This window comes from Pristiophorus japonicus, chromosome 22 (genome assembly GCF_044704955.1).
Source record: "Pristiophorus japonicus isolate sPriJap1 chromosome 22, sPriJap1.hap1, whole genome shotgun sequence".
NCBI classification, from domain to species: Eukaryota; Metazoa; Chordata; class Chondrichthyes; family Pristiophoridae; genus Pristiophorus; species Pristiophorus japonicus.
This window is the reverse complement of record NC_091998.1, coordinates 60754888-60899066: the sequence shown is the minus strand read 5'-3', so window position 1 is coordinate 60899066 and position 144179 is coordinate 60754888. Positions and strand designations below refer to the sequence as shown.

Below are 144179 nucleotides of genomic sequence, written 5' to 3'. Positions count from 1 at the left end.
GCCATTCGGCTCCTCGAGCCTACCCCGCCATTTAATACGATCATGGCTGATCCGATCATGGCTCTGGTCCACTTCCCTGCCCTCTCTCCATAACCCCTTATTCCCTTAATGTTTAAGAAACTGTCTATTTCTGTCTTAAATTTATTCCCAGGTTCCACAGCCCTCTGAGGCAGAGAATTCCACAGATCCACAACCCTCTGAGAGAAGAAATTTCTCCCCATCTCAGTTTTAATGGGCGGCCCCTTATTCTAAGTTTATGCCCTCTAGTTCTAGTCGTCCCTATCAGTGGAAACATCCTCTCTGCATCCACCTCGTCAAGCCCCCTCATAATCTTATACATTTCGATAAGATCACCACTCATTCTTCTGAATTCCAATGAGTAGACGCCCAACCTACTCAACTTTGCCTCATAAGTCAAACCCTTCATCTCCGGAATCAACCTAGTGAACCTTCTCTGAACTGCATCCAAAGCAAGTGTATCGTTTTGTAAATATGGTAACCAAAACTGCACGCAGTATTCCAGGTGTGGCCTCACCAATACCCTGCCTAGCTGTAGGAAGACTGCCCAGCTTTTATACTCCATCCCCTTTGAAATAAAAGCCGAGATTCCATTGCCCTTCCAGATCACTTGCTGCACCTGCATACAATCCTTTTGTGTTTCATGCACAAGTACTCCTAGATCCCGCTGTACTGCGGCACTTTGCAATCTTTCTCCATTTAAGTAATAACTTGCTCTTTGATTTTTTTCTGCCAAAGTGCATGACTTCACACTTTCCAACATTATACTCCATCTGCCAAATTTTTTCTCACTCACTTAGCCTGTCTATGTCCTTTTGCAGATTTTGTGTCTCCTCCTGGCACATTGCTTTTCCTCCAATCTTTGTACATTCAGCAAACGTGGCTACTTTGCACTCAGTCGCTTGCTCCAAGTCGTTAAAATAGATTGTAAATAGTTCTGTTCCGAGTATTGATCCCTGCGGCATTCCACTGGTTACTGATTGCCAACTCGATAATAAACCATTTAACCCTACTCTCTGTTTTCTGTTCGTTAGTCAATCCTCTATCCATGCTAATATATTACCCACAACCCCATGAACTTTGAACTTGTGCAATAACCTTTTATGTGGCACCTTGTCAAATGCCTTCTGGAAGTTCAAATACACCACATCAACTGGTTCCCCTTTATACATCCTCAAAGAATTCTAGCAAATATTTCCAACGTGAATTCCCCTTCATCAATCCATGCTGATTTTGCTTGACTGAAGTTTGCTTTTCCAAATGTCCTGCTACTGTTCTTTAATAATGGAGTCCAACATCTTCCCAACCACCGATATTAGGCTAACTGGTCTATAGATGCCTGATTTTTGCCTGCCTGCCTTTCTTTTTAAATAGGGGCATACATTTTCCAATCTGCTGGGACCTCTCCAGTATCCAGGGAATGTTAGTAAATTACAACCAATGTATCCACTATCCCTACTGCTACTTATCGTAAAACCCTAGGATGCAAGCCATCAGGTCCAGGGGATTTATCTGCCGTTAATGCCATTATCTTACTGAGTACCACCTCCTTTATGATTGTGATTGTGTCAAGTTCCTTCCCCGCCCCCCCCCACCCTCCCCATAGCCCCTTGACTATCCACTTTTGGAATATTATTAGTGTCCTCTACTGTAAGGATTGATACAAAATATTTGTTCAGTGTTTCTGCCATCTCCATGTTCCCCATTACTAATTCGCCGTCACGTCTTCTAAGAGACCAACCTTTACTCTAGCCATTCTTTTCCTTTTTATATACCGATAGAAAATCTTGCTATCTGTTTGTATCTTTCGTGCTAGTTTACTTTTATAGTCTATCTTCCCATTTTTAATCATTTTTTTAGTCATTCTTTTTAGGCATTTAAACGGTTCCCAATCTTCTTTCCTCCCACTAGTTTTGGCCACATTGGTTTTTAATTGGATACCATCCTTTTTTCTTTAGTTAGCCGTGGATCGCTATCTTTTCTCTTATGCCCTTTCCTCCTCCATATTGTTCTTAGGAGTTGTGAAATATCTCCTTAAATGTACAACTCTGTTCATCAAACGTCCTACACTTTAATCTATTTTCCCAGTCCACTTTCGGCAACTCAGCCCTCATAATTTCATAGTCTCCTTTATTTAAGCTTAGTACACTGGGTTGAGATCCAACTTTCTCACCCTCCATCTGAATTTGAGATTCAATCATGTTATGATCACTCATTCCAAGGGGATCCTTTACTGGGAGATTCTTTATTAATCCTGTCTCATTGTATCTCAATAATTTAAAAGTTGGTCCGTTTTCTCCAGCAGTGAATGTAGATGTGCAGAATGAAATCAGCTTGAATATTTAGGACGTATCAATAATTGAACACACCTGAGATGTTACTATAAAGTTGCCATGAGTCCAAAATGATTGATTCCGAGGATGTCACATTGAAAGTAGTGGCATCGCAGCAGAAATAGACATTTAACTAAAAACAATCCACAGCCTGTGTTGTGAACCGAGATGAAAATCAGATGAAACAGTGTAAAGCCCCTCTTAACTCTGCCACCCACTCATTGGTTTCCACAGGTGTATCCGCTCTTTCCTCGATCAGATATACTGGGCTCCTGAGCTAAGTTCTACAAGTATCAAACAAACTTGCAATACTGTGGATGTGAGACCTGGGTGATGACAGTAATCTGTTGTCACAGCAACTTGAAGGTCTCGCACAGAAAGGAGATGGAAAATATGTGGGTTCGCTCTCATGTGTTTGCTTTGTGGAAGGCAAATGCGCCTCTTTAAATGCAGATGTAATTTGGAACAATAGGCAAAACTTTCTGGCGTGCACACATATCACGGCTCCTTTATCATCACTGGACAAAATGCGTGGATTCTCTACCTAACCACATCATCGGAACACTATTCCGAAAAGAACTGCAGGATTTATGGAGAATTCCACGGACAACCCTCTAAGGACAACTGGGGGATGCGCTATGAATGGGCCCAACATGCCTTCACCACAAGGAATTCGGTGGTTCAAGGAGAAGGCACTTCACCATCTTCGCAGGGCAACGAGTGATGGGTAATAAATAAGAACACAGCACGAGGTCAAATGGAAAATGCAGCAGCATATGATTATGCGTCCTCCCCACACACGCAAACACACACGAATAATGTAAGGCAAAAAATACATTTTGATGCGATCTCTGTCCCAGTGAATAACCGGCACAGTTCTCTCTTGAAAGAATCAGCACCAAGCCAACCAGGTCGCAATGTATTCCACAGGCTCACTACTCTCTTGGAAAATCAGAACTGCCTAACATCCAGTCGATTGCTACTCTTACACAAACTAAATCGTGCTCCTGGACTTTTCCGATCTGTTAAACTGAAATAATCTATTATTAGGCATGATATCGAACCTTTTAATTATTGTATAAACAACTGTCAGGTCACAGCTATGTTTACACTGCTCTAAGCTGAATACACCAAGGCCCGTGAGACTAATCCATTTGCTCTCGTATCTCTACTGTGGACCTGTTCACCCACCATATGGGGCTGGTAGGGAACCAAAACCCGGGCACAGTACTCCAGATGCATTGGTTGTGATCTTCCAATGTTCCTTAGATATAGGAGAGGTCCCAGAGGATTGTAAGATAGCAACGTTAACCCAGATATTCAAGACAGGAGGGAGAGAGAACACCGGGACGTACAGTCCATTAAGCGTCACATCATTTGTCAGGAAAATGCTGGAATCCCTTATTAAGGAAGTGGTAATAGTGTACATAGAAAATCATAATATGGTTAGACAAAATCAATATGGCTTTAAAAAGGTAAATCGCGTTTGAAAAATGCATCAGTTTTTTGAGGATGTAACTACCGGGGTGGATAAAGGGGAACCAGTGGAAGTTGCATATTTGGATTTGCAAAAGGCTTTCGATAAGTTGCCACATAACATAGAAAATGGAAACACAGAAAATAGGTGCAGGAGTAGGCTATTCGGCCCTTCGAGCCTGCACCACCATTCAATAAGATAATGGCTGATCATTCCCTCAGTACCCCTTTCCTACTTTCTCTCCATACCCTTTGATCCCCTTAGCCGTAAAGGCCATATGTAACTCACTCTTGAATATGTCCAATGAACTGGCATCAACAACTCCCTCTGGCAGAGAATTGAATAGGTTAAGAACTCTCTGAGTGAAGGAGTTTCTCCTCATCTCAGTCTAAAATGACCTACCCCTTATCCTAAGACTGTGACCCCTGGTTCTGGACTTTCCCAACATCGGAACATTCTTCCCGCATCCTACCTGTCCAGTCCTGTCAGAATATTGTACGTTTCTATGAGATCCCCTCTCATCCTTCTAAACTCCAGTGAATAAAGGCCCAGTTGATTTAGTCTCTCCTCATATGACAGTCCAGCCATCGCTGGAATCAGTCTGGTGAAACTTCGCTGCACTCTCTCAATAGCAAGAACGTCCTTCCTCAGATTAGGAGACCAGAACTGTACACAATATTCCAGGTGAGGCCTCACTAAGTTCCTGTACAACTGCAGTAAGACCTCCCTACTCGTATATTCAAATCCCCTAGCTATGGAGGCCAACATACAATTTGCCTTCTTCACCACCTGCATGCCCACTTTCAGTGACTGATGAACCATGACACCCAGGTCTCGTTGCACCTCCCTTTTTCCTCTTCTGCTACCATCCAGATAATATTCTGCCTTTGTGATTTTGCCCCCAAAATGGATAACCTCTCATTTATCCACATTATACTGCATCTGCCATGCATTTGCCCACTCACCTAATCTGTCTAACTCAGCCTGCAGCCTCTTAGCGTCCTCCTCACAGCTCACACCGCCACCCAGTTTAGTGTCATCCGAAAACTTAGAGATATTACACTCAATTCCTTCATCTAAATCGTTACTGTATAATGTAAAGAGTTGGGGTCCCAGCACTGAACCCTGCGGCACTCCATTTTGAAAAGGATCCGTTTGTCCCGACTCTCTGCTTCCTATCTGCCAACCAGTTCTCTATCCACATCAGTACATTACCCCAATACCATGCGCTTTGATTTTGCACGCCAATCTCTTGTGCGGAACCTTATCAAAAGCCTTTCCAAAGTCCAAATACACCACATCCACTGGTTCTCCCTTGTCCACGCTGCTAGTTACATCCTGAAAAAATTCCAGAAGATTCGTCAAGCATGATTTCGCTTTCATAAATCCATGCTGACTTTGTCCGATCCTGTCACTGCTTTCCAAATGCGTTGCTATTTCATCCTTAATGATTGATTCTAACGTTTTCCCCACTACTGACGTCAGGCTAACCGATCTATAATTACCCGTTTACTCTCTCCCTCCTTTTTAAAAAAGTGGTGTTACATTAGCTACCCTCCAGTCCATAGGAACTGATCCAGAGTCGATAGACTGTTGGAAAATGATCACCAATGCATGCACTATTTCTCGGGCCACTTCCTTAACTACGCTGGGATGTAGACTATCAGGACCCAGCGATTTATCGGCCATCAATCCCATCAATTTCCCTAACACATTTCCTGCCTAATATGGATATCCTTCAGTTCCTCCTTCTCATTAGACCCACTGTCCCCTAGTACAATCGGAAGGTTATTTGTGTCTTCCTTCGTGACGACAGAACAATGTATTTGTTCAATTGGTCTGTCATTTCTTTGTTCCCCATTATAAATTCACCTGAATCCGACTACATGGGACCTACGTTTGTCTTCACTAATCTTTTTCTCTTCACATATTTATAGAAGCTTTTGCAGGCAGATTTTATGTTCCTTGCAAGCTTCCTCTCGTACTCTATTTTCCCCCTCTTAATTAAATCCTTCGTCTTCTTCTGTTGAGTTCTAAATTTCTCCCAGTCCTCAGGTTTGTTGCTTTTTGTAGCCAAATTATATGCCTCTTCCTTTGCTTTAACACTATCCTTAATTTCCCTTGTTAGCCATGGTTGAGCCACCTTCCCCGTTTTATTTTTACTCCAGACAGGGATGTACAATTGCTGAAGTTCATCCATGTGATCTTTAAATGGTTGCCATTGCTTATCCACCATCAAACTTTAAGTATCATTTGCCAGTCTATTTTAGCCAATTCACGCCTCATACCGTCGAAATTACCTTTCCTTAAGTTCAGAACCCTAGTTTCCGAATTAACTGTTTCACTCTCCATCTTAAGAAAGAATTCTACCATATTATCGTCACTCTTCCCCAAGGCATCTCGCACAAAAGATTGCTAATTAGTCCTTCTCATTACACATCACCCAGTATAGAATGGCCAGCTCTGTAGTTGGTACCTCGACATATTGGTCTCGAAAACCATCCCTAATACACTCCAGGAAATTGTCCTCCACCGCATTGCTACCAGTTTGGTTAGCCCAATCAATATGTAGATTAAAGTCGCCCATGATAACTGCTGTACCTTTATTGCACACATCCCTTATTTCTTGTATGAAGCTGTCCCCAACCTCACTGCTGCTATTTGGTGGTCTGTACACAACTCCCACTAGCATTTTCTGCTCTTTTGAATTCCGTACCTCCACCCATACCGATCCCACATCATCCAGGCTAATGTCCCTCCTTACTATTGCATTGATTTCCTCTTTAACCAGCAACGTCACCCCGCCTCCTTTTCCTTTCTGTCTATCCTTCCTAACTGCTGAATACCCATGGATGTTGAGTTCCCAGTCTTGGTCACCCTGGAGCCATTCCTCTGTGATGCCAATTACATCATACCCATTAACTGCTATCTGCACAGTTATTTCGTCCATCTTATTCCGAATACTCCTCGCATTGACGCACAGAGCCTACAGGCTTGTCTTTTTAACACACGTTGCCCCTTTAGAATTTTGCTGTAATGTGGCCCTTTTTGTTATTTACCTTGTGTTTCTCTGCCCTCCACTTTTACGATTCTTCTTTCGATCTTTTGCTTCTGATTCCATTTTATTTCCCTCTGTCTCCCTGCATAGGTTCCCATCCCCCTGCCATATTAGTTTAACTCCTTCCAAACAGTACTTGCAAACAATCCCCCAAGGACATTGATTCCGGTCCTGCCCAGGTGCAGACCGTCCAGTTTGTACTGGTCCCACCTCCCCCAGAACCGGTTCCAATGCCCCAGGAATTTGAGTCCCTCCCTTCTGCACCACTGCTCAAACCATCCTGAGCTATCCTGCAATTCCTACTCTGACTAGTACGTGGCACTGGTAGAAATCCTGAGATTACTACTTTTGAGGCACTACTTTTTAATTTAACTCCTAGCTCCCTAAGTTCGTCTCGTAGGACCTCATCCCATTTTTTACCTATATCTTTGGTACCTATATTCACCACTACAACTGGCTGTTCACCCTCCCTTTTTAGAATGTCCTGTACCCACTCCGAGACATCCGTGACCCTTGCACCAGGGAGTCAAAATACCATCCTGGAGTCTCGATTGCGGCCGCAGAAATGCCTATCTGTTCCCCTTACAATTGCATCCCCTGTCACTATCGCTCTCCCACTCTTTTTCCTGCACTCCTGTGCAGCAGAGCCAGCCACAGTACCATGAACTTGGCTGCTGCTGCTCTCCCCTGATGAGTCATCCCCCTCAACAGTACTCAAAGCGGTGTATCTGTTTTGCAGGGGGATGACCACAGGGAATCCCTGTACTACCTTCCTTGCACAGCTCTTCCTGTTGGTCTTCCATTCCCTAACTAGCTGTGGACCCTTTACCTGCGGTAAGACCAACTCACTAAATGTGCTATTCACATCATTTACAGCATCGTGGATGTTCCAGAGTAAATCCACCGCAGCTCCAGTTCCGCAATGCAGTCTATCAGTATTTGCAGGCGGATACACTTCCCGGAACCTTAGTCATCAGGGACACTGGAAGCGTCCCTGACTTCCCAAATAGTACAGGAGGAGCATAACACATGTCCGAGCTCTCCTGCTTTGACTTAAGGTGAGAGGCGGAGAGGGGAGATCGAGGTGGCCTACTTAAACCCCAGCATCGAGGAGAGGCTCTGGAGTTCGTTGTCGGCGAGATGCGGAGCTTGTGCAGCTACAGCAGGGAGGCAAAAAGAAGTAGAAAATAAATCGAAAGGTGACGTCACAGCCAAGGTGGTAAATGATTGGCTGGAGATTGGTGAGTAGCTTAATAAAAGTTTGTTGAGCAAGATAAGAGCACAAGGGTTGGCGATAAATTATTATCATGGATAAACAATGGTTAACAGACTGAAAACAGGGAGTAGGGATAAACATGTAATGTTCAGATTGATAAGCTGCAAATAGTGGGGCGCCACAAGGATCAGTGCTTGACCCTTAGCTATTTATCATTTATAATAAGCATTAGATGAAGGGACAAAGTGCAAAGTATCCAAGTTTGCTGACGATACAAAGCTAGGTGGAAAAGTAAGACGCGAGAAGGATGCAAAGAGCCTGCAAAGAGATAATAGGTTAAGTGAGTAGGCAAAAGATAGCAGATGGAGTATAATGTGATGAAATGTGAGGTTAGTTGATTTGGTAGGAAGAATAGAAACACAGAATATTCCTTAAATGGTGAGAAATTATTAAATGTTGTTGTCCAGAGAGCTTTGTGTGTCCTAGTCAAATAAACACAGAGATTTAGCATGCAGGTACAGCATGCAATTAGGAAGGCAAATGGATTGTTAGCCTTTTTTTCTTGAAGGTTGGGGTACAAGAGTAACGAAGTGTTTCTACTATTGTACAGGGCACTAATGAGACCACACCTGGAGTATGGTGCAAAGATTTGGTCTCCTTACTTAAGGAAATATATACTTGCCTTGAGGCAGTCGAACGAAAGTTCACGAGATTGACCCCCGGGATTAGAGGGTTTAAATGAGGTGCGATTGAGTAGATTCGGCGTAGACTCTCTGGAGTTTAGAAGAATGAGAGTTGATCACATTGAAACATATAATATTCTGAGTGGGATTGAAATGGTAGGTGGTGAGAGATTATTTCGCCTGGATGGAGAGTCTAGAACTAGTGGGCAAAGTCTCAGGATAAGGGGCTGGCCTTTCAAGACCTAGATGAGCAGTAATTTCTTCACTCAGAGGGTGAATCTTTGCGTTTCTCTGCCCGAAAGTGCGGCGGATGTTCAGTCCTTGAGTATACTCAAGGCCGAGATAGATAGAATTTTGGACTCCAGAAGAAATAAAGGATATGGCGACAGAGCAGGAAAGTTGAGTTGAGGTCGAAGATTAGCCATGACCTTATTGAATGGCAGAGAAGACATAAGGTGCGTATGGCCTATGCTCCGAATTCTTATCAACTTATGTTCTATTGCGGACTGACAAGCAAACTGAATACAGTCAAACTGATGTCTGAGAATTATTCTGAAGGGATCAATTAGTACAACCCAATACCCTGTCAGCTTTAGCTGCAGTTTCTCACATTAATGTCGTGTGCAAACGTACTGACCATGCTTCCAACACCACCTTCCAGGTCGTAAATATGAAGAGTGGCGGGCCTAGGAATGATCCCTGGGGGACACGACTACTAACGTGTTTCTTGGCTGACGTAGAAACATTAAATTAACTTTTTTAGCTGCAGCACTGGATCCAATTCCTAATCCAGCATTTATTGCTGTTACACGAGAGTACAGAATGCATTATACACTGTGTTTTAGAGTACATCAATAGAGCATGAGAGGGACTTGATTTCTGAATCACAGACATGTGCAGCAACTCGGGAGCTGTAACTTAAGTTTGAATTCCTGCAACAATCCAGGGGAGATTAGATTCTAAAAGTCAAATGCTGCGTATACACTGTGACACATGTTTGAATGGTTCAGGTCAGTTTATGCCTCCGCGTTTAACAATTTGATTAACATTTGGTTAAAAAACTTGCGTTCTGTCGCTCACAGTAAACACTGTAAACTACAAGTTAATACACTGATTTTCATTAAGATGGAGAAAGAGGTGTAAAATGGCAACACGCGATGTATAAACTGACAGGGAGATAAACATTGACGTGCTCAGTTATAAAGGAAGACGTCTCTCCCTCTTAGATTATTCAGTTGTCCACGTTTACTATGATATTAATATCCAGGATTGGAAGGATGATGTTAAGCGAATACATTAAATTATTGACCGGTGTTCTTTTTGCATTATTGCCAGCAGTCGAGTCCCCTCTCTTTCTGGGCCACTCTTCTAGCTGGGGAAGAATAATCCCCTTTGCATTACAATGCCTGTTACATTTCTGGTGAGATATCTTAATTTTCCAGGGCAGCCTCTAACTCTACACTGGCTGTCCAGTACATTTCAGGTGAGATTTCATCCTCTCGGTGTGACTGTAACGGGCAGTGCATCCACCCTGTACAGATCCTGACTGATTTTCATTCCACTGAAGTAAGGTAAATACTGATACATTTACTTGTATACACCAACTCGCTTTAGAATTTCAATCCTCAACAAAAACACATCCATTTCGCATCAATACTTGACTCAACAACTGAACCTAGAATTGTCGTTGTAACTTAATGTCCCCCAAAAGCATAAGAATCGCAGTGAAATTCACACCCACTTCCATTGATGCACCTCTTGGTCGCCGCATTACATAAAAAGGATATAGATGCACTGGAAAGGGTGAGAAGAGGATGTGCAAGGATTATACCATAAAGGTGAGGTCCTACCTGCCAGGAAAGGATGAACAGGCTGGGTCTCTTTCCTCTTGAAAAGAGAATGCTGAGCGGTGACCTAATAGATGTTTTTTAAATTATGAAATGTTTTGTTAGACTAGATTCAGACATAATGCTTCAACTTTTGGGCAGAAGGAAACCTGAAGCCATGAGTATAAGATAGTTACGAAGAAATCAAATAGAAAATGCAGCAGAATCATCTTTATCCAGAGGTTGGTGAGAATGTGGAATTTGCTACCATACAGTGTAGTTAAGACGAGTGCGATAGACGCTTTTAATGAGAGTATAGATAACCAGATGAGGCAGCAGAGAATAGAGGGATATGCTGACAGAATTAGATGAGGAAAGATTGGAAGTGGCTCGAGTAGAACTTAAACACCGGCATGCAATGGTTGTGGCAATGGCCTGTTTCTATGCTGTGTGTCCTATATAACTCTTTATCAATGACATTCAATTTATTGATACAGGTCAATGGTATAATTCAATTTGCCTAAACTGAAATACAAAAACTGTTCGAACTACATTCGTGACCGGTGGTATTGGATTGAGACTGTATTATATGACAACAATCACGGTTGGATTTCAGATGGCTCGGCCCAGCGTGGCACAGAAGGTAATTAAGCCCAAAGAAGAAACTCTATTGGGCCTGTTCCCTGAATAGTTATTATACACAAGTATTTTTCATAAACCCTTTGATAGATGAGCGGACACTACAGAATTCATTGCTGGAAACTGCATTTACTGTCATGCACCTCTCAATCTTTGCAACACAACAGGAAATATAGATATTTCAGTAACTGCTTGTTATGTGGAGAAATATATGTAATGAACCAGCATTATATGTTCTAGGATAGGTATTATCTAAGAATAATTCCACATAATTATTGATCCTTCATGGAATTTACAATGCGAATCAACCATGTGTTATTATCAAAACAATATCTGTGTAGAAATTGGAGAGTTCATACAGAGTATTTAGACAAAAACAAACCTATTTGATGTCGATGAGTTATTAGTTGAATAACACCAGCTCAACACCAATGCAGTGTCCCTGGTTTCAGTATTGGAGCCTGAAATTCCCAGAGCTCTAGTTCCACCAATCGAGGGTAGAGCAGAGAATATGTGAGAAATACTGAGTTGTGGGAGTCAATGAGAGTGGAGATAGACAGAGAAAGAAGGGAGCAAGAAAGCATTGATCTAGAGCACGTGGGAACAATGTATCATAAGCAGATGGATGGAGAGATGGAGGGAGTGAGAGCGTGAGAGGGAAAGAGATGTATAAAGAGACAGAGAGAGACGCAGACACACACAGCCAAAGGCACAGTCAATGAGAGCAAAATCATTGAAATTCAGATCGAGGTAGCCCGATACAAGAAGCAAAGGGATGAAGAAAGAGTTAGAGAGAAAGGGACATACGGCGAGAGAGAGAGATTTTGAGACATACAGGGAGACAGAGACAGCGAAATCGACAGAGAATGAGAGAGAGAGAGAGAGAGAGAGTGAGCATCCGTGTGAAAGCAATGAACGACACCACATGGGCAATATTTACGCTAATAAGACGAATGGATAATGAGTGAGAGAGAGAATGACAGGCAGAAAATGAGAGAGATACTCTAGTGTGGTTGTCAAACCACGATCCCAGTCAAAGGAATTGAGACAGAGAGAGATCACAAGCCAAAAAGAGAAAGACAGAGACAGGGATTCTTGAGCAGGCAGGGAGATAAGAAAGTTAAAATTGCAGGAGGCGTTAATAAGATCAGGATTGAGGGACACAACGTTCATTGAAAACAAACACAACAAAATCGTGCTGATCATTTTACAAATCCCTGGCTCGGCCTCAGCTAGAGCACTGTGTACAATTCTGGGCCTCACACTTTATGAATGATGTCAAGGCCCTTAACAGGGTACACATGAGCTGATCAGACTGATACCAGGTATGAAGGACCTCAGTTATGTGGAGACATTGGAGCATCTGATATTGTTCTCCTCAGAACAGAGAACGTTAATGGAAATCCTAACAGAGGTATTCAAATTTATGTTGGGGTTCTATCGAGCAAGAAGGGAGAAAATATTTCTCGGGCAAGTGGGTCGGCAACCAGATGTCATATATGTAATATAATTGGTAAAATTAAAAAAAAATTAGAGCATTGTTCAGAGCTGGAACATTAAAAGACAATCATAGTTGAAGAGATTATGGGAACAACTAGTGATATGGCACAGACTTTTCAAAGAATCCGACGTAGGTATATTGGGCCAATCGGCTTACTTCTGTAATATTCTCTGATTCTATGATCCGCATATCGCATCGGTGACTCATTTCCATTCAAGACTCGTACAGGTTAAATGCGTTTCAAGGGAAGGGGTTGGTTGGAACCTGGGCTCATTGCATCTATTAATGGACAGGATCCTTCTCATTGGTGTATTTTACCAGACTGCAATTCGCGGTTCATACCTGTCAAAATCTATTGGTTATTTGGAAGAAACACTGGTTTCTGTACAAACCGTTGTCAAATAATTAACTGCCAGTTCAGTCTGGGTGACAGAAGTTGCTGGCGGGACAGCTCGGTATCTGCGATCAGCGTTCGGTTCGTGTTCAGACCCCATCGCTGTAACCGGCTCTTGCGACAATGCTGCGTTCCTGCCTGACCCTGTTTCTACTGCACCTTCTGAACTGTGAGTGATTGATCATTGAAAGTATTCGGTTATGTTTCGATACGCTTATTATTATGAAAACATGTGCCTCATTAATACAACTATTAGTATTTATTTGAACACATTGAGGTGATGTGGAAAGTTAAAGCTGTTTGGTTTATGTAGTTTCATGTAGAGTTGAGCGATATACCGGGACTGGTTTCTCAATCGCCTTCCAACTGCGGCTCTTGTATGGACAGAGCAATGGATTGAAAAACTTATTAGAATAGTATTAATGAGTCGGTTAAAAGTAGAGCACTGATAGAATAAATTGTATCGGAGCGTTAGGTCAATTTACAGAAAACGAGAATATTTTATTCAAATGTGTCGATCTTTGGGAGCGTATGAAATGTATATTGATATTGTTGATTTAATTTACATAAGTTTAATGTAATACATCTTTTGGGTTGTTTGATTTTAAGTTCCATAAAGTTCAAATAGGCAATTAATTCGCCATTTCTGTCGGTGTAAGTGAACGCGTTTAAGCTATTTTACATCTGATTCACACTTATTTTTAAATTCCCAGTTGAGAATTTTATCAATCTTGGATTTAGACCAAAATCGAACAGAAATCCCGAGGCAGTTTTGTTTCCTTTTGTCTCCTGCTGCTCTTGTGCAGACAGAGCTGACTGAAGTAGAAATTCTACCCGGATTATTTCAACCAAAATTGCTAGAAATGGAGCGCGGCTGCTTTTAGAATAGAGTGTGTCGGAGCCTGGGATGTAAGTTAACTCGCTCAGTGTAGAACACCAGTCAATGCTGCACCGACTGTCCACTGAATCCACACACACATTTCTATAACAGATATTTCTCAGCAGAAGTGCTGTCTAATGCCCGCGTGATAGAGTGAACGGAAGTATTTTGTATAGTCATTCAGCATTAGAATGTTGGATAAGGTTTATCAATATTGCATCATAAAATATTCACCAGTGGCGGAATCAATATTGTTTCAACTAACTTTCTTCATTTGTAAAATTATTATTAAATACACTCTCCAACTAATGATGTTAATAAAATGTATGAAAACTTTCGCAAATTTGCTCTTTGAATGTTATTGTTTAGTTAGTGAATATCTTCAAAATTATTATAACTTTATATCAAATTACGTTTTCTATTTCATACATTTATTGTGTCACGCAATTATTAAGCTTGCTCAATCTCCTTCCACATTCCCATACTTTTCATACAGTGCCATGTAGTGTTTAACGAGATATCGGGACTTGTTTCCCAAACTCCTTGAACCTGCTCGATATATTGTGCTGCGTTTTTCGGTCGGTGACTCCTTTCAGTTTTTTGCTGTGACAGAAATGTGTGGACTCAGTCGGCGGCCGGTGCAGCTTTGACTGGTGTTCTGCACTCAGCGAGTAAACTTACAACCCAGATTGCGACACGCTCTGTTATAACAGTGAATGCGTTTCACTTTTAGTAGGATCTGTGAAAATAATCCGATTAGAATTTCAACCCCAATCTACTCTGTCTGTAAAGAACTGCAGGGGACAAAGTAAAACAAAACTGCCATGGTATTTGTGTCCGATTTCGGTTTAAACAGGGAAAAGGAAAGGCAAGCAGGCACATTGCAAATAATGGCTGCAAAGGAATTGAAGAAGAGCCTGATTGTATTTTGAATGCATTTTATTTGATCAAAAGTCTTGTCCTCCAAGCGGCCCTTTCATAATTTTTAGACGTTGCTCCCACCTCTATACCCTTGGTTTGTCCTCTATCTCCCACTAGTCATTGTTCCCGGGCAGTCTTAATTCATCTAATTCTGAGTGACTCTTCGTGATTACTCCGGTTATTAGAGGGACAGCTTCTCTGTATGTACTAGTTCCTGAGTAACTTCGGTTATAGGTCAATGTCAGTGCCAAAACCGTTGGGGAATTTGTTATGCGAGTGTTCTTATTTAGTTATTGATTATCTTCAGAATCATGGCTCCTTTATATCTAATTAATTTTTCGAATTTATATATTTATATGCACAGTGCCTTGCAATATTTAAGTTTTCTCAGTCTTCTTGGACATGCAACTTATTTTATACAGAGTCAGGTAGAATTTAATGAGGCATTGGGACTTGCAGCGTTATCTCCTTCTGAATGCGCGCACATTTTATACAATGTCATTAGATATCGGAACGTATTTCTCCGTCTCCTTCCATCTGCTGGATATTTTTTGCTGAGATTTTCGGTCTATGAATCGCTTCAGTTTCTCACTGTTTACAGTGTGTAATTGGTTGTATTTATTAATCTAGATCAATAACTGATGCTGGTTTATTGACATGCGCACGTTATCAGATACATCATTCGTTTAATGAAATATATTTCCGTGAATCATTTTTTCTTTTCTTTTATACAACGGATTGGATGCTAAAATCATGTTTTGTAGATATTTTAAAGAACTTTTTCTGCAATTCACCGAAAGGAAAAAAACAGGAATATATAAATTATTCCCTGAATCATTTTCACAAACCGCATGCTGATTATAATCAATTTACAGCAAACGGGTTTATTTAATTCAACTGTGTTATTCATTGGGATCATCTGAACGGAATATTGAAATGGATACGCAATTTTTGGAGTTCATTTAATATATAATTTGGGTTGTTTGATTTTAATTCAATCAATTTCTAATATGGTTTCAATTCACCATATCTGTCGATAACAGTAAAGCGCTCGAATATTATACAAAAGCAAAATACTGCGGATTCTGGAGTCTGAAATGCTCGAATATTTTACATTTCATTTACACTTATTTTAAATCCGTGTTCAGATTTCTATCACTCTTAGATTTAAACCCGATATTGAACACAAATACCGCGGCAGTTTTGTTTCATTTTGTCTGCTGTGGCTATTGTACAAACAGTGCAGATGGCAGTCTGAATTCTAGTCGGATTTAAAGCGAGACTGCTAGAACTAAAGCGTGGTCACTGCTTGAATAGAGTATCGGAGCCTGGGGTGTAAGTTAACTCACTGAGTGTAGAACACCGGCCAAAGCTGCAGCTAATGCCCACTGAACGGACACCGACATTTCTGTCACACATATTTCAGTCGAAATGCATTCTGGGACCTGTGTGATACACAGAATAGAATTAAAATAAATATTTTGTTCAGGGTTAATGTGCTGGGCAAGGTTTATAAATATTTTGTAATAAAACTGACTAGAGCTGGATCCAATATTGTTTCAATTAGCATTAATTAGTAGTGTGATACTCTTGAAGTACACGGTAGAAAAATTATGTGACTGAATTAACCTTGGGGAATTTGCTGAGTATTGTATTTTAGTTAGTGATGATCTTCAGAATTAAGCCGGTTTAATATTAAATGAATCTTCCTATTTCTTGCAGTTAAAAGCAAAGTTTCTAGTAATAATTAAGTTTTCTCAATCACCTTCCACATTCCATGCTTTGTGAGACAACGTGATGTATTGATTAGGGGGATTACGGGGCATATTGCTCAATCGTCTTCCATTTGGTTGATAGTTTTTGCTGAGATTGTCATTCAATGACTCTGCTCAGTTTCCACTTCATGTTTATCTATATTTATTATACCCTGTCAGCAATAAAAGCTGGTTCATTTACTTTGAAACGTTCCCGCACATTTTATTGTGTTTTTAGGGAACTATATTTCCAGGAATAATCTTTCATTTTATAAAACTGATTGGATACTAAAATCCAATTCATTAAGCAAAGTTAATGAACGTTTTCTGAAATTAGTAGAAGAGAGTAAAAAAACATCAAATGACTCTCACTCACTGAAACATTTTCATAAATCATGTGCATTTCAAAATCCATTTACTGAAAATGGCATATTTTATTCAAAACGGTAATTTATTGGGATTATATCCAGTCAATATTGAAATAGATTGTGTAATTTGTAGAATTATCTTCGATGAAATAATTTGTTATGTTTGTTTGATCTTAAATTTTATCATCTTCGAATAGGGAATCAATTCTCCATTTCTGTCAGCGATAGTGAGCATTCTTACATTATTTTACACTTACATTCCCAGTTGATAATTGTGTCAAACTGAAATTGACTCTCTTAGTCTAGAACATCAGACAAAGCTACACCCACTGCCGACTGATTACCAACATTTCTGCGATGGATGTTTGTCAGGAAATGTGCTGTTTGACGAAAGTGTGATGCAGAGAGATGAACTAAATATTTTAAATAGCAGTTTCAACATTATACCGTTGGAAAAAGTTTTGCAGTTAAAAACTAATTATAAGGGGGAAACAATATTGTTGCAATTGGCATTAATTATGCGTATAATTATTGATAATTGCACCCATCAAAAAATGATGTTTCTGGAAATTCCAAACTCTCCTTTGGATTTAGAAACATAGAAACATAGAAAATAGGTGCAGCAGTAGGCCATTCGGCCCTTCGAGCCTGCACCACCATTCAATGAGTTCATGGCTAAACATGCAACTTCAGAACCCCATTCCTGCTTTCTCGCCATACCCCTTGATCCCCCTAGTAGTAAGGACTAAATCCAACTCCTTTTTGAATATATTTAGTGAATTGGCCTCAACAACTTTCTGTGGCAGATAATTCCACAGGTTCACCACTGTCGGGTGAAGAAGTCTCTCTTCATCTCGGTACTAAATGGCTTACCCCTTATCCTTAGACTGTGAGCCCTGGTTCTGGACTTCCCCAACATTAATAAGAACATAAGAACATAAGAACATAAGAACATAAGAATTAGGAACAGGAGTAGGCCATCTCGCCCCTCGAGCCTGCTCCGCCATTCAACAAGATCATGGCTGATCTGGCTGTGGACTCGGCTTCACTTACCCGCCCGCTCCCCATAACCCTTAATTCCCTTATTGGTTAAAAATCTATTTATCTGTGATTTGAATATATTCAATGAGCTAGCCTCAACTGCTTCCTTGGGCAGAGAATTCCACAGACTCACAACCCTCTGGCAGAAGAAATTCCTTCTCAACTCGGTTTTTAATTGGCTCCCCCGTATTTTGAGGCTGTGCCCTCTAGTTCTAGTCTCCCTGACCAGTGGTAACAACCTCTCTGGCTCTATCCTGTCTATCCCTTTCATTATTTTAAATGTTTCTATGAGATCATCCCTCTTGCTTTGCTCTTGTTTAGTCAATGAAGGCTCCTTCCACAGGCTCCATTGTTTTTATTCATGTATTGTTTAATGAGATAGCGGGACTTGTTTCCCAATCTCCTTCCACATGTCCCCTGCTTTGGTCGCTTTGTGTATCACCAAATCATGAACTGGTTTATATAGTTATCTTCGGCAGATAGCGATCAGAGCCTTATACCCTGGTCTTGTAAATATTCGGTGCTGTTTGGTAATGTTCTAACCGTGATAACGTTTATTCAGGTACTAGAAAACCGGTATGGATTACTGTTACCGCATTTACCGATCAGCGTCTGGATTGTTTGCTGTGAGCTCCCTCTGGTGGTTAACTGGATATATTAACCTGTAATTTTCTTTGTTAATCATTTGCTATTTCAATCGAACAGGAACTCATTTAAGCGTGGAAGTTGTTCGAATCTGGCCTGAAATAGTTTCATGTAAAATATTAATTTAATTTTTCACACAGCTAATAATCTGTAATGAAAAGAATGTTCATATAAGCACTCTGTATTGACTGTATTTTGTAATTCCTAAACCCATGTAGTCAACTTCAATGACCTGAAAAGTCTGTGGCTTTGCAGCGAATCCAGGAAGTTAAATTCGCGACATAGAATATCCACAAATTCTCACATTTTACTTCTAGTCCATTGAATACTGGAGGAATTCGCAGATATTTTGAGCTGTGTAGATGAACGAGAAAAAAATAACGACTGAGCAAGGCAAAGACTGACCAGTTAACCGAGACGATATGCGACAAACTGGACCAATGTGTAACTGTCCGAATCTCGGTTGTAGGTTGTTTTAATTTATTCTGGGGATCAGAAAGAGACGCTGTTCAATCGGGAATATATTGGCCAATCCTAGTTGCTATGAGAAACTAGTTCTTATTCTTAAATCACTTGTGGTGAGAGTGTTCTGGAACCCCACAGTTCATTGTACTTTGAATTTTCTTGCTGACAGTCCCATTCATTTCTTGCCCCAGCGAACTCTAATTCTCAATGTCTCATTACAGGCAGACCCGTGAACAGTCAGGCTGACGCGTCAGGTAACCGCACCTTCTATTCACATTATCTTGTATCTCTGCTCGAATCCATCCCATTCAATATTAAGGATGGGTACCAAACTCCCGGCATTATTGCTCGCCGATAATCCTTTGGCCGTTTGCCCCTCAGAAGGGAGGAGGGCCTCCCACGGACCGTTACTAAAGATCTTTCATTCCAGCTCAGTGGCGGCTGCTGTATTCATGCTGGCAGATAATAAACGGGGTCCCTGAAGGGCTCCACTGGCACTGCTTTCGCTCCCAAAGAGCGTCTCACTTTCCACTGCGCTAACCAGCGATGACATTAATATATGACAATCCAGCCCGCCTCTTTCTCTATTGCCTCCAGGAACCGGGGGAATGTCTTCCAGTCCTGACCTGCACTGGCCTCTCTGTAAATTCGGCTAATCCCCACTGAGCATGATGGGCAGCTGACCATTGCAGCCGCGCCCATCTGCCGACCTCTGGAGGCAGCAATATATTGAGTCTTTCCCCATCTCGACCCCGTGGAAGCCGCGCTGGTGCTGGGAACTTCCTGCTGAATCCCGGTTTCCTGCTCGTTTACACCGTTTAGTAGTAATTTCCTCGAACTTTTTCCATGTTTAATTTTTGCTCGTGGATTTATTAAGGGACTGGGCAGAATCTGATGTTCCCATTGATTCCTCACATGACCCCCCTTGCCCGGTGAGTGGGAGGCTGCGGGTTGAATGCACTGCAACCGCTTGATGTTATTTCTGATATTTTACAGAGCCGGTGAAGCTGAGACTGGTGAATGGTGGCAGTCCGTGCGCTGGGAGATTGGAGATTCACTACAGGGGACAGTGGGGGACCGTGCATGATAATCACTGGGACCGGCCGGACGCCGCTGTTGTGTGTCGGGAGCTGGGCTGCGGGGCCGTGCTTTCAGCACCGCGCAGGGCTCACTTTGGGGAAGGGACCGGACCCATTGTGACGACAAATGTTAAGTGCGGCGGGACCGAGGCCGCTCTGCGGGAGTGTGAGTCATCTCAATGGGTTCACCGCTCCTGGTCACACTCCAGGGATGCCGGCGTCATCTGCTCAGGTAAACATCTTTCTCCTGACTCTCACCTCCCGCCGCGTTTGATGGTTTCTGGAAAAGAACGGAAGTAAAATAATCTGCGACTTTCCGAACACGGGAAGTGAGATGATAATTATAATATTCTCCTGTTATTATTAATGTTATATTATTAATATTCCGGTCACTGTTTGTGTTTTAATAATATCGCTATTCTATTTGATTAGCATTCCCCACCTAGAGAAGTCAATACTTGACACTCGGCACATTTACAAAGCAGACAAAGCAAGTTCCAATTGAGATTTGACACGAAGCCGCGGTGAATGAGCTGATCCGCGGGAAAAGTCACAATCTCAATCCAACTCCCATTCTTAACCATCGGCCGCTACCGGGCATGCGCCGTGAGCCCGGCCATCCGCCTGCGTTAATCGCTTGACCTGAGAGCTGGGGGCCGGAATTGGTGAAGGCCAAGGGCCGCCCAAGTGCCGCCAAAACGACCGCCGGTGGCCGCCGAGATACCTGACGGTAGGGTGGGAGTTTCAGCAAAAAAGTCCTTGAAAGGGCGCCCGGTGGCAAAAGAGGGACTTACACCTTCAATGTGGGCGGGCAGCGGGCGGGAGCTGCCAATTTCGGTGGCAAAGGCTCTTGCCGCCCAAGTGCTGCCGAGGAAGGTGTCAGGCCCACAGAGGGTCGAAGATCTGAAAACAAAAATCAATGCAAGAAAAAAAGAAACCTTCAGGGGACCCCATGCAGGTAATCCGCTGTAAGAATTTTTGTTTTTAATGTTCACTAACCTTTTTTTGCAGTTCTGCATATCTATCGTCGGGAATAGAGCAACCTTCACGCAGCATTCCTTCCCCGTTCTGGCGCCGACTCCTGCCTGCACCAATCTGGCATCTCAGCAGAAGGGAATTCACTTGCGCCACTTGGTCGTCCGCTGACACCAGCGGGCGTTTCCCGGCGATACTCTCCTTTTTCTCGCTCCAGCCCAGGTGCAAACTTGCACAGGGCGGAACCCGAAGAGGAATGACGGCGGATCTCGGCGGCAGGTGGTAAGGCCATCTAATTCGGCCCCCTGATGTTTTACACGGACTGTGAATCTGAGACTGGGGAGGGAGTTGTTTCAGTCTGGGGGAAGCCTGGGTAATGAGTCTGTGGGCAGCACGGGAGGCAACTCCACTGTATGATCCCACAGGTGCCTGCACATTCCCATTTATTTCAAATTATGATAAATATTGAGAAGCTGGATACTATCCAGGACAAAGTAATCTTCTTGAACGGCTGTCCATCCATCACAATAATCATCCACTCCCTCCATCACTGACCTACTGCAGTATCTACTGTCTACATGATGCTCTGCAACAACTCGCCAAGGCTTCTTTTGCAGCACCTCTCAAACTTGCCTCCTCTGCCATGAAGAAGGATAAGGGTAATTGGTGCATGGAATCACCATCACCTCCATATTACTCTCCGAGTCACGCACCGTACTAACTTGACCATACATATATATCACAATTCCTTCATCATCACTGGTTGAAATTCCCGCAACTCCCCATCTAACAGCATTGTGGGAGTTCCTTCACCACACGGTTTTCAGCAGTTCAAAAGGAAGGCCCATCACCAGCTTCTCAAAGCAACAGGGATGGGCAATAATTACTGGCCCTGTTAGCGTCACCCACATCCATATAATTATGTAAGTATTTCACAGATGTATATACAACCTACAGCACAGAAGCAAGCCATTCAGCCCGTGGTCCACGTCGCTGTGTATGCTCATAATGAACCTCCCACTCCTCCTCATCTAACCCTATAAGCACCAACTTCTGCATTTGTTCATTCTGTTAAATGCAGTTATTCTATTCGCCTCAGCTACTTCTTGTCGTGGCGAGTTCCAAATTGTAGCCACTGTCTGGATAAAGATGTTTTCCCTGAAATACACATTTGTACTTTCTGGTTAATATATTTATATTAACTAGAAAGGACTCCTCACAAGTGGTAAAATATTTTGTGCGTTACCCTGTCAACCCTGTTGATCCTGTCAGATCTCTATCAGGTCACCACGTGGCTTTTTCTACAGCAAAGAGTCCCAGATTGTTCAATCTTTCCGAATATTTCACAATAAGCAATATGTTGTTCCGTATCCACACTGCTACTTGTACTATAAGTCCACAAGCTTCTGCAGAGGACATATTTTTACATCAAAATCCAGGAATCGTGCTCTAAAATAAACCAAAAATACTGCCGATATTGGAAATCTGAAATAAAACCCGAAAATTCTGCAAATACTCATCTGGTTAGGGAGGGTCGGTCGAGAGACAAAGTTAACTTTAAGTTAGATGACCTTGGCACATCACTAAAAAAAGATGGAAAATTCATGGACAGCAGCTGTTATTACGGGAACAATCTCCGATAAATGATGGTAGCCATTATCTAAGTGATCGTTCTGTGTCGCAGTTATCAAAGGGAAAGGTCTGGATCCTGCTTTGCAAGGCTTGTCCGCGATTAAGTGAAACTCATCAATGAGGGATAAACTTGGTCTGGTTCTGCGCTCACCGAATTTATTCTGGGTAATTTGGGCCATGTGCTTGTGGAAATGTGTGATTAAATATGAAAGTAGTTACGGGAATGTCACTGTCATACGTTGAATCTTATGGGAGCGATCTCTCCCTCTATGTTGACTCCCCTTTTTTTCGTAGGATTCAGGTCTTTTTGTGCGAGAAATCGGAAATTGTGCCAGGTGTTTATTCCGTGCCATCAGACAAAATACAAACAACTTGTCTGGTCGGGTCCCTTTAATTTATGGAATTACTAAATCCAGTGAGATATTTCGCAGGATCATCTGCTGGACGTATAATAGTAATTAAATATAAATCGCAGGACTTTATGGGAGATCATGCAATGCATAAGAAGTGTGAGCAAGAGAAGTTTTTAGTGGAGTGCCCACTTTAATATACATTCAATCAACTGCATTTAAACCAGTTGGATTGGCGGATATGATCTCACTGGGGTGGAGGAGGGAAGAATGGGAGCAGAGAGTAGGGGAATTGCGGGGTGTAGATGGGAGGAAACCTGGAACATAGGGACAGGCGTAGGTAGTTCAGCCACACCAGCCTGTTCCGCCATTCACTGAGATCATGGCTGACCTGTAGCCTAACTCAATTTACGCACCTTGGCTCCATAGCCCTTAATAGGCTTGGCAGATATAAAATCATTAATTCAGTTCGCATTTATTGCTTTTTGTGAACGAGCGCTCTACAGTTCTAATACACTCAAGCAAATCAATCTTAACCATATATATTCAATGGGAATACTAATCGAGTATATGCAAACTCTCCTCATAATGTTACCCTTGGAACACTAGTAATATCGGTTGAATCAGCACGACACTCCTTCCAATATGCTCTTTTGTAAGGTGAGGTTCCAGAACTGTGCACAGTACTCTAGATGAATTCTATCCAGGGTTTTGTATCGCTGTAGGAAAATTTATGCCCCTTCTTAAAAAGGCTAAAATTCCACCAGATATTTTGATTTGTTTTTGTATCCGACCACTACTTTTTAATGATCTGTATACATGGACGTCAAAATCTCTTCGGACCACCACTGTTCCTAGCTTTTCACCATTTAGAAATTCTTGCATCTATCCTTTCTTGAATGAGGTTGTTTCAGGACCTTGATACAGCAATGAGCTAACAAATCAAATGCTCGACAATGTAATCAAACCTTTCGAGGACAAATCAGGATGTTGGGATTAAACCAAACAGATAGTTATCCAGTCCCGCCTTTTCCACTGCGTAACAACAGGTCAAGTTAAAGGAGACAATTATACTCTGGAAAGTTGTAGCTGCATTGCTAGATTCAGATCTCTACAAATGTACCGAATTGTGGGCCTTGAAAACGGGAAGTGAGCTACTGAAGTTAGTAAATGTAGAGAAATGCTGAATCTGAGTAAAATCTCTAATTAAACCATGACAATATAACAAGATGGTAAATACTGAAGAGAGAGAAAGTCTTAGACTTGTGTCCCGCTGTTCTTCGCACAGAGAGAAATGGAGGATTGGACTGGACTCTGGTGTAAATTGGTTGAGGAAAATAGTTTCAGTGAAATACCTTTGTGAAAAGCCACTTAAAATACAATCGTAGAAAATTATGACACAGAGTAAAGCCATTCAGCCCATCGTGTCCATGTTGGTTAAAGGAGAGCAACCCAGGCTAATCCCAGCTTCCAGCTTTTGGATCCATAGCCATGTAGGTCATGGATTATTAAGTGCACATCCAAGTACTTTTTACATGTTATGAGGGTTTCTGCCTCTACCACCCTTTCAGGCAGCGAGTTCCAGAATCCCCACCACCCTCTGGGTGAATGTTTTCCCCTCATCTCCCCTCTAATCATTCTATCAACTACTTTAAATCTATTCCCCTGGTTATTGACCCCTCGGCGACTAGAAACAGGTCCTTCCAATCCACTCTCTCTAGGCCCCTCATAATTTTATAGACCTCAATTAAAGCTGCCATCAGCCTGCTCTATTCCAGAGGAAACACCACCCGCCAACCAATCTTTCCTCATAGCAAGCATTTTCCAGTCCTGGCAACATCCTGCTAAATCTCCTCTGCCCCTCTGAAGTGTAATCACAACTGTCCTGTAATGCGGCGACCACAGCTGGATGCAGTACTCAAGCTGTGGCCTGACTAGTGTTGTATACAGTTCTAGTATAATTTCCCTGCTTTTATATTCTATTCCTTGGCTAATAAAGGAAATCATTCTGTACGTCTTTTTAACTACCTTATCGACATGTTCTGATACTGTTAAGTAAATGTAGACATTTCAAGATCCCTCTTGTTCCCCCAGCTCTCAGTATCCTCCCATTTATTGTGTATTAATTTACCTTGTAGCCCTACATTACCTCTTCTGCCCAACTGACCAGTTCATCGATATCTTCCTGCAGTCTGAAGCTTTTCCCCTCACTGCCAACCACATGGCCACTTTTTATATCATTTGAAAATGTCTTTATCATACCCCCTACACTTAAGTCAAATCATTAATATATACTACAAAAAGCACTGTGGCATCCCATTGGAAACAGAGTTCGAGTCGCAATAACACCTATCAACCATTAGCCTTTGCTTCCTGCCACTGAGCCAATTTTGGATCCCATTTTCCATTCCCCCTTGCATCCCATGGGGTTTTACTTTTTTGATCATCCTGCCATTTGGGACCTTGACAAATGCCTTGCTAAAATCCATATAGACTAAATCAAATGCAGTGCCCTCATCGATCCTCTTTGTTACCTCCTCAAAAAATTTAATCATTTTAAACGACCTTCCCTGAACAAATCCATGTTCATTGCCCTTGGTTAATGTGTATCTTTCTCAATGAATATTTATACCGTCCCTCAGAAATGATTCCAAAAATGTGCCCGCCATCAAGGTTAAATTAATAGGTCTGTGATTAGTCGATATATCCCTCCCTCTTGGCTAACTAAAGAATTAAAGGGCAGTATCTAATTAAAAACCAGGGCGTACAATGTGGCCAAAACTAGTGGGAGGACAGAAGATTGGGAAATGTTTAAACGCTAACAATGAATGACTAAAAAATGATTAAGAAAGGGAAGATAGACTATGAAAGTTAACTAGCACGGAATATAAAAACAGATAGCAAGAGTTTCTATAGGTATACAACAAAGAAAATAGTGGCTAGAGTAAATGTTGGTCCCTTAGAGGACGAGATGGGGGAATTAGTAACGTGCAACATGGAGATGGCAGAAACTCTGACCAAATATTTTGTATCAGTCTATACGGTAGAGGACACTAACAATATTCCAACAGTGAATACTCATGGCATTGTGGGGTGCGGGGAGAGGAATTCAACACAATCACAATAAGTAAGGAGGCGTTGCTCAGTAAGGTAATGGGACTCAAGGCAGATTAATCCCGTGGAGCTGATGGCTTGCATCCTAGGGTCTCAAGAGAAGTAGCGGCTGAGACTGTGGATGCATTGGTTGTAATTTACCAAAATTCCCTGGATTCTGGAGAGGTCCCAGCAAATTGGAAAACTGTAAATGTAACGGCCCTATTTAAAAAAGGAGGCAGACAAAAAACAGAACTGTAGACCAGTTAGCCTAACATCTGTGGTTGAGAAAATGTTGGAGTCCATTATTAATGCAGCCGTAGCAGGACATTTGGAAAAGCAAAATTAGGTCAGGCAGAGTCAGCATGGATTATAAAGGGGAAGTCATGTTTGACAAATTTGCTCGAATTCCTTGAGAATGTAACGAACAGGGTGGATAAAGGGGAACCAGTGGATGTGGCGTATTTGGATTTGCAGAAGGCACTTGACAAGGTACCACATAAAAGGTTACTGCAGGTGATAAAAGTTCACGGGTTTGGGGGTAATATATTAGCATGGATAGAGGGTTGGCGAACGAACAGAAAACAGAGAGTCGGGATAAATCGTTCATTCTCGGTTGGCAATTAGCAACCTGTGGATTGCCGCAGGGTTCAGTGCTGGGACTCGAAATATTTACAATCTATGTTAACGACTTGGAGGAAGGGACTGGGTGTAATATAGCCAAGTTTCCTGACGATACGAAGATGGGAGGAAAAGCAATGTGTGAGGAGGACACAAAAAATCTGCGAAAGGACGTAGACAGGCTAAGTGAGTGTGCCAACATTTGGCAGATGGAGTATAATGTTGGAAAGTATGAGATCATGCACTTTGGCAGAAAAATCACATAGCAAGTTATTATTTAAATGGAGAAAGATTAAATAGTGCTGCAGTATAGTGGGACCTGTGGGTAATTGTGCACGAAACACAAAAGGTTAGTATGCAGGTACACCAAATGATCAAGAAGTAAAATGGAATTTTGTCTTTTTTGCAAAGGGGATGGAGTATAAAAGCAGGGAAGTCTTTCTACAGTTGTACAGGGTATTGGTGAGGCCGCACCCGGAATACTGCATGCAGTTTTGTTTTCCATATTTACGAAAGAATATAGTTGCTTTGGATGCAGTTCAGAGAAGGTTCACAATGTTTATTCCAGAGATGCATGGGATTGACTTATGAGGAAAGGTTGAGTAGTTTGGTCTTCTACTCATTGGAATTCAGAAGACTGAGAGGTAATCTTATCGAAACGTATAAGATTATGAGGGGGCTTGAAAGGTGGACGCAGAGAGGATATTTCCACTGATAGGGGAGACTTGCATTAGAGGGTATAATATTTGAATAAAGGGCCGCCCATTTAAAACTGACATGAGGAGAAATTTCTTCTCTCAGAGGGTTGCGGATCTGTGGAATTCGCTGCCTCAGAGAGCTGTGGAAGCTGGGACATTGACTAAATTTAAGACAGAAATAGGCAGTTTCTTAAACGATAAGGGAATAAGGGATTATGGAGAGCCGGCAGGAAAGTCGATCTGAGTCCACGATCAGATCAGCCATGATCGTATTAAATGGCGGAGCAGGCTCAAGGGGCCGTATTGCCTACTCCTGCTCCTATTTCTTATGTTCTTATGTTCTTATGTCCCTTGTTAAACAATGGTACAACGTTCGCAGTTCTCCATTTCTCTGCCACCAATTCTGTCGCCAGGCAGGATTGGAAAACGTTTGTGGGGCATTCTGCGTTAAGGAGCTGTACTGGGTGAAACAGTCACCTTGAATCATAAGTATTGTATGTTGGATAGATGGAGTGTGTGACTGGAGGGAGGCAACATTTCTCCTTTCTGTCCTTCAGTTAGAGAGTAAATGTGAGGGCGCCCTCTGCTGGTTAATTTCATCCTCAGGTTTCTGGAGCAAAAATGGATGAGAGCCTCAGCGGAGCAAACCCAAAGTGGTTGCAGGTAGGAGAGAGAATGCTTGACTTCGATTTACACACCTCACTCCATCGATACTTTCGCAAGATCCCTCTGCTGATACAGTGTGTGTTTGTAAAATGAGAGATACGGCAGCTGTGATAGTTTCGAATCTAACTAGGGGGATGGCAGGGCAACTCAATCCCGTGGATGGCACATTCTGTGGCATGTGGGAAGTCCTGGATACTACGCGCAGCCGGGACTACCATGTGTGTAGATGTCTCCAGCTGCAGCAACTCAAGCTCCGAGGTTTGGAGCTTTAGCGGCAGCTGGGGTCTCTGCGGTGCATCCAAGAGACTGAGAGCTTCGTGGTAGCACGTTTCTAGAGGCGGTCATCGCGCAGGCAGATGGGGTTTGGGTGACCCGTGGACAGAAGAGGAGGACTAGGCGGGTAGTGCAGCAGTCCCCTGAGTCCAGCTCGCTCTGCAATAGGTACTTTGTTATGAGTAACGGTGGGGGCAATGGTGGCTCTGGGGAGTGCAGCCAGAGCCAAGTTCACGGCACCACAGATGGATCAGCTGCACAGAGGTGTGTGGGCGCCGGGGCGGTGAGGAAAAAGAATGGAAGAGGTATAGTGGTAGATGATTCGCAAGGCAGGGGAGCAGACAGAGATTTCTGCAGCCGTAGACGTGAAGCCAGGATGGTATGTTGCCTCCCTGGCGCCAGAGTCAAGGATGTCAGTGAGCAGCTGCAGGGCATTCTGGTGGGAGAGGGTGAACAGCCAGACGTTGTGGTCTACATCGGTACCAATGACATAGGTAGGAAGAGGGATGAGGTCCTGCAAGCAGAATTTAGGGAGCTAGGAGATTAAAAAGCAGGACCTCAAAGGTAGTAATCTCCCGATTACTCCCAGTGCTGCGAGTTAGCGTTTACAGAAATATGAGGATAGAGCAGATGAATACGTGGCTCGAGAGATAGTGCAGGCGGGAGGGCTTTAATTTCCTGCGGCACTGGGACCACTTTTGGGGGAGATGGGACCTGTACAAGCTGGACGGGTTGCACCTCAACAGAGCGGAACCAATATCCACGTGGGTGGGGAGGGGCGGGTGAGGAGCTGGGGGGAGATTGCTAGTGCTGTTGGGGAGGGTTCAAACTAGCTTGGCAGGGGTATGGGAACCTGGAAATAGATTCAGTAGGGAGGGGAGCAAAGCTGGAATTAGAAAGCAAAAATAAAGGGTGTTTGAAGGAGAGAGGAAACAAGCAGGAAAAAAGGGTAAAAAAACAAACTTAAAGGCACTTTGTCGAACTGCATGTAGCATTTGTAACAAAATAGATGAGTTGACAGCACAAATTGAAACAAATAGATATGATCTGATAGCCATTGAAGAGACGTGGTTGCAAGGTGTCCAGGACTGGGAGTTAAATATTCAGGGATAATTGACAACCGGAAGTACAGACAGAAAGGAAAAGGAGGTGAGGTAGCTCTATTAATGAAGGATGGAATCACTGCAATAGTAAGAAATGATACTGGCTCAAATGATAAGGATGTTGAAGCAGTTTGGGTGGAGGTAAGGAACAATAAGCGGAAAAAGTCACTGGTGGTCGTAGTCTATCATCAGCATCATAGGCAGTCCCTCGAATCGAGGAAGACTTGTTTCCATTCCTGAAGTGAGTTCTTTGGTGGCTGAACAGACCAACATGAGAGCCACAGATTCTGTCATATGTGGGCCAGATAGTCGTTGAGGGAAGGGGTGGGGTGGGACTGGTTTGCCGTGTGCTCTTTCCACTGCCTGTGCTTGATTTCTGCATGCTCTCAGCGTTGAGACTCGAGATGCTCAGCGCCCTTTCAGAAGCACTTCCTTCACTTAGGGTGATCTTTCGCCAGGTTCTCCCAGGTGTCAGTGGGCATGTCGCACTTTGTAGGCCCTCTAACAGTAGCAACCCTGTTGGTTGGAGCATAAACCAGGAAATAGTGCGGCTTGTAAAACGGGAACAGCAATAATCATGGGTGATTTTAACCTCCATATTGATTGGACATATCAAATTGGTCAAGGTAGCATTCATACGGAGCAGTTCATAGAGTGCACAAGGAACGGGTTCCTTGAGCAGTATGTAATGGAGCCAACCTGGGGGCGGGCTTTCATAGATCTGGTCCTGTGTAATGAGCCAGAATTAATAAACAATTTCCTTGTAAAGGATCCCCTTGGAATGAGTGATCATAACTTGTTTGAATTTCAAATTGAGATGGAGTGTGAGAAAGTTGGATCTCTAACCAGCGTACTAAGCTTAAATAAAGGAGACTATTTTAAGTGCAGAGTTGGCTAAAGAGGACTCAGAAAATTGATTAAAGTGTAGGACAGTTGATGAACAGTGGTGTACATTTAAGGAACTATTTCACAACTCTCGAGAAAAATATATTCCAGTAAGGGGGAAAGGGTGTAAGAGGAAAGATAGACATCCGTGGCTAACTAAAGAAATAAAGGACGGTATCCAATTAAAACAAGGGCATACGAAGAGCCCAAAACTAGAGGGAGGATAGAAGACTGGGAAGCTTTTAAAAGCCAGCAAATAATGACTAAAAAAATGATTAAGAAAGGGAAGATAGACTGTGAAACTAAACTAGCACAAAATATAAAAACAAATAGAAAGAGTTTCTATAGGTATATAAAAAGGAAAAGAGTGGCTAAAGAAAATGTTGGTCCCTTAGAAGATGAGTCGGGGGAATTAGTAATGGGGAACATGGAGATGGCAGAAACTCTGAACAAATCTATTGTATCAGTCTTTACCGTAGAGGACACTGACAATATTCCAACAGTGGATAGTCTAGGGACTATGGGGGGTAGGGCCGGGGGTGGGGCGGGCTGGTGGACGAACTAAATACAATCACAATCACTAAGGAAGTGATACTCAATAAGATTAAGGGACTAAAGACAGATAAATCTCCTGAATCTGATGGCTTGCATCCTAGAGTTTTAAGAGTAGTAGCGGCATTGATTGTGGATGCATTGGTTGTAATTTACCAAAATTCCTTGGATTCTGGGGAGGTCCCAGCTGATTGGAAAACTGCAAATATAAAAAAGGAGGCAGACAAAAAGCAGGAAAATTTGGACCAGTTAACCTAACATCTGTGGTTGGAAAAATGTTGGAGTCCATTATTAAAGCCGCAGTAGCAGGACATGTGGAAAAGCAAAATTCGGTCAGGCAGAGTCACTATGGATATATGAAGGGCAAGTCATGTTTGACAAATTGGCTATAATTCTCTGAGGATGTAAGGAACAGGGTAGTTAAAAGAGAAGCAGTTAATGTGGTGTAGTTGGATTTCCAGAATGCATTTGACAAGGTGCCACATAAAAGTTTACTGCACAGGATAAAAGTTCATGGGGTTGGGGTAATATATTAGCATGGATAGCCGATTGGCTAACTAAGAGAAAACAGAGAGTCGGGATAAATGGTCCATTCTCTGGTTGGCAGCCAGTAACCAGTGGGGTGCCACAGGGATCAGTGCTGGGAACCAAACTATTTCCAATCTATATTAACGAATTGGAAGAAGGAACGTAGCGAAGTTTGCTGATGATACAAAGATGGGAGGAAAAGCAGTGTGTGAGGAGGACGCAAAACATCTGCAAAAAGCTAAGTGAGTGGGCAAAAATTTGACAGATGGAATTTAATGTTGGAAAGTATGAGGTCGTGTACTTTGGCAGAAAAAAAAATCCAAGAGCAAGTTATTATTTAAATGGAGAAAAATTGCAAAGTGCTGCAGTTCAGCGGGACCTGGGGGTAATTGTGCATGAAACACAAAAGGAGAGTATGCAGGTACAGCAAGTGATCAGGAAGGCCAATGGAATTTGGCCTTTATTGCAAATGTGTTGGAGTATAAAAGCAGGGAAGTCTTGCTACAGCTATACATGATATTGGTGAGGCCATACCTGGAATACTGCGTGCAGTTTTGGTTTCAATATTGACAAGAGGATATACCTGCTTTGCTGGCAGTTCAGAGAAGGTTGATTCTGGTGATGAGGGTTTTGACTGATGAGGAAAGGTTGAGCAGGTTGTGCCTCTACTTATTGGAATTCAGAAGAATGAAAGGTGATCTTATCGAAACCTATAAGATTATGAGAGTGCTTGACAAGGTGGACGCAGAGAGGATGTTTCCACTAATGTCGGAGACTAGAACTAGAGTGCATGATCTTAGACTAAGGGGCCCCCCATTTCAAACTGAGATGAGGAGCAATTTCTTCTCTGAGGGTTGTGGATCTGTGGATCTGCCTCAAAGACCTGTGGAAGCTGGGATATTGAATAAATTTAAGTCGGAAATAGGCAGTTTCTTTCGCGATATGGGGATAAGTTATTATGGGGAGCGGGCAGGGAAGTGGAGCTGAGTCCATGATCGGATCAGCCATGATTTTATTGAAAGGCGGAGCAGGTTGAGAGGCTGTAGGACCTACACCTGCTCCTATTTCTTATGCTCTTATGTTCTTATGTAAGTTACCAACAAAAATCAATTATTTTAAACAGTCATCCAGTCACATTATAAGCAATAGCATGGAGGGGAAAACAGCATCATCTGTACTGGACCAAATTGGAATCTATCTGCGAACTAATAGCGCCAGATATGTTATTAATCGGAAGCTAATTCAAGTGTAAATATTTTGTATTATTGTTAAGATTATTAATGCGATTATTATGATTATTCAGACCACAGAACACCTAGACTCTCATCCGGGGGTTCCCCATGCTTGGACAGGCTGGAGGTCCAGTACGGTGAAATCTGGGGAACAGTATGTGACCTTCACTGGGATTTGAATGACGCCAATTTGGTCTGTGCTCAGCTTCAGTGTGGTGTAGCAGTGTCCGTGCCAAGAGGGGCTTATTTTGGAGAAGGCTCTGGGCCTGTACGGAGTGATATCTTTGAATGTAAAGGCAACGAGACAAGTCTGTGACACTGCCATCGTTCTGCAGTAAATCACCACGAGTGCACCCACAAGAATGATGCCAGTGTGATCTGTTCCGGTAAGTACAATGTTACAATAGGCACCTTCTTCCCTAATATTTGGAAGAAATGAGGCTGATGACAGGCCTGTATTTCTTTTCAATATATTAACTCGTTACAGGTTATATTGCTATTCATCTGGTGTAATACGGTATAAAGTAACCTCAATTGTTGGTAAATAACTTGTTTCTAAATTTTGACATTTATTCTGGAAGAAGCTAGTTTATTTAACGCCTGCACCTGACGTTTTTTTCTCTTAGATATTTGACGTGGCAGCACTTGACAAACAATTCACGAGTCGTGCACTGATTCACTAACCGCACACATGCTTCAATTACCATTAGGGTAGCTTAATTTAATAGATACCACTCCTGAACTATGGCTTAATTTCACTGATCTTACAGAACATTCACTAATCATATGTTTACTTAATTGACAGTACACATCTTTCAATATACGTTGACTCATTTAAACCCACAGACTTCATTAACCATAGGTTGAATTTATTAATGACTGAGTACCCTGACTTGATGAACGGCGCGTTCTCTTCATTAGTTTGGTGTCTCATTATCCATCTCTTGAATTCATGACGTTAATCATGGTGCACTGATGTCACGGTCGGTCGGTTGTCTTCGTAGCCCGAACAGCGACCTTCTGATCCCTGCGTTGTCCTCAATGACCCATCCACTGACGCCATGAAAACTGCACTGGTCTCAACATCGCATCAATATTTCCATTGCTAATGCTCCTCTGTGATAGACCACGCAGTGCGATCATTAATTCAACGTTCACTTTATTAAAGGCGCGATGATATCACAAGCCGAGCATTGTCCACCTTACACGTGCACTGACTTAGGAGTCAGGCACTGAACCACTTTTTATGCAGTTGCCTTGATTAGCATCAATCTTATTCATACGGCGATGATCATTCATCCCATTTACTGATCACTGAGCTCATTGACAACTCATTAATCACAGTTAACTGATGATTGACATTTAGCAATGAAACATTGACCCAAAAGTTCGAACATTGATTACATGAACATGGACCGACCTTTTCATGTGATCAATTTCCGAACTTTTGGGTCAATGTTTGATGTGAACAATAATTGGCTCCGTTCACAATCATCGGACAATGACACAGACTGTGCTCGCATTTAGCAAGATCTGGATATCATCAGACTTGGGCTGATATTTAGAAATTAACATTCACACCACACAAGTATCAGACAATGGCAGTCTCTAACAAGAAAGAAAATAAATACCTCCCCAAGCATTCAGTGGCATTATATTCGCCGAATCCCCTGCTATCAACAAAAAAAAAGCCATTGACCAGAAACTGAACTGAACCAGCCACAACAATGCCGAGGCAACGAGCGTAAGTCAGATACTGTTTATTCTGCGGCACGTAGCTCAATTCCTGAATTCCCAAAGCCTCTACACAATTACAATGCACAATTCAGGAATGTCAGAGAATATTCTTGGATAGGTGTAGCTGTATCAATGCGCAAAAATATCGTCATCAGCCAGGACAAAGCAGTCCACTTGATCGGCAGGCCACCCAGCACATTAAATATGTCTTGCCTCTATTATTAGCGTACGATGGCTGCCGTGTTTATTATTCACGGGTTTAACTGCATAGATTGGCATTCCTCTAATGTCACTGATACAACATTTTGAAACTCCCTACCTCACAGCATTGCAGAAGAACTTTCTCCATGCCTAATTCTGCAGTTAAAGAAGAAGGCCCACGACGTTCTCAAGGGCAAGTAAGGATCAGCAATAAATTCCACTCCTACCAGAGACGCCAAAATACCTAGGATGAATAAAATCAACTCCTAACTGTTCTTGTTTTGGAGTCCTCCAACAGATCTTCTGTCTCTAATCTGTTGAATCACTTTCAAATTTTAAACACATCAACTAGATCATTCTAACTTGATCAAATAAAGCCAAGTTTATGCAAACTGTCTACATAATTTAACGCGTTAAATGCTGTTGCCGCTCTGCTTTGTACCATCTCCAAGGCGAATATATCCTTAGCTGGTGAAAGCTGACAGCACTACTCCAGATGGGTTCTGTCCAAGTATCGGTACATCTGAAACATCACTGCCTCACTTTTATATTACAAGCTCCTTGATCTAAAGGTCTACAGTCCATTAGCTTTTTCCGGAGGAGCTTGCAACTTTGAGCTATCCGACCACGTTTTAACGGGATTCTATATTAAACGTAATTGTTTTGAAGAGATAATTTATATAAAATACCGAAATAGGAGAGTGGTAGATGAGCTCCTTACTATTTCCCGCTGATTAATTTGTTGCCCTGTATTTAAAATTAAGGCGATTTGAAATCTATTTGGATCTGCATTTGTTTCTAAAACAGGGAACCATGGACCCCGATTGATTGGTGGGGAGAACAGGTGCTCCGGCCGGGTGGAAGTGCTGCATGGAGCGCAGTGGGGGACGGTGTGTGATGCTTACTTCGGTTTAGAGGACGCCAGCGTGGTCTGTGAGCACCTTCAGTGCGGGGCAGTAAAGGCAACCCCGGGAGGAGCTCACTTTGGGGAGGGAACCGGCCCAGTGTGGAAGGAGAACTATATGTGCCGGGGGAACGAGACCCGATTGTGGGAGTGTCCGGTTTCATCCTGGGACCAGTTTTTCTGCTCACATGGAAATGACGCGAGTATCAACTGCTCGGGTGAGTCCTCTCAGTCTGTAGAACTGCAAGACAGAAACGGTCGATGAGGAAATTGCGGCTGATGTTATTTATATGGGCTTTCAAAAGTAAAGTAGCACGAATCGAATTGTTACCAAAATGAAAGTCCATGGGATTTAAATTTGGAAATTTCTGCCTGGATGCAAAATTGACTAAACATTGAAAGCAGAGTGTAGTGATGAACAGTTGCTGTTTTGAGACTGAATGGAAGTATGCAGTGGTGTTCCCCAGGTCTCGGTAATATGATATCTGCTCTTTTGATATATATTAATTACCTAGGTTTGCGTATACAGGGTACAATTTCAACTGTTGCGGATTAACTGAAAGACAGTAAAGAATAAGGAGGATAGTCATAGAATTTAGCCGGACATAAACAGATTGCTCAAATGGAAAGATAGGAGGCAGATTAAATATAATGCACAGAAGTGTGGTGATATATATTGGTCGGAAGAGGCTATGTGGACTAAATTGTACAAATTTAAAAGGAATGTAGGAACAGCGGTAACGGGGGCTGTATGTACACAAATATTTGAAGGTGGCAGGATAATTTGAGAAGAATGTCAAAAAAAGATATGTGATTTTAGGTTTTATTAGCGGAGGAATAGAGTACAAAATGAAGGAAGTTATGCAAAACCTTTATAGCACACTGGTTACGCCTTAGCTGGAGTACTGTGTTCAATTCTGGGCACCCACACTCTATGAAGGATGTAGAATAGATGTAGAGAGAGTGCAGAATAGATTTTCTGGGATGGTACCATGCATGAGGAAACTTAGTTATGTGGAGAGGCTAGTGAAGTAGGGTTTATTCTCCTTCGAGCAGAAAATGTTAAGAGGAGATTTGAAGAAGTTTTCAAAATCATGAATGGTTGAAATACAGTAAATAAGGATAAACTAGTTCCAGTGCAGAAATGTTGGTAACCAGAGGAGGCAGATGTAAGGTGACAACAAAAGAACGAGAGGCAATATTGGAAAAGAAAATTACGCAGCGAGAAGTTGTGATTTGAAATGCACTGTCAGAAATTGTGATGGAAGAACATTCAGGAGCAACATTCAAATCAGAATTGGATAAATACTTAAAGGGAAAACATTTACAGTTTTATGCGAAAGAGTAGGGGAGTGGTATTAATTGAATAGCTCTACCGAAGAGCCAGCGCCGTTGGAATGGTCGCATTTTGTGCTCATCATTTTCTGATGAAGTGAAACAAATATTTCATTTTACAATGTTGAAGCATTGTTCAGAATTCGTCGTTAATAAAGCATGTGAGAGCCTTGGCTTCATTAATTGAGGAATACAGTAGAAAATCAAAGACATTATGCTAATCGTTTATTAAACACTAGTTTGTCCTCACCTGGAGTATTGTGCTGCATTCTGTGCGTCGCACATTCTTTCTAAAGTGTAGTTGTCATTTCCAAATTCCTTATCAGTTGCGGGCCGGAGCCGCTTCCCAGTTTGTTTTTCCCATTTTTTAGATTAGCTGCCGGAAACAGCTCGGCATCTCTCTAAAATCTATTCACTGAGGAGCAAGGATTAGAGGATCCGCCTTCAGGCCTGGTGGGTATTTAATACAGGAATTTAACCATTAAAATGAATAATAGCTTTCCGATGGGATAGTAAATGATGGGACTTTTGCGTCAGTTTAACCGCTGTTCTTTCCATTTCTTTTTGTAGATGAAGGTTGGACACCGAGACTGACCAATGGGGGAAGCCGCTGTGACGGGCGAGTGGAGATTTACTACAACGGCAGCTGGGGGAAAGTGCGGGACAAACTCTGGGACATAAATGATGCCAACGTTGTCTGCAGACAGCTGGGCTGCGGCTCTGCGATAGCCGCTTATAATTCTTCAAAGTACGGAGAGAGTGAGGGGCCCGTGTGGGCGAATGATGTCCAGTGTGAAGGAAACGAGTCGCAGCTCCGGAACTGCAGCTCATTTACATTGAATCCGTTTCTCACTGACAGGGTCGGCGTAGGGGTCCTGTGTTCAGGTGAACAAACGGCTTATTTTACAGAGCTGTACTGGGCTATGCATGAGTGCATGGTTCTCACAGTCTGCTGTTATTGTGGTGTAGTATGCAGATTTTAGTATAGACGGATGTTCTGAGTTGTACCCGTGTGAGTTCCATAATGCAATAAATGTAGACAGATGGTCGAGGTTGTGTATTTGAATCCATTATGCGCTTTGTAAGAGTGGTCATAAAGTTCTTCCGTTGTAATGATGTAAGTTCCATTTGCAAGAGTATTTTTTTTAGCCAGTATGTAGCAAGCCCAACAAGAGGAGTTAGTTTTAGGGAAAGAAGCTGGGCGATAATGCACAGTTTTATGGAATGAAGCTGGGCAGGTGGAACTGGTATCAATAGTAGAGCAGTTTGGTGGTAGTGATCATAATTCAGTTAGATTTAGCGCCGTTATGGAAAAGGGTAAAGAGAGATGAGAAGTAAAATTTCTCGATTGGGGAATGCCAAATTTTACTCAGCTGAGATGTGATGTAGGGAAGAATGAGAGGTGATCTTATTGAAACTTATGATAATGAGTGGGCTCGACAAGATGGATGCAGAGAGGATATTTCTATTCATAAGGGAAACTAAAACTAGGAGATATAGGCTTAGGATAAGGGGCCGCTCATTTAAAACTAAGATGAGGAGAAATTTCTTCTCTCGGAGGCGTGTAAGTTTATAGAATTCTCTGACCCAGAGAGCTGTGGAGGCTGGGTTTTTGAGTGATCAAGGAGTAAAGGGTGAGGAAGAACGGGTGGTGAAGTGGAGCTGAGTACATTATCGGATCAGCCATGATCTTATTGAACGGCGGAGCAACCACGAGGGGCCAACTGGCCTACTCCAGCTCCTATTTCTTATGTTGTAATGAACGTGGCAAGTTGGATCCCAAATTGGCTCAGTGATAGGATGCAAAGGTTGAAGGTTTTTGTCAATGGAAAGCTGTTTCCCATGGGGCTACATTGGGTTCAGTACTTGGCCCCATGCTTTTTGTAGTCTATGTCAATAAATTATACTTCATGGTCGGGGATATTATACAAAAAATGGCCGTGCTGTTGATAATGAGGAAGAAAGCAGTCGACTACTGCAAGCGTTCAATGGACTGGTCGGTTAGATAGAAAAATGGCAACTGGAATTCAATCTGGAAAAGGGTGTGTTAATGCATTTCGCGAGGGCTAACAAGGCAAGGCAATACACAATAAATGGTAGAATACTGAGAAGTGTAGAGAAAAAGAGACATTTGGGTGTATATCCACAGAGCCCTGAAGGTAACGGGTTAGTGCATACAGGATATTTTCCTTAAGTTAGCCGAGGTATAGAATATAAGAGACAGCTGGTTATGCTTGAGCTGTATAAAACACTGCTTAGGACACAGCTAGAGTAGTGCGTGCAATCCTGGTCAGCACGTTACAGGAAAGTTGTGTTTGCACTAGAGAGAGCACAGAAGAGATTTAGAGGATGTTGCCAGAACTAGAGAATTTTAGCTATGAGCTATTGGATTGCTGGGGATGTTTTCTTTGAAACAGAGAAAGCTGGGGTGGGGGGCTTCTTTGAGGTGTATAACATTTTGAGGAGCCCAGATAAAGTTGATGTAAAGGATATAAGTTCTCCAGCACAGAGGTCAATAATCAGGGGAAATAGCTTAAAAGTAATTGGTAGCAGGATTAGATGTAGTTCAGGAGAATATTCTTCACCCAAAGGATGCTGGGGGTCTGGAGCTCACTTCTTGAAAGTATTTTAGAAGCAGAAACGCTGATCACATTTAACAAGTACTTGGATATGCGCCATAACCTGCAAGCCTACAGACCAAGATCTGGAAAGTGGGATTAGGCTGCATAGCTCATTATCGGCCGGCTCAATCATGATGTTTCGAATGGCCTCCTTCGGAGCCATAAATTTCCATCATTCATATCTATGCAATATATAAGATTAAACAGATGTTCTTCCGTCTCGTTTCAATTACCTATATGTGCGGCATGGAGAACAATCAGAAATCTTCTAGCTGGAGAAGAAGCAATGCTTGGATTGAGTGTTGAGCTTAATATGTATTGGAACTATAATCCTCCTGTTTTGTTGTCCAACAGAACACGTGCAGTTAAGGCTGTCGGACGGTGGAAGCCCATGTGCTGGGCGAGTGGAGGTTTATTACGATGGGGCCTGGGGCTCAGTTTGTGACGATTCCTGGGACCTGGCCGACGCTGGCGTGGCTTGCAGACAGCTGGGTTGCGGAAATGTTTTGGATCTGACAATTCCTGCTTCTTGTGGTCAAGGCTCGGGTCCAGTTTGGTTGGATGAACTGAGGTGTTTGGGTAACGAATCGTTCCTCTGGGAATGTCCCTCAGCAACGTGGGGTGAACACGACTGTGCTCATAAAGAAGATGTGTGGGTGGTGTGTTCAGGTAATACCGCTTTCAATCTGCATATTATCTAAAGTGTGATATGCGAGGTGCAATATTAACACAAAACGGGGTATCAATAGAAACACCTGGATATTTCTTGTTCCATTGACAGAGCACAAAGAGATGCGGCTGGAGAAAGGAAAGCATCGCTGTGAGGGCAGAGTGGAAGTGTTGTACAATGGGACCTGGGGAACTGTGTGCTCGGAAAAACTGGATCGGCGTGATGCAGAAGTGATCTGTAAACAGTTACAGTGCGGCCGCTTCGTATCTATTGATTATGACACCGAGTTATTCGCAATGGGATCCGGAACCATTTGGCTCGATGAGATGGAGTGTCGTTCACACGAGTCGACCCTTTGGCAGTGTCAGTCAGACCCGTGGGGTCAACACAACTGTCATCACTGGGAGGATGCAGGTGTTGTTTGTTCAGGTAACTCAACGAACCAGTCAATGTTCAGGTGTCATTTCAAATATTGATGTCCGAAACAGACAGCATCCCATGTTTGTCTTCTCAACAGAAGCCGGACTGCCGGAGGGATCCCACAGTTCAAGGGACTGCGTTCAAGAATCTGGACATTCACCAGGTGCTTTCTCCTCTTCGGTAAACCAATTATTTGACTTTTATTCTGGACTTTTATGAAATAAATAACAATAAATAATTCCGTTTGATAGACCCGTTGCGCCTGGTTGAAGGCAACACCAGCTGCTCCGGGAGAGTGGAGATATTGTCCAATAACACCTGGGGCACGGTGTGTGATGACTCCTGGGATATGGCCGATGCCAATGTTGTCTGCAGACAGCTGGGTTGCGGCCCCGCTCTATTGGCCACAGGAGGGGCTATATTTTCCCAGGGTAACGGAGTTATTTGGCTGGATGAGGTGAAGTGCACTGGAAGTGAATCCTTTCTGTCCGACTGTCGTTCCTCACCGCCAGGTCCACATGACTGTAATCAAAAGGAAGATGCCGGTGTGATTTCTTCCGGTAAGAGCCGCAGGGGAGTTTGCTCGTTCTGTTAAATTGACTAATTGATTTCAGAAATGAAGAACAAGATTTATAATTTTAATGTAAAATCGTAATGCCTGAAGTTCATGCAATATTTGTGCAATATGTTCTACAGGACTCGATTTGCCTCCTATTGGTTTTCCGTCCACACCTGCAGGTACTTCCCATTATTTGTACGATTATTAATATTAATGTTAGAGTTTGTATTAGTGGGATTGAAATTATTCACATTTTTGTTTTGTTAATCTCTGAAGATAATGTGAGCGGTTTCAAATTGACGGGATCATTTAAAGAAAATAGGAGGTGCACCATCTGTGCTAAATCTTTCTGTAATCTTGTAATAAAGGACTGGGAAATAAAATCTCTTCCATCCCTGTTGCCATCTGCATAACCCTCGGAGTCTTTCTAATCTGTGAGCTGATCGCACTGATGGTGGTAATAGACAGAAAGTCACCAAGAAGAGGTGAGGCTCAAATCTAACTGCTGAATTAACATTATTTCTCAAATCGCTTTGTTTCCTGGTGAGTCTCGAGCTCATTGAAATTTTGTATAGAGTGCCTTTTTAGAAATAAAATATAATTCGTTTTTGGCGATTTGTTCCATTGCATGTGTTGAGACTCACGCGGAAAAATGAAAACATACACACGCACAGAACAAATCTCCTCCACATTCACGCTAATTGACTTAGATTATCACCATCTCTATGATTTGAGTTATTCAGACGAGTTACAGTTAAAGGAATGTGGAGTGAACCAAAATGTTAATCTCTCTGCCCTCCCTCCAACAGGTGCTGTCACTGGCGGCAGGAGTTCACCTGTGGGTTTGTACCAAGCAATTTACGAAGAGATTGAGAATATTCCACCCGGCGAGGACTCCGCTCAGACACAGGGTTCAGGTCTGTATTTTCTTTTAGAAACCGAATCTTCATCTGTCAAACGCTGCCTCCCCTTAAATATTCCAGTTTCTGGCCAATGTACCGACTGGACATGATAAGCAGTCCGCTCACTTTCTCCATTTGAAGGTATTCGGATTCTGAATTGACCGCCGGCAGTTTTAGATTCTCCGAAAATGACAGAGACTGAGGGATGCATTCTGGATCAGGAAACCCCACTCCCACTCACCCTGTACTAACCGACTACGTTATACACTGTTGGCTCTACTCTGTTACCTGAGATATTACCTGTACTAACGGGCTATATTTTGTATTAAGACATCTGCTCGCTGCGGGGGTAACATTTATGGGCCATCCCTACTTGCCCTGACATGGTTGGGGTGGGCCTTCCCCTCATACCGCTGCCGTCCTTGTGGAGAATGACCTCCCACAAAAGTGTCGGTTAGCAAATTCCAAACATTATCACAGGACGATGAAGATATTATGTTGTCTGCTTTGAAGTGCTACGCAATCTCTCGAATAATCATCTATCTTTGTGTTTGACAGTTTCTGGATCGATTGACTCCTTGAATCAGATTGAATATTACACCAGTGACTTGTGGGGCGACACAGATGCGGGATCAGAAAACCCAGAAGGGATCTATTCCAGTATTCAGGGTCGGTACAGTTTCATTTGTTGAAAACGTTTTTGGACATCACACTCTCCAGTACCTAAAACCATGAAATATTCGTATATTATCCTCCTTACACTATTTCTGGCCCATAGGCCAGTGGAGGTGAAATTATGCAGTGACCACCGATAGTTTTAGACGCTCCGAAATTGAATGAAGTGGAGTGGGTGGTGTGCGGCGGGAGGGTGGGGGGGGGGGGCACATTCTGGATCAGAAAATCCCACCTACTCACTCTGTAATAACAGACTATGTTTTGCAATATTTTCTCTACTCTTCTACTCTGACACCTGACATATTACATGTGTATGATTGTGTCTGCTCGCTGGGAGGGCCAGCATGTTTAGCCCATCCTTAGTTGCCCTGAAGGGTCGGGGTGGGCCATCCTCTTAAACCACTGCATTCCTTGTGGTGAGTGATCACCCACAACGGTATCAGGTACCAAATTGCAGGATATTTTCATGGGACGATGAAGATATCATATTATCTGATCCGATCTCCCAATCATCTGAACAATAACCATCTATTTTTACGTCTGACAGATTTTGGTATCATTGACTCCCTCAATCAGATTGAATATTACACCAGTGATATTGTGGGTGACATTGATACCGGAGCAGGAAGTGCTGAAGGGAAATGGTTCAGTAATCGGGTGGGTACAATTTTCTTTAAAGAGTACATTTTTCTTCGAACGGCACCTTATCTACAATCTAAAATAACAACGAAAGTTATCAGAGCACACTCGCCGTAAATGTTACTGCCAAGCACCCGTAGTACTGGAGAGTGATGTTAGTTGCAAAATATTCTAGAAATACTGACGATTTGAAATAAAATCATACCGATTGCCCCCACTGGAGTAATGGAATGAAACATTCAGTTCAATGTGTTTCCTCGCACGGCTTTATGTGCAGTGAAATGTGAAATGTGTGTATGGGTTGGGTGGGTGATTCAGTGGGTTATGTGTGATTTTAAGTCGGAGACTAAATTATCTCGACACGACATGGTCCAAACGTTCCCCGCCAGCTGACGCCACTTCATCTGAAAAGCGCACTTGTTCCACTCTCCCGCCCTGCAAGGCCCGGGTAGAGATTAATAATATAATTGTGAGTACTCAGCGCCATCAATTGCGTTCAGTGATAATCTCTATTTCCTCCCAGGTCCGGTTCCGGGCGATTATGATGATGTTGAGACTGGTACCATTAACACTCTGGGAGGTCACTTGTTCCTGGACCGTAGTCCTGATGTTCTCCTCGCACTCAGAAGTTGCGACAGTGATCTTTCTGTAGGTGAGTAGAATCTCTGACATTCCCGGAATCACCAGCACATTGGTGGGAACGGACAGACGCCGTTTTAAATCCCGTTTCAATCGACGGTCACACGGGCTAGTCTTGGATTTAAGTTCATGTAGTGACTACAGGAAATGTGTTCTCGAAAACGAATGGTCTAGAAAAGAGACCCTGATGCTGTTCAGTGTGTATGATCTTCCTTGTTAAGATTCAAACCAGGATGCATTCCAGTGCGCAAACTGAAGCGTTTGTTTCTCGGACTTTCGATCCACCTCGTCTGCTGTCACCCAGCGTTAAACAGAGCAAGTGGGTGGGGGTAGAACACAATTGTCTTCCACTCACAGCTCAACAAATTCCAGCCCCTTGAAGAAATTGACGCAGATAAAGAACCCACACGGATGCATGTTTTAATGCCATCATCGCTCAATCTCTCAAACCTCACAGTATACTGTTGTCCTATCCGCACTGATCCCGGCGTCAGTTCAATCAGTAATCCATAATTTGTCAACCCTCACAGCACACAGCTCTCGGACCCGCATTGATCCCGGTTTAACGGGTCATTCCTCTCCTCATAACAATGATGATGTTCACTGTGACGCGTTCACAACCCTGGACCTTCCGATGGGCAGTGACTGTGTGGCTCAAAACCTTATATAATCTATTTCAAACTAGTAAGAGCAATGTTTTATTATCTCTTCCATTGTTGTGCTGGGGAGTGACCAGTCCCGGGTGGAATTTACTGTGTGATATTGGGGAGTATGTTCAACGGTTAGTGAGACTGCACGAATTAGGGAGAACATGCTTGGTATTTACTGTTGAAATGTAATACCCCTTCATACTGTCTGCACTTAATCCTATTCTGTGAGAATGGCGAGTGTGTTTACGACAGTTACGGATACTGCAACTATCAGAGAACAGGCTGTGTATTTATTATTTAAATAAAATGCAGGTTGTACTGAATTATCAGAGAGAATATTCTGAGTAGTTCTAAAAAAACACATTTGACTGTATCGTGTGTTGGGAAATGATTTAACCACTCTCATAGCGCTGTTTTGCATTCCAGGTAAAAATCAACGTAAAATCCAGGATGCAATGTCCCGAGGAGTGTCACAGACTAGCAGGAAATACTTTGTATTAAATCGGAGAGAATGTCTGTTAACTTTTCCAACAGTCTGAACATGCTGAACGTGTTTTCCTTCACGATATAAACATCACTTTATTTTGATAGATCGTCATACTAGCTCGCGTTGAAAGAACTAGATTTTGCTCTTTATATTTTGTCTGAAAGTGTGCGTGTTCTGTTTAATTAACAATTTTGAAGCAGAATGAATGTATTTCGGATCATTACCCTGTCTATATTAATAAAGTAATACATTGATCTGCATGGACGAACCAACTCTGTAACAGAGATTACGAACCTGTGTTTATTAATGATTTTTTTAAATAGGAAGCTCATTTGCAACCGCTTCAATCAAAGATGATTTTAAATCCTCAGTAGGTCAAACGATTGGTATATCTGCTTTATCTGCATTTATTTGAACTTTTCCCAACCTCGCCATGTACTTGATGTAGAGAGACATTCTCATAATGTAAGTGATGACGTGCAAAGCAATTAACAATATCAAATACGTTTATTAAATATGTTAGTTTTAATTTGTGTTTTTGTCGATGTTAATGTATACTTCAGTTACGAAATATACACCACAACATACAACACAATGCTGTTTTACACGCCTATCCCTGGGGAATACGAAGTCTAGGAGAATCTGAATAGAATTTCACGGCCATTGTTTTGAAACTTTCATGCTAAAGGCTAAGTTTGGGGAAAATTCAGAAAGTTAGCACCTCCCGTTAGTGCCCGGAGAGGGCGATAACGTGGTGCTGATGCAGTAGGACTGGGGCGCGGCGATTCTGGCGCCACTTGGTAAATACGGATTCCCACGACACCACCGCCGGCACAAGTACCATGGTCAGGAGGTGCACAGCTGCAGGACACGGGCTCCAGCAATGTTCTTTAAAGACATCTGCTTAAACACTCCCAATTGCCAGGGCAGGTTAGTTTCTCTGGTCTCCTGTCGGTTTCAGCTCGTGGATGAGTGTGTATGAGTAATTTTAGGGTTCTTTTGATCAGCATTCTTCTACCAGCTGCAAAGTGGCTACATTTATTGTTCAAAGATTCAAACTGCTACACTTGGCAATGATAATGGGGCTATACTGGCATGGCATCTCGCCCTCAGGATCTATTACAGAGGGAGCAGAGGCAGACAAAATTGCGGGAACATATGTACAGAGGAATGAGGATGGTAATTAGGGCTGTCACCAGCATGACTTCAATCCCAGATCTCTTTTGTACACCACATGCCTATCATACCAAACGTGTGTCATTCCATGTCGCAGTGTCATCCTGGGTGCAAAGGTGAAATGAGTGAGACCACAAAATATTGCAAACCTCATTCAAAATATTATGCATAAACATATCACACATATCCATTCACTCTAATAACTAATGACCATTACGCCTGCCATATTTCAATAGCTGTCGTTATGTGCAGGGCTTGCGATGTGGATGTGAGCGTAGCTAGGTAGAGATTGTTGGTGGCTGAATGTTGGGATGTGGTGCTTTGGGTAATGTGTGAAGCTTGTGGTACAGTTGATGGTATGTAGCATTTGTTGTAGCATTCAATCACCCTGACCACCTAATTGAGGTGGATCAGCCATGCGCCTACCTGCTTCATTCCCCCAGCTCTTTTGCCTTGTTGTGCTTCTTCTTGCTGAGGCAGCTGCACATTCAGAAATGCTGAGAATGAGGTGCTGTGGTATCAATGGACCTCACTTTTAAATATTGGGAATGGATGAGTTGAGATTCGACTTAACCAGATATTGGTCTAACCTTTGAGTGTAACATCACTTAGCTTGGCTTTTAAGACTTGATTTAATGCCCCACTCATTTCGTTGATCAGTGGGAATTAATTGTGCATGTAGTCTAAACCATTACTGCCTGGTGCTAACTATCAAAGTTTTCTAAAAATAGTGCCCATTCCTGGGCTATAATGAATATATATTTCAGTTATTCACGAGCTGAGGGCAATGGTTATTCAGATGGGAGAACGACTGTACCGTGTATTATCTGCCAGCAGGTGGCAGTCCTTATTCCATCAATATAACTACTGCAATAGAAAGCATCCACCAGCAGAGGGCGACGATTACTATAAATAAAATGCAGAGAATGAAGGAAACACTCAGCACGTCAGGAGATAAACAGGTTACAAATGCGAGTGATTTCTTCAGAAATGTAACATATTAGATATTAACCGCTTTCAACAAATACAAAACCAGGAAATGGGGGGAATAAAAAGGAGGGAGAGAGAAAACAGGGAATTATAGACCGGTCAGCCTGACCTCAGTAGTGGGTAAAATGATGGAATCAATTATTAAGGATGTCATAGCAGCGCATTTGGAAAATGGTGACATGTAAGGTCCAAGTCAGCATGGATTTGTGAAAGGGAAATCATGCTTGACAAATCTTCTGGAATTTTTTGAGGATGTTTCCAGTAAAGTGGACAAAGGAGAACCAGTTGATGTGGTATATTTGGACTTTCAGAAGGCTTTCGACAAGGTCCCACACAAGAGATTAATGTGCAAAGTTAAAGCACATGGGATTGGGGGTAGTGTGCTGACGTGGATTGAGAACTGATTGTCAGACAGGAAGCAAAGAGTAGGAGTAAACGGGTACTTTTCAGAATGGCAGGCAGTGACTAGTGGGGTGCCGCAAGGTTCTGTGCTGGGGCCCCAGCTGTTTACATTGTACATTAATGATTTAGACGAGCGGATTAAATGCAGTATCTCCAAATTTGCGGATGACACTAAGTTGGGTGGCAGTGTGAGCTGCGAGGAGGATGCTATGAGGCTGCAGAGTGACTTGGATAGGTTAGGTGAGTGGGCAAATGCATGGCAGATGAAGTATAATGTGGATAAATGTGAGGTTATCCACTTTGGTGGTAAAAACAGAGAGACAGACTATTATCTGAATGGTGACAGATTAGGAAAAGGGAAGGTGCAACGAGACCTTTGTGTCATGGTACATCAGTCATTGAAGGTTGGCATGCAGGTACAGCAGGCGGTTAAGAAAGCAAATGGCATGTTGGCCTTCATAGCGAGGGGATTTGAGTACAGGGGCAGGGAGGTGTTGCTACAGTTGTACAGGGCCTTGGTGAGGCCACACCTGAAGTATTATGTCCAGTTTTGGTCTCCTAACTTGAGGAAGGACATTCTTGCTATTGAGGGAGTGCAGCGAAGATTCACCAGACTGATTCCCGGGATGGTGGGACTGACATATCAAGAAAGACTGGATCAACTGGGCTTGTATTCACTGGAGTTCAGAAGAATGAGAGGGGACCTCATGGAAACGTTTAAAATGCTGACGGGTTTAGACAGGTTAGATGCAGGAAGAATGTTCCCAATGTTGGGGAAGTCCAGAACCAGGGGTCACAGTCTGAGGATAAGGGGTACGCCATTTAGGACCGAGATGAGGAGAAACTTCTTCACCCAGAGAGTGGTGAACCTGTGGAATTCTCTACCACAGAAAGTAGTTGAGGCCAATTCACTAAATATATTCAAAAGGGAATTAGATGAAGTCCTTACTACTCGGGGGATCAAGGGTTATGGCGAGAAAGCAGGAATGGGGTACTGAAGATTCATGTTCAGCCATGAACTCATTGAATGGCGGTGCAGGCTAGAAGGGCTGAATGGCCTGCTCCTGCACCTATTTTCTATGTTTCTATGTTTCTAAAAAGGGCAAAGGTTTTTGATAGGATGGAGAGCAGGAGCGATTACATGAATCCACAGCTCACTCACTATAAGCTATGTCCCTGTGTACGTGCAGCCTTCCATTCTCTCAGGTCCAACCTTGACATTATAATTAAATCTTCTGACAAGCAAATCGCTTTATGCAGTTTGGTGAAAAGAGCTCAGCTTTGTGGAGCTTAAACAGAAACTCTCTGACATCTCTTCCGCCCTCCCCAGACCATGGCCCTACCACTGAACATCACGTCATTCTTTCCCAGACTGTCATTGATCTCATCTCTGGTGAGCTTCACTCTTTGGCCTCCAACTTTATCGTCCATTAACTTTGTACAGACCCTGCTACCTCTATTCAACATCCACAAATAGGAACATGCAATCATGTTAACCTGTTACCATAGCAAAATACTGCGGATGCTGGATTCTAAAATTAAAAACAAAAATTGCTGGAAATCTCAACGGGTCAGGCACCTTTTGTTGAGAGCAACAGATAAAGTTTCAGGTCGACGACCCTTCGTCAGAACTGGCGAATGTTCGAAATGAATGGATTCTTAAGGAGCACTGAAAGCGTGAGGGGAGGAAAGAACAAAAGGGAAGGTCTGTGATAGGTTGGAAGGCAGGAGAGATTTGAGAGGCAAAGAGAATGATGGGCCCACGGAAATGGTAATGGAAGTACACAGCGAACAATTAGTTTAGATAGGCTGCGAATGGCAGGATAGTTACCAGCTGCCATGCAAAACAACGAGAGAGAAAAAATGCCTTAGAGAAAAATATTGTCAGAGGTTAAGGTCTGAAATTGTTGAACTCGATGTTGAGTCCAAAAGGCTGTAAAGTACCTAAACAAAAGATGAGGTGCTGTTCCTCGAGCTTGTCTTGAGCTTCATTGGAACAGTGCTGGAGTCCGAAGACGGAGAAGTCAGAGTGGGAGTAAAATGGAGAATTAAAGTGACAAGTGACCGGAAACTCAGGGTCACAGTTATGGATTGTACCAATGTGCTCCGCAAAGTGGTTAGCCAAACTGCGTTTGGTCTCCCCAATGTAGAGGAAACCACATTATGAGCAGCGTATACAGTATACTAAATTGAAAGTACAGTAAATCACTGTTTCACCTGGAATATTTGGAGCCCTGGACAGTGGAACTGGATGAGGTAGAATGGCTGGTGTTGCATCTCCTGTGCTTGCACCAAAAGGTGCAGTTGGAACTGGAGGGGTTGCTGGTGGTGACTGTGGAATGGACCAGGTTGCCATGGAAGGAGTGGTCCCTTTGGAATGCTGAGAGCGGGTCGTTGTGATTGGTGGTGGCATCACGCTGGACGTGGTGGAAATGGCGAAGGTGATACGTTGAACGTGGAGGTTGGTGGGATGAAAGTTGAGGACAAGGAGTACCCTATCGTGGTTCGGAGAGGGAGGGGAAAGGGTGAGAGCAGATAGAACAGACATGTTTGAGGCTCATGTTAAACACAGTAGAAGGTAATCTTTGGTTGAGTAAAAATGAAGATGTATCAGAGGCATTCTGTGGAATGTGGCAGAGTCAGAGCAGATGCGATGGAGATGGAGAAACTGGGAGAATGGAATGGACTCCTTACAGGGTGGGAGGACGTGTAGTCCAGGTAACCGTGGGAGCCAGTGAGCTTACTGCCCTACTGAACTAATTTCTTCCTACCTTAATTCTAACTTTTCTCTCCCTGTCAAATCTCTTCTGATGCCATCCACCATGTGAACCATTTCCAGTTTCTTGGCTATAGCCGTTTCCTTTTCACAATGGCCGCCCTGTCCTTCTGCAACTCCATCCCCATGAGGATATGCAGGCCGCTACAGCTCCAACTCTCATGAGGATGTCCCGTCCCTCTACACCTCTATCACTCAACAGCATGTCCAGTGCCTCCACATCTGCATTTCTCACCTGAATGTACAATTCTTCTACAGCTCCATCTCTTTCCAGGATATCCAGTGCCACAACATCTCCATCTCTCATCAGGACATCCAATCCCTTTAAACCTCCACCCCCTGCGGGCCCTAAGCTCTGTCCTTGCATGATGACTCAACCACCCCCAATCCACAACCACCCTACTCCACCTGTCCTGAATTATCCTCACATGAAACAAATTCTCCTTTGACGCTACTGACACACTCCAAATAAATGTGCCACTCTGGGAGACCATATGTGTCCGAGCTATGCCTCCTTTTTATTGATATATGTGGAACATTCTTTGCTTCAACTCTACTGAGGTCATCCCTTATATATTTTTCCAGTACATTGATGACTGCGTCTGTGAGGCTTCCTGCTCTCGCCCTCAACTGGAAAATGTCATCAATTTTGCTTTAACTTCCACTCCTGCCTTAGCACCACATGATCCATCTCCAACTCTTTCGTTCCCTTTCCTTCCTCGACTTCCTCGGTTTATGTTGCTCACAATGTCACCTTCTGCCTCAGTTACTTTGATTATACTTCCTCCCATCCTGCTACATGCACGGTTTCTATTGCATTCTTCCAGTTTCTCTGACTCTGTTACATCTGATCCGACGATGCCACCTTCCACACCAGTGCATCTGAAATGCTTTCCTTTTTGCTCAGCCGGCGAGTAATTTCCATGAAGGTTGACAGGAGCCTCGACTACGTCCGCCCATTTCCTGCACTTGCACCGTCACCTCCTCCACACCAGCATCATGATAGCGTACCCCTTGTCCTCATCTTCCGCAACACCACTTCACATTCAATAGGTTTCTGCAATTTCCGCCACTTGCAGAACGATGCCTCCACCAATCACATCTTCCTCTTTCTGCATTCCAAAGGGACTATTCTAACCGCGACACCCTGGTCCACGCTCCATCAACCCGAATACCACTCACCTTCCCCCTGAAACATCCGATGCAAGTGTCGGAGATGCAACCGCGGCTCTTTGCTCTGCACTCTTTCCACCGTGCAGGGCGCCAAACATGCCACCACGATGAAAGTCATTTACTTAGACTTCTTCCAAGTTAGTATACTATATTCACTGCTCACGGCGTGGTCTGCTTTATGATAGGGACCAACACAGCTTGGGTGATCGCTTTGCTGAACACCGATGTTTAGTCAGTATTTCAACATTGTATTTGGCACGTTCAGCCTTAAACGGCCGCTCCTGTATTTTCACATAGCAGGTGTTGGTAATGGAGCATGCATGTGGCAGAGCAAGTGGGAGTGGAGGATGTTGGTGATTCGTGCGGGGATCCGCTATCGTTAGTGCATCCGTGACGTTGTCCTGGGGCCTAACTGCACTGTGACATTCAAGGATTTTTGGCCAAGGCAGCGGCGGATTTACTGGTCGTTATCATTGACCTAATATTGAGACAGATTCCTACTGCTTTTTCCGAATAATTTCGTTTCGTGGAGTCCACTCAGGTCGGTAATATGCGCACGGTCCTGCTTTATGCAGCCATAGGCTGTTCCGTCTGCTACAAAGTCTCTTTTATCTTAGATCAATTTAGATCATTTGTTGCCAAAAGCTGAAAAAGAATTATTGAACCAAAATAATGGTGGCTGTGGTTCTCGGAACCGTGTCAGTGCAAAGCTGTTTTAAAAAATTCAGGTACTTTCTGTTAAAAGGTTGGGATATGCTTCGGAAAAGCCCTGGTTTTGTTTTGTAACAAACTCGGTTCGCATTTCACGGGTGTGAGCAGCTTTGAATGTTCTAACCGTTGGTCCCGTTTATTCTGATTTTACGGTTCAATGCTTCAACTGTCAGACACATTTTAGTGGTCATCAAGGTCGGCCCAAATATGGAATTTTAGTACTTGCATGTTGCATTTACCGTTCCCGTCGAGCTGCCCGGGGCAGGGCGGATCAGCTCCCTCGAGGCTGACGCGCACCGTGTCGCAGTCCTGCTGCAGCCATTCTAGTGCGCAGGCGCGCTTTTTAATTGCGTCCCACAGGCTCATTCTTTCAGTCCGCAGGAGCGAGAATCGGCGCCAACGCACTGGACCATTTCGGCGCCCACGTGGTGGAAGCCGTTCAGGCCTGACCCTGAGCCCGGACCCTCTGTCAGTGAACGCTGTGATTAACCACATGGTCGTTTGTGCGGCCTGCTGCGCCATGCATGCGCATTACCCAACAGTTGCGGCCTCACAGTGTGGCACTTTTTTTTCAGCTCCGTGGAAAACTGTTTTGGAGGGGAGGAGTGAGAGAGGGAGGGAGAGAAAAATGCTGGGGGTGGGCGGGGGGAGAGATAGAGGAAGAGAATGGGGAGAGGGTGAGAGAGACTGGGAGGGAGCGAATGGGGAGGGGGAAGAGACAGACTGGGGGAGAGAGAGAGACATGGGGGGGCAGAGAGATAGAGAATGGGGAGTGAGAGAGAGAATGAGGAGAGGGAGAGAGAGAGACTGGAAGGGAGCGACAGAGACTGGGGGGCAGAGAGAGAGAGAGAATGGGCAGGGGCTGGGAAAGAGAGACTCGTGGAGAGAGAACGGGTGAGAGGGTGAGAGAGAGAGAGAAAGACTATGGGAGACAGAGTGGCTGGAAAGAGAGAAAGAATGGGGAAAGAATGGCATGTTATATGGGGAGTGATGCTCGTTCAAGTGAATAATGTTTATTCATGGAATTGACTGAAGTTGAAAATACGGAAACCGTTATTGTTCAATTGTTCAATTCTTTGTAATACTGTTAACTAAAGTCTATAGAATTTTATATGTGTTTGTGTCTGGTTGAATTGCGCTAAATATTCTAACCACTTGTGTCAGCGCCAGAGGAAAGACACTGCTCTTGCTGCTTGTGCAGCCATTGATTTTGTGACATGAGCGATGGACTAATACGTTGGAAACTTAAAAATTAGTACTAATTGCGCAAATGGATATGCGTCTTTCAGATCAAATTGGGGTTTTGGATTGTTTGTCGATGAATAACCGTGTAACTGTGTGGCGTATCTGAAGTGTTATTGCATTATTATGCAGCTGTTTATGTCCCAGTCATTTCTGACGCTTTTTTAAAAAACAGTTTGTACTTGACGAATGAAAAGCATTTAAGTAATTATACCATAAACAATCTTGCAGAATGAGCATGTATATGACAAATTAATTTCCATATAAATAAGTGTGTGTGCGTGGGGTGGTGATTTTGGTCGGAGGAACAAGCTGGCTACCTACTCCTTGGAAAATAAAAATCTAAATTGGGTAGACGTGCAAAGGGATCTGGGGTATAGATTCACAAATCATTAAAAGTAGCAACTCAGGTTAACAAAATCCACACAAGTGCAAAAAAAGCACTGGGGTTCATTTCTGGAGGAATAGAATTCAAATGCAGGGAAATTATGTTAAACATATATCTATCCTTGTCTGATTGTCTCGTGATTTGAGATGGTGATTAATATTGCATTACTGTATATATGCTTTTCAGGGGTTGCTATTGCTGATGTTGCTTTAACAATTGTTGCTGTAAAAGTTGTGGTGAAATTTGCCCACGGAGGAAAAGGTCGCACTCAAAGGAGTTCGTGGCCCGTTCAGCAGAAAAAGAAAATCAGAGATTGGTTGTCATTGCATTATTTTAAATCCATGGCTATACTTAATCTCAATTAGATGAATGTTTGGCGAAGTATACCCAGCAACATAAGGGTATGGATTTTACCATTGATATTTTCTCAAAAGCTGATCCATTGGATTGGGACACAATTTGCTTTGAGCAACACTTAAATTTAATTATTTTTTAAAAAAGAGAAAAGGCGTGATGGACCAATGCTTACTTATGGCATGTAAAGCAATCTCTAAGCAGCTACAGGAATGTAAAATGCAGTATAAGAGGCTGAAGCTGCTAAGTTAGGAGGGAAACAAAGGTTGCAGAGTGAGAAGCAGACGGTTAAAAACCTGACTGTCTCCCTGGCTCACCAGTTGAACAGTTAATTTGAAAATAAGGATTAGGAGGAGGTGAATGCACGAGTACAACGTGAGTATTTACAGCTGAGCGATGATGTGTAAGAGCTAGATCATGCATTCAGGATGGTGTTTCTGGAATGAAAGCCTTGTATTTCTATGTTTCTATTTTTCTATATCACCTTTCACAGTCACCGGACATCTCAAAGCGCTTTACAGCCAAATAAGTACTTTTGGAGTGTAGTCCAAAGTTGTTGTTATGTGTGTTGGAATGCGGGAAACTTGGCAGCGAATTTGCACACATCAAACTCCCACAATCAGCAATATGATAATGAGCAGATAATCTCTTTTAGTTATGCTGATTGATGTATAAATATTGGCCAGGACACCGGGGATAATTACCCTGTTCTTCTTCGAAAGTGTGCCATGGGATCTTTTACGTCCACTTGAGAGGACAGAAGTGATGGTAGTGCGACGTGCTGTAAGTCAGCGACAGCAACCACTGCCTCCGTGCCTGGGAAGCGATCAGCGGCGGGATCCCTCTATCGCCCGATGGCTTCTCCCACAAGTACTGAAAGAGGGTAACATGTTTGGACAGGAGTTGAGATCTTAACATGATAGTGATGGTGATGTGTTTCCGATAGAGGTAGTAAAGAGATCAGGACAGAGACCGGTGCCTCTGGTAACACTGATGTTGTGGTCGGGTCTGCAATTTTGTACCCCTAGGTACAGACGCACTTAATCTGGAGCCACCACCATCCGCTGTGGCTGCTGCTCACCGACCTCAGTGAAAGTTTGACATTAATTAGCGAAGGGTGGAGGGATATGCGACCCTAACAAGTGATCGACCTGTGACCATTTTACTCAGTTAGAAGAAGTGAGGATCAGGCTCCAAATATAACTGGAAGACGTGATACACCTTTTTCCTCTCACCCTCCTTATGCGATTCCGCGCTCGATTCCTGCTAACCTTCAAGAGAATGAAGCATAAAACTCACCAGTTGTTGGGAAGTTACAGTAGTCTTTACAGGTGGAGACAAATATGGAAATTGTCCAGGTATATCCTGTCCACATAAAACAGGACAAATCCAACCAGGCCAATTCCAGTCCTATTTACCTACTCTCAATCATCAGTGATGGAAACAATCGTCAGCAGTGTTGCCAAGCGGCACCTACTCAACATAACGTGCCTACTGATGCAGAGTTTGCATTCCGCCAATACCAAAAGGCCAAATATCTCATTACAGCTATGATCCAAAGATGACTTTGAGAGGTAAGGTGAAAATCACTGTCCTTGATATCAAGGCAGCATTCGGCAAATTGTGGTGCAATGAGCCCTAATAAAACTGGAATCAATAAAGTTTAAGAGGATTCATACCTAGCAGAAAGAAAGCTGGTTGTTGTTGTTGGAGGCCAGTCCTCTCAGCCCCAGAACATTCCTGCGGGAGATCCCTAGGGCAGCGTTTCATTAATAACCTTCCTGCCATCATTTATTGATAATTGGATCTGTTTACTGATGCTCGATCAGTGTTCAGCTCCATTCATAATTCCTCAGACAGCGAAGCAATCCAGCCCACATGCAACGAGACCTTGGTAACACCGACGCTTGCACTGATATGTGGCAAGCAACAATCACTCCACACAAGCGCCACGAAATTAACTATAGTTTACCATCACTAACCATACACGACCTTCATTAACCATACTTTGACTTGATTGACTGTGCACATCTTTAAATATACTTTGACTCATTAACAAATCACTGCCTTCATCAATTATAGCTTGAATTAATTAACAAATGAGAACCCGTATTAAACATGAGCTGACTTGATGAAATATGCATTGACATCATTAGTTTGGTTCATTTTTCCATTACCATCCCTTGAGTTCTGACTTTATTGATCGTGCACTGATGTAATGGCCAGCCGGTTGTCCTCGATGCCCGAACACTCACTTTCTGAATCCTGCACTGTCCTCGTTAAATTAAGCATAATTTACATTAAGCTTGCTCTAATCTCAACACCACGGCACTATTTCCTTTGTTAATAGTCTTATGTGATGGCGGCTGTACTGGGATCATCCCGACATTAACTTCATTTCCGGCGCAGTGATATCACCAGCTGTGTATGGTTCATTTTATCTGTGCACTGACTTAGGAGTTACGCATTGAACCATAGTGGCAAAGTCACCTTCTTAATTAGGATCAACCTTAATGACACTGCACTGATCTCAATAATTGCCTATTGACTCCAAATATCGGAAATTGACGTCATAAGTAAGAACTTGCCTATTTAAATAGCTTGATATGATAACCAGGCCCAACTAACTGTTCCATCGCCTTTCGACCGTTCCTGCCCAAGGTCACACTTATGGTATCAGCCAGCGGCTGTCCTGCAGCACGGGTCAATACAATCAGGTCAAAGAGAGACAATTGGGAAATTATATACATTTTTAAAAATTCGTCAACGCAATGTGGGCATCGCTCGCAAGGCTAGCATTTGTTGCCCATCCCTAATTTCCCTTGAAAAGATGGTGGTGAGCCTCTTCCTTGAACCGCTGCAATCCGTATGGTGATGGTACTGCCCCAGTGCTGTTAGCGAGTGAGTGCCAGGATTATGACCTAGTGACAATGAAGGAAGGGCGATATGCTTCCAAATTAGGATGGTGTGTGACTTGGAAGGGAACGTGGAGATGGTGGTGTTCCCAAGTGCTTGCTGCCCCTGCCGTTCTAGGTTGTAGAGATCGCGGGTTTGGGAGGTGCTGCGAAGAAGCCTTGGCGAGTTGCTGAAGTGCATCTTACAGGTCGTACACACTGCAGCCACGTTAAGCCGGTGGCGGAGGGAATGGGTATTTAAGGTGGTGGATGGGATGCCAATCAAGTGGGCTGCTTTGCCGTGGATCGTGTCGAGCTTTTTGAATGTTGTTGGAGCTGCACTCATCCAGGCAAGTGGAGAGTATTCCATCACACTCCTGACTTGTGTCTTGTAGATTGGTGGAATGGCTTTGGGGAGTCAGGAGGTGAGACACTCGCCGCAGAATATTCTGCTTCCGACCTGCTTTTGTTGCCAAAGTAGTTATGTGGCTGGTCCCGTTAAGTTTCTGGCCAATAATTACCCTCAGGATGTTGATGGCAGCGGATTCGGTGATAGTAATGCCATTGAATTTTAATGGGCAGTGGTTAGATGCTCGTTTGTTGTATATAGTCATTGCTTGTGCGGTGCGAATGTTACTTGCTACTTATTAGCCCCAGCCTGAACGTTGTCCAGGTCTTGCTGTATGCGGGCATGGACTGCTCGAATATCTGAAGAGTTGTGAATGGAACTGAACACTGTGCAGTCATCAGTGATCATCCCCACTTCTGACCTGTGAATGGAAGGAAGGTCATTGATGAAGCAACTGAAGATGGCTGGGCCGAGAACACTGCCCTGAGCAACTTCTGCAGCGATGTCTGGCGGCTGTGATGATGGACATCCAACCACGACCACCATCTTCCTTTATGCTAGATATGACTCCAGCCAGTAGAGAGTTTTCGCCCTGATTCCCATTTACTTCAATGTTACTAGGGCTCCTTGATACGACAATCGGTCGAATGCTGCCTTGACGTCAAGGGCAGTGCTCAGATAATATGAGAGGGAAAATATCCATTTCAATTCTTAAAGTACAGATGGAGGATATTCGGCCCATTGTGCCTGTCCAGGCTCTTTGAAAGAGCTGTGCAATTTAGTCCCACGCCTCAGCTTTTTCCATATAACCATGCACATTAGGTATCTTCAAATACATTTCCAGCTGCCTTTTGAAATTCTTATGGAATCTGCTTCCTCCAGTCTTTCGAGTTATGCATGCCAGATCTTAACAATCTCCTGTGTGTAATTTTTTTCATATTTTCCGATATGGTTCTTTTGCCAATTACCTTAAGCTGTGACCTCTTGTTACTGACACACTTGCCACAGGAAACTATTTCTCTCCACTTGCTCTATCAAAATCCGTCATAATTTCCAATACATCTATTAGGTATCCCTTTAACTGACTCCGCTTTAATGAGCACAATCACAGCTTCAGCAATCCCTCCACATAACTGAAGTATCCCATCACTAATTTCATTCTGGTTAGTTGCTGTGTAGCATCTCCAAAGCTTGACTCGTTCCGAAAATGTGGTGTGCGAAATTGTGCCTAATAATCCAGCTGATGCATAACGATTTGTAAACGGTTAGCATGATTTCCTGGTTTTATTTTCAATGTACCTAGTACAAAGTCAAGTATCCCATACGTTTTCTTAATCTCCTTATCAACTATCCCTGCCACTGTCAAAGATTTGTGAATACTCATCCCCAGGTCCCTCTGCTCGTACATCCCCTCAAAATAATATAGATTATACGGCATCTCAATAGTAATCCTCTTAAAGTGCATCACTTCACACTTATCCACATTAAGTTACATCTGCATCGTGTCTGCAAATTCCCTCCATCTTAAGGTCAAAGGTGGGGCTGTTCGCTGATGACTGCAGTGTTAAGCTCCATTCGCACTTATTCGGATAATGAAGCATGCCCTGCCCGCTTTCAGCCAGATCTGGACAACATCAAGACTTAGGCTGATAAGTGGCAAGTAACATTCGCACCACACAGATGTCAGACAAAGGCAATCTTCACACGAGACGCTAGCCACCTCCCCGTGACATTTAATGGTATTTCCATCGCCGCATCGTCGACTCTCAACACCCGAGGGGTCGTCATTTATTAGAAATTGAACTTGGCCAGCCACATTAATGCAATGGCCACTAGAGCAGCTCAGATTCTGGGCATTCTATGGCGAGCAGGCCACCTCCTGTCGCCCCAAAAGCTTTCCACCACCTAAATGACAGAAGTCAATAATGTGATAGAATATTCTTTATTTGCCCATATGGGTACAGCTGCAACAAATACTCAATAATTTCCATACCATCCAGGACAAAGAAGTACACTTTATCGCCAGCTAACCCATCACCTTAAACATCATCATCATCATCATCATAGGCAGTTCCTCTGAATCGAGAAATACTTGCTTCCACTCCCAAAGTGAGTTCTCTGGTAGCTGAACAGTCCAATACGAGAGTCACAGACTCTGTGACAGGTGGGGCAGACATTCGTCGAGGGAAGCGGTGGGTGGGCTGGTTTGCCGCGTGCTCCTTCCACTGTCTGCGCCTGACCTCTTCACGCTCTTTGCGTTGAGACTCGAAGAACTCAATGCCCTCCCGGATGCACTTTCTCCACCTCGGGCGATCTTTGGCCAGGGTCTCCCAGGTGTCAGTGGTGATGTCTCAGTTTACCACGGAGGCATTGAGGGTATCCTTCTAATGCTTCCGCTGCCCACCTTTGGCTCGGTTACCATAAAGGAGCTCTGCATAAAGCACTTCCTTCGGGAGTCTTGTATCTGGCATGTGAACGATATGGCCTGCCCAGCGAAGCTGATCGAGTGTGGTCAGTGCTTCAATACTGGACGAGGACACTGATGTTGGTGCGCCAGTCCTCCCAAGCGATTTGAAGGATCTTGCGGAGACATCGTTGGTGATAAATCTCCAGCGATGTAAGGTGCCTTATATACATCGTCCATGCCTCAGATCCTTACAGGACGGCGGGTATTACAACAGCCCTGTAGACCATGAGCTTGGTGGTAGATTTAAGGGCCTTGTCTTCAAACACTCTTATCCTCAGACGGCCGAAGGCTGCACTAGAGCTTTGGAGGCAATGTTGAATCTCTGCATCAATGTCTGCTTTTTTTGATAAGAGGCTCCCGAGATGTGGGAAATGGTCCACGTTGTCGAGGGCCGCACCATGAATCTTGATTGGAGGGCAGTGTTGTGCCGCAGGGATCGGCTGGTGGTGGACCTTTGCCTTACGGATATTAAGCGTAAGGCCCATGATTTCATATGCCTCAGTGAATACATTGACTATATCCTGAAGTTCAGCCTCAGAATGTGCGCAGGCACAGGCATCGCCCGTGCACTGCAGCTCAACGACAGAGGTTGGGGTGATCTTGAACCTGGCCTGGAGGCGGAGTAGTTTAAACAGCTTCCCATTGGTTCTGTAGTTTAATTCCACTCCAGCGGGGAGCTTGTTGATTGTGAGGTGGAGCATGGCAACGAGGAAGATTGAGAAGAGGGTTGGAGCGATGATGCAGCCCTGTTTGACCCCGCTCTGGACGTGAATTGGGTGTGCAATGGATCCGTTGATAAGGATCACGATCTGCATGTCATCGTGAAGCAGAGGAAGGATGTTGACAAACTTTTGGGGGCACCCGAACTGGAGTAGGACGCTGCAAAGACCCTCACAGTTGACAGTGTCAAAGACCTTTGTAAGATCGAAGAAGGCCATATATAAGGGCTGGCGCTGCTCCTTGCATTTTTCCTGCAGCTGTCTCACTGCAAAGATCATGTCTGTTGTGCTCCGTAGCGGACAAAGTCCGCACTCTGATTCCGGGAGGAGCTCCTCGGCCACAGGGAGAAGATGGTTGATGAGAACTTTCCTGACAACCTTCCCAGTGGCTGATAGCAGGGACATTCCCCTGTAGTTGCCGCAGTCGGACTTGTCCCCCTTTTAAAAAAATGTTCACAATTACTGCATCGCTGAGATCTCCTGCCCTCCAGATGAGAGAGCTGAGGTCATGTATCTGCGCCAAAATAGCTGCTCCGCCATACTTTAGCGCCTCAGCAGGGATCCCATCCGCACCCATAGCCTTGTTATACTTGAGCTGTTTTATGGCTTTACCTACTTCATGCAACTTTGGAGTTTCACTGAGTTGGTGGCAGGTCGCATGCTGCGGGATGGAGTCGAGAACACTCAAGTCAAAGGCAGAGTATCGATTGTGGAGATCTTCAAGGTGCTCCTTCCATCAGGCCCGGACAGACTCGGTGTCCTTGATGAGTGTTTCTCCGTTTTTGGCCAGAAGTGGGGTGGGGCCTTGTGAGTTTGGACTGCAGGTGGTCTTGACTGCAGTGAAGAATCGTTCCATATCATGGCTGTCGGCCAGTTGTCGTACATCCTGTGCTTTCTCCATCCAACACATGTTCTTTAGGTCCTGGATTTTTTGTTGGACCTGAGCCTTGAGCCGTCGAAAATGTTGTTTTGCAGCTCCCGAGTTGGATTGTTGCTTAAGGCTCATAAATGCTTTGCACTTACGACCTATAAGTCTTTCGATCTCTTGTTTTCATCAAACCAATCCTGCTGTTTTCTGGTTGAGTGACCAAGTATCTCATCACAGGCTGTAGTTATAAAGGCTTGGAGGGCAGACCAAGCGCTTTGGGTATTCAGCATCTCAGGATCATCAAGGCATGCCAGATTGACTGTGACGCGCTGGCTGTATAGGGCTCTGTTAGCTGGGTCTCTCAGTGACCCAGAATTGACTTTTTTGTGGCACTGCTTCTGCTGTCCCCTCTGCTTTGGGGCTCTGTTAATGTTAACGATGGATCGGATTAGATGGTGACCCAACCAGCAGTCATTAGTTCCTGTCCTGGCATGGGTGATGCGCACGTCCTTGCGATCCCTGGCTCAGATGATGAAATAGTCAAGCAGATGCCAGTGTTTGGAGCGAGGGTGTTGCCACGATGCCTTGTGTTTGTCCCTCTGGCGGAACAGTGTGTTGCTGATGAGGAGTTCATGTTCCAGACATTTTGTCAGGAGTAGGGTACCACTGGAGTTGGCTTTCCCGACCCACTCTCTGCCAATCAAGCCTAGCCAGCGGGCTGTGTCTTTGCTGACCCTGGCACTAAAGTCACCCAGGAGGATCAATTTGTCATCCGTGAGGACGCGGGACAAGAATGTCTCGAGGTTGGAATAAAAACCCTCTTTAGTCTCATCCATTGCATTGAGTGTAGGGGCGTACGCACTGATGACTGGCACATTGGTTCCGGGATAGGGTGAGACGAAAAGTGATGAGGTGTTCGTTAACCCCACAGCGGGAGCCTTTGAGCTGGTCGACCAGCTCATTCTTGATGGCAAAGCCGACTCCATGAAGGTGGCATTCTTTCTCTGGTTTTCCTCTCCAGAAAAAGGTATAACCTCCATCATGTTCCTTCAACTGGCCTTCCCAAGCCCGCCGGGTCTCGCTTCGGATGGCGATGTCAATGTGAAAACGTCTGAGTTCCCGGGCAACTATGGCGGTGCGGCGTTCCGGCCTGTTGCTGTTGGAATTGTGTTTGAGGGTCCTGAAGTTCCAGGTCCAGAACTTCATACTGACGAAGTGGAAGATGTCTGTGCATGAGTTCTTTTAACGTGAGTGCCCACTGCAGACCAGCAACCACACGGGCTTAGCTGAACAAGGTCTTGGTCAAGTGGCAAGGGGGTCCAAGACAACTGGAGACCAGGCACAGCTGTATGAGCCTACTTGCCTGTGGCAAAGTGTTGGCTGCAGGCTTGGTGCCGAGTAGTGCCATTGGTGGAAGAAGGCCCGAGGCATTGTTGGGTGGCAGGCATTAGGAAGGCCACTTCCAAAATTATTTTAACAGTTAAAAGTTGATAAAAATTCCCAATTTGTTTAAAACGTTTCCAAAAAGTTGTTAAAATGTCTAAGATGTATTTTAGCAGTCTAAAAGTATTTCCAAATTGTTTAAAAAGATTCAGAGTTAAACATCTACTCCCTCAATCACTGGCGTAAGTTGGCTGCATTACTATCAACAGGATGAACTGCAGATATCGCTGTTCCTTCATGGAAGCTGGTTCTCGCTACATAGATTCATAGAAACATAGAAAATAGGTGCAGGAGTAGGCCCTTTGGCCCTTCGAGCCTGCACCGCCATTCAATGAGTTCATGGCTGAACATGCAACTTCAGTACCCCATTCCTGCTTTCTCGCCATATCCCTTGACCCCCCTAGTAGTAAGGACTACATCTAACTCATTTTTGAATATATTTAGTGAATTGGCCTCAACAACTTTCTGTGGTAGAGAATGGTAGACCTAACACCATTGCAAGCGAACGTTCTGCACATGGATTACATCAGTTTAAGAAGAAAGCCCATAGCTGCCTACTCAAAGGCAAGTAGGGATAGGTTGAAAATGCTGAGCCTGCCAGAGATGCCCATATCCTTGGATGAATAAAATTAACTCCTGAATGTTCTTGTACTGGATTCCTCTACCAGCTTTTCTCTGTGTCTTATCTATCGACCCATTTTGGGGTAGAAATTGATGTCGGGTGCCCCCGACCTGCAAGAAATCTACGAATCCTGATCCGGGAGGTTTGTAGATTCGGGCTCCTCGGCCATTCTGGGTACTTGAGGTTGGAGACACATGTTTCCCAGGGCGCATGCGGTTCGCAAATGCCCCTGGCATCACGTGGGCTGGCCTAACCAATAAAAGAAGGGAATCTTCATTCATACTGATGGGGTTTGCAGGGAACTCCCATAGGTATGAATGGGAAGCACTTAAAATATACACGAACATATGAAATAAAATTTAAGGTACACATTTAAAATTCATTAACATGCCATTGAATTAAATATTTTAAGCAAAAATTAGATTAAAAAAATATATATGTTTCATCGGGTCTAAAAGTAAACTTACCTTACTGCAGAAGGTTTTTAATATTTAAGTGAGAGATAAAATGTTATTTTTCTAATTTAAAATTTTACACTGGTGAAACGATGGCTTACGCCTGCTTTTACCAGATGTATGATTTTCAATGGCCTTCGGTGGGCAGAAATTGGGCAAATAGCCCAACTCCCCCGCGGAGGCCCTTTTTATTTCAGATTCGGATATTCTGTCAAGTTCCGGTTTCAGTGCATGCGCACTGCACGTCTAAACTCGGAATTTGTGTATCTCCTACCGCGCGTGCACACCTCGTACACACCCGTAGGGTTTGCAAATGCAACCCCTTTATCATTATAAACACTTCAAATATATCAGCCCTAATTCATTAAACTGAAGGGACTACAAGCCAGGTTTATGCCACCCGTCTTCATAATTTAGCGCCTCAAGCTCTGGTACCATTCTGGTGAATCTAAGCTGCACGCCGTCCAGGGCCAATATAGTCTTCTTGAACTGCGGTGTCCAAAGCTAATAATAATACACCAGATTTAGTCTGTCCAAGGCTCGTTTCATCTGAATTATTACCTCCTCACAGTAATATACCAAGCCCTTTGAGACAAAGGCCAACTTTCTATTAGCTTCTTCAGCAAGAGCTGTCGACTTTGAGATTTCAGACAACTATTTACCTGGGTCCTGTAGTAATTTTAATTGTTTTAAATAGATGTTTGAAATATAAATTTCAGATAAACGATAGTGGTAGATATGTTTCCCCTTATATTCCCCTTTTTTTCTATTCTACCCAGTGTTCATGCAGATGATTTACAATCTATTCGGATCTGTATTTGTTTCCAATACGGGGAATCATGGACCCCGATTGGTTGATGGGCAGAACAGATGCTCCGGCCGGCTGGAAGTGCGGCATGGAGAGCAGTGGGGGACCGTGTGTGATGTATACTTCGGTTTAGAAGACGCCAGTGTGGTCTGTGAGCAACTTCAGTGCGGGGCAGTAACCGCAACCTCGGGAGCAGCTCACATTGGGGAGGGAACCGGCCCAATGTGGAACGAGAACTACAGATGTCGGGGAACGAGTCCCGATTGTGGGATTAACCGGTTTCATCCTGCGACCATTTTAGCTGCTCACATGGAAAAGACATCAGAGGTAAGTTCTCTCGATCTACTGAACTGGAAGAAATCAACTTTAAAATAGAGATGAGGAGACATTTCTTCTCTCAGTGGGTTGTAATTGTGCCGCAGAGAGCTGTGGAAGTTGGGACATTGAATAAATTTAAGACAGATATAGACAGTTTCTTAAAAGATAAGGGGATAAGTGATTATGGGGAGCGGGTGGGGAAGGGGAGCTGAGTCCATGATCAGATTAGTCATGATCTTACTGAATGGCGGAGCAGGCTCGAGGGGCCGTATTGTCGACTCCTGTTCCTATTTCTTATGTTCTTATGTTCTTATGTTTTACTGCTGTGCACAGTCTCACATCAGTGACTCTATTTCTACAAATCATTGATTCACCAGTTTTTTGATAAAGATCTCAAGTTCCCTTTGAACCTAAGCGAGTTTGTAATATGTGTGTCGATCGATTGGTCTGAAGTAAGTTAGCAATGAATCAAAGGGTTTCAATCCAGTACATGCTAAATAAATAAATGTCTCGCGTTATGGTCTTTCTCTCTGTCCGGGTAAGTCCAGTGTATTATCCAGAATTCGCCACCAACAGCTAACCGGAGACCTCTGCGACAGGATGGAAATGCTGCACCAGTATTGAAACCGTAATCAATATTAACAACAATTAATCAACATAGAATTCTCCGCAGAGCTCAGTTGCATTTTAATAGAAAACTCTGTTCATTTTGGCAGGTAAATCGTGCAAGATGAGTTTTAATATCCATTAAGTGCGCTGTAACTCAGATTATTTCATGGAATTCACGGACATTAGTTATCCCGGTCCTGGATCACACTTATCCCTTAACTGGCACCATCATATTACTGTTTGTGGCAACTCACTGAGCGCAATTCGGCTCTGGGCTTTCACACATTGAAACATCGAAACATGTGGATAGGAGGATGCCGTTCAATCCCTCTCGCCTGTACCGTCTTTGTCGCAGTGACTACAAATCAAAATTACAGCATTGGCGTGAAGCATTTTGAAACGTGGGGGAGCGGGTCTGTTCTCTCAGTATCAGGTAAGATAATCTGTGAACAGTCACGGAGCATAATAACGCCGTGTTCCTGCCTGCGACCAACCCACTTATCAATAGCCGGACGGGGCAGCACGCCCCCAATTTGTCTTTAACCGCCCCCTTTCTTCAGATTAGCTTTCGGTGAGAGTTAGTAAATTGTGGGATATTTTTTGCCTCAGTTTAAGTGTTGCTCTCAATGTGTGTCTTTTTGTCGGTGAAGGTTGGCCGCCGAGACTGACCAATGGGGGAAGCCGCTGTGACGGGCGAGTGGAGATTTACTACAACGGCCGCTGGGGGAGAGTGCAGGACAAGCTCTGGGAGATAAATGATGCCAACGTGGTCTGCAGACAGCTGGCTGCGGAACTGCGATAGTCGCTTATAATTCTTCAAAGTATGGAGAGAGTGAGGGGCCCGTGTGGGTGAATGATGTCCAGTGTCAAGGAAACGAGCTCTCACCCGCTACCATCTCATGGAGGCGCATAGCATCTCCGATACCACCCGGATGTTTGTTCATGCACCAAGACCCCAATTTCGGACCATTTAGGTTCCGCTCTTGCCGGGTGTTATTTTTTTTCTTTAATTCGAATTGTGTGCCCAATTGTGTGGGGCAATTTCTCCCTCAATATACTTCAGTTATTCAGCATCGGAGAGCAATGGTTACGCATTCAGCAGAATGGCTGCACCGTGCGGTTTCGTCCAGTAGGTGGCAATCCTTATTCTATCAGTGAATTATGAGACCATTTGGCCCATCTTTTCCGTGTTGGTGGCAGAGGAGCTACCCAGCCTAATCCCAGCTTCCAGCACTAGGTCCGTATTCCTGTAGGTTACGGCTCTTTATGTGCATATGCAAATACTTTTTAAATGTGATGATTATTTCTGCCTCTACCACCCTTTCAGGCCGTCAGTGCCAGACTCCTTCCACCCTCTGGGTGAAAATTATTTTTCTCATCTCCCCTCTAATCCATCTACAACGACTTTAAATCTGTACCCACTGGTTATTGACCCCTCTGCTAAGGAAAACAAATCGTTCCTATCGACTCTATCTCGGCTCCTCATAATTCTATGCACCTCAACTAAATCTACCTTCAGCCTTCTCTGTTCTAAATAAAAGAACCACAGCCTATCCAATCACTGTATGCAGTAATCAAGCTTTGACCTAACTAGTGTTGTGTACATTTCCAGAATAACGTCCTTGCTCTTATATTCTATGCCTCGGCTAATAAAGGGAAGTACTGTATGCTATTAACTACCTTATCGACCTGCCCTGCTATCTTTCAGGACCTGTGGACATACACTCCAAGGTCCCTCTGTTCCATCCCATTTCTCAGTATTCTCCCATTTATTGTGTATTCCCAGCTGCAACTACTGCAACGGCTAGTATCCACCAGCAGAGGGCGGATCAAATGTATCCCAGGCTGCTGAGCGAAGTAAAAGAGGAAATAGCTGAGGCCTTGACCATCATTTTCCAGTCCTCTTTGGATTTGGGCATGGTGCCGGACGACTGGAGGACTGTTACTGTGGTACCCTTGTTTAAGAAGGGAAAAAGGAATAGGCTAAGTAATTACAGGCCTGTCAGCATATCCTCAGTGGTGGGAAAATTATTTGTAAAAATCCTGAAAGTCAGAATAAATCTACATTTACAAAGGCAAGGATTAATTAGGGAAAGTCAGCACAGATTTGTTAAGGGAAGATCGTTTTTGACCAACCTGATCGAATTTTTTGAGGAGGTAACCAGGAGGATCGATGAGGGTAGTGCATATGATGTACGTATATGGACTTTAGCAAAGCTTTTGATAAGATCCCACATGGTAGACTGGCTATGAAGGTTAAAGCCCATGGGATCTAGGGCAAAGTGGCAAGTTGGATCCAAAATTGGCGAGCTAGGAAGCAAAGTATAATGGTTGCTGGTTGTTTTTGTGAATGGAAGGATGATTCCAGTGGGGTTCCTCAGGGCTCAGTACTGGGTCCCTTGCTTTTTGCGGTATATATCAATGATCTAGATTTGAATATAGGGAGTATGATTAAGAAGTTTGCAGATGATAGTAAAATTGGCTGTGTGCTTGATAATGAAGAGGAAAGTCATGGGCTGCAGGAGGATGTTAATCTAATGGTCCGCTGGGCAGAACACTGGCAAATGAAATTTAATTCGGAGAGTGTGAGGTAATGCACTTTGGGAGGGCTAATAAGGAAACTGAATACACATTAAACGGTAGACTACTTAAAAGTGTAGATGAACAAAGGGACGTTAACTGCTTGTCCACTGATCACTGAAGGTAGCAGGCCAGGTGGATAAGGTGGTTCAGAAGGTATACGGAAAGTTTACCTTTATTGGCCGCGGCATAAAATACAAGAGCAGAGTGGTTATGCTTAAATTGTATAATACTTTGTTAGGCCACAGCACTGTGTGCAGTTCTGATCGCCGTGAGTAAACTAGAGAGGCTACAGAGAAGATTTACTAGGATGCTGCCTGGAATGGCGAACCTTAGCTATGAAGACAGATTGGATAGGTTGCGTTTATTCTCATTGCGACAGAGGAGGCTGAGAAGAGACCACATTGAAGTGTATACAATTTTCAGGGGCCTGGTATAGTGGATAGCAAGGGACTATTTCCCTTGGTGGACGGGTCAATTACGAAGGGGCATAGTTTTAAGATGGTTAGTGGAACGTTTAGAGGGGATTTGAGGGGAGGTTTCTTCACGCACAGAGTTGTGTGGGTCTGGAACTCACTGGCTGGAAGGGTGGTGGATGCAGAGACCCTCACCACATTTAAAAGCTGCTTGAATGGGTACTTGATATGCCGTAACTTGCAGGGTTACGGACCGAGAGCTGGTAAGTGGGATTAGACTAGTTAACCTGATGTTAACTGGTGCAGATAAGATGTTAAGTAGTGCAGGGAATTGAATATGGCAAGGTTGATTAACTGGTCTCGTTTTTTATCGCCTGGATGGGTCAGAGAGCAATTTTCCCAGATTTACTTCCCCATTTGGCCTGGGTTTTTAAAAATATGGTTTTTGATCTCTCCCAGGAGATCACATGGCTCCCGTTGGGGTGGAGTGTAGATGTTTTTAGTATAAGGGGTGTTGCAATGGTGTGGGGCGGATTGGTTGGGCCGCATGCTCTTTAACTTTCTACCATTGTTCATAGATTTATATGTAACCTTCAGGGCTGCTGACCAAGGGCGTTGTCTGGCGTGGACATGATGGTCCGAAATCGCCTCCTTCTGCGCGGTGGATTTCTATGCTTCTATGTTTCTTGTTATAATCCAGTATTGAGAGGAGGATGTGTACATTACTATATAAATGGTACCTTTGCGCAATGTAGTATTCACCGGTCGATGCACAAACCAGTAATCACCAGTGGAGGGAGACATTACTGCGCAGATTTCGCCATTGCACTGCAGTATTCACCAGGTGAGGTATCAACCAGCGGAGCAAGGCATTAGAGTATAAAATTAGCCATTGCAGTATGCTGTATTCATCATAGGTGAATAAATGTAAATATTGCACTGTGCAGAATTCATAAGAGGAAAGAAACATTACTGTACAAATTCAACCATCACACTGCGTATTATTCACCAGCAGAGGGAGATATTACTTTGTATTAATTTAACCGTTGCACTGTGCACTATCTACCAGAGGAACAGCCCACAGGAGCCTTATGGGTCACAGCAGTGGGGAGAGTCCCAGTGACCCAGAAATGGAGAGCCGGACTAAAGAGTCGGTTTCCTTGTATCAACAGGAAATGTCATTGTATTGATCACGGATTCGATTTGGTCACCAGTGTATGACGCATGTGGTGTTTGAAACAGATAGCATTGATGCACTCAAGGGTAGGCTTGATACTTAAAACAGGGGGAAGGTAATTGACGAATACGGGGCATGGTGCTATGAGGTTATTAGACTGGGAGAAGACTTCTGTGGAATATACATTTTGGCGTTGTCCAGTTGTAAAAACTTGATTTTTCTGTACCATAGATTCTATGAAGTTCTGTGCAGATTAAATTTTTGCATTATTTCGTAGGGTTTAAACCCAGTCTTTGAATCAGTGCACTCTGAAGAAATACTGTCCAAAATTAGTTTCTCTCCAACAACCAGCCCACCACCCACCCCGCCCTCCTCCTCCACCGTCCCAGCCCCCATCACAAGTATCACGGTTCTGAATAATTGTTCATTTATGTTCTCTGATAATTTCCTATTAGTACATTTTATTCCATACAATTTACTGTTTATTTGATTACTGAACATTTGCTTATAATATATATTGTGTTTCATACAATGTTTGATTAAATTTGTATTGGAGCTGATCCTGCTCTGACTATTATCACGGTCTAGTGATTCTACATTCACCCACTGTCCAAGGACCAGCTTTGTTTCTTTCGCGGTTTTCTGCATTTATCCACTGTAACACAACAGATTGTGTCAGAGCCGTGCCGCTCAATACTACTTCACAGTCACAGTCCATAACTGGGCACTGCAACTTTTTTGGTCAACTTGCCAAAGATTTGAAGAAATGTTTTACGACCACTGTGAGACTGTCAGAGAGGCGTAGAAACCAAAAACACATTTACTGATAATCAGAAGTTGTAAATTTTCACCATCGATGAATTTACTATGGAGAGACATGATGTGTTCCTTGTAAACAAAAAGGAAAGTATTTTATAGAAGATGACCACCTGGAATCGAGGATAACTTTCTAGAACGTCATTGTGTAAAAAGCAGCTCGCAGTCTGCAGTGCCTCAGAACAGTCGCTGTGGATTTTGCTATGAACTGACAGGAAGCATCTGGCGTTGTGGGGATTTTTGTGCTCGTGTTTTGCTGGCTGCTGCCCTGAAATATTGCTTAGTGCTGCTGGATATTTAAGCTTGGGATTTGAACATATGCAGGTGAATGTATCAGGGGAAAGCATATCTGGGTAATACCATTAACTTATGGACAATAGATGACACTTTAGTGTGTGCAAATAAACGAATCCGTTTTACAAAGATTGTATTTGAGTAAAAATGGAGGTAATCTGTGTACACTTTCCCAAATCTACAATGAAAATATCAGTAGGTTAGGATAAATAGATTTTCTGTGTCCAAATCAATCAATAAATTCAGGAACAACAGGAACAGCATTCTTCCTATGGTTTTGAAGTGAAATATAAGAATCCAGTAGAAATTTAGGCTGATTTCTGTATCTGCCTATATAGGTCAATGAAACAATTATGCTCTAAAGAATCTAATACAACCAGGGAGAGTGCAACCTGTATCAATGTCAATGGTTAGCTCTCCGGCATCCAGTTAGGATGATGCAACTTGTGTCAATGAAAATAGTAAACTCGATGTGATCCAATCAGGAGGATTGCAGCCTGTATCAATGTAAATGGGTAACTCGCTTTGATCCAATCACGAGGAGTCCATCCTGTATCAATGTGAATGCTTAATTCGCTATTATGCAATCCAAAGAGGGAATCCGAAGGTAGACGGTTGTTTGCATAAGAACATAGGAACTGGGAGCAGGAGAAGGCCATAAGAGCCCTCGAGCCTACCCCGCCATTTATTACGATCATGGCTGATCCGATCATGGCTCAAGTCCATTTCCCTGCCCTCTCTCCATAACCCCTTATTCCCTTAATGTTTAAGAAACTGTCTATTTCTGTCTTAAATTTATTCAATATCCCAGCTTCCACAGCTCTCTGAGGTAGCGAATTCCACAGATCCATAACCCTCTGAGAGAAGAAATTTCTCCCCATCTTAGTTTTAATGGTTGGCCCTTATTCTAAGATTTTGCCCTCTAGTTCTAGTCTCCCCTATCAGTGGAAACATCCTATCTGCATCCACCTCGTCAAGCCCCCTAATAATCTTATACATTTCGATAAGATCACCTCTCATTCTTCTGAATTCCAATGAGTAGAGGCCCAACCTACTCAACCTGTCCACATAGTCAAACCCCACATCTCCGGAATCAACCTAGTGAACCTTCTCTGAACTGCATCCAAAGCAAGTTTATCGTTTTGTAAATATGGAAACCAAAACTGCACGTAGTATTCCAGGTGTGGCCTCACCAATATCATGTATAGCTGTAGCAAGACTTCCCTGCTTTTATACTCCATCCTCTTTGCAATAAAAGCCAAGATTCCATTGACCTTGCTGCACCTGCATATTATCCTTTTGTGTTTCATGCACAAGTACTCCCAGAACCCGCAGTACTGCAGCACTTTGCAATCTTTCTCCATTTAAATAATAACTTGCTCTTTAATTTTTTTCTGCCAAAATGCATGACTTCACACTTTCCAACATTATACTCCATCTGCCAAATTTTTGCCCATTCACTTAGTCTGTCTATGTCCTTTTGCAGATGTTGTGTCTCCTCCTGGCACATTGCTTTTCCTCCAATCTTTGTAGTATCGTCGGCAAACGTGGATACTTTACACTCAATCACTTCCTCCAAGTCGTTAATATAGATTGTAAATAGTTGGGTTCCGAGTACTGATCCCTGTGGCATCCCACTGGTTACTGATTGCCAGCCTGATAATGAACCATTTAACTCTACTCTCTGTTTTCTGTTCGTTAGTCAATCCTCTATCCATGCTAATATATGACCCCCAATCCCATGAACTTTTAACTTGTGCAGTAACTTTTTGTGTGGCATCTTGTCAAATGCCTTCTGGAAGTTCAAATACATCACATCCACTTGTTCCCCTTTATACATCCTCAAAGAATTCCAGCAAATTTTTCCAACGTGACTTCCCCTTCATAAATCCATGCAGACTGCCTGACCGAATTTTGCTTTTCCAAATGTCCTGCTACTGCTTCCTTAACAATGGAGTCCAACATCTTCCCAACCACAGATGTTAGGCGAACTGGTTTATAGATTCCTGCTTTTTGTCTGCCTCCCCTTTTAAATAGGGGCATACATTTTCCAATCTGCTGGGACCTCTCCAGAATCCAGGGAATTTTAGTAATTTAGAACCAATGCATCCACTATCCCTACCGCTACTTCTCGTAAGACCCTAGGATGCAAGCCATCAGGTCCAGGGGATTTATCTGCCGTTAATGCCATTATCCTACTGAGTACCACCTCCTTAGAGATTGTGTTGTGTTAAGTTCCACCCCACATCCCCTCCTATAGCGCTTTGACTATCCACTGTTGGAATATTATTAGTGTCCTCTACTGTAAAGACTGATACAAAATATTTGTTCCGAGTTTCTGCCATCTCCATAGTTCCCATTACTAATTACTCGGCCATGTCTTTAAAGGACCAACATTTACTCTAGCCACTCTTTTTCTTTTTATATATCTATAAAAACTCTTGCTATCTGTTTTTAACTATTGTGCTAGTTTACTTTCATAGTCTATCTTCCCTGTCTTAATCTTTTTTAGTCATTCTTATTAGGCATTTAAACGGTTCCCAATCTTTTGTCCTCCCACTAGTTTTGTCCACATTGTCTGCCCTTGGTTTTTAATTCAATACAGTCCTTTATTTCTTTAGTTAGCTGCAGTTCGCTATCTTTTCTCTTATGCCCTTTCCTCCTCACTGGAATATAGTTTTCTTGAGAGTTGTGAAATATCTCCTTAAATGTACACCACTGTTCATCAACCGTCTTACACTTTAATCTATTTTCCCAGGCCACTTTAGACAACTCAGCCCTCATACCTTCATACTCTCCTTTATTTAAGCTTAGTACGCTGGATTGAGATCCAAATTTCTCACCCTCCATCTGAATTTGAAATTCTATCATGCAATGATCACTCATTCCAAGGGGACCCATTACTGGGAGATTCTTTATTAGTCCTGTCTCATTGCATCTCAATAATTTAAATGTGGGTCCGTTTTCTCCGGCAGTGAATGTAGATCTGGAGAATGAAATCCGCTTGAATACTTCGTACATATCAATAATTGAACACACCTGAGATGTTACCTAAAGTTGCCATGACTCTAAAATGACGGATTCTGCGGATGTCACTTAGAAAGAAGCGGCAACGCAGCAGAAATGGACATTTAACTAAAAACAATCCACAGCCTGTGTTGCGAACCGAGTTGAAAATCAGATGAAACAGTGTAAAGCCCCTCGTAACTCTGCCACCCACTCATTGGTTTCCACAGGTGTATCCGCTCTTTCCCCGCTCTGATATACTGGGCTCCCTGAGCTAATTCTGTAGATATCAAACAAACTTGCAAGACTGTGAGTGTGAGACCTGGGTGATGAGAATAATCGGTTGTTACAGCAACTTGAAGGTCTCGCACAGAAAGGAGATGGAAAATATTTGGGTTCGCTCTCATGTGTTTGCTTTATGGAAGGCAAATGCGCCTCTTTAATTGCAGATGTAATCTAGAACAATAGGCAAAGCTTTCTGGCGTGCACACATAACACGGCTCCTTTATCATCACTGGACAAAATGCATGGATTCTCTACCTAACCACATCATCGGAACACTTTTACGAAAAGGACTGCAGGAATTATGAAGAAGATCCACGGATAACCCTCAAAGGACAACTGGGGGATGCGCTATGAATGGACCCAGCACATCTTCACCACACAGAATGCAGTGGTTCAAGGAGAAGGCACTCGATCATCTTCTCAGGGCAACGATTGATGGGTAATAAATAAGAACATAGCACGCGTCAAATGGAAAAATGCAGCAGCATATGATTATGTGACATCACCACACGTGCAAACACATACGAATAATCTAAGACAAAAAATACATTTTGATGCGATCTCTGTCCCAGTGAATAACCGGCACAGATGCTTCTTGAAAGCATACAAAGAATCAGCACCAAGCCAACCAGGTCGCAAAGTATTCCACAGGCTCACTACTCTCTTGGAAAATCAGAACTGCCTAACATCCAGTCGATTGCTACTCTTAGACAATCTAAACCTGTGCCCCTGGACTTTTCCGATCTGTTAAACTGAAATAATCTATTATTAGGCATGATATCCAACCTTTTAATTATTGTATAGACAACTGTCAGGTCACAGCTATGTTTACACGGCCCTTGAGACTAATCCATTTGCTTTTGTATCTCTACTGTGGACCTTTTCACCCATCGTATTGGGCCGGGAGGGAATCAAAACCTGGGCACAGTACTCCAGATGCATTGGTTGTGATCTTCCAATGTTCATTAGATATAGGAGAGGTTCCAGCGGATTGTAAGATAGCAATGTTAACCCATATATTTAAGACAGGAGGGAGAGAGAACACCGGGACCTACAGACCATTAAGCCTCACATCAGTTGTCAGGAAAATACTGGAATTCCTTATTAAGGAAGTGGTAATAGTATGCATAGAAAATCATAATAATGTTCGACAAAATCAATATGGCTTTAACAAAGGTAAATCGCGTTTGAAAAATGCATCAGTTCTTTGAGGATGTAACTAGCGGGGTGGATAATAGAGAACAAGTGGATGTTGCGTATTTGGATTTCCAAAAGGCGTTCGATAAGTTGCCAGATAAAAGGTTGTTAAGCAAGATAAGAGCACAGGAGTTGTTGGTAAGTTATGAGCATGGATAAACAATGGTTAACAGACCGAAAACAGGGAGTAGGGATAAACATGTAATATTCAGATTGATAAGCTGCCTATAGTGGGGCGCCGCAAGGATCAGTACTTGACCCTTACCTATTTATCATCTATAATAATCATTAGATGAAGGAACAAAGTGCAAAGTGTGCAAGTTTGATGACGATACAAAGCTCGGTGGAAAAGTAAGACATGAGGAGGATGCAAAGAGCCTGCAAAGAGATATTAGATTAAGTGTGTATGCAAAAGATAGCAGCTGGAGTATAATGTGAGGAAATGTGAGGTTAGTTGATTTGGTCGGAAGAATAGAAACACAGAATATTCCTTAAATGGTGAGAAATTATTAAATGTTGTTGTTCAGAGAGCTTTGGATGCCCTAGTAATATAAACACAGAGAGTTAGCATGCAGGGAAGGAATGCAATTCGGAAGGCAAATGGATTGTTGGCCTTTTTTTCTCGAAGGTCGGGGTACAAGAGTAACGAAGTATTTCTACAATTGTACAGGGCGCTGGTGAGACCACACCTGGAGTAATGTGCAAAGGTTTGGTCTCCTTACTTAAGAAAATATATACTTGCCTTGAGGCAGTCGAACAAAAGTACACTAGATTGATCCCTGAGCTTAGAGGGTTTAATACGAGGTGCGATTGAGTAGATTCGGCCGAGACTCTCTGGAGTTTAGAAGCATGAGAGTTGATCACATTTAAACATATAATATTCTGAGTGGGATTGAAACGGTAGATGCTAAGAGATTATTTCGCCTGGATGGAGAGTCTAGAACTAGTGGGCAAAGTCTCAGGATTAGGGGCTGGCCTTTTGAGACATAGATGAGCAGGAATTTCTTCACTCAGAGGGTTGTGAATCTTTGCCTTTCTCTGTCCCAAATTGCGGTGGATCTTCAGTCATTGCGTATACTCAAGGCCGAGATAGATAGATTTTTGGACTCCAGAGGAAATAAAGGATATGGCGACAGAGCAGGAAAATTGAGTTGCAGTCGAAGATTAGCCATGATCTTATTGAATGGCAGAGCAGGCAAAAAGTGCCTGTGCCTGCTCCGAATTCTTATCATCTTATGTTCTTATGTGGACTGACAAGCAAACTGAATATAGTCAAAATGATGTCCTAGAATTATTCTGAAGGGATCTCTTAGTACAACCCAATACCCTGTCAACTTTAGCAACAGTTTCTCACATTAGTTTCGTGTGCAAACTTACTGACCATGCTCCCAACACCACCGTCCAGGTCGTTAATATGAAGAGTGGCGGGGCATGAATGATCCCTGGGGGACACGACTACTAACGTGATTCTTGGCTGATGTAGAAACATTAACTTTTTTAGCTGCAGCACTGGATCCAATTCCTAATCCAGCATTTATTGCTGTCACAAGAGAGTACAGAACGCATGATTGCTGAAGCACATACACTGTTTGGAGAACACATCAATAGAGCATGAGAGGGACTTGATTTCTGAATCACAGACATGTGCAGCAACTCAGGAGCTGGAACATAAGTTTGAATTCCTGCAACAACCCAGGGGAGAGTCGATTCCATAAGTCAAATACTGCGTATGCTGGAAAACTAACATAAAACAGACAGACTGGAAACACTCAACATGACAGATCGGGAAAGCCGGTTTCCAGCGCATTCGCATTGTGCACTGAAAACTGGCTTTTGTAATGCCTCCCTGGCCCGGTAAACATTTCGTACGTACCCGCGGATGCCGGAATTTCAGGGCCAATATTTCTCTCCAGTTAACCTTACTTAGATCTATCTCAGCTGCGTCGTAATTGTTTTTTGCACATTTTTTGATCTTTCCAATTTATTTATCTCTATCAAATATTGTCTTGAACTATCTGATCTCACTAGTCCTGAGATCATCTCCCACACTTAATTAGCTTATCCACTCTGATTAATTTCCCATTACTCCACCTAGCAGTGCTTCCCCACCCTGGACCATTGTTGGAGCTCTTTCTGTCGATCATGTTTACTTGAGGGCAGTTGAAATCTTCAATCTTTGTGATATTGTGTTTTGCACTCAATTAATATATTTGCCTATATATTTCCATTTCTACTATCTTGACTCTATTTGGTGGGCTGTAGTTAACCATTAATAGTATGACCGGTCGATTTTAATCCTACATTTCAATCCATTCTATTATCTTTGTTAGCCATATCCTTTCTTACTCCAGCCATTATATTATTTCTGATGAAAACCTCCACTCCACCATCCTTTGTTGCTCTCTCTTATATTTAAATTCATTATAGTTGCAATGTTTATCTACATGTCAAAATTCAGCATCATTCTGCCGCAATGAATGAAAGATGAAATATCAAACCAAGAGCACACAGATCAGATAAGCCTGGAAAGAAAACTGCAGCGATCACTCAATTGTCACCCACTGTGTCAAAGATGACACGATTTGTGGATGGAACCTCTCTTGACAACAAATTGTTAACAGTGGAACTGATCCAAGTATTGAGTGAATAGATTTTTTTAAATTATCGTTGAGACATTTTTGAACTGATTCAGCAAGAAGTAAAGAGAGTAATGGACACGAGCTGTATCACTGTACTGAATTATCCCTCACAATCTAACAACCAGAACTAAATACCCTTAGAACAGACACTCGTTGTCCTAAGCACCAGAACTAAACAGTCTGAGCTTCAGGTCACATTCAGAATGAAGGTCATCTGAATCCCAACAGCTTGCTGAAGGCTTGCCCTCTCTGAAATGCAAATCATTTTTTTAATATCTATGTAGAACTTCCCTGTGAAATTAACGCTGTTCCTCGGTTTTTTCACTTAGGAAACTGATTTGGGATTGTCGAGAATCCACCGACTTCTATAATACTCAGGGAGATAAATCCCATTTCAAAAAATCATAATCAATTATCCACACACATATTTCTATCAGATTCCTTTAAACGGCCCTGTAAGTCATCGACAGAAGAAAGAAAACTTTAAGTAGATATTTGGTCATCGCTGCATTTTCTACCATGATATAAAGACACATGTCTTGAATGGTTCAGGTCAATTCTTGCCTCTGTGTTTAACGACTTTATTAACATTCAATTAAAGACCTTGTGTTCTGTCATTCACAGTAAACACTGTAAACTACAAGTTAATACACTGATTTTCATCAAGGTCGAGAAAGGGGTGTAAAATGGCAACATACGAGGTGTAAACTGACATGTAGATAAATATTGACGTGCTCAGTTATAAAGGAAGACGTCTCTCCCTCTGAGATTATTCAGTTGTCCATGTTTACTATGATAATAATATCCAGGATTGGAAGGATGATGTTAAGCGAATAAATTAAATTATTGACTGATGCTCTTTTTGCACTATTGCCAGCAGGCGACTCCCCTCTCTTTCTGGGCCACTCTTCTAGCTGGAGAAGAATAATCCCCTGTGCCTTACAATGCCTGTTACATTTCTAGTGAGATATCTTCATTTTCCAGAGCAGCCTCTAACTCTATACTGGCTGTCCAGTACATTTCAGGTGAGATTTCATCCTCTGGGTGTTACTGTAACGGGCGGTGCATCCACCCTGTACAGATCCTGACTGATTTTCATTCCACTGAATTCCGGTAAATACTGATACATTTACTTGTACACTCTAACTCGCTTTAGAGTTTCAATCCTCAACAAAAACACATCCATTTCGCATCAATACTTGACTCAACAACAGAATCTACAATTGTCATTGTAACTTAACGTCCCCCAAAAACATAAGACTCGTGGTGAAATTCACCCCAATTTTCATTAATGCACCTCTTGGTCGCCACATTATGTAAAAAGGATATAGACGCACTGGAAAGGGCGAGGAGAAGATGTGCAAGGATTATACCAGAAAGGTGAGGTCCTACCTGCCAGGAAAGAATGAACAGGCTGGGTCTCTTTCCTCTTGAAAAGAGAATACTGAGCGGTGACCTAATAGATGTTTTTTAAATTATGAAATGTTTTGTTAGACTAGATTCAGACATAGAGCTTCAACTTTTGGGCAAAAGGAAACCTGAGGCCATGAGTATAAGATATTTACCAAGAAAGCAAATAGAAAATTCAGCAGAATCATCTTTACCCAGAGGTTGGTGAGAATGTGGAACTCGCTTCCATACAGTGTAGTTAAGACGAGTGCGATAGACGCTTTTAATGCAAGTTTGGATAACCAGATGAGGCAGCAGAGAATAGAGGGATATGCCGACAGAATTAGATGAGGAAAGATTGGAGGTGGCTCGAGTAGAACTTAAACACCGGCATGCAATGGTTGTGGCAATGGCTGTTTCTATGCTGTGAGTCCTATATAATACTTTATCAATGACATTCAATTCATTGATACAGGTCAATGGTATAATTCAATTTGCCTAAACTGAAATACAAAAACTGTTCGAACTACATTCGTGACCGGTGGTGTTGGATTGAGACTTTATTATATGATAACACTCATGGTTGGATTTCAGATGGTTAGGCCCAGAAAGTCAGCTTGGCACAGAAGGTAATTAAGGCCAACAAAGAAATTCTATTGGGCCTGTTCCCTGATTAGCTTTTATACACAAGTATTTTCCATAAACCCTTTAATAGATGAGGGGACACCACAGAATTCATTGCTTGAAACTACATTTACTGTCATGCACCTCTCAATCTTTGCAACACAACAGGAAATATAGACATTTCAGTAACTGCTTATTATGTGGAGAAATATATGTAATGAGCCAGCATTAAATGTTCCAGAATAGGTATTATCTAAGAATAATTCCACATAATTATTGCTCCTTCATGGAATTTACAATGCGAATCAGCCATATGTTATTATCAAAACAATATCTGGGTAGAAATTGTTGAAGTTCATATCGAGTATTTAGACAAAAACAAACCTATTTGATGTAGGTGAGTTATTAATTGAGTAACACCAGCTCAACACCAATGCAGTGTCCCTGGTTTTACTATTGGAGCCTAAAATTCCCAGAGCTCAAGTTCCACCATTCGAGGGTAAAGCAGAGAATATGTGAGAAATACTGAGCTGTGGGAGTCAGTGAGATTGGAGATAAACAGAGAAAGAAGGGAGTATGAAAGCATTGATCGAGAACACGTGGGAACAATGTACCATAAACAGATGGATGGAGAGATGGAGGGAGTGAGAGAATGAGAGGGAAAGAGATGTATAAAGAGACAAAGAGAGACGCAGACACACACAGACAAAGGCACAGACAAGGAGAGCAAAATCATTGAAATTCAGCTCGAGGTAGCCCTGTACAAGAATCAATGGGATGAAGAGAGAGTTAGAGTGAAAGGGACATAGGGCGTGAGAAAGAGATTTTGAGACACACAGGGAGACAGAGACAGCGAGTTAGACAGAGAATGAGAGAGAGAGAGAGAGAGAGAGAGAGAGAGAGAGAATCCGATAGGAAAGTGAAAGCAATGAACTACACCACATGGGCAATATTTTCGCTAATCATAGGAATGGATAATGAGTGAGAGAGAGAGACTGACAGGCAGAGAATGAAAGAGATACTCTAGTGTGGTTGTCAAACCACGAGCCCACTCAAAGGAATTGAGATAGAGAAGATCACAAGCCAATAAGAGAAAGACAGCGACAGGGATTCTGGCGCAGGCAGGGAGATAAGAGATTTAAAATTGCAGGAGGCGTTAATAAGATCAGGATTGAGGGACACAGCAGGCATTGAAAACAAAAACGACAAAATCGTGCTGATTATTTACAAATCCCTGGCGAGGCCACAGCTGGAGTACTGTGTACAATTCTGGGCCTCACACTTTATGAATGATGTCAAGACCCTTAACAGGGTACAGATGAGCTGATCAGACTGATACCAGGTATGAAGGACTGAAGTTATGTGGATACATTGGAGGATCTGATATTGTTCTCCTCAGAACAGAGAACGTTAACGGAAATCCTAACAGAGATATGCAAAATTATGTTGGGGTTCTATCGAGCAAGCAGGGAGAAAGTATTTCTCGGGCAAGTGGGTCGGCAATCAGATGTCATATATGTAATATAATTGGTAAAATTAAAAAAAATCAGAGCATTGTTAAGAGCTGGAGCGTTAAAAGACAATTGGAGTTGAAGAGGTTATGGAAAAAACTGATGATATTGCACAGACTTTTCAAAGAACCCGACGAAGGTATATTGGGCCGGTTGGCCTAATTCTGTAATATTCTCTATGATCCGCATATCGGATCGGTAACTGAGTTCCATTCAAGACTCGTACTGGTTAAATGCGTCTCAAGGGAAGGGGTTGGTTGGAACCTGGGCTCATTGCATCTATTAATGGACAGGATCCTTCTCATTGGTTATTTTACCAGACTGCAATTCGCGGTTCATACCTGTCAAAATCTATTGATTATTTGGAAGAAACACTGCTTTCTGTACAAACCGTTGTCAAAGAATTAACTGCCAGTTCAGTCTGGGTGCCAGAAGTTGCTGGCGGGACAGCTCGGTATCTGCGATCAGCAATCGGTTCGTGTTCAGGTACCATCGCTGTAACCGGCTCCTGCGACAATGCTGCGGTGCATCCTGACCCTGTTTCTACTGCAGCTTCTGAACTGTGAGTTATTGATCATTGAAAGTATTCGGTTCTGTATAGATACGCTTATTATTATGAAAACATGTTCCTCATTAATACAATTATTGGTATTTATTTGAACACATTGAGGTGATGTGGAAAGTAAAAGCTGTTTGGTTTAATAGTTTCGTGTAGAGTTTAACGATATATCGGGACTTGTTTCTCAATCGCCTTCCAACTGCGGCTCTTGTATGGACAGAGCAATGGATTGAAAAACTTATTGGAATAGTATTAATGAGTCGGTTAAAAGTAGAGCACTGATGGAATAGATTGCATCGGAGCGTCAGGTCAATTTACAAAAAAACGGGATTATATTTTATTCAAATGTGTCAATCACTTGGAGCGTATGAAGTGTACATTGATATTGCTCATTTAATTTATAGAAGTTTAATGTAATACATCTTTTGGGTTGTTTAATTATAAGTTCCATAAAGTTCAAATAGGCAATTAATTCGCCATTTCTGTCGGTATAAGTGAACGCGTTTAAACTATTTTACATCTGATTGACACTTATTTTTAAATTCCCAGTTAAGAATTTTATCAATCTTCCATTTAAACCAAAATCGAACACAAATACCGCGGCAGTTTTGTTTCCTTTTGTCCTCTGCTGCTCTTGTGTAGACAGAACTGACTGCAGTAGAAATTCTAACCGGATTATTTACACCGAGATTGCTAGAAATGGAGCGCGGTTGCTTTTAGAATAGAGTGTGTCGGAGCCTGGGGTGCATGTTAACTCACTGAGTGTAGAACACCAGTCAATGCTGCACCGACTGTCTACTGAATCCACACACACATTTCTATAACAGATATTTATCAGCAGAAGTGCTGTCTAACGCCCGTGTGATAGAATGAACTGAATTACTGTGTACAGTACATTCAGCATTAGAATGTTGGATAAGGTTTATTAATATTGCATCATATAATATTCACCAGTGGCGGAATCAGTATTGTTTCAATTAACTTTCATCATTTGTAAAATTAGTATTAAATACATTCTCCAACTAATGATGTTAATAAAATGTATGAAAACTTTCGCGAATTTGCTGTTTGATTGTTATTGTTTAGTTAGTGAATATCTTCAAAATTATGATAATTTTATATCAAATTACCGTTTCTATTTCATACATTTATTGTGCCATGCAATTATTAAGCTTACTCAATCTCCTTCCACATTTAAAACTTGTTATACAATGCCATGTAGTGTTTAACGAGATATCGGGACTTGTTTCTCAAACTCCTTGAACCTGCTCGATATGTTATGCTGCGTTTCTCGGTCGGTGACTCCTTTCAGTTTTTTGCTGTGACAGAAATGTGTGTGTGGATTCAGTCGGCGGCCGGTGCAGCTTTGACTGGTGTTCTACACTCAGTGAGTTAACTTACACCCCAGACTACGAGACACTCTGTTATAACAATGAATGCGTTTCACTTTTAGTAGGATCTGTGAAAATAATCCAATTGGAATTTCAACCCCAGTCTACTCTGTCTGTAAAGAAGCACAGGGGACAAAATAAAAGTAACTGTCGCGGTATTTGTGTCCGATTTCGGTTTAAACAGGGAAAAGGAAAGGCAAGCAGGCACATTGAAAATAATGGCAGCAAAGGAATTGAAGAAGAGCCTGAATGTATTTTGAAGTGCATTTTATTTTATCAAAAGTCTTGTCCTCCAAGCGGCCCTTTCATAATTTTTAGACGTAGTTCCCGCCTCTATTTTTGTCCTCTATCTCCCGCTCGTCCTTGTTGCCGGGCAGCCTTAATTCATCTAATTCTGAGTGACTCTTCGTGATTACTGCGGTTATTAATGAGACAGCTTCTCTGTATGTGCTAGTTCCTGAGAAACTGCAGTTACAGGTCAATGTCAGTGCCAAAACCGTTGGGGAATTTGTTAAGCAAGTGTTGTTATTTAGTTCGTGATTATCTTCAGAATCATGGCACCTTTATATCTAATTAATTTTTCTAATTTATATATTTATATGCACAGTGCCATGTAATATTTCGGTTTTTTCAGTCTTCTTGGACATGCAACTTATTTTTATACAGAGTCAGGTAGAATTTAATGAGGCATTGGGACTTGTAGTGTCATCTCCTTCCGCATACGCGTACATTTTATGCAATGTCATTAGATATCGGAATGTATTTTCCGTCTCCTTCCACCTGCTGGATATTTTTTGTTGAGATTTTCGGTCTATTTTCGGTCCATTCAGTTTCTCACAGTTTACGTGTATAGTTGGTTATATTTATTAATCTCGATCAATAACTGATGCTGGTTTACTGACATACGTACATTCCTGCACTGTTATCAGATACATCATTCATTTAATGAAATATATTTGCGTGAATCATTTTTTCTTTTATTTTATACAACGGATTGGATGCTAAAATCTTGTTTTGTAGATAATTTAAATAACTTTTTCTGCAATTCACCGAACGGAAAAACAGAAACTTATAAATTATTCCCTGGATCATTTTCACAACCGCCTGCTGATTACAATCAATTTACAGCAAACGGGCTTATTTAATTCAAATGTGTTATTCATTGGGATCATATGAACAGAATATTGAAATGGATTACGTAATTTTTGGAGTTCCATTTAATATATAATTTGGGTTGTTTGATTTTAATTCAATCAATTTCTAATATGGTTTCCATTCACCATATCTGTCGATAACAGTAAAGCGCTCGAATATTTTACAAAAGCAAAATACTGCGGATTCTGGAGTCTGAAATGCTCCAATGTTTTACATTTCATTAACACTTATTTTAAATTCCCAGTTGAGATTTCTATCACTCTTAGATTTAAACCCGATATCGAACACAAATACCGCGGCAGTTTTGTTTCATTTTGCCTCCTGTGGCTCTTGTGCAAACAGTGCAGACGGCAATGTAAATTCTAGTCGGATTATTTAAAGCGAGACTGCTAGAACTAAAGCGTGGTCACTGTTAGAATAGAGTATCGGAGACTGGGGTGTAAGTTAACTCACTGAGTGTAGAACACCAACCAAAGCTGCAGCTACTGCCCACTGAACGCACACAGACATTTCTGTCACACATATTTCAGTCGAAGTGCTTTCTGGGCCCTGTAAGATACAGAGAATAGAATTAAAATAAATATTATATTCAGCTTTAGATTACTGGGCAAGGTCTACAAATATTTTGTAATAAAACTGACTAGAGGTGGATCCAATATTGTTTCAATTAGCATTAATTAGTAGGGCAATTATCTTGAAGTACACGCTAGAAAATTTATGTGACTGAAATTTCCTCAAACTTGAGGAATTTGCTGAGTATTGTATTTTAGTTAGTGATGATCTTCAGAATTAAGCCGGTTTAATATTTAATTAATGTTCCTATTTCTTGCAGTTACAAGCAAAGTTTCTAGTAATAATTATGTTTTCTCAATCACCTTCCACATTCCATCTTTGTGAAACAATGTGATATATTGATTAGTGGGATTACGGGGCATATTGCTCAATCTTCTTCCAATTGGTTGATATTTTATGCTGAGATTGTCGTTCAATGACTCCGCTCGGTTTCCACTTCATGTTTCGCTGTATTTATTATTCCCTGTCAGTAATAAAAGCTGGTTCATTTACTTGGAAACGTTCTCGCACAGTTAATTATGTTTTTAGGGAACTATATTTCCGTGAATAATCTTTCATTTTATAAAACTGATTGAATACTAACATCCAATTCATTAAGCTAATTGAATGAATGCTTTCTGGCATTCGTAGAAGAGAATTAAAAAAATCAAATGTCCCTCACCCACTGAATCATTTTCATAAATCATGTGCATTTCAAAATCCGTTTACTGAAAATGGCATATTTTATTCAAAACGGTCATTTATTGGGATTATATCCAGGGAATATTGAAATAGATTGTGTGATTTATAGAATTATATTCGATTAAATAATGTCTTATGTTTGTTTGATCTTAAATTCCATCAGCTTCGAATAGGGAATTAGTTCACTATTTGTGTCGGCGATAGTGAGCACTCTTATATTATTTTAGTCCTTAGTAACACTTACATTCCCAGTAGATAATTGTGTCAAACTGAAATTGACCCGCTTAGTCTAGAACATCAGGCAAAGCTGCACCCACTGCCGACTGATTACCAACATTTCTGCAGAGAGATGAACTAAATATTTTAAATAATTTTTCAACATTATACTGTTGGAGAAATTTTCCAGTTGAAAACTAATTAGAGGGGGAACAAATATTGGTGCAACTGGCATTAATTATTAATATAATTATTGATAATACCACCCATCAAAAAATGATGTTGCTTAAAGTTCCAAAATCTCCGGGGAATTTGCTTTGCTGTTGTTTAGTCAGTGGAGTCTGCTTCCACAGGCTCCATGGTTTTTTATTCATGTAGTGTTTAATGCGATATCGGGACTTGTTTCCCAATCTCCTCCCACGTGTCCCATGCTTTGGTCACGTTGTGTACCAAATCATGAACTGGTTTGTATAGTTATCTTTGGCAGATAGCGATCAGAGCCATTTATCCTCGTCTTGTAAATATTCGGTGGTGTTTGGTAATGTTCTAACCGTGATAACGTTTATTCAGGCACTAGAAAAGCTGTATGGATTACTGATTGCGCGTTTGATGCTCAGCGTCTGGATTGTTTGCTGTGAGCTCCCTCTGGTGGTTTACGGGAGGTATTAACCTGTAATTTTCTTTATTAATAATTTGCTTCCTAAATCGAACAGGAACTCATTTAAGTGTGGAAGTTGTTCAAATCTGACCTGAAATAATTTCATGTAAAATAATAATTAGATTTTTCACACACCTAATAATCTGTAATGACAAGAATGTTCATATAAGCGCTCTGTATTGACTGTATTTTCTAATTCCTAAAGCCATGTTGTCAACTTCAATGAACTGAAAAATTTGTGGCTTTACATCGAATTCAGGAAGTTAAATTCGCGGCATAGAATATCCCCAAATTCTCACATTTTGATTCTAGTCCTTTGAATACTGGAGGAATTCGCTGATATTTTTGAGCTGTGTAGATGAACGAGAAAACAGTAACGACTGAGCAAGGAAAAAACTGACTAGATATCGGAGATAATATGCGACAAACTGGACCAATGCGCAACTGTGCGAGCCTCGGTTGTATGTTGTTTTAATGTATTCTGAGGATCAGGGAGAGATGCTGCTCAGGCGGGAATGTATTGGCCAATCCTAGTTGCTATGAGAAGCTAGTTCTTATTCTTAAATCACTGCAATCCTTGTGCTGAGAGTGTTCTGGATCCCAACAGTTCATTGTATTTGTGAATCTTCTTGCTGACAGTTCCATTCATTTCTTGCCCCAGTGAACTCTAATTCTCAATGTCTAATTACAGGCAGACCTGGGAACAGTCAGGCTGACCCATCAGGTAACCGCACTTTCTGTTCACATTATCTCTGCTCGAATTCATCCCATTCAATATGAGATCTGGGTGACAATCTCTCGGCATTTTTGATCGCCGATAATCCGCTTCCTGTTTGCCCCTCAGAAGGGAGGAGCGCCTCCCGTGGACCGTTACTAAAGATATTTAATTCCAGATGAGTGGCGGTTGTTGCATTCATAATAAACGGGGTCCCTGAAGGGCTCCACTGACACTGCTGTCGCTCTCAAAGGGCTTCTCACTTTCCACTGCGCCAACGAGCGATAACATTAATATATGACAATCCAGCCCGCCTCTTTCTCCATTGCCTCCGGGGACTGTGGGAATTTCTTCCAGCCCTGACCTTTACTGGCCCATATGTAAATTCCGCCAATCCATATTGAGCATGATGAACAGCTGACCATTGCAGCCGCGCCCATCTACCGACCTTTGGAGGCAGCAATATATTCTGAGTCTTTCCCTATCTCATCCCCGTAGGTGCTGGGAACTTACCGCTGAATTGCGGTTCCCTGCGGATTTGCACCGTTTATTAGTACTTTCCTCTGAGTTTCTCCATGTTTAATATTTGCTCGCGGTTTTATTCGGGGTCTGGGCACAGTCTGATGTTCACACTGATTTCTCAAATGACCGCCCCTCCCCCGGCCACCCGCCCTTGCCCGGTGAATGGGGGCGGTCCGCGAGCTGGGAGACTGCGGGTTTACAACACTGCAACCGCTTGATGTTATTGTTGATATTTTAGAGAGCCGGTGAAGCTGAGACTGGTGAATGGGGGCAGTCCGTGCGCTGGGAGACTGGAGATTCACTACAGGTGACAGTGGGGGACTGTATGGGCAGTGGGGGACTGTATAGGATGACCTCTGGGATCTGCCGGACGCCGCTGTTGTGTGTCGGGAGCTGGGCTGCGGGGCAGCGCTGTCAGCACCGCGCAGGGCTCACTTTGGGAAAGGGACCGGAACCATTGTGACGTCAACTGTTCGGTGCGGCGGGACCGAGGCCGCTCTGCAAGAGTGTGGTTCAGCTGAATGGAGTCACCGCTCCTGGTCACACTCCAGGGATGCCGGCGTCATCTGCTCAGGTAAACATCTTTCTCCTGACTCTCACCTCCCGCCGCGTTTGATGGTTTCTAGAAAAGAACGGAAGTATCCGCGACTATCCGAACACTGGAAATGTGAAGATAATAATTCTAGTATTCTCCTGTTATTATTAATGTTATATTATTAATATTCCGGTCACTGTTTGTGTTTTAATAATATCACTATTACATTTGATTAGCATCCCCCACCGAGAGCAGTCAATACCTGACACTCGGCACATTTACAAAGCAGACAGAACAATTCCCATTGAGATTTGACCCGAAGCCGCGGTGAATGAGCTGATCTGCCGGAAACGTCACAATCTCAATCCAACTCGCCATTCTCAACTCAACAGCCAGTACCGGGCATGCGCCGTGAGCCCGGCTGTCCGGCTGCGTTAATCGATTGACCTGAGATCTGGGGGCCGAAAATGGTGAAGGTCAATGGCCGCCCAAGTGCCGCCCAATTGACCGCCGGTGGCCACCGAGATACCTGACGGTAGTGCGGGAGTTTCAGCAAAAAGGTCCTTGAAAGGGCGCCCGGTGGGAAAAGAGGGACATACGCCGTCAATCTGGGCGGGCAGCGGGCGGGAGCTGCCAATTTGGGCGGCAAAGACTCTAGCCGCCCAAGTGCTGCCGAGGAAGGTGTCAGGCCCACAGATGGTCGAAGATCTGAAAACAAAAATCAATGCAAGAAAAAAGGAAACCTTCAGGGGACCCCATGCCGGTAATCCGCTGTAAGAATTTTTGTTTTAAATGTTAACTAACATTTTTTTGCAGGTTTTCATATATATCGTAGGGAATAGAGCAGCCTCCACGCAGTGGTCCTTCCCCGTTCTGGCGCCGATTCCTGCCTGCACCTATCTAGCATCTCGGCAGGCGGGAATTCACGTGCGCCACTTGGCCGTCCGCTGAAAACAGCGGGCGGTTCCCGGCAGTTCTCTCCTTCCTCCTGCTCCAGTCCAGGAGCAAACTGGCACAGGGCGGAACCCAAAGAGAAATGTCGGCGGATCTCGACGGCAGGTGTTAAGGCCATCTGATTCGGCGCCCTGATGTTTTACACGGACTGTAAATCTGAGACTAGGGAGGGACGTGTCTCAGTCTGGGGGAAACCTGGGTAATGAGTCTGTGGGCAGCACGGGAGGGAACTGCACTGTATGATCCCACAGGTGCCTGCACATTCCCATTCATTTCAAATATTGAGAAGCTGGATACCATCCAGGACAAGGTAATCTTCTTGAACGGCAGTCCATCCACCACATTAATCATCCACTCCCTCCATAACCGACGTACTGAAGTATCCAATGTCTATATGATGCTCCGCAACAACTCGCCAAGGCTTCTTTTGCAGCACCTCTCAAACTTGCCTCCTCCGCCATTAAAAAGGATAAGGGCAATTGGTGCATGGAATCACCATCACCTCCATATTAATCTCCGAGTCACGCACCATACAAACTTGGCCGTACATATATATCGCAATTAATTTATCTTCACTGGTTGAAATTCCCGGAACTCCCCATGTAACAGCATTGTGGGAATTCCTTCACCACACGGTTTTTCACCAGTTCAAAAAGAAGGCCCATCATCAGCTTCTCAAAGCAACAGGGATGGGCAATAAATACTGACCTTTTTAGCGTCGCCCACATCCCTATAATTATGTAAATACTTCACAGATGTATATACCACCTACAGCATAGAAACAAGCCATTCAGCCCAAATGATCCATGTCGGTGTTTATGATCCTAACGAGCCTCCCAATCCTCCTCATCTAACCCTATAAACATCAACTTCTGCATTTGTTAATCCTGTTAAATGCAGTTATTCTTTTCGCCTCAACTACTCCTTGTAGTGGCCAGTTCCAAATTCTAGCCACTGTCTGGATAAAGATGTTTTCCCTGAAGTACACATTTGTACTTTCTAGTTAATATATTTATGGCTGCTAGTTTTAGTTTCCTCACAAGTGGTAAAACATTTTGTGCGTTACCCTTTCAACCCTGTTGATACCTTACTGATCTCTATCAGGTCACGACGTGGCCTTTTCTATAGCAAAGAATACAGATTGTTCAATCTTTCCTAATATTTTACAATAAACAGTATGTTGCTCCTGTATCCACATTGCTACTTGTGCTATAACTCCACAATCTCCCGCGGAAGAAGTATTTTTTACACCAAAATCCAGGAATCTTGCTCTAAAATAAACCAAAAATATTGCCGATATTGGAAATCTGAAATAAAAACCGAAAATTCTGCAAATACTCAGCTGGTCAGGGAGGGTAGGTCGAGAGACAAACGGAGCTAACCTTTAAGGTCGATGACCTTCACTCATTACGAAAGCAAAATTGTGTATTCATGGACAGCAGCTGTTATTACGGGACAATCCCTGATAAGAGATGGTAGCCATTATCAAAGTGAATATTCCGTGTTGCGGTTATCAAAGGTAGAGGTCTCGATCCCGCAGTGCAAAGGTCTAGCTCTGCGGTCGCCGAATTCATTCTGGGTAATTTAGACCATGTGCTTGTGGAAGTGTGTGATTAAATATGGAAGTGGTTACGGGAATGTCACTATCATATGTTGAACCATATGTAAGCGATCTGTCCCTGTATGTTGACTCCCGTTTTTTTCGGTAGGGTTCAGGCCTTTTTTGTGCGAGAAACGGAAATTGTGCCGGGTGTTTATTCCGTCCCAAGCAGACAAAATACAAACAACTTGTTTTGTCAGGTCTCTTTAATTTATAAAAATACTAAATCCAGTGAGATGATTCCCAGGATCATCTGCCAGACGTATAATCGTAATTAAATATAAATCGCGGGACTTATTGGGAGATCATGGAATGGATAAGAAATGTGAGCGAGATAGGTTTTTTAGTGGAGTGCCCACTTCAATATACATTCAATCAACTGCAAGTAAACCGGTTGGATTGATGGATACGATCACACTGAGGCGGAGGAGGGAAGAGTGGGTGCAGAGAGTAGGGGAATTGCGGGGTGTGGATGGGAGGAAACCTGGAACATAGGGGCAGGCGTAGGTAGTTCAGCCACACCAGCCTGTTCCGGCATTCACTGAGATCATGGCTGACCTGTATACTAACTCCATTTATCCGTCTTGGCTCCATAGCCCTTAATAGGCTTGGCAGATATAAAATCATTAATTCAGCTAGCATCTATTGCTTTTTGTGAACGAGTGCTCCACAGTCTTAATACACTCAAGCAAATCAATCTTAACCATATATATTCCCAATGGGAATACTAGTCGAGTATATGTCCACTCTCCTCATAATGATACTCTTGGAACACCAGTAATATCGGTTGAATCAGCGCGACACACCTTCCAATATGCTCTTTTGTAAGGTGAGGTTCCAGAACTGTGCACAATACTCTAGATGAATTCTATCCAGGCTTTTGTATTGCTGTCGGAAAATTTATGCCCCTTCGTATTCTACCCCACTCGACAAAAAGGCTAAAATTCCACCAGACATTTTGATTTGTTTTTGTATCCGACCACTACCTTTTAACGATCTGTATACATGGACGCCAAAATCTCTTCGGACCGCCACTGTTCCTAGCTTTTCACCATTTAGAAATTCTTGGATCTATCCTTTTTTGATTGAGGTTGTTGCAGGGCCTTGATACAGCAATTGGCTAACAAATCAAATGCTCGACAATGTAATCAAACCATTCGAGGACAAATCAGGGTGTTGGGATTAAGCCAAACAGATCTTTATCCAGTCCCGCCTTTTCCATTGTGTAACACTAGGCCAAGTTAAAGGAGACAATTATACTCTGGAAAAGGTGTAGATACATTGCTCGATTCAGATCTCTACAAATGTACTGAATTGTGGGTCTTGAAAACGGGAAGTGAGCTACTGAAGTATGTAAATGTAGAGAAATGCTGAATCTGAGAAGAATCTCTAATTAAACTAGAACAATAAAACAAGATGGTTAATACTGAAGAGAGCGAAATTCTTACTTAGACTTGTGTTGATGTACTTCGCACGGAGAGCGATGGAGGATTGGAATAGACTCTGGTGTAAATTTGTTGAGGAAAATAGTTTCAGTGAAATACAGCTGTGAAAAGCCACTTAAAATACAATCGTAGAAAATTATGACACAGAGTAAGGCCATTCAGCCCATCGTGTCCATGTTGGTTAAAGGAGAGCAACCCAGGCTAATCCCAGCTTCCAGCACTGGATCCATAGCCATGTAGGTCATGGTTTTTTAAGTGCACATCCAAGTACTTTTTACATGTGATGAGGTTTTCTGCCTCTACCAAACTTTCAGGCAGTGAGTTCCAGAATCCCACCACCCTCTGTGTGAATGTTTTCCCCTCATCTCCCCTCTAATCATTCTATCAATTACTTTAAATCTATCCCCCTGGTTATTGACCCCTCGGCGACTAGAAACTGGTCCTCCCAATCCACTCTCTCTAGGTCCCTCATAATTTTATAGACCTCAGTTAAAGCTACCATCAGCCTGCTCTGTTCCAAAGGAAACACAACCCGCCTATCCAATCTTTCCTCATAGCTAACATTTTCCTGTCCTGGCAACATCCTGCTAAATCTCATCTGCCCCTCTGAAGTGCAATCACAACTGTCCTGTAATGTGGTGACCCGAACTGGATGCAGTATCAAGCTGTGGCCTGACTAGTTTTGTATAAACTTTTAGCATAATTTCCCTGCTTTTATATTCTATGCTTTGGCTAATAAAGGAAATCATTCCGTACATCTTTTTAACTACCTCATCGACATGTTCTGCTACCGTTAAGTAAATGTAGACATTTCAAGATCCCGCTTGTTCCTCCAGCTCTCAGTATCCTCCCATTTATTGTGTATCCATTTACCTTGTAGCCTTACATTACCTCACCCTTTTTCGGATTGAATTTCCGTTTCCCCTCTTCTGCCCAATTGACCAGCTCATCGATATCTTCCTGTAGTCTAAAGTGTTTCCCCTCACTGCCAACCACATGGCCACTTTTTGTATCATTTGAAAATGTCTTTATCATATGCCCTACACTTACGTCAAATCATTAATATATACTACAAAAAGCACTGTGGCATCCTATTGGAAACAGAGTTCGAGTCGCAAAAACACCTGTCAACCATTAGCCATTGCTTCCTGCCACTGAGCCAATTTTGGATCCCATTTTCCAATCCTCCTTGTATCCCATGGGGTTTTACTTTTTTGATCATCCTGCCATTTGGGACCTTGAGAAAAGCCTTGCCAAAATCTATGTAGACTAAATCAAATGCAGTGCTCTCATCGATCCTCCTTGTTACCTCATCAAAAATTTAAATGATGTTACACGACCTTCCCTTAACAAATCCATGTTGATTGCCCTTGGTTAATCTGTTCCTTTCTAAATGAATATTTATACCGTCCTCAGAAATGATTCCAAAAATGTGTCCGCCACCAAGGTTAAATTAATAGGGCTGTAATTACTCGGTATATCCCTTCCTCCTGGCTAACTAAAGAAATAAAGGACAGTATCCAATTAAAAACCAGGGCATACAATGTGGCCAAAACTAGTGGCAGGACAGAAGACCGGGAAGCCTTTAAACGCTCATAAAGAATGACTAAAAAATGATTAAGAAAGGTGAAATGGACGATGAAAGTTAACTAGCACGGAATATAAAAAAACAGATGGCATGAGTTTCTACAGGTATATAACAAGGAAAAGAGTGGCTAGAGTAAATGTTGGTCCTTTAGAGGACGGGACCAGGGAATTAGTAACGTGCAACATGGAGATGACAGAAACTCTGACCAAATATTGTTTATCAGTCGTTACGGTAGAGGACACGAACAATATTCCAACAGTGGATAGTCATGGGACTATGGGGTATGGGGGGAGGGGGAAGGAACTTAACACAATAACAATCAGTAAGGAGGTGTTGCTCAGAAAGGTAATGGGACTTTAGACCTGATGGCTTGCATCCTCAGGTCTTAAGAGAAGTAGCGGCTGGGATTGTGGATGCATTGGTTGTAATTTACCAAAATTCCCTGGACTCTGGAGAGATCCCAGCAAATTGGAAAACTGCAAATGTAACGCCTCTATTTAAAAAATGAGGCAGACAAAAAGCAGGAAACTATAGACCAGTTAGCCTAACGTCTGTGGTTGGGAAAATGTTGGAGTCCATTATTAAAGAAGCAGTAGCAGGACATTTGGAAAAGCAAAATTAGGTCAGGCAGAATCAGCATGGATTTATGAAGGGGACGTCATGTTTGAGAAATTTGCTAGAATTCTTTGAGGATGTAACGAACGGGGTGGATAAAGGGGAACCAGTGGATGTGGTGTATTTGGATTTCCAGAACGCATTTGACAAGATGCCACATAAAAGGTTACTGCAGAAGATAAAAGTTCACGGGTTTGGGGGTAATATATTAGCATGGATAGACGATTGGCTAATGAACAGAAAACAAAGAGTCGGGATAAATGGTTCATTCTCGGTTGGCGATCAGTAACCAGTGGGGTGCAGCAGGGTGCAGTGCTGGGACACCAAATATTTACAATCTATGTTAACGACTTGGAGGAAGGGACTGAGTGTCATGTAGCCAAGTTTGCTGATGATACGAAGATGGGAGGAAAAGCAATGTGTGAGGAGTACACAACAAATCTGCAAAAGGACATGAACAGGCTAAGTAAGTGCGCCAAGATTGGCAGATCGAGTATAATGTTGGAAAGTATGAGATCATGCACTTTGGCTGAAAAATCACATATCAAGTTATTATGAAATGGAGAAAGATTACATATTGCTACAGTATAGTGGGACCTGGAGCTAATTGTGCACGAAACACACAAGGTTAGTCGGCAGGTACCCCAAATGATCAGGAAGTAAAATGGAATTTTGGGCAAAGAGGATGGAGTATAAAAGCAGGGAAGTCTTGCTACAGTTGTACCGAATATTAGTGAGGCCACACCTGGAATATTGCATGCAGTTTTGGTTTCCATATTTACGAAAGAATATACTTGCTTTGAATGCAGTTCAGAGAAGGTTCACAATGTTGATTCCGGAGAGGCAGGGGATTGACTTATGAGCAAAGGTTGAGTAGGTTGGGCCTCTACTCATTGGAATTCAGAAGACTGAGAGGTAATCTTATCGAAACGTATAAGATTATGAGGGGGCTTGACAAGGTGGATGCAGAGAGGATGTTTCCACTGATAGGGGAGACTTGATCTAGAGGGTGTAATCTTAGAATAAAGGGCCGCCCATTTAAAACTGACATGAGGAGAAATTTCTTCTCTCAGAGGGTAGTGGATCTGTGGAATTCGCTGCCTCAGAGAGCTGTGGAAGCTGGGACATTGACTAAATTTAAGACAGAAATAGGCAGTTTCTTAAACGATAAGGAAATACGTGATTATGGAGAGCGGGCAAGGAAATGGATCTGAGTCCATCATCAGATAAGCCAGGATCGTATTAAATGGCGGAGCAGGCTCAAGGGGCCATACTGCCTACTCCTGCCCTATTTCTTATGTTCTTATGTTCTTATGTCCCTTGTTAAACAATGGTACAACATTAGCAGTTCTCCAATCCTCTGGCACCAATTTTGTCGCCAGGGAGAATTGGAAAACGTTTGTGTGGCATTCTGGGTTAAGGAGTTGTACCGGGTGCAACAGTCACCTTGAATCATAAGTATTGTATGTTGGGTAGATGGAGTGTGTGACTGGAGGGAGACAACATTTCTCGTCTCTGTGTCCTTCAGTTAGAGAGTAAATGCGAGGGCGCCCTCTGCTGGTTCATTTCAGCCTCAGGTTTCTGGAGCAAAAATGGATGAGAGCGTCAGCGGACCGAACCCAAAGTGGTTGCAGGTAGGAGAGAGAATGCTTGACTTCGATTTACACACCTCACTCCATCGATACTTTTCCAAGATTTCTCTGCTGATATAGCGCGTGTTTGTAACATGACAGATACGGCAGCTGTGATAGTTTCGAATCTAACTTGAGGGATGGCAGGGCAACTCAGTCCCGTGGATGGCACATTCTGTGGCATGTGGAAAGTCCTGCATGTTTCACGCAGCCGGGACTACCATGTGTGTAGGAGATGTCTCCAGCTGCACCAACTCAAGCTCCGAGTTTTGGAGATTGAGTGGCAGCTGGGGTCACTGCGTTGCATCCAAGAGACAGAGAGCTACGTGGTAGCACGTTTCTAGATGCGGTCATCGCGCAGCTTAAGAGTGTGCAGGCAGATGGGGTTTAGGTGACCCGTGGACAGAAGAGGAGGACGAGGCAGGTAATGCAGCAGTCCCATGAGTCCACCTCGCTTTGCAACAGGTACTCTGTTCTGAGTAATGGTGGGGCAATAGTGGCTCTGGGGAGTGCAGCCAGAGCTAAATCCACGGCACCACGAATTGATCAGCTGCACACGGGTGGGGGGTTGGGGAGGGGGGGCGGCGGTGTCAAGGAGGAAAAAGAATGGAAGAGGTATAGTGGTAGGGGATTCACTAGTCAGGGGAGCAGACAGAAGTTTCTGCAGCCGGAGACGTGAATCCAGGATGGTATGTTGCCTCCCTGGTGTCAGAGTCAAGGATGTCACTGAGCGGCTGCAGGGCATTCTGGTGGGAGAGGGTGAACAGCCAGACGTTGTGGTCCACATCGGTACCAATGACATAGGTAGGAAGAGGGATGAGGTCCTGCAGACAGAGTTTAGGGAGCTAGGAGATGAAAAAGCAGGACTTCAAAGGTAGTAATTTCCCGATTACTCCCAGTGCCGTGAGTTAGCGATTCCAGAAATATGAGGATAGGGCAGATTAATACGTGGCTCGAGGGATAGTGCAGGCATGAGGGCTTTAGTTTCCTGAGGCACTGGGACCTCTTCTGGGGGAGGTTGGACCTGTTCAAGTTGGACGGGTTGCACCTCAACAGAGCCGGGACCAATATCCACGTGGGTGGGGAGGGAGGGGGTGGTGGCGGGGGCGCGAGGTGGGGGTAGATTGCTAGTGCTGTTGTGAATGGTTTAAAGTAGCTTGGGAGGGGGAATGGGAACCTGGAAATATATTCAGTCGGGAGGGGAGTAAAGCTGGAATTAGAAAGCTAAAATAAAGAGTGTTTGAAGGAGAGAGGAACAAGCAGGAAAAAAGGGAAGAAAAAAAAACTTAAAGGCACTTCGTCTAAATGCTATTAGCGTTTGTAACAAAATAGATGATTTGATGACACAAATTGAAACAAATGGGTATAATCTGATAGCCATTAAAGAGACGTGGTTGCAAGGTGACCAGGACTGGAAATTAAATATTCAGGGGTACTTGACAACCGGAAGTAAAGACAGAAAGGAAAAGGAGGTGAGGTAGCTCTATTGATAAAGGGTGGAATCACTGCAATAGTAAGAAACGATACTGGCTCAAATGATAAGGATGTTGAAACAGTTTGGGTGGAGATAAGGAACAATAAGCGGAAAAAGACACTGGCGGGCGTAGTCTATCATCATCATCATAGGCAATCCCTCGAATCGAGGAAGACTTGCTTCCATTCCTGAAGTGAATTGTTTGGTAGCTGAAAATTCCAACACGAGAGCCACAGATTCTGTCACATGTGGGACAGATAGTCGTTGATGGAAGGGGTGGGGTGGAACTGGTTTGCCGCACGCTCTTTCAGCTGCCTGTGCTTGATTTCTGCATGCTCTCGGCGTTGAGACTCGAAATGCTCAGCGTCCTTTCGGATGCACTTCCTCCATTTGGGGTGATCTTTGGCCAGGTTCTCCCAGGTGTCAGTGGGGATGTCGCACTTTATCATGGAGGTTTTGCTGTAGGTCCTCCAACAGTAGCATATCTGTTTGTCGGAGCATAAACCATGGAATAGTGGGGGCTTGTAAAAAGGGAACAGCAATAATCATGGGTTATTTTAACCTGACATATCAAATTGATCAAGGCAACATTCATAGGGAACAGTTCGTAGAGTGCATAAGGGACGGGTTCCTTGAGCAGTATGTAATGGAGACAACCTGGGGCAAGCTTTCATAGACCTGGTCCTGTGTAATGAGCCAGAATTAATAAACAATCTCCTAGTAAAGGATCCCCTTGGAATGAGTGATCATAACTTGATTGAATTTCAAATGCAGATGGAGTGTGAGAAAGTTGGATCTATAACCAGCGTACTAAGCTTAAATAAAGGAGACTATTTTGAATGCAGAGTTGGCTAAAGATGACTCAGAAAATAGATTAAAGTGTAGGACAGTTGATGAACAGTGGTGTATATTTAAGGAAATATTTCACAACTCTCAAGAAAAGTATATTCCAGTAAGGGGGAAAGGGTGTAAGAGGAAAGATAGACATCCATCACTAACTAAAGAAATAAAGGACGGTATCCAATTAAAACAAGGGCATACAAATTGGACAAAACTAGTGGGAGGACAGAAGACTGGGAAGCTTTTAAAAGCCAGCAAAGGATGACTAAAAAAATGATTCAGAAAGGGAAGATAGACTACGAAACTAAACTAGCACAAAATATAAAAACAAATAGAAAGAGTTTCTATCGGTCTATAAAAAGGAAAAGAGTGGCTAAAGTAAATGTTGGTCCCTTAGAAGATGAGACGGTGGAATTAGTAATGGGGAACATCGAGATGGCAGAAACTCTGAACAAATCTTTTGTATCAATCTTTACCGTAGAGGACACTGACAATATTCCAACGATGGATAGTCTAGGGACTATAGTGGTGGGATGGGGCGGGGCGGGGCGGTGGGGGCGGGGTGGACGAAATTAATACCATCACAATCACTAAGGAGGTGGTACTCAGTAAGATTATGGGACTAAAGACAGCTAACTCTCCTGGACCTGATGGCTTGCATCCTAGAGTCTTAAGAGTAATGGCGGCAGGGAATGTGGATGCATTGATTGTAATTTACCAAAATTCCTTGGATTCTGGGGAGGTCCCAGCTGATTGGAAAACTGCAAATATAAAAAAGGAGGCAGACAAAAAGCAGGAAAATTTGGACCAGTTAACCTAACATCTGTGGTTGGAAAAATGTTGGAGTCCATTATTAAAGAAGCAGTAGCAGGACATGTGGAAAAGCAAAATTCGGTCAGGCAGAGTCACTATGGATTTATGAAGGGGAAGTCATGTTTGACAAATTGGCTATAATTCTTTGAGGATGTAAGGAACAGGGTAGATAAAAGGGAAGCAGTTAATGTGGTGTAGTTTGATTTCCAGAAGGCATTTGACAAGGTGACACATATAAAGTTCATGGGGTTGGGGGTAATATATTCGCATGGATAGACGATTGGCTAACTAAGAGAGAACAGAGATCGCGATAAATGGTCCATTCTCTAGTTGGCAACCAGTAACCAGTGGGGTGCCGCAGGAATCAGTGCTTGGAACCCAACTATTTCTAATATATATTAGCGAATTGGAAGAATGGACTGAGTGTAACGTAGCCAAGTTTGCTGTCGATACAATGATTTGAGGAAAAGCAGTGTGTGAGGAGGACGCAAAACATCTGCAAAAAGCTAAGTGAGTGGGCAAAAATTTGGCAGATGGAATTTAATGTTAGAAAGTGTGAGGTCATGCACTTTGACAGAAAAAAAATCAAAGAGCAAGTTATTATTTAAATGGAGAATGATTGCAAAGTGCCGCAGTACAGCGGGACCTGGGGGTAATTGTGCATGAAACACAAAAGGAGAGTATGCAGGTACAGCAAGTGATCAGGAAGGTCAATGGAATCTTGGCCTTTATTGCAAATGTGTTTGAGTATAAAAGCAGGAAAGTCTTGCCACAGCTATACATGATATTGATGAGGCCACACCTGGAATACTGCGTGCAGTTTTTGTTTCAATATTTACAAAAGGATCTACCTGCTTTGGTGGCATTTCAGAGAAGGTTAACTAGGTTGATTCTGGAGATGAGGGTTTTGACTTATGAGGAAAGGTTGAACAGGTTGTGCTTCTTCTCATTGGAATTCAGAAGAAGAGAGGTGATATTATCGAAACGTATAAGGTGATGAGAGTACTTGACAAGGTAGACGCAGAGAGGATGTTTCCATGGATGGCGGAGACGAGAACTAGAAATCATGATCTTAGAATAAGGGGCCCCCCATTTCAAACTGAGATGAGGAGCAATTTCTTCTCTCAGAGGGTTTTGGATCTGTGGATCTGCCTCAAAGAGCTGTGGAAGCTGGGATATTGAATACATTTATTGAAATAGGCAGTTTCTTTTGCGATAAAGGGATAAAAGGATTATGGGGAGTGGGCAAGGAAGTGGAGCTGAGTCCATGATCGGATCAGCCATGATTTTATTGAATGGCGGAGCAGGTTGAGTTGTTGTAGGGCCTACTCCTGCTCCTATTTCTTATGGTCTTATGTTCTTATGTATGGTACAAACAAAAATCAATTATGTTAAACAGTCATCCAGTCACATTCTAAGCAATAGCATGGAGAGGAAAACAGCATCATCTGTACTGGACCAAATTTGAATCTATCTGCGCACTAATTGCACCAGATATGTTATTAATCGGAAGCTAATTCAAGTGTAAATATTTTGTATTATTGTTAAGATTATTATTGCGATTATTATTATTTTTCAGACCACAGAACACCTCGAGATTAATGTGCAAAGTTAAAGCACATGGGATTGGGGGTAGTGTGCTGACGTGGATTGAGAACTGGTTGTCAGACAGGAAGCAAAGAGTAGGAGTAAACGGGTACTTTTCAGAATGGCAGGCAGTGACTAGTGGAGTGCCGCAAGGTTCTGTGCTGGGGCCCCAGCTGTTTACATTGTACATTAATGATTTAGACGAGGGGATTAAATGCAGTATCTCCAAATTTGCGGATGATACTAAGTTGGGTGGCAGTGTGAGCTGCGAGGAGGATGCTATTAGGCTGCAGAGTGACTTGGATAGGTTAGGTGAGTGGGCAAATGCATGGCAGATGAAGTATAATGTGGATAAATGTGAGGTTATCCACTTTGGTGGTAAAAACAGAGAGACAGACTATTATCGGAATGGTGACAGATTAGGAAAAGGGAAGGTGCAACGAGACCTGGGTGTCATGGTACATCAGTCATTGAAGGTTAGCATGCAGGTACAGCAGGCGGTTAAGAAAGCAAATGGCATGTTGGCCTTCATAGCGAGGGGATTTGAATACAGGAGCAGGGAGGTGTTGCTACAGTTGTACAGGGCCTTGGTGAGGCCACACCAGGAGTATTGTGTACAGTTTTGGTCTCCTAACTTGAGGAAGGACATTCTTGCTATTGAGGGAGTGCAGCGAAGGTTCACCAGACTGATTCCCGGGATGGCGGGACTGACCTATCAAGAAAGATTGGATCAACTGGGCTTGTATTCACTGGAGTTCAGAAGAATGAGAGGGGACTTCATAGAAACGTTTAAAATTCTGACGGGTTTAGACAGGTTAGATGCAGAAAGAATGTTCCCAATGTTGGGGAAGTCCAGAACCAGGGGTCACAGTCTGAAGATAAGGGGTAAGCCATTTAGGACCGAGATGAGGAGAAACTTCTTCACCCAGAGAGTGGTGAACCTGTGGAATTCTCTACCACAGAAAGTAGTTGAGGCCAATTCACTAAATATATTCAAAAGGGAGTTAGATGAAGTCCTTACTACTCGGGGGATCAAGGGTTATGGCGAGAAAGCAGGAAGGGGGTACTGAAGTTTCATGTTCAGCCATGAACTCATTGAATGGCGGTGCAGGCTAGAAGGGCTGAATGGCCTGCTCCTGCACCTATTTTCTATGTTTCTATGTTTCTATGACTGTCATTCGGGGACTCCCCCTGCTTGGGCAGGCTGGAGGTCCAGTACGGTGAAACCTGGGGAACAGTATGTGACCTTCACTGGGATTTGAATGACGCCAATTTGGTCTGTGCTCAGCTTCAGTGTGGTGTAGCAGTGTCCGTGCCAAGAGGGGCTTATTTTGGAGAAGGCTCTGGGCCTGTACGGAGTGATACCTTTGAATGTAAAGGCAACAAGACAAGTCTGTGGCACTGCCATCATTCTGCAGTAAATCACCACGAGTGCACCCATAAGAATGATGCCAGTGTGATCTGTTCCGGTAAGTACAACGTTACTGGCAACGTTTCTTTTTGTAGATGAAGGTTGGACACCTAGACTGACCAATGGGGGAAGCCGCTGTGACGGGCGAGTGGAGATTTATTACAACGGCAGCTGGGGGAAAGTGCGGGACAAACTCTGGGACATAAATGATGCCAACGGTGTCTGCAGACAGCTGGGTTGCGGCTCTGCAATAGCCGCTTATAAATCTCAAAGTACGGAGAGAGTGAAGGGCCCGTGTCGATGAATGATGTCCAGTGTGAAGAAAATGAGGCGCAGCTCCGGAACTGCAACTCATTCACATTGAATCAATTTATTAATGACAGATTCGCCGTAGCGGTGCTGTGTTCAGGTGAACAAACGGCTCATTTTACAGAGCTGTACAGAGCTATGCATGACTGCATGCTTCTCACAGTCTGGTGTTACCCTGATGTAGTATGCAGATTTTCGTATAGACGGATGTTGTGAGTTCTGCTCCTGTGAGTTCCATAATGCAATATGTGTAGACAGATGGTCGAGGTTGTGCGAGTTGAATCCATTATGCTCTTTGCAAGAATGGTCAGAAAGTTCTTCCATTGTACTGATGTAAGTTCCATATGCAGGAGAATTTTTTTTAGCCAGTATGTAGCGAGCCCTACAAGAGGAGTTAATTTTAGGGAAAGAAGCTGGGCGACAATAGAGATAGTTTAAGAGAATGAAGCTGGGCAAGTGCAAGAGGTATCAATAAGAGAGCAGTTTGGTGGTAATGATCATAATTCAGTTAGATTTAGCATAGTTATGGAAAAGGGCAAAGACAGATCAGGAGTAAAAATTGTCGATTGAGGAATGCCAAATTTTACTAAGCTGAGATGTGATGTATCGAAAGTGTATTGACAACGGCTACTTGAAGTTAAATCAATTTCAGAGCATGGGTGGAATTTAAGGAAGTGACAGTGAGGGTTCAGAGGTAATATGTTCCCACAAAAGTAGAGTGTGTGTCAAGGGGCTTACGGGCAGAATAAGACAAACAAGGGAAGCTTTTGTCAGATACCGAGAGCTGAATATTGCAGAAAGTCTAGAGGAGTATAGAATGTGCAGGCATGAAATTAAAAAGGAAATTAGGAAAACAAAGAAGGGTATGAAAACATATTGGTCATTAAAAGCAAGGAAAACGCAAAGATATTTCATAAATACGTAAAGAGAAGAGGATAACTAAGGAAAGAGTCATGCCTCTCAGAACAAAGAGGAAGGTCGTATATGAAGGCGTAAGACGTGGCTATGGTTCTTAATGAATATTTCATAAAAAAACAATGCATTCTTTGTTGTTAGGACGAGGAGTGTGAAATATTAGTTGGGAGAAGCAGAGTGAGAGAGGACATATTAATATGTTTAGCTTATTTGACAGTAGATAAATCGCCAGGCTGGGATGAAATGTCTCCCAAGCTGAAGATAAGTAGGGGAGAAAATAGCGGGGCTCTGATGATTAACTTTTTAATCTTCTCTGGCTATAGGTATGGTGCGGGAGAACTGGAGGATTATTAACGTTGTGCCATTATTTAAAAAGATAGAAAGTAATAGACCATGTAATTGCAGGTCAGTCAGCCTAACCTCGGTGGTGGGCAAATAGTTGGAACAAATTCTAAGGGACAGTATTAATCTCATTTAGAAAGGCACACTTTAACCAATGACAGTTAGCATGAATTATTTAACGGAGATTGGTCTGACCAACTTGTTGAATTTTTTGAGGAGGCACACATGAAGTTTAATGAGAATAATGGCCCAGAATTTATGACGTCCCTGGCCCATAGGAAGTTTCTACGGACCCGGGAAGGCATCGGAAAAGCCGTTTTGCAGCGGGCAGTGCGCATGCGCTGATAACCGTCTTTTCTGATCTGTCAAGCTGGAGCTTGACAGATCCTAGACAGATCGGAAGTGAGGTCATTTGCACGGGCAAGATTGCAGGATTGACGCATATCTTGCCGAGCATATGTCCTCAAAACGTTTGCGCCTGATAAAAGCAAGCGCATAGCCTACTTTTACAGGCGTAAGCATTTTAAAACACACTTAAAACATAAAAAATAAAAGTGTAAAAACATGTTTTTTAAAAAACCATGCCGAATACATTACATTTATTTGTAACCAGAATTAAAAAGTTTTTTAAAAATCGCAAATTTTTTTCCTTTAAAAACATTTATAACAACATTAATTTTTTATTCGTGTTTTTAAAAAAAATGTTATGTAGTGTTTGTGTGCTTTGGGGTGTTTCTCATTCATAGTAATAGGAGATTCGAACTTCGTATTATTTTGAACGAGAAAATACATACCGTGATTGGGTGTCCAGCACCACGTGACTACTGCGGTCGTCCAACATGAACACGCTGTGACGCAGTCACGAGAGGCCGCCGCACCGGGATCTCGAGCGGGCCTAGCAGCTTCAGGTAAGTGCGCATTTTCTGTCCATTCTTTAGTGCTTTGCCCGCGGGAAGACCTCGAGAGGAATATCTGGGCCAATGTGTTTGTTCTAGTCTATATGAAATTTAGCTTGATATTTAACAAGATCCCACATGGCAGAATGTTCAGTGAAGGAGTAGCCTATGGGTTGCAAGGGAACTCAACTATTTACAATCTATATTAATGGCTTGGATGAAGGGACCAAATGTAATGTCGCCAAGTTGGCTGATGATACAAATCTGGGTGGGAAAGCAAATTGTGAGGAGGACACAAAGAACCTGCAACGGGATATAGACAGGCTAGGCCTGTGGGCAAAACATTGGCAGAAGCAGTATAATGTGGGAAAATGTGAGGTTATCTACTTTGGCAGAAATAATAGAAAATAAAATTATAATTTAAATGGAGAAAAATTCCAAAGTGCTGCAGTACAGAAAGACCTGGAGGTTCTTGTGCATGAAAACATAAAATGTTAGTATGCAGGTACAGCAATTAATCCCGAAGGCAAATAGAATGCTGGCCTTTATTGCAAGAGGGATAGAGCAGAGCAGTCCTGCTAGAACTGTACAGTGTTATTGATGAGGTCACACCTGGCGTATTGCGTAGAGTTTGGTCTCCGTATTTAAAGAAGGATATACTTGCATTGGAGGCTGTTGAGGGAAGGTTCACTCGGTGGATTCCGGAGATGAGGGGGTTTACTTATGAAGATAGGTTGAGTAGGTTGGGTCTATAGACATTGGAGTTCAGAAGAATGAGAGGTGATCTTAGTGAAACTTATGATAATGAGGGGGCTAGACAAGATGGATGCAGAGAGGATATTTCTCCTCATAGGAGAAACTAAAACTAGGGGACATAGGCTTAGAATAAGGGGACGCCCATTTAAAAGTGAGATGAGAAATTTCTTCCCTCGGAGGATTGTAAATTTATGGAATTCTCTGACTCAGAGAGCTGTGGAGGCTGGGTTTTTGAGCGATAAGCGAGTAAAGGATTACGAAGAGCAGACGTGGAAGTGGAGCCGAGTCCTTTATCGGATCAGCCATGATCTTATTGAATGGTGGAGCAAGCTCGAGGGGCCAAATGGACTACTGCTGCTCCTATTTCTTATGTTCTTATGGAAGTGGTAAGTTGGATCCAAAATTGGCTCAGTGATAGGAAGCAAAGGGTGAATTTTTTTGTGAATGGAAAAACTTTTCCCATGGGGCTCCACTGGGCTCAGCACTGAATCCCTTGCTTTTTGTGCTATATGTCAATGATTTATACTTCATGGTCGGGGGCATGATTAAGAAGGTTGTATATTATACAAAAATTGGCCGTGTAGTTGATAATGAGGAAGAAAGCAGCAGACTACCAGAAGCTTTCAATGGATTGGGTCAGTTAGAAAAGTGGGAAATGGAATTCAGTCTGGAAATGGTGTGTTAATGCATTTGGGGAGATCTAACAATGAAAGGGAATACAAATAAATGGTAAAATATTGAGAAGTGTAGAGGAAAACAGACGTTTGGGTGCAGGTCCACAGATCCCTGAAGGTAACAAGTTCGTGAGAAAACGTGGTTAAAAGGCATGTGGGATATCTTCCTTAATTTAACCGAGGTATAAAATATAAGAGCCAGATGGTTATGCTTGAGCTGTATAAAACACTCCTTACGCCACAGCTAGAGTACTGCATGCAGTACTGGTCAGCAGGTTACAGGAAAGTTGTGCTTGCACTAGAGAGGGTACAGCAGAGATTTATGTGGATGTTGCCAGAACTAGAGAATTTTAGCTATGAGGGAAGATTGGATAAGCTGGCGTTGTTTTCTTTGAAACAGAGGCGGCTGGAAGGGGGGCTGGGGGGGCTTCTTGGAGGTGTATAAAATTTTGAGGAGCCTAGATAGAGTTGATATAAAGGACATGCGTTCTCTAGCACAGAGGTCAATAATCAGAGGACATAGATTAAAAGTAATTGGTAGCAGGATTAGATGTAGTTCAGGAGAATTTTCTTCAGGCAGAAGATGGTGGGAGTCTGGAGCTCACTTCTTGAAAGTGTGGTAGAAGCAGAAACGCTGATCACATTTTACAAGTACTAAGATATGCGTCGTAACCTACATGCCTACAGACCAAGATCTGGAAAGTGGGATTAGGCTGCATAGCTCATTATCGGCCAGCTCAGGCACGATGTTTCGTATGGCCTCCTTCGGGGCCGTAAATTTCCATCATTCAAATCTATGCAAAAGTTAAGATTAAACACATGTTCTTCCATCTCGTTTCAATTACCTATCTGTGCGTCATGAAGAACAATCAAGAATTTTCTAGCTGGAGAAGAAGCAATGGTTGGATTGAATGTTGAGCTTAATATGTATTGGAACTATAATCCTCCTGTTTTGTTGTCCAACAGAACACGTGCAGTTAAGGCTGTCGGACGGTGGAAGCCCATGTGCTGGGCGAGTGGAGGTTTATTACGATGGGGCCTGGGGCTCAGTTTGTGACGATTCCTGGGACCTGGCCAACGCTGGCGTGGTTTGCAGACAGCTGGGTTGCGGAAATGTATTGGATCTGGCAATTACTGCTTCTTGTGGTCAAGGCTCGGGTCCAGTTTGGTTGGTGAACTGAGGTGTTCGGGTAACGATCGGTCCTCTGGGAATGTCCCTCAGCACCGTGGGGTGAACACGACTGTGCTCATAAAGAAGATGTGAGGGTGGTGTGTTCAGGTAAGATCGCTTTCAATCTGCGCATTTTCTACAGTGTTATACGCGAGGTGCAATAGGAACACAAAACGGGGTATCAATAGAAACATCTGGATATTTCTTGTTCCATTGACAGAGCACAAAGAGATGCGACTGGAGAAAGGGAAGCATCGCTGTGAGGGCAGAGTGGAAGTGTTCTACAATGGGACCTGGGGAACTGTGTGCTCGGAAAAACTGGTTCTACATGATGCAGAAGTGATTTGTAAAAAGTTACAGTGTGGCCGTCTCGTATCTCTTGATCATTACGCCCAGTTATTTGGAATGGGATCCGGACACATTTGCCTCGATGAGATGGAGTGTAGTTCACACGTGTCGACACTTTGGCAGTGTCAGTCAGCCTCGTGGGGTCAACACAACTGTGATCACAGCGAGGATGCAGGTGTGATTTGTTCAGGTAACTCTACGAACCAGTCAATGTTCAGGTGCCATTTCAAACATTGATGTCCAAAACAGACAGCATCCCATGTTTGTCTTCTCAACAGAAGCCGGACTGCCGGAGGGTTCCCACAGTTCAAGGGTCCGCGTTCAAGAATCAGGTGCTTCCTCCTCTTCAGTATACCAACTATCTGACTTGTATTTTTGACTTTTATTAAATAAACAACAATAAATGATTCCATTTGATAGACTTGGGACAAACGTTGCGCCTGGTTGGAGGCAACACCAGCTGTTCTGGGAGAGTGGAGGTATTGTCCAATAACACCTGGGGCATGGTGTGTGATGACTCCTGGGATATGGCCGATGCCAATGTTGTCTGCAGACAGCTGGGTTGCGGCCCCGCTATATTGGCCGCAGGAAGGGCCATATTTGCCCAGGGTAACGTGGATGAGGTGAAGTGCACCGGAAGTGAATCCTTTCTGTCCGACTGTCGTTCCTCACCGCCAGGTCAACATGACTGTAATCACAATGAAGATGCCGGCGTGATTTGCTCCGTTAAGGGTCGCAGGGGAATTTGCTCGTTCTGTTAAATTGACTAATTGATTTCAGAAATTATGAACAACATTTATAATTTTAATGTAAAATCGTAATGCCTCAATTCATGCAATGTTTGTGCAATATATTCTAGAGGACTCGATTTGCCTCTTATTGCTTTTCAGCTCGCATCTGGGCAGGTACTTACTATTATTAGCACTATTATATTATTAATGTTAGCGTTTGTATTAGTGGGATTGATATTATTTACATTTTTATTTTGTTAATCTCTGAAGATAATGTGAGCGGTTTCAAATTGACGGCATCATTTAAAAAAACCGGAGGCGCACCCTCTGTGTTAATTCTTTCTGTAGTCTTGTAATTAAGGACTGGGGAGTAAAATCACATCCATCCCTGTTGTCGTCTGCATAACCCTCGGAGTTCTTCTAATCTGTGAGCTGATCGCACTGATGGTGGTAATAGACTGAAAGTCAGTAAGAAGAGGTGAGACACAAATCTTACTGCTGAAGTAACATTAGTTCTCAGACCGGTTCGTTTCCTGGTGTGTTTCCAGTTCATTGAACTTTTGTACAGTGTACCTTGTTAGAAATAAAATATAATCCGTTTTTGGCGATTTGTTCTATTGCAAGAGTTGTACAGAGACTCACACGGAAACATGGAAACACACACATGCACACGACAAATCTCCCCCACATTCACGCTAACTGACTTTTTCCTTCGATTATCACCATCTTTATGATATGAGTTATTCAGCCGATTTACAGTTAAACGCGCGTGGAGTGAATCAAAATGTTAATCTCTCTGCCCTCCCTCCAACAGGTGCTGTCACTGGCGGTAGGAGTTCACCTGTGGATTTGTACCAAGCAATTTACGAAGAGATTGACAATATTCCACCCGGCGAGGACTCCGCTCAGGCACAGGCTTCAGGTCGGCATGTTCCCTTAGAAACCGAATCTTCATCTGTCAAACGCTGCCTCCCCTTAAATATTCCCGTTTCTGGCCAATATACTGACTGGACACGATCAGCAGTCCGCTCTCGTTCTTCATGTGAATGTATTCGGATTCTGAATTGACCGCCGGCAGTTTTACATTCTCCGAAAATGACAGAGACTGAGAGTGTCATTCTGGATCAGGAAACCCCACTCCCACTCATCCTGTACTAACCAATGATGTTATAAACTGTTTGCTCTACTCTGATACCTGAGATATTACCTGTACTAATGAGCTGGACTTTGTATTAACAAGTTTGCTCGCTGGGAGTGGCAACATTTATGGGCCATCGCTAGTTGCCCTGACAGGGTTGGTCCTTCCCCTTGTACCGCTGCAGTCCTTTTGGAAAATGACCTCCCACAATGGTGTCGGTTACCAAATTCCAAACATTATCACTGGATGATGAATATATTATGTTGTCTGCTTTGAAGTCCTAAGCAATCTCTCGAATAAGCATCTATTTTTGTGTTTGACAGTTTCTGCTTCCATTGACTCCCTGAATCAGATTGAATATTACACCAGAGACTTGTGGGGCGATACAGATGCGGGATCAGAAAACCCAGAAGGGATCTCTTCCAGTATTCAGGGTAGGTTCAGTTTTACTTGTACAAACACTTTTTTTGGACGTCACACTCTCTAGTACCTAAAACCATGAAATAATTCTATATTATCCTTCTTACACTATTTTCTGGCCCAAAGGATGTCGGCAGTGATCGCCGGTAGTTTTACACGCTCCGAAAATGAATGAACTGGTGTTGGGAGCGCATTCTGGTTCAGGAAATCCCGTTTACTCACTCTGTAGTAATAGACTATGTTATACAATATTTTCTCTACTCTGACACCTGACATATTACCTGTGTATGATTGTGTTTGCTCGCTGGGAGTGCCAACATGTTTGGCCCATCCCTAGTTGCCCTGAAAAGGACGGGGTGGGCCCTCCTCTTGAACCACTGCATTCCTTGTGGTGAGTGATCTCCCACAATGGTATCAGGTACCAAATTCCAGGATATTCTCACGGAACGATGAAGATATATTATCCGACATCTCAATCATCTGACCAATGACCATCTCTTTTTGCGTCTGACAGTTTTTGGTATCATTGACTCCCTCAATCAGATTGAAAATTACACCAGTGATATTGTGGGTGGCATTGATTCAGTGGGTTATGTGTGATTTTATGTCAGAGACTAAACTATCTCGACACGACATGTTCCAACGCAGCAGGTGCAGCAGGTAATCAGGAAGGCGAATGGAATGTTGGCCTTCATTGCGAGAGGGATGGAGTACAGAAGCAGGGAGGTCCTGCTGCAACTGTAAAAGGTATTGGTAAGGCCGCACCTGGAGTACTGCATGCAGTTTTGGTCACCTTATTAAGGAAGGATATACTAGCTTTGGAGGGGGTACAGAGACAATTCACTAGGCTGATTCCGGAGATGAGGGGGTTACCTTATGATGATAGATTGAGTAGACTGGGTCTTTACTCGTTGGAGTTCAGAAGGATGAGGAAAAATCTTATAGAAACATTTAAAATAATGAAAGGGATAGACAAGATAGAGGCAGTGAGGTTGTTTCCACTGGTCGGGGAGACTAGAACTAGGGGGCACAGCCTCAAAATACGGGGGAGCCAATTTAAAACGGAGTTGAGAAGAAATTTCTTCTCCCAGAGGGTTGGGAATATGTGGAATTCTCTGCCCAGGGAAGAGGTTGAGGCTAGCTCATTGAATGTATTCAAATCACAGATAGATAGTTTTTTTTAACCAATAAGGGAATTAAGGGTTACGGTGAGCGGGCGTGTAAGTGGGGCTGAGTCCACGGCCAAATCAGCCATGATCTTGTTGAGTGGCGGAGCAGGCTCGAGGGGCTAGATGGTCTATATCTGTTCCTAATTCTTATGTTCTTATGTTCAATTGTTCCCCGCCAGCTGATGCCACTTCATCTGAAAAGCACACTTGTTCCACTCTCCTGCCCTGCAAGGCTGGGGTAGATTGATTTATAATAATATCATTGTGAAAATCTCTATTTCCTCCCAGGTCCGGTTCCGGGCGATTATGACGATGTGGAGACTGAAACCATTGACAGTCTGGGCGGTCACTTGTTGCTGGACGGTAGTCCTAATGATCTCGTCACACTCAAAGGTTGCAGCAGTGATCTCTCCACTGTCGGTGAGTAGAATCTTTGACATTCCCACAGTCACCAGCGCTCTGAGTGGCAACAGACAGGCGCTGTTTTAAATCCCATTTCAATCGACGGTGACACGGGATATTCTTGGATTTAAGTTTATGTAGTGATTACAGGAAATATGTTTTGAAAAGGGATGTTCTCGAAAAGTAATCCTGATGCTGTTCTGTGTGTATGATCTTCCTTGTTAAGATTCACACCAGGATTCCTTCCAGTGCGCAAACTGAACCGTTTGTTTCTCGGACACTAGATGCACCTCGTCTGCTGTCACCCAGCGTTAAACACAGCACGTGGGTGGGGATAGAACACAATTGTCTTCTACTCACAGCTCAACAACGTCCAGCCCCTTCAAGAAATTGTCGAACCTAAAGGACCCACATGGATGCATGCTTTAATGTCATCATTAGCCCATAATCTCTCAATTCTCACAGTATACGGTTGTCCCAACTGCACCGGTGTCAGTTGGATCAGTAATCCATAATCTGTCAACTCTCACAGCACACGGCTCCCAGACCCGCACGGAACCCGGTTTAACGGGTCATTCCACTCCTGATAAGAATGATGATGTTCACTGTGACACGTTCACAACCCCGGACCTTCCGATGGGCAGTGACTGCGTGGCTCAAAACCTTCTATCATCAACTTCAAACTGGTAAGAGCAATGTTTTATTATCTGTTTCATTGTTTGTGCTGGGGAGCGTCCAGTCCCGGGTGGAATTTGCTTTGTGATACTGGGGAGTGTGTTAAACGGTTAGTGAGACTGCAAGAATTGGGGAGAACAGGCTGGGTATTTACTGTTGAAATGTAATACCCCTTCATACTGACTGCATTTAATCCTATTCTGTGATAATGGGGAGTGTGTTTACTACAGTTATGGATACTGAAACTATCAGAGAACAGACTGTGTATTTATTATTTAAATAAAATGAAGTTGTAGTGAATTATCAGAGAGAATATTCTGAGTAGTTCTAAAAAATTCCAATTTGATTGTATCCTGTGTTGGGAAATGATTTAACCCACACTCATAGCGCTTTTTTGCATTCCAGTTAAAAGTCAACATAAAATCCAGGATGCAATGTCCCAAGGAGTGTCACAAACTAGTGGGAAATACTCTGCATTAAATCGGAGAGAATGTCTTTTAACATTTCGAAAAGTCTGAACATGCTGAATGTGTTTTCCTTCACGATATAAACATCACTTTATTTTGATCGATCGTCATAATAGTTCGAGTTGAAAGAATTCGATTTTGCTCTTTATATTGTGTTTGAAAGTGTCCGTGTTCTGTTTAATTAACTATTTTAAAGCAGTAGGAATGTATTTCGGATCATTGCCCTGTCTATATTAATGAAGTAATACATTGATCTGCATGGACGAAACAACTGTGTAACAGAGATAAAAAACCTGTGTTTATCAAATAAATTTTTTAATAGGAAGTTCATTTTGCAATTTCTTCAAACAAAGAGGATTTTGAATCTGCAGTGGTTCAAACGATTGGTATTTTGTTTTATCTATCTTTATTGTAACTGTCCACCCCCCTCCCCACCGCCATGTACTTTATGTAGAGAGACAGAGGCATTCTCATAATGTAAGTGGTGATGTGCAAATCATGTGCAATATCAATGTGCAATATCAAATACGTTTATTAAATATGTTAGTTGGAATTTGTGCTTTTCTCAATGTTAATGTATACTTCAGTTACGAAACATACACTAATTCCTAAATACAACACAATGTCGGTTTACTGCACTACGCCTAGCACTGGCGAATATGAACTCTAGCCAGAGACCAAGAGAATCTGAATAGAATTTTACGGCCACTGTTTTGAAACTTTAATTCTAAAAGCTAAGGGTGGGGAGAAATTCAGTCAGTTAGTACCTTACGGTTGTGCCTGCAGGCAGCGATAACGGGGTGCTGATGCATTTGGACTGGGACGAGGTGATTCTGGCGCCGCATGGGAAATACGGACCCCCATTAAGCCGCTGGTACTAAGTACCATAGGCAGGAGATGCACAGCTGCAGGACACCGGCTCCAGAGATGTTAGTTAAAGGCATCTGCATTAAACACTCCCAGTTGTCAGGCAGCTTAGTTTCTTTGGTCTCTTGTCAGTTTCAGCGAGTGGATGAGTTTGTATGATCAATTTCAGGGTTCTTTCGATCAGCATTGTTCTACCAAGTGCAAAGTGGCTACATTTATTGTTCAAAGACTCAAACTGCTGCATTTGGCAACGTTATTTGCGCTATACTGGCATGGCATCTCGCCCTCCAGGATCTATGACAGAGGGAGCATAGACAGACAAAAATGCGGGAACATATGTACAGAGGAATGAGGAGGGAAATCAGGGATTTCACCAGCACAATTTCAATCCCAGATCCCTTTTATATCATAACTACCATGCCTACCATAACATCCCTGTGTCATTCCATGTCGCAGTGTCATCCTGGTTGCAAAGGTGAAATGAGAGAGACCACAAAATATTGCAAACTTCATTCAAAATATCATGCATAAACATATCACATTCACTCTAATAACTAATGACCTTCGTGCCTGCCATATTTCAATAGCTGTCATTATGTGCCGAGCTTGAGATGCGGATGTGAGCGTTGCTAGGTAGAGATTGTTGGTGGATGAGTGCTGGGGGTTTGGTGCTTTGGGTAAATTGTGAAGTTTGTGGCACAGTTGGTGGTATGTAACATTTGTTGTAGCATTCAATCACCTTGACCACCCAACTGAGGTGGATCTGCCATGAGCCTACCTGCTTCAGTCCTCCTGCTCTTTTGCCTTGTTGTGCTTCTTCTTGCTGAGGCAGCTGCACAGCCAGAAATGCTGAGAATGAAGTGCTGTAGTATCAATGGACCTCACCTTTAAATATTGGAAAATGATGAGATGAGACTAGACTGGACAAGATATTGATCCAAACTTTGAGTGTAACATCACTGAACTCGGATTTTACGACTTGATTTAGTGCCCCACTCATTTCTTTGATCAGTGGGAATGAATTTTGCGTGTAGTCTAAACCATTACCGCCTGGCATTAACTCTCAAACTTTTCTAAAAATACTGCCCATTCCTGGGGTATAAAAAAGAAATATTTCAATTATTCACTAGCTGAGGGCAATGATTCCTCAGTTGGGAGAACGAATATACCGTGTATTATCTGCAGCAGGTGGCAGTCCTTATTCCATCGATTTAACTACTGCAATAAGAAGCATCCACCAGCAGAGGGCGACCATTATTACAAGTAAAAAGCAGAGAATGAAGGAAACACTCAGCACTTCAGGAGATAAACAGGATACAAATGCGAGTGATTTCTTCAGAAATGTAACATATTAGAGATTAACCGCTTTCAGCATATAGAAAGCCAGGGAAAAGAGGGGCATGAAAAGATCCAAAGGGGCAAAGGATTGTGATAGGATGGCGAGCAGGAGTGATTACATGAATCCTCAGCTCACTCACTATGAGCTATGGCCCTGTGAACTGGCAGCCTTCCCTTCTCTCAGGTCCAACCTTGACTTTATAATTAAATCTTCTGACAAGCAAATCGCTTTATGTAGTTTAGTGGAAAGAGCTCTGTTTTGTGGAGCCAAAACGCAAACTCTGACATCTCCTCCGCCCTCCCCAGACCATGGCCTTACCACTGAACATCAAGCCATTATTTCCCAGACCGCCACTGATCTCATCTCCTCTGGTGAGCTTCAGCCTATGGCCTCCAACCTCATCATCCACTTACAAATCGCAGACTCTGTTCCTCCTTTCAAACATCCACAAACAGGAACATGCAATCATGTTAACCTGCTACAATAGCAAAATACTGCGGATGCTGGAATCTGAAATTAAAAACAGAAAATGCTGGAAATCTCAACGAGTCAGGCAGCATCTGTGGAGAGAAAGAGAGTTAAAGTTTCAGGTCGATGACCCTTCGTCAGAATGTTCGAAATGAATGGATTTTTAAGGAGCACTGAAAGTGTGAGGGGAGGAAAGAACCAACGGGAAGGTTTGTGATAGGTTGAAAGACAGGAGAGATTTGATAGACAAGGAAAATGATGGGCCAAAAGAGAAAGTAATGGCAGTAGTTAGAGAAAAAATATTTTAGATAAGGTGCGAATGGCAGGATAGTTACCCGATGCCATGGGAACTAAAGAGAAAAACATGCATTATAGGAAAATATGGGTGGAGGTTAAGGTCTGAAATTATTGAACTCGCTGTTGAGTCCAAAAGGCTGTAATGTGCCGAAACGAAAGATGAGATATTGTTCCCCGCGCTTGTCTTGAGCTTCATTGGAACAGTGCTTGAGTCCTAGGACGGAGAGGTCAGAGTGGGAGTGCAGTGGAGAATTAAATAGGCAAGTGACCTGAAGCTCAGGGTTACACTTATGGACTGAAGCAATGTGTTCCACAAAGTGGTCACCCAATCGGCACTTGGTCTCCCCAATGTAGAGGAGACCACACCGTGAGCAGCGAATACAGTATACCAAATTGAAAAAAATACAAGTAACTCGCTGTTTCAACTGGAGGGAGTATTTGGAGCCTGGGCAGTTGAGAGGGAGAAGATAAAATGGCTGGTGTTACATCTCTTGTGCTTGCACGGGAAGGTGCCGTGGGAAGGGGAGTGGGGCGGTGGGGGTTGGGGTGAGGTGCTGGTGGTGATTGTGGAATGGACCAGATGCCATGGAGGGAGCGGTGCCTTCAGAATGCCGAGAGGGGTGGGGGGTGTGGGGGATGTGATTGGCGGTGGCATCACGTTGGAGGTGGTGGAAATGTCGGAGGATGACACGTTGGACATGAAGCCTGGTGATATGAAAGGTGAGGACAAAGAGACCCCTATCGTGGTTTGGAGAGGGAGTGCAAACGGTGAGAGCAGGTAGAACAGACATAGTCGAGGGCCATGTTAAACACGGCGGAAAGGAATCCTTCGTTGAGGAAAAATGAAGATGTATCAGAGGCACTCTGTGGAAAGTGGCGGCATCAGAACAGATGCGACGGAGACAGAGCAACTGGCAGAATGGAACGGACACCTTACAGGTTGGGAGGACGTGTAGTACAGGTAGCCGTGGGAGTCAGTGGGCTTATAGTGACCTGTTACTGCCCCACTGAACTAATTTCTTCCTATTTCAGCTCTAACCTTTCTCCCCCTGTCTAATCTCTTCAGATTCCATCCACCATTTGAACAATCTCTAGTTTCTTGGCTGCAGCCGTTTCCTTTTCACAATGGCAGCCCAGGCCTTCAACAACTTCATCCCCATGAGGATATGCAGGCCTCTGCAACTCCAACACTCATGAAGACGTCCTGTCTCTCTACACATCTATCACTCACTAGGATGTCCAGTGCCTCCACATCTCTATTTCTCACCAGAATGTATAATCATTCTAGCGTGCCCCTTGTCCTCATCTTCCACAACACCACCTTCACATTCAATAGATTTCTGCAATTTCCACAACACGATGACTGCACGAAACACATCTTCCCCTCCCATCACTTTTCAGCAGTGCAAAGGGACTATTCTAACCACGACATCCTGGTCCATGCTCCTTCAACCCGAACACCGCTCACCTTCCCCCGGAAACAGCCCATGCAAGTGTCAGAGATGCAACCCTTGCCCTTTGCTCTGCACTTTTTCACCGTGCAGGGCGCCAAACATTCCATCACGATGAAAGTAATTTACTTAGACTTCTTCCAACTTAGCATACTACATTCACTGCTCACGGCGTGGTCTGTTGTAAGTTAGGGAGACCAACACAGATTGAATGATCGCTTTGCTGAATACCGATGTTCATTCAGCACCTCAACTTTCTGTTAGGCACTTCCAGCTTTGAACGGCCGCTCCTGTATTTTCGCACAGCAGGTATTGGTAATGGAGAATGCATGTGGCAGAACAAGTGGGAGTGGAGTATATGTGTGTTGGTGCTTCGTGTGGAAATCCCCTATCGATAGAGGACCAGTGGGTTGGCCCTGGGGTATAACTGCCCTGTCACATTCAAGGACTGCTTGGCTAAGGCAGCGGCAGATTTAGTGGTCGTTATCATTGACCTAATATTGAGACAGATTCCTATTGCTTTTGTGGAATAATTTAACTCAGGTCGGTAATATCCGCATTGTCCTGCTTTATGCAGCCACATTATCTGAATGGCGGTAGATTAGCAAAAGGGGAGGTGCAACGAGACCTGGGTGTCATGGTACATCAGTCTTTGAAAGTTGGCATGCAGGTACAGCAGGTGATGCAGAAGGCATATGGTATGTTGGCCTTCATAGCGAGGGGATTTGAGTGTGGGAACAGGGAGGTCTTACTACAGTTGTACAGGGCCTTAGTGAGGCCTCACCTGGAATATTGTATTCAGTTTTGGTCTCCTAATCTGAGGAAGGACGTTCTTGCGATAGAGGGAGTGCAGCAAAGGTTCACCAGACTGATTCCCGGGATGGCAGGACTGACATATGAGGAGAGACTGGATCGATTGGGCCTGATTTCACTGGAGTTTAGAAGGATAAGAGGGGATTTCAAAGAAATATATAAAATTCTGACGGGACTGTACAGGTTAGATGCATGAAGAATGTTCCCGATGTTGAAGAAATCCAAAAGCAGGGGAAATAGTTTAAGGATAAGGGGTAAGCCATTTAGAACTGAGATGACGAGAAAATTCTTCACTCAGAGAGTTGTTGTCCTGTGGAATTCCCTACCACAGAGAGTTGTTGATGCCAGTTCGTCGGATAAATTCAAGAGGGAGTTAGATATGGTCCTTACAGCTAAAGGGATCAAGGGCTTTGGAGATAAAGCAGGAAAGGGGTACGGAGGTGAATGATCAGCCATGATCTTATTGAATGGTAGTGCAGGCTCGAAGGGCCGAATGGCCTACTCTTGCACCTATTTTCTATGTTTCTACGTTTCTAGGCTGGTCCGCCTGGTACATAGTCTCTTTCATCTTCGAACAATTTAGATCATTTGTTGCCAAAAGCTGAAAACGAAATATTGAACCGAGATAATGGCGGCTGTGGTTCTAGGAACCATGTCTGTGCTCAGTTATTTCAAAAAATTCTGATATTTTCTGTTAAAAGGTTGGTGTATGCTTGGTACCTCGCCATGGTTTTGCTTTGTAACAAACTCAGTTCGCATTTCACGGGTGTGAGGAGCTTTTAATGTTCTAACCGTGTGTCCCGTTTATTCTGATTTTACGTTTCAAAGCTTGAATTGTCAGACACATTTTAGTGGTCAGCAAGGCCGTGCCAAATACCAAAATTTAGCACTTGCGTGTTGCATTCACCATTCCTGCTGAGCGGCCCGGGGCGCGGCTGCACAGCTCCCTCGAGGCTGACGCGTACCAAGTGTCGCAGTCTCGCTGGAGCCGCTCTAGTGCGCAGGCACGCTTATTAATTGCGTCCCACTGGGTAGTTCTTTCAATCCGCAGGAGCAGGATTCCGCGCCTGTGCACTAGATCCATTTCAGCACCCTGGTGGTGGAATCCCCTTTAGGCCTGACCCCGAGCTCGAACGTTCTACCGGTGAACGCTGTGATTATCCATCGGCCTGCTGCACGATGATGTGTTTCTGATAGAGGTAGTAAGGAGATCAGAACAGAGACCGGTGCCTCTGGCATCGCTGATATTGCTGTCGTGTCTGCAATATTGGACCCCGAGATGCAGACGCGTTTAATCTGGAGCCACCACCATCTGCTGTGGCTGCTACTCCTCGATCTCGGTGAAAGTTTGAAATTAATTTGCGAAGGGTGGACAAGTGATCGATCTGTGACCATTTTAGGCAGTTAGAAGATGTGAGGATCAGACTCCAAATACAGCTGGAGGACCCGATACAACTTCTTCCTCTCACCCTCCCTGTGCGATATGATGCTCGATTCCTGCTAATCATCAAGAGAACAAGGCAAAAATCCCACCAATTGTTGGGAAGTTACATTAGTTTTTACAGATGGAGAAATCAGTGGCCATGGGAACCTCGGACTAGGCAGAGTCCCAGTGAACATACGGTTAAGTATTGTGATAGGTTATGTTGCTGATGGACACTTGACCCAGAACTGCCCCAGGCTGTCTTATAGAGTGTTGGTAGTTAGACCTTTTCAGCCTGCCCTGCGCCCGTGCCTGGAGAAATCATATCATTGGCAAACGCTCTCCTGCCCCATTTGCAGCGACCCCGATTCGCCTATGCAGCAGCCGGACACAGGCACTGGGATGGAACAAGCCTGAAATAGCTGCGTTTGATGGGCCCAACCAGCGACATCCGGTGGAGCCACTCAAAGTAGAGGGGCCGAGAAGATTGACAATTCACTGGGTGGATCTCGAATCCATGCCACAAACCCCGGGTGGAATAAGGATCGCGTTAGAGGGCCCGCCTGGGAAAATAGAGAAAACATCCTGGTGGAAACCGAGCAACGACAGTTGATGGCTGACAAACTCTTTCTGACAAATTAGATCACATTAGCACGCACGTCACTCACTGGAATCTGACACGTTGTGGAGACTTGCAGGTGGTTCCACTCCAAGGTCACAAACATCGCAGACCATGAATCTCCGGGTCGATTTTATGTCTACGAAAATTGCTTTCTGAACCTACTAAACAACTGTTGATATTCCAAAGAAAAGTGAGAGGGGAGGTTACTTAACAACATAAGACATAGATACATACAGCCCCTTGAACCTGCTACGCCATTCAATAGTCCTCTTTGGATTTGGGCATGGTGCCAGCGGAGTGGAGGTTTGCTAATGTAGTATCCTTGTTTAAGAAGGGAGAAAGGGATAGGCCGAGTAATTACATGCCTGTCAGCCTAACCTCAGTAGTGGGAAAATTATTGGAAAAATCCTGAAAGACAGGATAAATCCACATTTGGAAAGGCAGCGATTCATTAGGGGACAGTCAGCGCGGATGGTGTTTGACTAACCTGATTGAATTTTTTGAGGAGCTAACCAAGAGCGTCGATGAGGGTAATGCGTACTAAGCGGAGATTAAAGAATTAAACAGGTTTTAGATTAGGAAGGCAAAAACACAATTTGCTGATTTGGCAAAATTGGCAGGTGTAACTGTAGGACATCGTGCAATTCCTGTTATTCAGAGCTAATTTCCTAGGCCTACGAAGTGGCTTCCTGTTGTTATTCAGAACTAAGGAATAGATACCTGTTAGTGGCAGGAGGCAGGATACAGGATGCATATGTTCATACCCAAGGATGATGCTAAACAATTGGCAAAGTTGAAATTAACTAATCTGGAACAAAGTGAAAAAAATTGTCACACGGTAGAAAGACTGACTAATGATAATGTAAATGATGACTTTGCAAAGAATTCTGTCAAAAGAAGCAGCTGCTAAAGTGTTAGACGACAACGGTTGGGAAGGCATCCTGTTAACGAACTGGTGTAGACCATGTCTCCCTTGATCAAGCAATTGAACAATTCTTTTCTCCACAACAGGCCTGTGTTGAATATCTTTTTCATTCTCCACATCAAATGGCGTAGTCAGGCAGGACGCACCAGGGTGAAAGACACATGGAGGTTTGCAGACCATCACGAATGAGTATATATTTTAAATACCACTCATAAATCTGATGTAATCTGCCGCAAAACGTGTCGGTTGCCTGGGGTGTCCGCACTTGTGAGAAAGGTCTGTAATGATGTAAAAGACTTGAGGGTAGTTAAGAGGTCACAATAGAATTATCAACGTAGGATCGGCTTCATAGGTTTGTAATTGCAGAACCTAGGATCGAGAAAACCAGGTTAAAGGGTACAACGAACCGACAGAGGGGTAGACATACCAAACATAGATAGCATGCAAAGATATGCTAAATTGGGGGCCGGAAAGTTCACTGAGTAGGTATTTTGCTGACGACATAGAAAATTGTTAGTTACTATGTTAAGTGACGGATGGCATCCCAAAGAAGACCCCGCAAAACAAAAATTATGGTGGGAGAAATAAGAAAACAAACAGACGGCCAAAGCGGGTTTGATGGTGGTCAGTCAATGTTTGCAATATAAGGCCATGGCCAGGCCTCAGCTCAAAGAATTATGTAAGTTAAGGGTAGAAGTAAGTCGTTTAAAACAGCAGATGGAGGGACGCTTTCGGATCCTACACAATAACCAGGATGCCGAGATAGAAGAGTAAGACAAATGACGTGCCCCCACCCTATGGGAGAAAATCCCAAATGCCCCGAAAGGGGACAGCAGTGATGACAAAGACGAAACCTCTGTCGCAGCAGTGACAGTGACAGAAGGAGGACTCAATGCAGGGGCACACAAATATCGCAGCTTCACCCCCCTGGAAAAAGAGGGCATACTTAAGGATTTGGGTGTAATGAAACTCTGCAATAGAAACATAGGATTTTGGAACTCCCTGCAAGAAATGCATGAATGGGACATTCATCAACAGTAAGGACAAAGTGCCCATGTGAAAAATGGAATACCCTGGTACAAAATCTTAGGGCCAGGACCTGGGTTCCCAATGTAAATGCCACCCGGGCCACAAGGCAGGCTGCATATGACGAATTCAAGACCGCCGTGCAGACTGTCTTGGGACCATCACAGTCCAATTGGGGCCTTATAATATTGGTAAAACAAAAGAAAAATGAGAATAGTAATGAATATGGAGAGCATTTATGGACAGCATATCAGGAGTCTTCAGGCTAGGCCAACCCTTCCCGGAATGATAACTCCTTCTGTAAAATGTTGAAAGTTGGGTTGTCCGCAGAGCATCAGAAAATTCTAAAAATGTGGGTAATAGCAGCCAATACGTAAGATGGATTGGTACAATGGGCATGTCAGGTAGATAGCTAGGCAACAAAACAGATAAAGACCGAGGTGATGGCCGTGAGAGTGTGGAATAGTCAGGAGTATTATAATTGTGGAAAGATGGGGCATTGAAAAAGCGAGTGCAGATCATCCCCACAGAAATGCCTGAGCTGCGGAAGAAGCGGCCACCCCATGGACCATTGCTGGGCAAAAGGCGGGGGGCAGGAAGGACAGGGGCCAGATAACGAAGCTCCACGGGCTAACCTAACAGGAGCAACTAGGCAACAACTACTCCAGGCCATAAAGAAACTGGGGCATGATTGAAGGACAGCGGCCCCTCTCCGGAATGAAGGTGACCCGCGTATTCATGTCACAGCAGTGTTAGGGGGCCGGCAGTGTGATATGATAGTGGATACTGGGGCAGCGGTCTCTATTACAGACACCCCCTTGCCAACGACCCAAAAAATCATGACGGTAAGGCGGGTGGAAGAAACCAATTCGACTGCCAAATTAAGCGAGGTTGTATTATTGGAAGTAGCTGAGATCTTACTACCGGCCGAATTTTACATAATGCCTGACAATGAGGTTACGATACTGGAATAAATTTATCGGATCAATTAGGGGCGCTGGTGGACCCCCGGGGAAAGAAGCTAATTTGGGTAAAGGCCAATCGTCAGAGCACGAGTGTGTCAGGGAGACAAGATAGATTCGACGGACATGCTAAAGTAGCAAGTGCCCAGATCATTACAAGGGATTGGATGCCCTAGGACAGTGGGGGATGGGGGGGAAGGGGGGAGGGGGGTGGCGTCTGCCGGCACGTCAGTGGAGTTTGGGCAACATCCAAGCAAGATTGCGGGTTGGTAGGGGGGGAACCTTGTGGTGATCCCAGGACCCGAACAAATCTCACATAAACGATATCCCATTAAACCAGAGGCAATGACCGCCGCAAAACAAATCATAATGGAGTTATTAAATAATGGGATACTTAGAGAAGCAGCAGGAACTACCAACTCCTCAGTGTGGCCAGTAAAGGAGCAAGACGGGTCATACAGGCTGACCATTGACGACACAGCTTTGAATAAGGTAACCCCAAGTCAGCACCCCATTATGGCAAGCCCCGCTACCATATTTAATGTGCTGAAGCACGAACACCAGGTGTTCATGGTACTAGATATAGCCAACGGCCTTTGGTCCATACCCCTGGCAAAGGAATCCCAGGATAAATTTGCCTTTACAGTGGGTGACCACCAGCGTGCTTGGATGCGGGACCCACAAGCATTCCACAATAGTCCGGCAATATTTCATCGAACCATGAGCCGGGCCAAAGAAAAAGTGGACCTGACCCCATGCAGTAGTACGATACTGCAGTATGCAGACGACCTGTTGAAAGCCTCAGAAGACTAAACGGGGCACACAGGCGCAGTTATAGAGGCCCTAGAAGCCTTACGAGAAGAGGGGTTTAAGGTAAACCCCAAAAAGGCATAGATTGGACAAGCCACAGTACAGTACTTGGGACATGCGATCTCCCAAGGCATTTGGACAATGTCCAAGGATAGGAAAGAAGCCATGAGAATTATGCTTCGTCCAAAAACAAGTCTGAGGAGTGTGCAAGATACTGGGACTCTTTAACTACTGCAGGAATTGTATACCCAACTTCGCAGCAATTGCGAAACCCATGCAGAGGTTGGTAAAAGGGGGAAAACCCTCCCTCGAGACCACAGAATGGGGTCCCGAGCTAGAGACGGCATATGGAAATCTGAAGGAGGCCCTAATGTCTGCCCGAGGATTGTGACTCCCGAATATGGACCTCCCTTTCCTTGTTTACTGTGAGAACCAAGAAGGCTCTTATGGAGTTGTGGTAACACAAATGCACAGGGACAGATTGAGCCACATAGCTTACTATTCAACCCAACAATCACCAGCAGATGAGGGCTTGTCGATATGCGTGGCTGCACTAGACTGCGCACACGGACAGTCAAGGTCAGCGATCCTGTCGGGAGGACAGACGGAATTGTCCTACACACCAAACACACTCTGGTAGAAATGTTAAATGCTGGAAAGCTCCGAGACGTCTCCAATGTTCACCGAGCAAAGTGGGAAGCCATTTTATTGCCCCATGATGAATCAGTAAAGATAGTCAGAGGCACCGGGGAAAACCCAGCAGAATCAATCCTCATTAGGGGGGGAGACCCACGAGTGTACGCATTAGAATGGGAAGATTCCCCAGGGCATGTAAGTGAGGTAGCTCTTGAAAACACAGACATCACATTGTATGTGGACGAATCCCGATGGTACATCGACAGCCACTCACGTACGGGATGGGCGGTATTGAACCAGCATCCTGAGATAGTGATGCAGGGAGCGCTGGACAGGGGCCTTTTGGCCCAAATAGCAGAATGAACCGCACTGACGAAGCTTTATAACTGGCAGAGAGAAAGACAGTGAATATATACACTGATAGCAGGTATGCCTTTGGGTTAGTACATGACTACATGGTAGCATGGGGAAGGAGAGGTTTTGTTACCTCTGACGGTGAGTCTATTAAACACGATGAATGCATAAAATTGCTATTAGAAGCAACCAGCAAACCAGCTAAAGCAACAGTAATAAAGATAAAGGCCCACCAACAAGTAGTGGACAAAATACAACGTGGAAATGTGGCTGCAGACAATGCCGCTCGAGAAGCGGCCATCTCCACAGATATAAATATAGAATCAGCCTGTTGCATTACCACAGAGAAGGACATAAACATAGTTAAACTGCACGCAGATACGAATGGGGAAGAAAGAGCAGAATGGGGGAGGATGGGAGGATGACCTGGTATAGACTCCGTGTGGAGAAAAGACGGAAAGGTGTTGGCCCCTTCCTGCATTCGGCAAGTGATGATGGAGTTACACCACGGCATTAACCATGTAACACCATGATATCCAATATTTCACGGGATTGGTGGTGGCCGGGAATTGGGCATAACTTTGCTAAACATTGTCAACACTGTGTTACGTGCGGCCAACATAATCCGGGAAAAGTGATCAAAATAAGGATGGCGCACGAACCCCACCCACTGGGACCATGGGAAAACATACAGATTGACTTTACTCGGCGCCTAATAAACTCCAAGGGCAGGAAGTACTGCTTCGTGATTATTGACCAATTTACAAGATGGGTGGAAGCATTCTCCACCCGAAATTGTACCGCAACCATAGTTGCCCACATATCAGCAGAAGAGGTCATTCCTAGATGGGGGATTCCCATTCAAATAGATTCAGCCCAAAGGAGTCATTTCACAGGAAAGGTAATGAAGGAAACTTGTAAAATACTGAACATTAAGCAGAAATTCCACATACCCTACCATCCTCAGAGTTCTGGAATGGTAGAAAGAAAGAATAGAACCCTCAAAACCTCCCTGAGTAAAGCAATTCAGGGAACTGGACAGGCCTGGCCAGAACTCCTGCCCACCATATTGATGAGACTGGGTGCTATACCGAACCACACAAAAGGACTCACCTCTTACGAACTAATGACTGGACGAGCAATGAAACTGCCTGAGGGAATAGTTACAGGAGGCGTAGAGTTAGGACCATTACGTGATAGAATTAGGATGTATGTGATGGAACTGAGTAGGTAGTTGAAAGGTATGCGACAGGAAGTGCGAGATAAAGATGAGGATAAAGGAACAAAACCCCTGGTGGTAGTACCAGAGGTGGGGGCAAGGTTAATGGTCTGGGTATCACCAGAAAAACCTGGATTCGCCCATCGATGGAGCGGACCCTATGAGGTACTGATTAGCGGAGACACGTGTGCATGCATAAATATGAAATGTGGGGGCAAGTGGAAACACTGGTCTCAACTGAAAGAATATAAGGAACCAGACCAATGACTGACCACAAATTTTTACCAATATACCGCTCTGAATGGTATGCAGAAGCATATGACAGTTGGGTAAATAGATTAGTAGGCAGACTAATAGGAGGGATGTGTATCATATTGGTAATATTAAGCATAGTCGTTATGATAATCTGGCTGTGCGAGAGGATGCACGAGAGGAATAGGAATGGCCAAGTGGAGATGGCAAGGCTCTGACCTCAGTATGGGCTGTCCAGATTGTGTTTCCCCAAACAGGTGACTCGAAAGGATGCGCTTATTGGCTTTGTTGGGCCTGCTGGGACTGGCCAGAGGACGAAAAGGGGATCATACACTACTTCAGGAACCAGAAGAAACAATGTTGGGAGTGTCACCCTAATTCTCACCCCGTCTATAAAGGATCAGAGAGTGAGGATGGCGACCAATGCGTTAGTCCACCAGCCTCAGGGTGCTGGAAGGTAGGATGTGATCCGGGACATAAGTTGCTAGATTTTCCCTCGATAACCAATAATGAAAGTTGGGGGGGGGTGGGGGTGGGGGAGTGGAGGGGAGACAGACCACCTATAAAGACCTCACGTGCCTGAGTAATAGGGCCATAGCAGATCGGGTAGTGCTTAGAGGTTGGAGCTCAGAAATAACCCCTACACCCACGCCAGAAACTCCAAATCACCCACTAACAGATTGTTCTCAAACAGAGGAAGGGACAAGTGGAGGGCTGGTGATAAAGAAGACAAAGGAACATATACGCTTTGGAACACGCCAGAAGATAATCATTATATTTCTAAATCTGAACGATCTAGCGATCCCCAGTTTCTGCGGGTCAAAAATAATAAGCATGTACAAAAATCTGACACTGCGGGCCACAGATGGACCTGAGTGCAAGACCCTGAAGTTTATCACATTAAAAGGGAAGGTTAGACGAAAAAGGGAGATATTAAAAATGATGGGCACGGGATATGCAGCAGGCGTAGCCATGGTAAATGCTATAGATCTCCAGATAGTAGAAGAGCAGGTTGACACACTGACCCAAACCCTGAGGGTTGCTGGAAAGGGGAAATAATAATGAGAAAATTCAGGCCCAATTGGGAGATGGGGCTGAACGAGAATTGTTACAAGTGGCCCACACACTAAGGGATAATGCCAATCCAATTAACTTAATAAACGCGAACCAAAAGTATAATAGTAAAAGCAGACAAAATGCCACGGTATGCCCTGGGTATGCAGCATGGATGATAAGTAGAGTATAACATAACTAAGAACAGCTACAAAATGGGGAGGTCCCAGATTGGATAACCAATGATGTATTCAGGGAATGGACCTTGCGAAAAAGGGAAACAGACGCCTGTGAAGTCAGGCGAAACAGCCATGCATGGGTTCCTAAAACTAAATGTGTAACTGGTCATCAGAATAAAATCGGATTTGTACTGTCAATACCACAATATGATGTAGTAAGGGAAACGTCCTGTATATAGTTGACAATATGGAAGAAATAAGAAACCAAACACGGGTCATATACCACAAACTGCACCAATACGTTATTAAGAAGGGAGATGTTACCAAGGATGTTTGCATTAAAGATTGTTGTAAGAATAACCAGCTTATTTTGTGCCGAGAACATCCCAAATTTGATCAAGATGATTGTGGATTCAGCTGCACAGAAGGATGCGTCCTGAGCATAACTCCGCTGATGCTGGATTTCGAGACAACAGCAGCACCATGAAGTAGCGGGCAATGATGTGTCAGCACCAAAGCCACTAACATGACTGTGGGAGGAGTAACGCACTGCCCCATCACAACCACCGACATTTGCTTTATGACCAGAGAAGAGGTTAATATTCAGGGACATATTATATACCTAGAATTAAAAGAAGAAATTATCAGTGGAAATATGGCATATTCTATAAAGGTGGGGTACGAGCGCTTCGAAGTGCCTCAGTGAAAACCTATTCCCAAACTAAGTGAGGAACAGACAGCATTGGAGATGAGTGTCCGTGAGCAATGACAAAATATATCATCCCGATGAAAGAGATTATAGAGCTGCAAAAGGACACAAAGAAAGAGCTGGCCATCGACCCTGGAATACACGACTAAGGGAATTTGGACTTAATGTTCATGTACACCCTTGGATAAGAATTATGTCACATGTATTAATGATAGTGCAGATGTTGGTTATACTTATGTTACTCTTTGAATGGTGCTTTAGATGTAGGAGGAGAAGGATGAAAGCACTGGTAAAAGCCGCTCAGAAATACAAAACGAAGCCTTTGCTGAAATTAAGTAACAGAGGAGACGAACCCAACCAACACAAATATCTGATATGAGCTGTGAGTGTCCCAATCCTATCGCCTGATCAACGAAATTGGAAGACACACGAGCCTAGTAAGGTAAAAGAATTGGTCACGGTGGGTTAATAGAATAACCATGTGACCAAAGTGGGATTCAAGCGGGAATTAAAGAGTTAAATACGTTTTAGATTAGGAAGACAAAAACACAATTCGCTGATGTTGCAAAATTGGCAGGTGCAACTGTAGGACAATGGTGCAATTCCTGTTATTCAGAGCTAATGTCGTAGGCCTATGAAGTGGTTTCCTGTTGTCATTCAGAACTAAGAAATAGATTCATGTTAGTGACAGGAGGCAGGATACAGGATACATATGTTCATATCCAAGGAAGATGTGAACCAATTAGCAAAGTTGACATTAAACAATCTGTAACAAAGGAAAAAAAATTGTCACGCGGTAGAAAGACTGGCCAATGATAATGTAAATGATGACTTTGCAAAGAATTCTGCATAAAAGATGCAGCTCCTAAAGGGTTAGACAAGAATGGTTGGGAAGGCATCCAGTTAAGGAACTGGTGTGGACCGTGTCTCCCTTGATCAAGCAATTAAACAATTATTTTCTTCACAACAGGCCTGTGTTAATCGTCTTTGTCATACTCCACATCAATACGATGTAGTGTATATGGACTTTAGCAAAGCTTTTGATAAGGTCTCAAATATAGACTGCCCATGCGATCCAGGGCAAAGTGGCAAGTTGGATCCAAAATTGGCTTGGAGGTAGGAAGTCAAGTTTAATTGGTTGATGGATGTTTTCGTGACTGGAAGGATATTTCCACCGGGGTTCTGCAGGGCGCAGTGCAGAGTCCATTGCCTTTTGTGGTATAGATCAACGATTTAGATTTGAATATAGGGAGTATGATTAAGAAGTTTGCAGATGAAAATAAATTGGCTGTGTGTTTAATAATGAAGAAGAAAGTCATGGGCTGCAGGAGGATATCAATCTACTGGTCAGGTGGGCAGAGTAGTGGCAAATTGAATTTAATTCAGAGAAGTATGAGGTGATGCACTTTAGGAGAGCTAATAAGGAAAGGGTATATACATTAAGTGGTAGGCCACTTAATACTATAGACGAACGAAGGGGCCTTGGAGTGCTTGTTCAGAGATCCCTGAAAGTAGCAGTACAGGTGGAATGCTGGCCTTTATTGGTGCGCGGCATAGAATATAAGAGCATGGAGGTTATGCTTAAATTTTATAATACTTTGGTTAGGCCACAGCTGGAGTACTGCGTGGCGTTCTGGTCGCCTATTATAGCACTACAGAGGGTGCAGAGGAGATTTACTCGGATGCTGCCTGGAATGGAAAATCTTATTTATGAGGACAGATTGGATAGGCTGGGTTTGTTCTCATTGGAATAGAGGAGGTTGAGAGCAGACCTCATTGAGGTGTACAAAGTATTGAGGGGCTTGGAAATAGTGGATAGTAAGGGCCTATTTCCATTGGTGGATGGGTCTATTACGAGGGGGCATAGTTTTAAGGTGGTGGTGGAAGGTTTAGAGGGGATTTGAGGGGGTGGGGGCTTCTTTACGCAGAGGGTTGTGGGAATCTGGAATTCGCTGCCTGGGAGAGTGGTGGATGCAGAAACCCTCACCATTTTTAAGAGATGGTTGGATGGGCATTTAAAGTGCCATAACCTGCAGGATTACGGACGTAGAGCCGATAGTTGGGATTAGACTGGGTGACCTTTTGTTGGCCGCCGCAAATATAATGGTAAGTACTGTAGGGAATCGAATACGGCCAGGGTGATCTCCTGGACTAGTTTTGATTGCCTGGATGGATCGGACAGGAATTTTCCCAGATTTTTTTCTCTCTAAATTGGCCTGGGCTTTTATCTGGCTTCTGCCTCTCCCAGGCGATCACATGGCTCCGGTTGGGTTGGAGTGTCGAATGTTTCAGTTTAAGGGGTGTCAAAGTTTTGTGAGGCGGATTGGTTGGGCTGAGTGCTCTTTGTGTATTGTGTATTGTGTACAGTTTTGGTCTCCTAACTTGAGGAAGGACATTCTTGCTATTGAGGGAGTGCAGCGAAGGTTCACCAGACTGATTCCCGGGATGGCGGGACTGACCTATCAAGAAAGATTGGATCAATTGGGCTTGTATTCACTGGAGTTCAGAAGAATGAGAGGGGACCTCATAGAAACGTTTAAAATTCTGACGGGTTTAGACAGGTTAGATGCAGAAAGAATGTTCCCAATGTTGGGGAAGTCCAGAACCAGGGGTCACAGTCTGAGGATAAGGGGTAAGCCATTTAGGACCGAGATGAGGAGAAACTTCTTCACCCAGAGAGTGGTGAACCTGTGGAATTCTCTACCACAGAAAGTAGTTGAGGCCAATTCACTAAATATATTCAAAAGGGAGTTAGATGAAGTCCTTACTACTCGGGGGATCAAGGGTTATGGCGAGAAAGCAGGAAGGGGGTACTGAAGTTTCATGTTCAGCCATGAACTCATTGAATGGCGGTGCAGGCTAGAAGGGCTGAATGGCCTGCTCCTGCACCTATTTTCTATGTTTCTATGTTTGCCTTTCTGTCATTTTTTATACATTTATATGTAACCTTCAGGACTGATGACCAAGTGCCGTGCGGCTCTTTATCGGCCGGCGTGGAAACGAGTAAACTTCTGCACTGTAAATTTCTATGTTTCTATGTCTCTAATAAGATAATGTCTTAACTTCTATATTAACTCCACGTTCCTGCCCTGTCCCATAACCCTTGAGTTCCTTAGTATTCAACAATCTATCGATCTTTGTCTTGAATATACTCAACAACCGAGCATTCACAGCTGTCTGGGGTTGAGAATTCTATAGTTCACGACCCTCTGGTTGAAGAAGTTTCTCCGCATCTCTGTCCTAAATGGCCGATCCTTTATCCTGAGACGATGACCCATAGTTCTAGACTCTGCTGCCAGGGTGGAAATTCTCGCATTAACTACAATTTGAAACCCTCTAAGCAATTTGTAGCTTACAATTAGATCACCTCTGATTCTTCTAAATTACAGAGAATGTAGACAAATTCTACTTAATCTCTCCATATAAGACTGCCCTCTGAAAAGACCATAAGAACATAAGGAGCAGGAGCAAGCCATTCGGCTGCTTGAGCCTGCTCCACTGTTCAATGAGATCATGGTTGATCGTCTACCTCAACTCCACTTTCCTGCACTATCCGTTAATCTACAAATATCTATCGATCTCTGTCTTGAACATACTCAAAGACTGAGCGTCAACAGCCCCCTGGGATAGAGCATTCCAGAGATGCACCACCATCTGAGTGAAGATGTGTCTCCTCATCTCAGTCCTAAATGGTCGGTCCCTTATTCTGTGACTGTGACCCCTGGTTCTCGACTCCTGCATCTACCCTGTCAAGACCTATACGAATGTTGTATGTTTCAATGAGATCCCGTCTCATTCTTCTAAACTCTGGACAATCTCTCCTTATTGGACAATATCCCCATCTCAGAAATCAGTTTGGTGAATCTTCGTTGCACTCCCTCAACGGCAAGTATATCCTTTCTTTGGTAAGGAGACCAAAACTGTAAACAATACTCTGGATGTGGTCTCAATAGTGCCCTATATATTTGCAGTAAGGATTCTTTACTCTGATACTGAAATCCTCTTGTAATAAAGGCCAACATACCATTTGCTTTCTTAATTGCTTGCTGTACCTACATGTAAACTTTCAGTAATTCATGTACAAAGACACCCAGCTCCCTCTGAACACCAACACTTCCCAATCTCTCACCATTTAAAAAACACTCTGCTTTTCTATTTTTCATACAGAAGTGGATAACTTCACATTTCTCCACCTTGCCATGTTCTTGTCCACTCAATTAGCCTGTCACTTCTGCCCACTAAAATATGTCTGGCGATGAATGCATTGAGCAGCAGAATCACAACAAATGGAACTCCCGGTGTTAGCAAATGATCAATTTCTGCCCATAAAGATGAATGTTACATAACAAAACCAGGGTAAATTGCCCATTAAATATCCTCCTGGTAACATGAAGTACCAAAACGTATTCTGCATAAAGCACAAGACAGTCAGTGTACCGAAAACAAAAAACACTGATTTATTGAGGCAATATGTCGTTTTCAGCTTCTGGCAACAAATTGCCTCAATTCGATCAAAGATTAAAGTGATGATGAACTAGACAGTACAGTCCGTGGCTGCATAAAGCAGGGCAGCATGGATATTACACACGGAAATAAAGTACAGGAAAAGGAATTGTCTCTGATCGGAACGTGCATAAATCATCATCATAGGCAGTCCTTCGGAATCGAGGAAGACTTCCTTCCACTCCAAAAGTGAGTTCTTTGGTGGCTGAAGAGTTCAGTACGAGAGCCACCGACTATGTCACAGGTGGGACAGATAGACGTTGAGGGAAGGGGTGGGTGGGACTGGTTTACCGCACGCTCTTTCCGCTGTCTGCGCTTGATTTCTACATGCTCTCGACGTTGAGACTCGAAGGGCTCAGAGCCCTCTCGGATGCACTTCCTCCACTTCGGGAGATCTTGGGCTAGGGACTCCCAGGTATCAGTGGAGGTGTTGCACTTTATCAGGGAGGCTTTAAGGGTGTCCCTGTAGCGTTTCCACTGCCCACCTTTGGCTCGTTTGCCATGAAGGAGCTCCTAGTATTGCACTTGCTTTGGGAGTCTCGTGTCTGGCATGCGAACTATGTGGCCTGCCCAGTGTAGCTGGGCGAGTGTGGTCAGTGCTTCAATGCTGGGGATGTTAGCCTGAGTGAGAACGCTGATGTTGGTGCGCCTATCCTCCCAGGGGATTTGTAGGATCTTGCGGAGAGATTGTTGGTGATATTTTTCCAGCAACTTGAGGTGTCTACTGTAGATGGTCCATGTCTCTGAGCCATACAGGAGGGCAGGTATAACTACAGCCCTGTAGACCATGATATTGGTGACGGTTTTGAGGGCCTTGGTCTTCAAACACTCTTTTCCTCAGGCGGCCGAAGGCTGCACTTGTGCACTGGAGGCAGTGTTGCATCTTGATGTCGATGTTTGCTTTTGTTGATAGGAGGCTCCCGAGATATGGGTAGCGATCCACGGTGTCCAGGGCTGTGCCACGGATCTTGATGACTGGGGGGCACTGCTGTGCGGTGAGGACAATCTGGTGGAGGACCCTCGCCTTACGGATGTTTAGTGTAAGGCTCATGCTTTCATATGTCTCAGTAAATACGTCCAGGACTATGTCCTGGAGTGCAGCCTCTGTATGTGCGGAGATGCAGGCTTCGTTCACGTACTGTAGCTCAATATCAGATTGGTGATAACAACCAGTAGATGTGCTACAGCCATGGCCACCAGGAAAAGTGACACATTTGGTGAGACTGCACTTTCATCGAGACAGGATCACAATCGACACTATGTTAACTGTAAGGAAGGGAAATAAACTTGGAAATCGTACATCAGGCTGGGAACAAAAACAGTAATTTGATGGGGTTCGATGGTCTAATTTGCAACATCCAGTGATGCCTCTGATTATTAAACCTGAGATTGGGCTTACTGAACACAAGAACAGAAGAAATAGGAGCAGGAGTAGGCCATATGGCCCCTCGAGCCTGCTCCGCCATTTATTGTGATCATGGCTGATCCAATCTTGGACTCAGGTCCACTTCCCTGCCCGCTCCCCAAAGCCCTTTATTCCCTTATCGGCTAAGAAACTGCCAATCGCTGCCTTAACATTACTCAATGAGCCACCTTCCACAACTCTCTGAGGGAACGAATTCCACAGATTTACCACCCTCTGATGGAAGAAATTCCGCCTCATCTCAGTTTTAAATGCGTGACACTTTATTCTATAATTATGCCCCCTAGTTCTACTCTCCCCTATCAGTGGAAACATCCACGCTTCTGAGACATGGTTTAATATTTTGTGATATATTTAACTAAACAAGATGAAAATAAAACACTATATAGCAGAGAAGTAACAATAATAAAATGGGAGCTCCCATTACGCCATAGTGACTCAACGACAGGAAAATGCTCGTTTCAAGCCCTTCCCTCTGCTCCACTGGCAAGTGAGACGTCGTAGTTCATCTCAGTGAGACTGGAAAGGGGATTTCTATGAAAAGTGTAGATGTTTAAACGGATGTTGGAGTGCTTGTCCACAGATCCCTGAAAGTAGCAAGCCAGGTGGATAAGGTGGTTAAGAAGGGTTATTGAATGTATACCTTTATTTGCCGAGGAATAGAATACAACAGCAGGGAGGTTATGCTTAAATTGTATAATACTTTGGTTAGGCCACAGCTGGAGTACTGCGTGCAGTTCTGGTCGCCGTATTATAGAATGGACGTGATTGCACGAGAGCGGGTGCAGAGGAGATTTACTAGGATGCTGCCTGGAATGGAGAAACTTAGTTATGAGGACAGATTGGATAGATTGGGTTTGTTCTTATTAGAACAGAGGAGGTTGAAAGGAGACCTAATTGAGTTGTACAACATTTTGAGGGGCCTGGATATAGTGGATAATAACGGCCTATTTCCATTGGTGGAGGGGTTTATTACGAGGTGGAATAGTTTTAAGGTTGGTGGTGGAAGATTTAGAGGCGATTTGAGGGGGGCCTTCTTTTCGCAGAAGGTTGTGCAGATCTGGAAGTCGCTGCCTGGAAAAGTGGTGGATGAAGAAACCCTCACCACTTTCAAGAGATGGTTGGATGGGTATTTAAAGTGCCATAACCTGCAGGGTTACGGACGTAGAGCTGGTAATTGGAATTAGATTAGATGACCTTTTGTTGGCCGGCACTGATATAATGGTTAATACTGTATGGAATCGAATACAGCCAGGGTGATCTCATAGACTAGTTTCCCTTGTCTTGATGGGTTGAAGAGGAATTTTCCCAGATTTTTTTCTCCCTAAATTGGCCTGGGTTTTTAATCTGGTTTTTACCTCTCCTCGGATATCACATGTCTCTAGTTGGAGTGGAGTGTAGAATGTTTCAGTGTAAGGGGTGTCGCAGTTGTGTGAAGCAGACTGGTTGGGCTGGGTGCTCTTTGCCTTTCCGTCATTGTAGATAGGCTTATATGTAATGTTTAGGACTGTTGACTAAGGGCCATGCAGCTCTTTGTCGGCTGGCATGGACACGATGGGCCGAAATGGCCTCCTTCTGCGCTGTAAATTTCTATGTATCTATGTTTCTAATTAGATAATGGCCCAGAGGTTCTGGCCTCCCTGGGTCCATATAGAGTGTGTATGGACCCGGGAACGCATCGCAAAAACCAGTTTTCAGCGCATAATATGCATGCACTGAAAACCGACTTTATCATTCTGTCAAGTTCGATCTCGACCGATCATCCGCATATCGGGAACGAGGACATTTCCATGAGCAAGATTGCGGTATTTACCCATATCTTTCCCAAGAAATGTCCTCAAAACTCCTGTGCCTGATTAAAGCATGTGCATATCCATGAGAGTTTTAAAACACACTTACAACTTAAAAAATAATATTTAAAATACACATTTTACTTTTTAAAAACCCTGCCCACTATGTTAAATTTATTTTAAACCATAATTAAAAAAAAGTTTTAAAAATTCAGAAAAACATTTTTTCTCTAAGATATTTATTAACTTTAATATCAATTAATTTTAATTATGTGCGGTGTGTTTTTATTTTTTTATTGGTTTTATTGTGTTTGGGGTTTTCTTTCTCAGTTAATAACAATGGGAACTCAATTGATATCAATTGAGAATACTTTACATGATTGGTTGAGCAGACACACATGACTGCATCTTCTATGTGGGAACCTGGAGGACGGGAGCGCACTTCACAGCGTGGGAAGAGAAGGCCCCTCCAATGGAATTCCACGCTCCTCCGGGGCCACAAGGTGATCTTGGAAAAAATATCCCGTCGGAGATGCTCGTCTGAAAGAATCCTGGGCCACTGTCTTCTCTGCTCATGATGCAGTCTCATCTACATTGGGGAGACGAAACGCAGATTGGGTGATCGCTTTGCTGAATAACCCCGTTCTGTATGAAAGTTTCACCCTGATCTTCCGATTGCTTGCTATTTTAATTCTCCAACCCATGACCACGCTGCCCTCTCTGTCCTTTGTCTCCTATATAGTTCCAATGAAGCTCAATTGAAGTTCAAAGAACTGCACCTTATCTTTCGATTAGGCACTTTACAACCTTCCAGACTCAACATCGAGTTCAACAAATTCAAATCTGAATCCATTTTTTCAAACGGTAATTACCGGTAATGATTTTGCTATTCGTGTAGTCACTCCTGCCTTCCAGCCTATTACAGCCCTTCACTTTAATCTTTCTTCCACTCCCTCCACTTTCCCTACCTCTGTGCTTCTCTACAACCTGTTACATCTGTAACATTTTCGAATTCTGCCAAAATGTCATTGGCCTGAAATTGTAACTCTGTTTCTCTCTCACAGATACTGCCCTACCTGCTGCTTATTTCCAGCATTTTCTGTTCAGATTTTAGATTTCCAACATCTGCAGTATGATACCTTTTTAAAGAATGAGATGCCTTGTATAAATAATGATGTGAGGATGCAACTGAATCTAAAGAAAAGAGACATACACAAAATAGATAAATAATTTAGGAGAGGATTGCAAAAGGGAACATGGTGACATTAGGAAAGTAGTGAAAAGACAATAAAGAAGGCAAAAAAGGAAATATGAAATAATACTATCAAAGAATATAAAAAAACGAAAACAGCATGAAGATAATTGCCAATTCATGTTCAATATAGCGAACTGTGAGGTGGTTCATATTATTTAGTTGAACAAAAGGCCAATCATTCCTCGGACCGTAGGCAACTAAATAGGATAGAGGGCAAATGAGATCTGGGAATATAGATACACAAATCACTAAATCTATCAACACAAGTTGGTAAGGCCATGAAGACTCCAAATAATGTGCCGGATTCATCGAGCAGGAACATTAAAAAAAAGAGAGGCTATATTGAATTTGGATAGAAACTTAGTTTGAACAAACTAGAGAAATATGTACGGTCATGGACTCTATACTACAAAAATGATATGGAAGGTCAAGAGAAAACCCAGAAAATATTTACAAGGATGTTAGATGAATTGAGAGGATACAATTATGAGAAAGATTGGGCAGGCTGGAACTGGGACTAAGAGCAGACATGATAGAGGTCTTCACAATTAAGAAGCAGTCGATTGAGTGAATGCGGAGAAACACTTTTGAATTGTGGCTAAGTCTAGAATAAGAAGGCAAAAGTGTATAATAGCCAATTACAGATCAGATAAGGTAGATCGGAGGATTTTTAAAATCATAGACAGTGGTAAGAATGTAGAACTCGCAGTCACATGGGGTGTTTGAAGCAGATGGCATTGATGTATTAAAGGGGAGGCAAGACTTAAATGAGGGAGAAGTTAATTGATGAATATGGGGCATGGTGGGATGAGGTAATTAGACTGGGAAAGGACTTCTGTGGAATATACGTATTGGCGTAGTCCAGTGGTACAAACTTACATTTTCTGTATCGTAGATTCTATGAAGTTCTATGCAGTTCATATGGTTTAAACCCGGTCTTTGAATCAGTGCACTCTGAAGAAATACTGTCGAAAATTAGTTTCAGTCAAACAGCACCCCGCCCCCCACCCCACCCACCATCACAAGTATCACGGATCTGAATAATTGTTCATCTATGTTCCCTGATATCTTCCTCTTGGTACATTTTATTCCAACAATTTACTGTTTATTTGATTACTGAACATTTCTGGATAATATATATTGCGTTTCATACAATGTTTGATTAAATTTTGATTGGAGCTGACCCTGCTCTGACAATTATCACTGACTAGTGATTCTACATTCACCCACTGTCCAGGGACCACCTTTGTTCCTTTAGCGGTTTTGCTGCATGTCCACTGTAACACGATGGGGTGTGTCAGAGCCGTGCCACTCAACACTACTGCCACAGTCGATAACTGGGCTCTGCCACTTTTTTGGCCAACTTGCCAAGAATTTGAGGAAACTTCAGTCACTGTGACACTATCAGATAGGCGCAGAAACCACAAACAGAATTACTGGTAATCAGAAGTTGTAAATTGACACCATCGATGAATGTACTATGGAGAGACTGATGTATTCCTTTTAAACAAAAAGGAAAGTGTTTTATAGAAGGTGACCACTTGGACTCGAGAATGACTTTCCATAAGGCCAGTGTGTGAAAAGCCACTCGCAGTCTGCAGTGCCTCAGAACAGTCGCTGTGGGTTGTGCTATTCTGTTGAACTGACAGGAAGCAACTGGCATTGTGGGGATTTTTGTGCTCGTGTTTGGCTGGCTGCTGCCCTGAAATATTGACATAATGCTGCTGGACATTTAACCATGGGATTTGAATATAGGCAGGTGAATGTATCAGGGGAAAGCATATCTGGGTAATACCATTCATTAACGGAAAATACATGATACTTTAGTGTGTGCAAATAAACTAATCCCTTTTTACAAAGATTGCATTAGAGTAAAAATGGAGGTAATCTGTGTACACTTTCCAAAATCTATAATGAAAATATCAATAGGTTAGGATAAATAAATTCTTTCTGTGTCCAAATTAATCAGTAAATTGAGGAACAACAGGAACAGCATTCTCCCTATGGTTTTGAAATAGAAGAATCCAGGAGAAATTTAGGCTGATGTCGCTGTCTGCCTATATAGGTCAATGAAACAATAATGTTCTAAAGAATCTAATACAACCAGGGAGAGTGCAAGCTGTATCAATGTAAATGGTTAGCTCTCCGGGATTCAGTCAGGATGATGCAACTTGTATCAATGTTAATAGTGAACTCGATGTGATCCAATCAGCAGGATTGCTGCCTGTATCAATGAGAATGGTTAACTCGCTATGATCCAATTCAAAAGGGAATCCGAAGGGAGACGGTTGTTTGTATAAAATCTAAGAAACAGGAGCAGGAGAAGGCCTTACGGCCTCTCGAGCCTGCTGCACCATTTAATACGTTCATGGCTGATCCGATCATGGACTCAGGTCCACGTCCCTGCCCGCTCTCCATAACCCCTTATTCCTTTATTGTTTAAGAAACTGTCTATTTCTGTCTTGAATTTATTCAATGTCCCAGCTTCCACAGCTCTCTGACGCAGCGAATTCCACAGGTCCACAACTCTCTGAGCTAAGACTTTTCTCCTCATTTCAGTTTCAAATGTGTGGTCCCTTATTCTAAGATTATGCTCTCTAGTTTTGGTCTCCCCTATCAGTGGAAACATCCTCTCTGCATCCAGCTTGTCATGCTCTCTCATAAGCTTGTACGTTTCGATAAGATCACCTCTCATTCTTCTGAATTCCAATGAGTAGAGGCCCAACCTCCTTAACCTTTCCTCATAAGTCAACACCCTCATCTCTGGAATCAACCTTGTGAACCTTCTTTGAACTGCATCCAAAACAAGTACATCCTTTCTTAAATATGGAAGCCAAAACTGCACGCAGTATTCCAGGTGTGGCCTCACCACTACACTGTACAATTGTAGCAAGACTATCCAGCTTTTATACTCCAAACCCTTTTCAATAAAGGCCAAGATTCCATTGGCCTTCCTGATCACTTGCTGCACATGCGCACTAACCTTTTGTGTTTCATGCACAAGTACATCCAGATCCCGCTGTACTGCAGCACTTTGCAATCTTTCTCCATTTAAATAATAACTTGCTCTTTGATTTTTTTCTGTCAAGGTGCGTGACCTCACACTTTCCAACATTATACTCCATCTGCCAAATTTTTGCCCACTCATTTAGCCTGCCTATGTTCTTTTGCAGATTTTGTGTGTCCTCCTCACACATTGCTTTTCCTCCCATCTTTGTATCATCGGAAAATTATGGCTACATTACACTCAGTCCCTTCCTCCAAGTCGTTAATATAGATTGTCAATAGTTGGGGTCCCAGCACTGATCCCCACCTCAACCTACTGGTTACTGATTGCCAACCCGAAAATGATCCATTCTCTTTGTTTTCTGTTCGTTAGTCAATCCTCTGTCCATGCTAATATATTACCCCGTACCCTGTGAACTTTTATCTTGTGTAGTATCCTTTTATGTGCACCTTGTCAAATGCCTTCTGGAAGTCCAAATACACCACATCCACTGGTTCCCATTTATCCACCGTATTCGTTACATTCTTAAAGAATTTTAACAAATGTGTCAAACATGACTTCCCCTTCTTAAATCCATGGTGACTCTGCCTGACTGAATTTTGCTTTTCCAAATGTCTTGCTACTGCTTCTTTAATAATGGACTTCAACATCTTCCCAACCACAGATGTTAGACTAACTGGTCTATAGCAGGATGTAACGAGCAGGGTGGATAAAGGGGAACCAGTGGATGTGGTGTATTTGGACTACCAGAAGGCATTTCACAAGGTGCCACATAAAAGGTTACTGCACAAGATAAAAGTTCACGGGGTTGGGGGTAATATATTAGCAAGGATAGAAGATTGGCTGACAAACAGAAAACAGAGAGTCGGTAATCAGTAATGAGTGAGGTGCCGCTGGGATCAGTGCTGGGACCCCAACTATTTACAATCTATATTAACGACTTGGAAGAGGGGACTGAGTGTAACGTAGCAAAATTTGCTGATGATACATCGATGGGAGGAAGGGTGATGTGTGAGGAGGGCATAAAGAGGCTTTAGGAGGACATAGACAGGCTAAGTGAGTGGGCAAGAATTTGGAAGATGGAGTATAATGTTGCAAAATTAGAGGTCATGCACTTTGGAAGAAAAAAAAACAAAGAACAAGTTATTATCAAAATGTAGAAAGATTGCAAATTGCTGCAGTACAGCGGGACATGGGGGTACGTGTGCATTAAACACAAATGGATAGTATGCAGGTACACCACGTGATCAGGAAGGCCAATGGAATCTTGGCCTTTATTGCAAAAGGGATGGAGTATAAAAGAAGGGAATTCTTTTCACAGCTATACAGGGTATTGGTGAGGCCACACCTGGAATACTGCGTGCAGTTTTTGATTTCGATATTTACGAACGAATATACTTGCTGTGGAGGCAGTTCAGAGAAGGTTCACTAGGTTGATCCCGGGGATGAGTGGGTTGACATGAGGAAAGGTTGAGTAGGTTGGGCATCTACTCATTGGAATTCAGAAGAATGCGAGGTAATCTTACAGAAACGTATAAGATTAAAAGGAGGCTGGACAAGGTGGATGCTGTGAGGATGTTTCCACCAGTGGGGGAGACAACAACGAGATGGCATAATCTTACGATAAGGGGCCGCCCATTTAGAACTGAGATGAGAAGAAATTTGTTCTCTCAGAGGGTTGTGAATTCGTAGAATTCGCTGCCTCAGAGAGCTGTGTGATCTGGGACATTACATAGACTTGAGGCAGAAATATTCAGTTTCTTAAACGATAAGGGGATAAAGGGTTATGCGGAGTGGGCAGGGAAGTGGAACTGAGTCCATGATCAATTCAGCCATGAGCTTATTGAATGGTGGAGCAGGTTCGAGGGGCCTTATGGCCTACTCTTGCTCCTATTTCTTATGTTCTTATGTTTATAGCCTTAGGAAAGGGGTCGACAATTTAGGACAGAAATTAGGAGAAACGTCTTCATCCAGAGGGTCGTGAACTTTGGAATTCTCAACATCAGACAGCTGTCAATGCTCGCTTTTGGAGTAGATTCAGGAGAAAGGTCGATAGATTGTTGAATACTCATCAACTCAATGGATATGGGACAGGGCAGCAAAGTGGAGTTAATATAGAAGTTCAGCTATTATCTTTTCAAAACATAGAAACATAGAAATTTACAGCGCAGACGGAAGCCATTTTGGCCCATCGTCTTCATGCCGGTTGACAAAGAGCTGCACGGCCCTTGGTCAGCAGCCCTGAAGGTTACGTATAAAACTATGAACAATGACGGAAAGGCAAAGAGCACCCAGCCGAACCAGTCCATCTCACACAACTGCGACACTTTTTATACTGAAACATTCTACACTCCCACCCAACCGGAGCCATGTGATCTCCTGGGAGAGGCAAAAAACAGATAAAAACCCAGGCCAATTAATGGAGAATAAAATCTGGGAAAATTCTTCTCCGACCCATCAAAACTAGTCCAGGAGATCACCCTGGCCATATTCGATTCCCTGAAGTACTTGCCATTTTACCTGTACTGGGCAACAAAAGTTCATCCAGTCTAATCCAAATTACCAGCTCTAGGTCCGTAACCATGCTGGTGATTTAAGTGCCCAGCCCACCATCTCTTAAAAGTGGTGAGGGTTTCAGCGTCTACCACTCTTCCAGGCAGCGAGTTCCAGATCCCCACAACTCTCTGCTTAAAGAAGCCCCCTCGCAATCCCCTCTAAACCTTCCACAAACCACCTTAAAATATGTCCCCTCATAATAGACCCCTCCACCAATGCAAATAGGCCTGTACTATCCACAATATCCAGGCCCGTTAATATCTTGTATACCTCAATGTGGTCTCCACTCAACCTCATCTGTTCCAATGAGAACAAAGCCAGCCTACCAAATCTGTCGTCATAACTAAGATTCTCCATTCCAGGCAGCATCGAGTAAATCTCTTCTGCACCCTCTCTAGTGCAATCACATCCTTCCTAGAATACGACGACCAGAACTGCACGCAGTACTCCAGCTATGCCCAACAAAAGTATTATACAATTTAAACATAACCTCCCTGCTCTTATATTCTATGCCTCAGCCAATAAAGGCAAGAATTCCGTATGCCTTCTTAACCACCTTATCCTCCTGGTCTGCTACTTTCAGGGATCTGTGGAAAAGCGCTCCAAGGTCCCTTCGTTCATCTACACTATTAAATGGCCTACCGCTTAATGTGTATACCCTTTACTTATTGGCTCTCCAAATTGCATCACCTCATACTTCCCCGAATTAAATTCCATTTGCAACTGCTCTGCCTACCTGACCAGTAATATCCTCCTGCATCCCATGACTTTCTTCTTCATTATTAACCAAACAACCAATTTTAGTGTCGTCTGCAAACTTC

At 43.3% G+C, this 144179-nt stretch overlaps 1 protein-coding gene and 2 long non-coding RNA genes across 3 annotated transcripts; all 3 read left to right on the top strand.

Annotated features, from left to right (window-relative positions):
* The first annotated feature begins 32724 nt into the window (after window positions 1-32724).
* LOC139234646 (scavenger receptor cysteine-rich domain-containing protein DMBT1-like) lies at window positions 32725-103310 on the top strand. Its single transcript, XM_070865331.1, has 16 exons — window positions 32725-33292; window positions 35652-35966; window positions 37654-37968; window positions 40059-40373; window positions 40486-40611; window positions 41046-41354; window positions 41491-41532; window positions 41722-41838; window positions 42163-42270; window positions 42814-42924; window positions 43478-43591; window positions 44093-44221; window positions 65154-65299; window positions 88862-88989; window positions 102799-102986; window positions 103102-103310. The coding sequence occupies exons 2-16, from the start codon at window positions 35867-35869 to the stop codon at window positions 103308-103310; spliced, it is 2457 nt and encodes an 818-aa protein (XP_070721432.1). The 5' UTR covers window positions 32725-33292; window positions 35652-35866.
* Window positions 103311-107826: 4516 nt separating this feature from the next.
* LOC139235080 (uncharacterized) lies at window positions 107827-109258 on the top strand. Its single transcript, XR_011588409.1, has 3 exons — window positions 107827-108177; window positions 108290-108607; window positions 108696-109258. It is a non-coding gene; the product is annotated as an uncharacterized lncRNA (long non-coding RNA).
* A 36-nt stretch (window positions 109259-109294) lies between these two features.
* LOC139235081 (uncharacterized) lies at window positions 109295-113929 on the top strand. Its single transcript, XR_011588410.1, has 6 exons — window positions 109295-109626; window positions 109963-110070; window positions 110610-110720; window positions 112164-112295; window positions 112810-112963; window positions 113358-113929. It is a non-coding gene; the product is annotated as an uncharacterized lncRNA (long non-coding RNA).
* Window positions 113930-144179: the final 30250 nt, after the last annotated feature.

What these genes read in the sequence shown, in the direction of transcription:
- LOC139234646 (XM_070865331.1), top strand. Translation starts at nt 35,867, where the DNA reads ATGTGCCGGGGGAACGAGACCCGATTGTGGGAGTGTCCGGTTTCATCC. An exon ending in CGCTCAGACACAGGGTTCAG is followed by an intron (nt 42,271 to 42,813) that starts GTCTGTATTTTC and finishes TGTGTTTGACAG; the next exon opens with TTTCTGGATCGATTGACTCC. An exon ending in ATGTAAAGGCAACAAGACAA is followed by an intron (nt 102,987 to 103,101) that starts GTCTGTGGCACT and finishes TTCTTTTTGTAG; the next exon opens with ATGAAGGTTGGACACCTAGA.